The following is a 144,179-nucleotide window of genomic DNA, read 5'->3' on the forward strand; positions in this document are numbered from 1 at the left end:
ATGCGATGAGAGCACAAATAAAGGGGCTATGACAATGGAATAGGAAGCAAAGTAACCAGTCTCAGGGGGAAATTCACCCCATCAATTGGGGGAAAATGACATGCATGTATGGGCTGGTCACTAGTTCTAGGATGACCTATTAGAATGATGACTCTGGAGTCTAACTCTGGGAAGCACAGATGTAGCTAGAAATGAGCTGTCTCAGTGTGGTAAATGGGCACTGAGGGTGAGGGGAGTAACAGTGAAAGAGAGACAACCTAAGTAATAACATTCTGAGGTCTATAATTTTGAAGAGCAAATGGCTGTAACTAAGGAAATGATTCTTTTTAGCTGGGATACAGAATTTGCATTACTCAGTAAGGCCTTACTATTGGCTGCCAAAAAAAATACTAGAAAATTGAAATAAAAATCTATACTGACTGTAGTTGAAATACTGAATGCTGTAAAGGAGATAAAATAATGAGATTTGGGACATTTAGAAAAGGGAAGGAGCAAACTGCATAGAAATTGTTTCATCGGTATATATATTAGGCTAATGACCACAAGGGCCCTTGCAAGTCTAGCCAACTTTCCTAAATGTATCCAGCAAGTTTTTTTTTTTTTTGTTACCCTAGATGTTATTTTTAAGGTGATATTTTAATGGTTGTATGCAAGCAAGAGCATGGCTGGCTAAGCATTTACAGGCTGCCTCTGTCCATTAGAGACATAGGTGCAAGTGCAGGAGTGAGATTCCGATTTCCCACCCACTGGTCCAGTTTATGCTTGAATATGGTTAGGGCAAAGCTCCATTTTACCTGGATGGGAAGACTTTTCCACAGAGTAGTATTCTCTGAGGCACTTAACTCTCCCTCCAACAAGTGCTATGGGTTTAAATCCCTGGATTGGGTTTTTCTGATGCTATTTGTTTTCTGGATATGCAAAACTTCCATCAGATCAGGATTCATGGATTCCTTGTACGTCGGGCATAAATCTCTCTCGGCAACCTATAGGAAATAGAGTATATGGATAGGACTTTGAGGTGATTCTCATAGGGCATGTTTACATCCTGCATTCTTTTTGTGAGGAACCTTTGTAGACATTCCAGTTATTGCATGTGCCAGGTCAGGTACCATACCAAAGGGGAAGTTGTACTCTGGGTCTGATGAAGGGTGAACACAATGGAACCATGACTTCCTTGGACCTGGATACCATACCTTTGTTTATAAGTTGAGCAACATAGAAGTAGGTACTAAGAAAATCATTGTACCTTAGAAACAAGTTGGTCATAAACCAAATTACTGTCTGCATACATCCTCAAATCCCTGACTGCTGTCTCTACTCTTGGGGGTGAGTTGTTAATGAAGTAGATTCCTGGGGTTAGCAGAGTTTCCAAAGGGTATTGTTATGAATTTATTGGCACTGTGTTTCAAACCATAGTATTGGCACCAGTTATTTGTCTGTGTTAGCCCTTCCTGGAGGATGGTGTATTGGAGGAATGTTCTTTGTGTTTCACTGTTGCAGTCACCACATTTGGGTTATCTGCTTGCAGTAGCCCGCAGTTGGCCTGAATATCAAACTCTTGGGTCCTGCGTCAGTTGCTGTCTCATCTTCCATGACGTCAGGTAGTCAGGGGTATAAAGCACGCAGCAGATGCCATTACCCCAGTCTTTCTTGCTGTGCAGTGCCCAAAGCAGAAGTAGTTCGCAAGTGCCAGTTGGCGGACTCCTGAAATTTTCGTTTTTGAGTTTCAGATCCGAAGTCTTTAACTAAGCTAAGTACCCAGATGGGGATCCTTTTTCTTGCTCTAATCCGATGTCAGTAAAAGTTAACAATTGTATTTCTTGTGGAAAGCAAATACCTCATAAAGATTTTCATTCGTATTGCATTCCTTGCTTAGGCCCAGACCACGACGTACCTTGCTGTTGGTTTTGTGCCGTATTCAAACCTTGTACTGTTTGTCGTCTGTTCATTTATGCATCCAAATATTTTGGTACTCTGTTCAATTATCCAGAAATGGCTTCGGTAAGCCACCCGACTACCAACATTCCGAAAAAACGCAAAGATAAAGACAGACCGCATAGTTCCAAAGCTGCCAACGACGCTTCTCCTAAGCTAGTCGCCAGTTTGCCGATACTCAGTGAGGCGCTTTCGCAGCCCCTGATACCCACTACTTCAGATTCGCAGGCCTCTACTGAGACCCATTCAGAGGTATGCCATGAGATGCTTCTTCGACTGTGGAACCTGCGGATGTCTTTACCTTGGATGGGTCCGGAGCCGCTGTGCAGGCACCGGCTTCTGAGGGTGTATTCTGGCCTACGGACTTGCATATTAAACCAACGCCATCTTCTTCTTCAAGGCCTAAAACTCGATCCATGCCTAGAAAACAAATGCCCAGACTGCATGGTCAGGCCCCTATGCCTAAAAAACAAATAGGAATGGCTGAAGACCTTATTACTCTGATCAGGAGAAGCCACCCATCCCCCTCTAAGAGACCTAGGACTGGTTTTCCTTCTGATTCTTCTGATCAGGATTCTGAAATTTCTGTTTTCTCTGATGACCAGGATTTGCCCTTATTTACCTATGAGGATTCTGATGCAAATGACTCCATTCCCTCTGCTTTCCCTCCAGAGGATTTCTCTTTTGATGAAACCTTGCAAACTCTTAGGGAGCATTTCCGCTGGGAAAGCTAGGATTGCTCCGACTCCAAAAAGAGGCTTAGGGAATTTTTACTCCTGACTCAACACAGGCCTTTAGCTATCCCTCCTGTACTGGACATTGTAGATGATGCCTTCTCAGAATCTAGCCTGGCCCCTGACACTTTACCTCCTGCTCCCAGAAAACGTGATAGGTATTACAGGGTACCTGACTGTCACAAGTTCCTCTCTAAAAATCCTACTGCAGATCCTGATACCATTTCACAGGGACCCAAGGGCATTAAGGCTAGTACTGCCAAAAATCCTACCCCCTCTGATAGAGATTCCAGGGCACTGGATAGATGGGGTAAGAAGGTATACACTTCTGCAACTTTGGCCATTAGGGCTGTAAACTGCCAGTTTCATATGTTAAAGTATCAGCAGCATATTATTGAATTGCTTAAACAGAAAATGATGTTGATTCCTGACTGTGCTGAAAATAAAGAATTACAGGATTTAATGCATTCTGCTGAACAAGTTTGGAAAACATACTTTGCAATGTGGTTTTGATTCATTAGAGGCATCTTGCAGGGCTGCTGTCACTGGGTCTGTACTTAGAAGGCATGATTGGCTAAAGGAGCAATCTTTGCCAGATCATGTTAAAGCTAAATTACTGGATGCTCCCTTAAACCAAGACCGCCTCTTTGGCAACAGAGCAGAAGAAGCACTTAAAATATGAAGGAAAAAGCTAAATCTATGCAAACTGTTAAAGATTTCCTTCAAGTACAGCCTCCATGATTTAGAAGGCATTGGCCCTCTAAGAAGTGGTCCTTTCCTGCCTCTTCCAGGCCTTCAGTCCAAACCCAGAACCAGCAGAACACCCAGGCTTCATTCCCAAGGTACTCGCAGGCCTAAGCAGTGGGGGGCTCCCACTTCCAAAGCAGGGAGTAGTAAGACTCCCCCCTATGGTAAACTGTCTCAATGACTTAACTTTAAACCTTCCAAGCCCTACTCAACTGACTGTTCCTTTAGGGGGAAAGATTGTCCTACATGCAAAAAATTGGGAACTCATTACCCAGGACAAATGGGTTTTAAATGTAGTTTCCCAAGGATACAGATTCCACTTCCACTCCTTACCAAGCCCAAACGGTTGGCCAGATCTACCCCCAAATCAGTGGGCAGAGGCTCAAAAGCAAGTTCTCTCTCTTTTTAGCATCAGGGCTATTCAACCTGCCCCAGAAGAAGAATTGGGAGCAAGGTTTCTACTCGAGACTTTCTCATATCCAGAAAAGACAATTCCTGGGGTCCTATCCTGGACCTGTGTATCCTAAACACATTTTTGGTAATCCCAAAATTCAAGATGATTACTCTTCATCAGTTGTTTCCCATGCCAGGCAAAGATGCCTGGTTGGCAACACTGGTTTTAAAGGAAGCCTACCTGCACATCCCAATAAAGGAATCTTGCAGAAGATACCTACACTTCAGAGCAGGCTACATGCACTATCAGTTCTCTGCACTGTCCTTTGGCTTATGTACTGCGCCCAGGGTATTCACAAAGTGCCTAGCTCCAGTCATTGTATTTTGCAGGCAAATACATATTCAAATATACCCATACCTGGACGATTGTCTAATTCAGGCAGAAGGCTAGGACATACTATTAAATCATCTGGCATTTGTAAAGAAATTGCTAACTTCTCTGGGGTACACCATAAATGAAAAGAAATCACATCTTGTACCCTGCCCAACAAATTGTATTCCTGGGAGCAAGCTTGAATACAACTTCCCAGATGGCCTGCCTCATGACAGAGAAAAAAGTTCATTTGACAGCCTACTTCAAACTACTGGCCAAAAATACCCAGTTGTCTGCAAGGAAAATACTGTAAGCCCTGAGGTTCATGGCTTCCTGCATTCTTCTAATTCCATATGCAAGACTGCATATGAGGAAACTACAATGGTATCTAAAAAGCCTATGGTGTCAGCATTCTCAGGATCTAGAAGCTATAATTCCTATTATACCTTGTCTACAGATAAAGTTCCTTTGGTGGGCAAAGACCTGCCACCAAAACAAGGGACTGCCATTCACTCTACGGCCTGCCGCCCAAACCATAACAACAGATGCATCACACTATGCATGGGGGTCTGACTTGGCAGGGCATTGCATTCAGGGTAAATGGAACCCAAGTCAAATGCACCTGCATATCAATCAAAAAGAAATGTTAGCTGTAGAGAATGCTCCGACAGCCTTCAAGGACCACATTCTTCCAGGACAATTATTGGTAAACATGGGACAAACACCACTGTTATGTGGTACATAAACAAGCAGGGGGGGATCCCATTCGTACCCTCTCTGCAAACTAGCCATGGCTCTGTGGAACACAGCCGTGAGCTACCAAGTGCACCTACAGGCTCAATTCCTGCCAGGAAAGCTAAATACACTGGCAGATGACCCAAGCAGAAATCTCATGGACCCACATGAGTGGAAACTGGAACCAAAGATATTCAGCATGTTGAGAAACAAATGGGGGAGCCCAGATATAGACCTGTTTGCCTTCCCCCAGAACAACCAATTGGACAAATTTTGCACAAGGACTCCCCACAAACAAGCTTGGAAAGTGGATGCCCTGTCTTTCACCTGGAAAAACCTATCAGTTTATGCCTTTCACCCTCTGCCTCTCCTCTCCAAGGTACTACTAAAGAACAAACAGGACAAACCAAGGACAATATTGATTGCACCAGACTGGCCATGCCAACTGTGCACTGTGTCACTGCTGGCACCTGCCTCAGACCCCTTCCCTGCTGTCCCAGCAGAAGGGCCAGATTCTGCCTCCACAGCTTCAAACCTTGAACCTGGCAGCCTGGCTAATTACCTGATCTCTCCGTTACCATCTCTCAGTAAGCAAGTGATGGATGTCATTCTGGAGGCAAGGAGGTCTAGTACTAGAAAATCCTATGCTGAAAAACGGAAAAGATTCTGTTCCTGGAGCCAAACTCAGGGGATGGGCACAGCAGCACCCAATTTACCTCAGATTCTTCAATACTTAAATGAGATGCTTAACAAGGGCCTTTCCTTTTCCTCCATCAAAATTCATGCCTCAACCATTTCAGCTCATTACAATACAGAACCACCCCTCTTCTCTCATCCACTGCTGAAGCAATTCCTCAGAGGGGAAGACCACCCAGGAGAGCCCTTACTCCAGCCTGGGACCTTAGCTTTGTATTGGAAAAGCTCACTCTACCTCACTTTGAACCCGCTGCAAATGCAGAGTTAAAATTCCTTTCTTGGAAAACAGCCTTCCTTCTAGCCATGACTTCGGCAAGAAGGGTGTCTGAATTATAGGTCCTCATGGCAGTGGAGCCTTTAATCATCTTTCATGCGGACAGGGTGTCCCTCAAGACCAATCCCTCCTTCATGCCCAAGGTGGTATCCAGTGTGGCCCTTAATCAGTCCATTCATTTGCCATCCTTTTCTAATCCACAGAACAAAGGGGAACGAATACTGCACTCCTTCGACATGCACAGACAACTTAGATTTTACTTGGACAGGACTAAACCTCTCAGGAAATCTGAACAGCTGCTGGTTGCATTTGCTGCAGGGGCAGAGGGGAAGGCCATTTCAAAGCAAACCATTTCTAAGTGGATAGGCCATTGCATTCATTTCTGCTATAAGCACCATGGAAAACCTACCCCACAGAGGATAAGACCATATTCAACCAAGGCTGCGTCTACCTCTACAACCTTTCTCCGAGGTGTCCCTACCAGGGACAATCCTAGAAGCTATTACTTGGAGTTCTGTACATACCTTCAACAAGCATTACCACTTGCCAATTATTTCTAAATCCAGAGCTGGCTTTGCCACTTCAGTCTTGCAGGGCCTTATAGCTGGTCCTAATGCTATCTAATTACCTCCTCCCATGCTTAGCTTTGGGAATATACCCAAATGTGATGACTGCAACAGTGAAACAAGAAGAACATAGTACAGTTGTATACACTTACCATAAATGTAGATGTTCAAGTGTATTCACTGTTGTAGTCCTGGTTACCCTCCCTCCAGCCCCCTGACATCTATTGACTATACCTCTATTCTTGTTTATTATGTTTAAAGCTTTTTGGTGTATTAGCTTTTTTGTTGGAGGTGTAATCTTGTATATAATTGCTTCCCATTATGGGGGCACCTGACATCTGGGGCAAGAAAAGCTGATGTAATGGCATCGGCTGCATGCTTTATACCCCTGACTACCTCACATCATGGAAGATGAGACAGCAGCCAACGCAGGACCCAAAACTTTGTTGATCAGGCTGACTGAGGGCTACTGCAAGCAGATAACCCAAATCTGATGACTGCAACAGTGAATACACTCGAACATCTACATTTATGTTAAGTGTACACAACTGTACTATTCTATGACTGTTTCTAGTTTGCAATCATCAATAAACTTGGTCAGCCCAGAGTTCTTTAACATTGACCTTGACTTTCTGAGAAGCAGATGCCAGAGGAATGGACCCAGTTCAGAATCCTGACAAACTCTACTAGTGACCACTCTCTCTGTGGAAGTGGACTCCCCTATCCTAACTTCTTGGTTTCTATCCGAGAACCAGCTGGCTCTCCAGTGTGTAACATATGGGTGTATGGCTAATTTCATGAGTTTGCTTACAAATACCTATGTGGGTTATTGTGCCAAATACCTTGGCAAGGTTAAGGTAGGCAGTACACACTATTTTGCACTCATCCATTGCTTCGGTGACCTTCTCAAAGAAGAAGGCATGACCTTCATTTGACGAAACCAAACTGGGTTAGATTCAGACTCTGAAGGTGTTCTATTTTCTCTTTCTCTTCCATGCATAGGACAACTAGGCAGTCGCCTAGGGTGCCACTCTAGCAAGGGCGCTTTTTCAGTATGTATTTAATGTAGGTAGACCAGGATGGGGGCACTGGGTGATGTGGTGGTGGGCGCCGTGGTGCCCTTTTGCCTAGGGCACCAGTTGACCTAAGGCCGCTCCTGCTTCCATGATCTTTTTTTCTGTGACTTTGCATATGCGCCTAGTCACACTTATGAGTATGCAGTTTCCAGGATTCATATATGGCCTGCTGTTGTGCAGAGAGATGACTTGTATTTCTCCATTTGTGCTACATAGTGCCTGATTTGACTAATAGCTATGGTTGAAGAGTGACTCCAGTGGTCCTGATAGGATTAGGAGGCATCCTGTGATATTTTTGGATCACATGTATGCAGTTATTGGCTTTGGGGTAGGGATTTAGGACCTGCTCCTTAGTGAAGTTGGGGGGGGGGACTATGTTTGATGGTATTTCTTGAGGGATGCTAAGGGAGGTGGCTAAAATTGGAGCTGAATTTGTCGGGCATTAGATTTGTAGGTGGCTCCATTTACTCTTTGTTCTGTAAATTTTTGTTCACTGTCTTTGATGTAGGTATAGCGGAAGAAAGCCTTGTGGTAGTCCTTGGCCTAGGAGGCTATTCTTACCTCATACTTGGCTTTGGTAGACTTGATTTGCTCTCTTAGTTGTTTGTTTAGAATGGTGAGGGAGTCTCTAGCCCATTGGGCATTCCACTTCCAAAATTTTGCCATAATTTTCTTCCTTCTGTTATACTACCTATGTATGTTAGGATTTCTGAGCTTATTTCTGGTTGGCACAATTGCTTTGATAAGTTTTTTGAAAAATTCCACTTAGGCAGCTGTGTTCTCAGGATTTGGTGGACTTGAAATTTTGCCAGGCTGTTACTTAATACAGGGTTAGTTGGGGTCATGGCTTTTATTATTTTGAAGGAGACTGCTTTATAGTCTGACTACACCAGGGAGGACTTTACCCTAGGAGGGGTGCAACATTCTTCCAGTTTGTGAGGATCAGGCCCAGTATGTTTGCACCCCAAATGGTGTGGACTAACTGATCCAGGGTGTTAGTGTTTATGACTTTGAAGAATCTTTGGGCCTGTACTTTAGGGGTTGTTTATGAATCCCAGTTTATATCTGGGTAATTAAAATCACCCATAATATGGTAGTGGGTTGAAAGGCGAGTGTCTACAGTAAGTGTGAGTTATATGTTTCTTGGGCCATTCAAGGGGAACATGTAGCTTGCAAGGATGTGGTATGGGACTTTGCCTGTAGTAATCTGGACATGGTGAAGCACGAGTGTGTCATGTATGACCAAGGTGAGCTTGTTTTTCATGAATATTGAGACATCTCCACCTTTAATCCCCCCTGCCTGTGCAGTAGCTAGCCTAAATGTATGGAATTTATGGGAACAATGCATGCAAAGTTATGCTCCATAGGAGGAGTGAGGTTTAAGGGAAGGCAAGAATTGAGCAATTTCATGTAATGCTGGAGTGAACAATTTGTTAGGAAACATATGTATTGTATAATGCGCGAGTATGAAAAATGTTAATGTATTTATTCTTTTGTATTACTGTATGTGCCTCTGTCTTAAGTGACGATTTAATAAATTTGTTTATCAACAGATATTATAAGGTCAGTAGCCATCACCTAGAAGGTGAACCTGCAACCAGTGGGCAGTGGAACTGTGGTCTAGGAGGCCCTTTTGAAGGAGAAGATGGTGGGTTGAAAGAATTGTGATGAGCCTGTGTAAACTGGCTATAAAATGGAGTTAATTGATGAGGAGTTTCAAAGGGAATTTGAAGCAGGGGACTCTAATCATGCATTAGAGTGAGGTGCGGCACTCTTGGCTATTAGGTGTTCAAAATCTGGTAGGTTTGTAGTAAGAGGAAGGCCTAGGCCCTTGGGAAAGCCAGCTCAGTGGGGTGTGGGGGGGGGGGGGAGTGAAACAGAGTGTGGTTATCCTTGAGGACAATTACATAACTTAGTCTGTATTAGCCATCACAATTGATGTGGCTTCCTATGATAGGACACGTCTCCCTTGATTTGCCTTTATATACCCTTCCAGCATTATAAGATGATTCGTATATTTTACCCAGTCATAGATGTTAATCCCTCCTTTATTGCTTACCTTTTTGGCTCTACCACAACACTTGAGTTGATGTTTCCCCATTTTTCCTGTACCTAGTCTCACTCCCTCCTAGCAGTGGCTCATTTATACCCTTCCATTCATTTGAATAACTGTAAAACTTTTGGTTACTGTGGGTAACTCCCCTTTATTTATTTCTGTCTTCCAGTTACTGTCCTATTAGTTATCCCCAGCCCACCACTTACTCAGTGACATCCTTTCTTCACTGAAGCCTTTTTTTCTTCTGGTGACGTAGTTCTTCCCTCTCCACTGGCCTTTTACATGTTATCTTGGTATATTGCAGCACTTTCCATACATCTTTTTTTACAGTCAATTTCATTTCCAGTTATAATCCTAATGTTAGTTACAAGTAGTTTTGAAAAACAATAGATTACAGAATGTTTCAAATTTTCATTTCACTTTATCACCAGTTTTTCAGTATGATTGCACACAGAATGATGGCAGTATATACGGATTTTGATGTGCGTACAACAAGAAGGTGGTGTTGGTGGGCAATAAAAAATGCTTTAGTAGACCTACTACTTAACTCGCATTGTGGTTTCACTATTTTCAGTGTCAGATGTTACACTTGGAAGACACAGTGGATAACTTGTTTTTCTAGGACATATAGCAGTCTTCATACTTCACAGATAATTTGGGAATATGACAGCTATACATTAATTTAGGTAGTGAGGTATTGCAGGGTCAGTCTTCCTTGACTTCATGGCAGAAGTTTCCAGTTCTTAGAAATTTTTCAATGGGCTGACCTTATCAGACAACTAAATGGCACATATTTTGCACCAAAATCTATATAATTTTGTATTGTATGGTACAAAGGTTCTAAGGGTTTATTTATACTTAGGATGGAAACGATATTCCCCACGTTTGATTTTATCCTCTTACAGTCTAGCTTTCCATTCTGTCAGGGACAGTTCTTTCTCTGTTTTGACCATTTCTATTATGTTCTCTTTGGTTTCCTTTTCAGGCTTGACATTTCCCATTCACACTTTCAGATTCTCAGCTCTTGTGAGAATGCAGGCCTCAACCCCCCCAGTTGCTTACGTCTTTAGTTGTACTTTATTGCAGTAGGTTTCCTGTCACTTCCACAAGAGCTTTAGAACATAGTTTTGTTGGTCATTGGTTTGCACATCTTGCATTTGACCTGTTCATTTTCTGTTGGTGGCCTAGTCACCCCACCTCTCCCATTGGTAATTTTATCTCGCCCTTGCTGTTTGAGTCTCCGACAAAGCTAAATGAATGGAACAGTGTTCTTTCCACTCTTCCAGTCTATAAAAATATAGCTCTTTTATGTCATTTCAACCCCTGAGTGTTAAGGAATAGATTAAACTTTATGATTTGATGGTTTGTATGCAAAACAAAAGCATGCACAAATAGTTTCAGTTCACCAGTTCAACTATTTGTTCACTGTTCCCATTTCTTTTGTTATATGTGTCTGTACAGAAGTAATCTGTATTAGTTTGGCATCTGATCAGAAAAAATAACTTGTTTTACCATGTAAGCCCCATTAAATTTTAATATGCTTTTGACAACAAAATTACCAGCAATGACACAAGTATGGCACATTTTCAAAAGGGAGCTGTATGCTGCATTTTCCATCAGACATCACAATTTAAGTCAAGCATCCAAGGCAGAAAACTGTATTCCACAAAAGTATGTAGAAATTTGCAGTTTATAAAAATATAAGTTGCATAATGTTTTCCATTAGAGGTTCATGAATTTGGCATGGGGAAATCAGTTTGTATCTAGCATACATTTGTACTGAGCTGATATTGCATCATAATTAAAAGTCCTGTTTTCCACAAGGAAAGGAGAACCCCCCAATCTCCTTGTACTTTTCCATCCAGATATGGCCGAGCAATGTAGTAGTGAGGTGTAGCAAAGTTTCTAATGGAGAAAAGGTGGTCTTAGATGAATTTGTTAGCAGAGTGTGCAACTATAATTCTGCGTAAGTTTTACAAGGAACTGTCAAAGTGGTCCATGCTCTTTCATTCCTACCCCTCCCTTCCCAGCTAATCCAGTGCAAGAGCTGTTTATTGAACCTCTGTCACCTAAGTTAGTTGAGGCTTCATCACTCTGTCATGGAACCAGGCTGACAATTTGCAAGCAAGTTTGAATTAAGCTCAGAGTAGCTATTAGAAGTCAACCGACAGCAATATTTGCAAAACATTTCGTTTAAAATGAAATTGTAGCTATGAATGTATTTTCATAGTAATACATATAAAGCTGTCAAAGCACAAGTATTGTTTTGATGTAAGGTGTTAAGATGTATTTTTGTATTTGATGTGATATTTTCATTTATATGATATGCCATTGAAAATTGACATTTAAAATATTTTTAAGGCAAATGACAATGTACTCTACAGTGCTTGCCAGGAAGTGCCACAACATTATGGGTCCCAGTACCTCTTTGCCATGTAATATTTAGTCATTTTATTTCAGGAATTGAAGGTGTATGTGCAGAGTCAACATGTCCTCCTTGCATTTGTTTGGGTTTCTTCCAGGTCTCCTATTTCCTCCCATGTTATAAAGACATGCGTCTGGAGTATTTCTCCCTGGGCCTCCATTGAAAATTGGCTTTGTTACAAGTTGGACTTTCCTGGTAAACAAATGTTAAATAAATATAGAAATAAATTTACATGAGCTTTGACCTCTAAGAAATAATTAGATGCGAAAGAGAAGTGGCCCAGTGACTGAACCCTGATGTACACCAATAGTTAGTTTTTTTTTGGATGATATAGATCCACCTACCCTAATTCCCTGAGTTTTGTTTGAGCCATTTTGCAATCCAATGAGTTACATAAAGATTTACATTTCGCTGTATGTTTGTCAACTATACCTAAGTGATGGATGGTATCAAATGCCCTTGTGAGGCCCAGCGATGCGGTGTGTACAGTTATCCAAATCCATGGTGTTAGTAACCTTCTGGAAGAAGTCAACCAAGTTAACTAAGCAGGATCTGCCCTTGATGAAGCTGAACTGGCTTGGGGCAAGAGTTTGTACATTGCCTATTTTAATTAATTCCATAATAATGCTTTCCATAACCTTACATCAGTTGATGCTTCACCTTTATGCAAGGGCTTGACTGTTTCAGTCCTCCATTTGTTTGATACAAGCCTTGTTTAGAGGCTGATACTGAAAAGTCTTTGTAGGGAGTTTGATAGATAATGTTTTAGGCTGACCAGGAGGCATCCTGGTATGTTATCCAGCCCCATAAATTCAGTGTTCTTGGTGCTAGATACAGCTTTGAGGATTTGATCTTGGGAGGTTTTGGGGTAGTTGGATGCTAGTGTGTGGTATGGCATTGTGTGTGGGAGGGAGGTGAAGTTGGAGCGCAGTTTTAATCGCTAGTAGATTGTCCTTCAACTTGGAATATGTGATGACATCAACTGTTGTCTCTCTGCATTTTTGTGTATTTCTGAGGTTTCTAATGTAGTTAAAGAAGGGTTTGTGATTATCATTTGTTTGGGCGGCTATTTTAACTTCACATCTAGTTTGGTTAGATTTAATCAGGGTTCAGAGTTGTTTGTTGAATTTGGCCAGAGATTTTTGATATTTGGGGAGCTGCATTTATTTCTACATGCTATGAGCTTCTTCATCTTATTGTTAAGCCTGTTTATATTTGGGTTCCACCAAAGGAGTTTATTTTTAAATTTTGGCATTGTATTTATTTTGGAGGAGGTGGACTGATGCTTTTATGCAGTTACCTATATGAGCATATAATGTTGTGGTGCAGGATTTTGCATTCATGGAGGGGTCATCAGAGTGGAAAGGAATATTACATTTTGCCAGGACATCACTCTTTTGTAGGTCTCCGTGACTATGCATACATCAGTGCATCCCAGAGTAAAAGATACAAAACACTTTGCTCGCCAAAGAACTTCCGGTACAAAAACAGGAACAAAAACGAAAAAAAAAAGTCCAAAGCTCAGTAACTAATTTTAATTGACAAAGCTTTCAAGTAAAACTCTTCATCAATGTATAAAATTCAGCAACTCAATTAAGGCAATTTAGCCAATCAGCTCAGACGATCAATTAATGTCATTCTAATTTAAAGTACCCTTATTATATATAACGGATACATATATAAAAAATAATAACAGAAAAATACAGTATTAAAAATAATATACTTTAAAACAATTTAAGCTAAATCATGTCTATCCTTTAAAATAGGCTTAATGCTAACACTGGTGTTAGCCCTTGAAACTTAGCAGCGCGGAAATAATTTATCCACTTATATTCCATTATTTCAGTTTTGTTGACAATGTTCCCTCCATTATATAACTTGTAAAATTATAAACTTAAAATTATGTTTTGCCAATGCGTTTGTTAATATATTTCTTCGAATATCAGACAAATATGCACTTATCCTCTCTCTCAACTTGTTATTCGTCTTACCGACGTGAAAATAATTACAGCGAGTACAATTAGCAAAATATACTATGTTTTCTGTACTACATGTACCTCTAGCTATAAATTTAAACATCTTTCCATTTAACGGATGCTTAAAAATATATCTGTGTTGATATCCACACAATGTACACAGTTAAAACATGGTATGGTACCTGCTTTACTTATGAGTCTTAAATGTCCTATTTTTTATGTGCATGTTTGTAGCAAAGTAGTAGTTTGAGATTATTTTCTCTTTTATGTATAAATCTTGGTTTACTTCCTACAATCTCATTAATTTCTTGATTTGATGCCAAGATGGTCCAATTTTCCTTACAATATTCTGAAGAATGTCTGTATATCTATTATATTTAATTATTAAGTTAATTCCATCAGTATATTCAGATCTAGTTCTTTGTATATTAGCTATATTACTATTTGCGACTGCAAGGTAGGGCTTAGCTAAATCACATCTCATTTGACTAATTTCATTCTTAGATTGTTCAATAAGGGTAGTATCATAACCCCTATTTCTAAAATCCATTGCCATTCCTTCCATTTCATTAAGAAACATTGCGTCTCTGGTAGTTAAATGGCTAACTCTCATAAATTGACTCTTCACTACGCCTTTAAAAATATGCTTAGGATGCATACTTTCTGAGTGGACATATTTGACTGCTTGCACGTTTTTTTTCTATGAACAGTAGTAGCAAAAATGTAATTTTCTTTTATTATAGTAATATCCAAGAATTGTATAGACTCTAATGAAAAATTAACATCAAACTGCAAAAATTCAGTAGTTGAGTGCAAGTACTCAACATAGGCATTAAGCTTACTACTATTACCCTTCCACAACAAAAAATGTTGTCTACAAAATGTTTGTAGAGTAATGCATCAGCATTTTAAACGCTTCCAAATTGTTAGAGTAAATAAACTGTTCTTCCCATCTAGCCAATGCAATGTTGGCATAGGTGTGGGCGACGGGCATACCCATCGCTACACCTTGCTGTTGATGGTAGCATTCATTATTGAAACTAAATACATTACTTTCCAGAACACACACTAACATTAAACACAATAGTCCAGCTTTAGAAGTATCAAAATCACTATGTAAATTCAGATATTCCCTTATTGCCTGAACTCCATAAGGGTTAGGTATAACAGTAAATATGGACTTTATGTCCATTGTTTCAAGCAAATTACCAGTAGTTACATTAGTCAAACACCACTCATTAAGATTATATAAGAAATCATGAGAGTCTTTAATAAAACTTGGACAACACTTCAATAAAGATGCTGTCTATTGACATACTTAGAAATGGCAGTAGTGATCCATTTTTTACCAGAGACTGTAGGTCTCATAGGAGGTGTAGTTAAAGATTTGTGGATCTTTGGTAATCCATAAATAAATGGAATGGTTGGATTAGCTAAATACAGATAATTATAAACCTCTGAAGTAATGCTATCTTCCATTAACAATTCTTAAAGAAAGCTTTTCACCTGGTTAATAATCATATTTACAGATGTTTTATTAATTAGGACAGATGCATCAGAATCAGAGAGAAAATTACCCATCCAACTAAAATATTGGGATTTGCCCATTAAATCAATCATTCCACCTTTATCAGCAGGCTTAATGATTATATTATCATTCCTACATAACGAAATGAATGCATACTGTTTTTCCTTGGTGAGGTTATAAAACTCCGTACCTTTCTGTGTAAAGAAAGCTTCATAAATTCTTGCTCACATGTTTGTAAAAGCTTGAACCACTGGGGCACTACAAGGTATAAACGTACTAGCACGCTTTAAGACCATGTCGTTATTTTATTGATTTTTAAATAAAAGTTTTAAGTCTAAGGACCTCACAAACATTCTTAAATCAGTCAACAAATCTGTTAAATCACCAAATGCAGAAGGGATAAATGACAGATCTCTAACAATTGTGCTGAAGCCCTTTGCCTGCCTTGACAGATAATTTACGTGGATTTTCATCTTCTCCTCCGTTTCCCAAGTGCTTCCTGTTCATGCTTCTCCCTCTGTTGCTCTTCCTCACTGCGATCGGTTGCTGTAACAAAAACCGTGTTTGTACTAAAAAATTAGATTGAGAATGTGATAATAGATTTGTATTTCCTTGTAAGACTTCTTTCTCAGTTACTATCGCAGTTTGTGGAGAATTTACAAAAGTATCCAACTCTGAGGCGGCCTCTCCGCACTTTGTTGGAACAGAACCAGTAGATGGGGCCATCTCAGTACTGTTCAAGGATTGAATATTCTCCTTCATAATACAACCATTCATATCTGACGAAAGCTCTTTACTCACGATCTGAATAAGGGATAGTAGGCAGAGTTGAACTGCAGCAGATGATAGGTCAGCGTTACTATAATTCCTTTTGTTAATGGGAACTAATAGTTTCGGCCAAGAAAAAATGTTCAGAATATTTGGCTATGCTCAATGCCATTCACCAGGCTACCCCTTATAAAGGTAACTCCTCTGTACCTCAACTACTCTGACAGTCTGTTTCATGAATACGAAATTCGGCCTTTTTTTTAGGTCTTTTGAGTTGTTTTTTTCATACTCTATACCTCAATGTTTGACCTTTTTATGAACTGTTAATTTAATGTATTCCATAGTGTATGTATCATCTCCTTGTCTGTATGTAATGAAAGCTCTCATAACATGAAACGAATGTTCCATGTAATTGCCTGTTGTTCTGTGTATGTGTTGTTTGGAGCTTATCTCCCCGGGCCTCTGCTGAAAATGGACCTGTGTCCAGTCGGTCTTTCCTGGTTAACAAATGTAAAATAAATGTGAAATAAAAAATAAAATTCTTATTAAATCATTTATATCATGTATTAATTTTCTCTTTTTGTAGCAATCAGGCCATCTTCAATCACTTTCAGTTGTTTCAACAATCTGTCATATTCTTTTGATACAGCAGCAAATTCAGAGGACTGAACAACACTATTTTTAAGCGTTTGAATCTCTGCTGCTAACGCAGTTTCAAGCTTATTGAAAAAGTCATTCATTAAATTCATATATTCGGCACCTAGCCGTAAGTTAAGTTCCTGTCACTTCAGTAGCAATTCTTGGTATTTATTTCCATAGGTGGGCATTTTAGTTACTCTTCTACTCTTGTGTTTTTTTATATAGACTCCTAGTGTTAAGCAGTAATACCTTCGTGTTATCTGAATATTGTTTTTTGTTTGAAGCTTTTGAGTTATAGTATTGCCAAAAAAGGTACTATAGGGATAGATAAGACTGTTGCCAGTATACAAAAGCCTTGGTAGGCAGTCCAGGCTGCTTTGCCAGAGATTGTCTGCATCTATCCTCCCATGTCATCCCAGGCCAGTATATATTGAGACCCCTTTTGAATAACACCGGAAGCTAAGCCAGTTGTTGAAGCCAGAGTGTTGCTGCCAGTACAGAAATGTTGACTACCCTTCCTGGCTTGCTAGCATCAGTTTAGAAAACTGATGTATGTGTAGATTGACTTTAAATGTTCAAGGATTTATGACAATGCTACAGAATGTCAAAGTTTTTTTTCCTGGGGATTTCCATTTTAAATAACTGTACTTGTTTATCTGTTGAGCTGTGTCGAGGTAAATCTTTTAACATGTAGTTTTAATATAAAGTTCAAACCTGTAGCAGGGGCAAGGCTGAGGGCTTGCTTTCCTGGGTGCAAGCTGTTAAGGATACTTGATTGACATGGAGTTGGGGAACCGGCAAGTCCCCTGTAAGCAATGTTAATAGTCATTTAAGCAACCTTGACTGCAAATTGTAGCTGCTGAAATGACCATGTTTGTGTTGGGAACTGTAGAAAGGTGGTAGTATAACTCTCTCTTCCAGGTTAATAAGGAGTTGCTATATTGATAGTTTTCTGTATAGTCTGAAGACCATCTTTATTTATTGAGCTGTTGAGAAAAGCTATCTTAGATCTTTGCTGCAGTTTAATAGAGGGGTGAGCAAGCAACCCTTATCTGCATATTGGACTTGCACAAATTGCTATCTCTAGCTCTTTGGTCCTCATCTTCAGACTGAGGTAGATGATGAATGTTGGTCATTCCCCTGGGAACAAACCAGCCCAGCTGCACCTCTGCTAATTGTTTGACCTGTCTTTTTGTTTTATTTGTTGCTGATGCACTGTATCAGTTTCAAGCAGTCAGTCATTTGATTCTGTAGTTAAGGGCAAAGGGTGCAGAATGTCGAGGGACCGATATTCTAAATGTATTGTGATTTATTGCTAAATATTTTGCTGCTTTGCTGCTGAGAGTTGCTTGAGAATCAGGTCTTTGACTTGAAAAAGTTTTGGAGACCTACACAGAGTAGAAATGTTTTGCAATTTTTTTTGTGCAACTTTTCTTTAAATGCTGGAGTACACTGTTTTGGAAATGGTACAGTGTTCTATTCTAGAAGATGCTTTTTATGTATTCTGTAGTAGAGAGTTCAGTTATCAGTGATTAAAGACCATATCATGTGTTCTGGGGGAATATGACAGACACCCGTTTTTGCCAGCCCACTTGCCTAGTTGCTTTACCCTTTGACTATTCCAGTGGGAGCTGTGTCTGTTTAGTATCTAAAGAGTTGGTGGGGCCAGTAGAGAAGGTGAGGATGTAGTAGCCAATGGCCTGGCCTGTCTTCAAAGGACAAAGAATAAGCTGAAGCAGCATTTTTTGTGGTACAGATCCAAGGGGGCTGCCAGTCACTGTGCTCCTTTGCAAAAGCAGTTGCAGGTTTTCTGTGCCTACCTTTGTTCACATATTTAAAACCATGTGGGATTACTGTTCTGCTTGGGCACATTGCTTGAACGGACAGATACAGGGATAAAATGTAAACCCCCTCATTTTCCCTTGCTGGTCATGGTTCCAAAGTCTCACCTCAGCATGTTGCTGAGGCTTCCATAAGAGTTTAGCAGTGATGGTGATTATATGTAGAAATGGACTGGCAGAAAAAAAGGATGATGATTTGTGGCTGTCTTGATATGAGGGCATGCTGACTGAAAAAAAAAAATAATGATAAATGTAAAAACAAACTAAAAATGCAGTACCGTTTGGCCTTTTTAATCTTGTGTTTTGAATAAAGTTACTTTTCCACAATACTGTGTGGACTGTAATTTTATATTCTTTTGACTTTCTGGGGCATATACTGCTAGGCTCCATTGTAAAATATTTTATTTGACCCCCCCCCCCCCCCTTCCAAAAAAAAAGGCAGCCTGGTATTTATCCAGTCAGTTATGCTGTAGTGGCCTGTCAGACCCAGACTGCCTATGACAAGGCGAAAGAATTATGTGCTGAAGCATTCTGTCAGTTAACTGTCATCAGAGCAGTGCACTGTGGTAACAAACCTATGGTTTATCATAGAATTCCTTCAAAATGTGTCTGCAAGGTAATGTCTGCATAGGTTTACATCATCTGTGATGCTCCCTTATTCAGAGCTGTTCTTTATCAGTATCTTGTCAGTAATATGCATTATACTCATAACAAAACACATAATTATACACTGAAAGTTAACTAGACCGTAATAGCTTGGACTAATACTGATTTCAGGGGTATGCTCTGTACTTGAAACCCTCTGTGCTAGAACATTTTTCGACCATCCTCATGTTGCACAACATCCAGTTTATTACTGCAAAGTTGAGCTTGAAGCTGCCATTTTACTGAATGAAGCATCTGTGAAGGAGAATAAATTACCCTCTACCCTGAGATGTAGCATCCTCATAGTTTGTAATAAAGTGATTGTTATGGTGTGACAGTAACATATCTTTAAAATGATCCTGAGAGTTGTGTTTTAAAGTTGGTTTTCATTAAAATTGTGTTTGCAAAGTACACCCTTATGTTCTTCATTCAGTGGTGCAATATGGCATCAAAATTAAAACACACAAGTGATTGAATAAGGGAAAAAAAACTGCTGAGTTGAGCAATATTTAAAATGAAACGCTATCATCAAGTTAAGCAATGTTACTGGAAATTCCTGTAAGCAAACATTCCTGTCAGGTGAGTGTGAACAACTTACTGATAATTGCTGTATGTCTTTGCCAGATTGCTCCATGTACATACACAGTCCTCCTTTGCGTGTGCCTTGTATTATTACAGTGCACTGAAAAAAAAAATACTTGGCAACTTTCCTAGATGTTTCTATACATAAACAATCAATTTCACTTAACCGAAGCAGTGTACCACAACACAGAAAGTGTTAATAGATGTTTCAAAAGAAAAAAAATTCCAAAAGACTATTTGGTGTAAAACCAATTTTTTGCTGAGCCTGATATACACCCCTTTTTTCTACACCAATTTTCTACAATTGATTCCCAGTACAGAAACTGGTACTTTATAAAGCAGTTAATTTCCAGTTATTGAGGTACTTCTAGCCTCTGTGTGTAAGCATTCCATTATGTATGTCTTAAATGGCATGCAGTTATCATAGCATTATTGTAAAAAAAAAAAAAAAAAAAAAAATTCCACTGACTAGATTCATCTAGGGCTGCATAGAATGGCACTTGGATTGCAAAACAAATTCATCTGCGTTGTACTGTCTCACAAAATTGAGCATTTTCAGGGTTCCTTCACTTTCACTCAATGTCTACTATTTAAGTATTGTTTTTCTTGCCAGGAATATGCAGCCTAGTTCTCAAATTATGTAAAAGCTTTATATACTTCACAACATTTATTGGATGCAATACTGTGTAACAAGCTATGTGAGTCTTGGCATCCAGTAGTCTGTCACAGGAATATATGAAATACTTTGTACCTTACTCCACCCGATTTACATGTTACTGTTGTACTTGGGTACAGCTGCCTGTCACTCCTTAGCCTGCCCTGAACCCTTGTCCTTACCAGTCACTCATCCTCATTACCACTAATCTTGTTTCCAGCCACAGTTGTAAAGTGCATAAGAGAGCAAATAAGGATAAAATGTAGGACTTCTTTACCTGTGCATCATAACGCCATAATGCTCAGGGTAGATTTTAACTCTCCATTGTCACAGTCATGACTGTGGCATCATAGTTGATGGAAGTCGTATCTTTATTGTTTTTTTTAAACTACATAAGTCACATTTGGTCATGTAGGATAATTAAAATTTATATAGACTAGGAAGAAGTTTACCTAAATCATCAGAAAATATGTCCTCTTTGATTGTTGCCTTAAGAGATTGAATTTCCACTTAAACTACCACCAAAACAGGTAGTGAATAGAGCTTTAGTGCTTCTAGGTCAGCATGCTGCCCAAAGGATGATCCTCTGAGTGCAGCCAATCTTCCTTACTGTGCATGCAGACACCTTAAAGTGAAACTGGAATTGTAATGTTTGTGTAGCACATATCTCTCTATCGCCCCTGCATCAGAGATGCTTGTGTATCCTGATGACCTTTGGTACTCCCAAGTGTGGAGATAAGAAAAAGGACCAAAGGCAGTACCAAATTAGTGTTAATAAAGGAACGCTAGCATGTTTTTTTAGTTTCATTCCCAGCTAGACCATGTATTGTTTTACTGAAATATGTTGAAGTAGTTTTGTAATGAGAGCTTTGTTTCTTTTTAACATGTAATTTTGTGTGAAGGTCTGTTAATACAACACAAAGGAATTTGGGCTATGAACTTCTAGTAAACATCAACTTGTAGTCATGGCTTTGATTTCTTCTGCCTCTACTTGCAACATTATGGTCAAACAAATCTTTCCCAAGTTGCCTCTATTAAAAGGCACTTAATGCTTGCCTTTAGTGGAATAAAGAAATTAAAACTGCAATATATTTTAAGTGTCATAGCAAGGGTGGGATGAATGAAGCATCAACTTATAGGGGACACTACACATTTAAAAAAAAAAGCTTATAAAGCCCATCTCTCAAGTGATGGGTTGATACACATAGCTTGTAAACTGAGAGCTCTGATATTACTACCTTAAAAAGATTTTTTGCTGTTGTTAATGTACTATTAAAAGCAATAAAGCAGGTGGACACAGTTTGCAAGCTGCATGTAAGCATTACGAGTACAGTCATTTAATGACAGCTTGTAAATTCTTGGACTGTTCATAAAGTTAGGCAGGCTTGTTGTAAACATTGAGGACCAAGGCAAACTTATTTTATTTGCTCAAACTGTACGCATGGATGGTTTATATTGACAACATAAAGGTTAACACCTCGAAAAAACAAAATAAGCCTATGTGTAAAAAATTAGAAATAGGGGATAAGATATATAGACTAGGTGAACATCTTTAAAGATTTTGGGGTCTGGGTAGAAAACTGTCTTACTTTTGGTCATCATGTAGACAGATGGTAAAAGACTGAAGTAGATTTGTTCAGTGTACATTTTTTTTTTTTTTTACTCCAGAGGGTCATAGATTAAAGCCACTTGTATGTCTTACAGGGTTGGAAGTAGGTTATGGTGATTTTTTTCTCTCTGTTTAAACATTTTTCTAATAATTAAGCCATCAGTGTTCTTACTGCATGTAGACAGTGAAGGAGGTGACACATGGGTGCACTGCAGAGTTTCCTGAATATGCTTGCTACAGGAAACGCTGAACATATATGTCAGGAAAAAAGTGCATCAATAAATCAAATGGTGATGTCCTGTCTGAAATCACTGTTGTAGTATTCTTAACGTGTGGGTTTTCATCCTCTGACGTCTGGTCGTGGTACCAAAGCTTTACCTTCCCAAGGGTTTGCATCTGATGCATGACCTCAGCTTGTATGTGTTGGGATATATAGGCAGATGTATGCACAAGTACCTCAGACTCTCTTGCTGCCAGCCCAAATGCAGGTCATATATCTGTTGGCTTGATCGTCATTTTGACTGTTGCTTCACTTTCCATCATCCATCATGTGTCTACTATACGACTTTGAAGAAGTCAATTAACCAGACATTTCCAATTTTCCCAAAGCAAATTGGGCTAGGCTCCTCAGTGGTCTCCTGGACAGCTTGACTAGTAACTACCTACTAGCCCCCTAAGAGATGTGGGCCCACAGTGAAGGGAATTCACATCCTCTTGTATACAGACAACTGCACAGTTTACATGCGAAACACTGCTACTTGTTTGGAATGCACAGAGTTGATCGATTGAGAACCTCAGTAACTTCACTACTTTTGCCTTGCATCGCGCAACAGTTGACATTCTTTCCATCCCCTACTACCCAAGGTTTATGCCATCACCATAGTACGAGATGTGTCTCTGTACACACAGTGACAACAGAGATAACCAGTGTGTTTTTGTCATGCATATTCAACATTTCTAAAAAGGTCCAGGCTAATTGTAGCAGTCCTTCCACATGGGACTGTACATTGCAAGTTGGAATCTCAGATTACTGCAGTCTCTGCAAAGTGGTAGGTCAGCTGTCATTAGTTAGTTTATTTTGTACTTGCTCGGGGTATCCTCTGCAACCCAAAAAGGCCAGACAATATAATACAGTGCATGACATGACTGGTGTGTCCACCGAATGTTGCTTTTTATGTATGCAGGTCATTCCTGAAGGTAGTGAAACATTGTGCTGCTGATTTTGTCTACGCAGTTAACAGGTGTCGTGTTTTATCTTTTCATAGAATGCGTAAAGCTGACACATGTAAGCCTTACTCTAGCTAGAGAGCATTATGCTTTTTGTTTTGAAATGCATTTTTACTCTGTCGCAGCCTATTAAGCCTTATTATTGCTATGATATTTTTTGTTTTTTATGTAAAATGCCACACTGGTATAGCATAGTTACAATGTTTTTATTCCTTAATTTTTCATAAAGTGTAGTTGCTGATTTTAGTTAATTCAGTATAGGCTGTTTTTGCTTGAGTTGCATCTTTGTCCCTTTACAGACTTGGTTGAGTTCTTTACTCACCTGACGTGTGTGTGTGTGTGTGTGTGTGTGTGTGTGTGTGTGTGTGTAAATATATACATTTAGTCTGTTTTCCTTTTAAATGTTGATTTTTATTGGCAGACCAAACTGCTTGGTAATGTTAGAAATGGTTAACGGTTGCTCCGGAGTCTGTTTTGGTTCCCTTGCTCTTTGGTCACTTAGTGTTGGACTGCCCCGTCTGAGACCGTATGGTTCAGCACATTTGCTGATGACATTACTGCTGGCTACAGTGCATCCAGTGTTAATGGCCTTTGCAGACTGCAGGTTACCTGGGCAGCTTATTCAACTGGACATTTCTTAAGGCATGTATTTTAACAACAAATTGTGCATGGTGATTCACTTTGGACTTTGTAATTATGTTTACCCATGGGTCCTAGGTAATCATATTTTACAAATTACTACCATGGACATTGGTGTGTTAGTAAAATCAACTTTGGATTTTTACACGCATACTTCAAATCAGTAGTTAGAAACTCTTATTGATTGTTTAGGAATATTATGTGTCGTATTACTAGTAGGGATAAATGTTTTAGTTCCATTGTCTGTAGTGAGCATTCAGCCTATTATTGAGTACTGTGGTTCCTTTTATATATTCAAAGTCTTCCATTTGAAGACACTGGAACCTATCTAGAGGACCTATTCTAGGCAGATTTTGGGGTTCAAGCCGATGTCCTGTATGAGAAGGCTTGAACAGTTGTCTGTGTACTATATAGGCTACAGATTGCCAAGTCTTTTGGCTTTTCCCAGTTAGGGGTCGCCACAGATCACCGGTCCGCTATTGATTGGCAGTGGATTTTTACACTGTTGAGTTGCTGACCCGGCGCCCAATCTTCACAGAAGGCACACACGCACCTACCTGCAGGTCTTTAAATTTCACTCAGCTGCAGGGAGGACATGCAGACTCTTCACAGAAGGCGCTCCAGCCGAGAATCAAACCGGAGAACCTCTTGATGTGAAGCAACAACGCTAACCGCTGCACCACCATTGCCTGTTCAGGTTACAGATTGCTAAGAAGGAACTGAGTTATAGTTTATAAATGCTTTAAGGATGATATATCATTGCTGTTATGCTGGGAATTTATTTTGTAAATAATAATGTCCCTACCTGGAATAATAACCTAATTATTAAGCTTCAATTGGCCAGCACATTGATAAAATGCTCTTTTTTAAACATAGAGCTGGACGATTGTGGAATTTACTGTCAGTAGATATAAGTAGTGCAAACAATTTAGAGGTCTGTAGGAAAGTACAGGTTTCCTGGTTCAAGAATGTTTTATGCTTCAGGGTCAGTAATTAGGCAAATTCTTAAAATGGCCTGTGTAGGTCTTGAGTTAAGATAACATAATTGGTCATTGATCATACATCAGATGTTGGTTTTATCAAGTATAAAGTTTGCTGAATTTGGAAGTATCGAAGTGCTAGTGTTGTCTGTGGGGTATGCTTTGGGGTAAGGTAAGTAGGTGGTAATGCTGTAACTTCCAGATGTGCTGAAAGTTTCATCACTAGGTGTTGGTGTGTGCATGTGTGTGAAGATTTGGTTTTTAAGAGCTAGGTAGGGTGGATAAGTGTTAGTGCTGTGTATGTGTAGTGTATGGGTAATGGGTGTTTTGTGTAGTGCTGGTGAAAGGGTTTTTGTAGGGTAGTGTGTATGGTTGGAGTTATGGATAGTGTCAGCCATGGAGTTAGCACACATGAGCAAGATGGAGAATTAGAACAAATCATCCTACCCACTTTACTTATATGCTAACCCTTCTTTTGCCCTAATTCCAATCCCGCACTCTATAGCATGTATCTCTGTATACACACACACACACACACACACACACACACACACACACACACACACACACACACACACACACACACACACACACACACACACACACACACACACACTTTTATCTTTTTGGTAATCTTGTAGATTTTTGAAATTTCAGTAATGAATGCAGTTTTGTAATATGTATGAACTGTGTTTCTTTTAGATATGTTTTGATTCCACCTAATGCATTTCTCCTCCATCCTCAACCCCCATCTTCCCCATTTTTCTACATGAGATCAGGGTATTGCATCACCTATCATCTCTCTCAATTCTGTGCCATTCTACTTTTTTTGACAGTCATGTTTGGCTGTTGCAGGTTTTTCACACATTTCATCCAGCTCTCTGCCAGATGCAAGTCTAAACACTGTTCATACTTATGTCATCGAGTCCTTGTACATGGTGTGCACTAATTCTACCAGTGTTATTGGGACTTCAAACTATTGCAGGATTCGACAAGTTAGCATTTTTGGGACCTTATCACCTGCGTTTTTCGATGACTAGGAATGCCCAGTTGAACTCTTTCCTAGCTTATCTATCTGTCTCATTGTGACCATTGGGTCTGTTGTGCTGCATCCTGATCTGAATCCGAACTGCTTATGTCCCATTTTACTTTCTGCTACTCTGCACATTTGTTTATCGATCATCCTGTCCAGAAGTTTCATGCAGTGTGACAGGAGTTTGATACCTTTGTAGTGCCCACAGTTGTGAATGCCCCTTTTGTTCTTGCATACTGGTTAGTATGCTTATTTTTCTGTCATCTGTGATAAGCATTCCTCTTCATATTGCTATGAGTACACTCAGGAGCAGTTGCTCCCCTAACTTACCCAACATCTTGATCAAATCTGCCGTGACCTCATCTTGGCTTGCTGATTTCGATAACTTAATTTTCCTTAATGCTGTTCTTACTACTTCTACGGTGGGGTCCTCCTCGTTTTTCATCATAGGCTGAGGTCTGGGGCAGTACAGCTTCGGTGGGGGTTTTCTTCATTCAAAAAGCTGCTGAAAGCACCCCTTTCATATGCCTTTGGTGTCCTGTGGACTGGTGAGAAGATTGTTGCTGGCATCCCTTATGAAGGATGTCCGATAACTGTATCTTTGTCTTTGCCTTGCCAAATGGATAGTTTCTTTGGGTCCTTTACTGAGTCACTATGCAGAAGCTAGCAGAGCACCTTGTTCTTGGATAACCAGTATTCCTTCTCAGCTTGGTCCATCTTTTCTTTCTCACACTTTTTTCCTGTACTCCTCCTTCCTTTTGACTTATGGAACGTCTGCATTCCTCCATCAACTTTATTTATATACCTTTTTTCCATACCTTGTTCAGCTGCATATCTGTTCTGTAGTCCACACAAATTGCTGTTTTGAGGAGCTACCGTTCTTCAACTCTACCTATTTCTGCTAGAGCCTGGGTATTTCCTTGAATTTTTGTACTTCCTCTCAAGTCAGGGTCTTCAGCCTAGTCTCTGTTAATCTTTGAGCCTTCTCTGACCAAAGCTTGCAGCTGATTTTGGCAACAAGTAGTTTATGCTGTGGGCCAACTGTTTCACTTGGGATGACCTTGCAAACTCTGATTCTATCCTCGGTGCCACTTCCTTATTAGGAAGAAGTCTACCTGAGTTGAGTGCTGACCACACTTGTATGTGATCTCTCTTGCTGAACCATGTATTGACCACCATCAAGCTATTTGCCAGACATAAGTCTAGAAAGGCATTTCTTTTATTCTTGTTACTACACCCATGTGGACCCACCTAGTCCTCATATCCTGTTCTGCAGCTCCCCCATTACCAGTACCAGCTCATGCTTTCCTGCTGTATCTAGTAGGCCCTGTAACTGTTGCATGAATACAGTCTCTTCCTCACTATCACACTCCCCACCTCCACCCCTTGAATACCAACAGTTTTCTTGACTGGTTCACCCTCCCAATGGATTATGCCTTAATTATAATGTTTCTGTGTGCTTGTGTCTGTGCAAGTTTGCATGCATCCCTAAAACAACTCCACTACACCAGCTATCCTCAAGAAGCTGCAGTGGAATCTTATCCCATAATTACTCTTCGCAATTATAGAAACTTCTGGAAGAGGCTGCTGTTTCATATCTGAAAGCTTAATGGTTAGCTCACAAACTGTGTATATTGATCCTGCAAAGGTGTTAAGAGTTCACACATCATAATGTGCAGCCAGTAAACTGTATCCTTTTGAGCACTGCTGTATCCTGGTTTAAGTTGCCTTAAATACTGAAGGTTCTGTACAAGGTTTCTGTGCAGGATTTCATAGGCAGTGGATGTATTTTCTTCCCCATGGATTGACGACTTCTTGTATGCCACACAAACACCTCTGCTATCCAGGATGCTGCAGAAATGAAGAATGAAGAGACCCAGAATGATCTCTAGCCCCTCTTTTGTCCCAGGTGACATTGGTTTTCTCTCTCCTTATGTGTTGAGGGAAGGAACCTCCATCCCTCCTACATCTGGTAGACTTGCTAACTCAGTGTTCAGGCTGTCTACACCTGAACCTCCAGGCCTAATGTCACTAATGTCTGACATTCATTGCTCTCAAACACCTGAAGAAATCTTGTCTTATCTAACAAGGTAGGTGAAAATTGTCTGTTTACTGAAACAAGAACTGCAGTTCTTAATTTCTCCGTCTTTTGGGTTTCTAATATCATGACGGGAATGGACCCCATTCCCAAGTCAAAGTACAATTAAAATTCATGAAATTAGTATTGTTTCACGCTTTAATGTTAGCCAACAGTGCTCTTCACAGCACCCGCAATGTGCCTAGTAATGACTCCTTTTGCAGTTCGTATGGTGTTACATGTATTGGAAACGTATCTAAATACGATTGTAAATTATTTTTTATAAGACCAGTTGCTCCTACTACTATTGGAACTGTTTGGGTATCTTTCTTCCACATGGCTCTTGTTTCTGCCTGCAGATCAAGGTATTTTATGACTTTGTGTCTCTCTCTACGCAAGACACTGTAGTCACTAGGTGTGGCGATTTCAATGATCAATGCTACTTTTGTCTTCTTTTCTTGGACCACTATATCCGGTTTTCTAGCATCTATCTTTTGGACTGTTGGTATTGGGTGATCCCATGTGATATAAACTTCATTTTCTGTGATTCTCTGTGGCTCATGTTTCCATTTTTTTTCAGCCACTTTGATACCATAATGTTTGCACAATCTCACCACATTATTATGCCTTTCAGTATACAGTCCCTCTGCCGTTAGTGAGTCGCAACCAGCAATAAAGCGTGTGACTGTTTCCAATTCACAAACCCTACATATGTCTGTTTCTCCCACATGTTCAATGGACTTAGTAAACCAGCGTGTACGTAGCCCACTATCTTGGGCTGCCAATATTAAGCTTTCATTTCTTGATGTAAATTCACCTCTCCTTAACCATTCCTGCATTCGTTCTTGATCAACATGAGGCTCTTCCAGAAGTTTTCTATACTTGCAACTATATTTGTTTTTTCCACATTTCTTGCCCCCTCATCTGGGCCTTCACCTTATATTCTTTCTTTTGTTTTTTAGCACATTTAGTTGCTGCCTAGTTTTTATCCACTTCTGGTTTGATTTCCATTCCTGCTTGACGTGGATAAGCTTCTGCGAAATTAAGCAGAGATGTCATCTTAGATTTAGTCTCATCATGTTTCAAAACTTTCACTACATTTGGATCTTGTGAGGTCAACAGACGTGTGTGGAGTCAACAGATGTGTCTGGAGTCCCACAATTGCATATCTATACATGCAATCAGTTGCAAGGAGGCCCATCCCTCCTTCAGAACGGGGAATATATAATCTTGGTATACACTGATTTTTATAAATCATTTGGTGAGCATGAAGCATCCTTCTGGTTTTAATATCCAGTCTATCCAACACTTTTTGGGGCCAGTCAGTTGCTACAAAACTATAAGTTAAGACAGGAAGAGCAAATTGATTTATAGCTTGGATCTTGTTCCTAGGTGTCAGTGCTGTATTCAGGATTAATTTAAGTCTTCTAAAGTGCTCCTTACTAAGCTTTATTCGCATTTGTTCATGTTTTATTGTTGATCCTTCATAAATTCCCAAGTATTTATACACCCCCTCTTGCTCAAGTTCTTTTACTTCGCATTCTTGTCCCAAACTGATGTTTTCCTGGTGCTGCAATTTTCCTTTTTTAAAGGTTGCTTTTGCACATTTATCAAGACCAAATGACATTCCAATATCATCTGAAAAAGTTTTGACAACCTGCAACTGTGATTTCAATTCCTCATCTGATGAGCTATACAATTTAAATCATCGACAAAGAGAAGATAAGTCATTAGACTTTGTTGTTTTCTAGAAGTCAAATTATAGCTATGACTTAAGCTGTTAAGTAAACAGCTTAATGGATTAATGGCAAGGCAAAATAGCAACGGTGACAGGGAGTCACCCTGGAATTATCCCCCTTTGGATTTTTATCCCTGGGATAATAATCTGTCCTTTATTATAGCTTAATTGCAAAGTGGTCTGCCACTTTTTCATGGTTACTGTAATGTAATCAGTCAGTGTAGGATGTACCTTATACATTTTTAAGCACTCATTTTATCCATGAATGTGGGATACTATCAAATGCTTTTTTATACTTCTCTTTCTTACAGTTCTCCACTATAACTTTATAACAACAAATGATCCTTTGTTCCATATGACTTTCTTTTATTGCCCTTTTGTTCTACTACCATAATTGAGTTTTCTTCTAAATGACTATAAACTCTGTCGGTGTCAATCCCTGTGTATAGTATATACGTCGCCGGAAGACAAGTTATTGGTCTATAATTTTTAGGGTCGCTTGCAGGTTTACTCTTAAGTAAGAGCATTGTTTTTCCTTTTGTTAACCAGTGCGGTGTCTGTTCGGGGTGTGCATAAAAATAGTTCTTACTCATGGCTAGATCCTCGTGTAAAGAAGTTAATACTTTAAGCCTAAAGTTAGGTACTCCATCTGAGCCTGGGGTTTTCCAATTAGAGGCTTTTCTCAACTTTGTTTCAGTCTCTCTGGCTGTTATTTCATCCCATTTCATGTCATGTACCTTTAAACTTCTTATTCTTTCTTTTACTTCTTCTATCCATTTAGCATCTTTATGTTCCACAGGATCTTCAGAGCTACTTCTCCAAAATGTATCTACTTCCTCTTTTTTCGGCGGTCTATCAATTCCTTTTACCTTATTTCCCAATTCTCTATAAAACGTTTTTGGGTGATCAGTAAATTGCTTATTTTGTGCTTTTCCCTTATATTTATCTTCGTATCTTCTGAGTCTTTCCGCCTGTTTTGAAATTTTTAGTTTATCTCCAATAGTGCATAATAGATCCTGGTCTGTTCTAATACTGCGCATTGCTTTTATCACATCTATCTTAATATTTTTGTTGATCTGTTCCCTCTTCTATAATCTTCTAACAATGACACTTCTTGTCTTAGCTGCTTTGTAGTTTTCTCTATTCGATATTTCCATGATGGTATTCACTTTCGCCCCCTCCCTTTCCCTCGCTACCCTATGTTCTTGTGGTAGAATTTTATCCGTTATTAATTTAGCACCATAGTAATATATTCTGTTTACTTCTGTTATATCACATGGATCTCTATGGACAGTCCTAATTACTGTGTTTGTTTTTCCAAGCTTTTGACTTTTGGGGTTTTATTAACCTTCTGCAGTCTATTTCTCTCGTTGATTTTGATGCATCTGTCTTTGTCTATTAAATCAAGCAACTCAACTCCTTTTCTTCCATACTGAGGACACATCCCTTGTTTTCCATTTCCTGCGGGCATTCTATAGAAAGTTCTATAGCATCTTCCTGTAGTACATTATCTTCAATTTCATCCTGTGTCATCTGTTGCTCTGTCATCTGGGAACTCACTGGCCTGTCACTCCTCAACATTGACTGCATCAGAGTTTCCACAGTTTCCTGTTTCTTTCCTTGCTGTCTAGCTTCAAATGAATGTTTATACTGGTTTCTTGTGGAAGGCTCCCAAATATCTTGATATGGCACCTGACCTGTTGCTTCCTGTTCCACTGGTTTCCCCTTAATTTGGATATCCATTGCTCTATCCTGTTGTGGTGCTTTCTGCATTTGATTTTCTACACTGAATCCTTCTCTTTGCAGCTGTTCCATTACCTCAATTTCTATTTGTTTGACTTCTCCAGTACCAATCTCATTTTCTACTTTTCCTCTTAGTCTTCTTATTTTTTGTATTGTAAAGTTTTACATATCTGGATTCCTTTGCCTGTATTTCTCTTCAAATATCTTTGGTGCTGCTCTTTTTGTATTTGTTAGTTTTGCTTTCTCCTTTGCATAAATATTACACCATATTAAATTTCTTTTCTTTTCCCCTGTCCATAGTGCTTCTTCACACGTCTCCTGATCTTCTTGCTTTTTCCCTATTCTGGGCACTCACTCCATCATGCTGTGATGTAGTCTGCTTTAGACCTCCTACATTAAATCCTTCACTTCGCAGGCACTCTAACTTTAGCTTCTATTTCTTTAACTTCTACTTTACTAATCGTCTTTTCTACATTAAATCTTTGTGCTTTTAGTCTTTTTATTGTGAAATTTTCCATATCTGGATGCCTTTGCCTGTATTTTTCTTCGAATATCTTTGAAACTGCCTTCTGTATATTGGTTAACTTGGCTTTCTCCTTTGCATAAGTATTGCACCATATCAAATCTCTCTCTCTTTCCCATGTTCATATTTCTTTTTATATTTTTCAAATATCTCTAGGTTTTGTTGTTTATATTTTCTCACTTCCTCAGAGGCTTCTTTTTCGAAAGAGATCAAAGTTTTTTGATCTATAAATTGTTTTTCAAAAATCTGTTGTATTAATAAAAGCAAATGTTTATTTGAAACTTGTGACAGTTTTTCCTGTCCTCTAATTTTCTCTTAATCATTTTGTATATCTTGTGTCTGGAAATTCTGGCCTTTTTAAATAATAGTAGCAATACATCATTTCTTTCTTATCCCCAATAATCCACGCTCATCTTTATAGCTCTTCTTTGGCCAATCATTTTTTGTCGTTTTTGTGGACTACTACTTCCTTCAACAGGGGGGCCATCCTCCCCCTGAGCCTGGCCTGGCCCCATTGAAGAATTGCTTCCGTATTTTGAGGATTCTACACTGTCATTTTTTCTCTATGGAACTGCTGCTGGTACTTTGTGGCATATATTTTGCAGGAAAACTTTCCTGTTCCTCGTTTAAAGTATGCGATTCAGCAGTCTATTTGCCTTTTGCTTAACACATATTGGTAAATTTTCTTAAGGGGGGGGTCAACTTTTCCACTCGCCAAAGAGGGCAGTCCTCTTTGGGACCTTAATTATGTCTTAAATAGATTCAGCAGCCTCTATGCTCCTGTCAGATACTTATCTTGGAAGTCAACTGGCAACTTACAAATAGCAATGCTGTCAGTAAGAAGTTTTGTTTACAGTGATAAGTCAGTGTATTCATTATATTTCCATAAACACTGTAATATGATGCACATAGACCTCAAGTTATATTTTTCTAAACTTTCAAAAAAATTTTTTCATAATTTGAAACCTATACAACCTAGACATACGTTGTTAGAACATTTTTGATAACCAGACATAAGCTTTCATATGATAAAAAAAAATCATCTGTGTGTTTGTTGAGATATTTACAGAAATATGAAAACATGTTTAATTCTATAATTAGCAATACAAATAAGACTGGATGTCTAGCAAGGTGTGCAAATTACAGTGCAAATAGTTTTCTTCAGCAACATGCAAGGTTTCACCCTATGCCATGCAATAGTTTTTTTTGTTTGTTTGTTTTTTTAAGTCTTCTTCTTCTTTTGGCTGCTTCTGTTGGGGGTCGCCACAGCAGATCAACTGTTTCCATTTCTTCCTGTCCTCTGCATCTTGCTCTGTCACACCAACCACCTGCATGTCCTCTCACCACATCCATAAACCTTATCTTAGGCCTTCCTCTTTTCCTGTTACCTGGCAGCTTCATCCTTACCATCTTCTTCCCCAATATACTCTGCATCCCTCCTCAGCAAATGTCCAAACCAACGTAATCTTGCCTCTCTGGCTTTGTCTCCAAACCTTCCAACCTGGGCTGACCCTCTAATAAACTTATTCCTAATCCTGTCCATCCCCGTCACACCCAGTGAAAATCTTAACATCTTTAACTCTGCCACGTTAAGCTCTGACTCGTGCCTTTTTTGTCAATGCCACCGTCTCCAACCCATATAACAGCTGGTCTCACTACCCTCTTGTAGACCTTCCCTTTTACTCTTACTGGTACTGGTCTGTCACAAATCACTCCTGACACTCTTCTCCACCCACTCAATCCTACCTGTACTCTCTTCTTCACCTCTCTTCCACACTCACCATTACTCTGAACTGTTGATACCAAGTATTTAAACTCATCCATCTTCGCCAACTCTACTCCCTGCATCCTCACCATTCCTCTATCCTCCCTCTCATTACACACATGTATTCTGTCTTAGTCCTACTGACCTTCATTCCTCTTCTCTCTAGGGCATATCTCCATCTCTCCAGGGTCTCTTCCACCTGTTCCCTATTCTCACTACATATCACAATGTCATCTGCAAACATCATAGTCCACGAGGACTCCTGTCTGATCTCGTCTGTCAACCTGTCCATCACCACTGCAAATAAGAAAGGGCTCAGAGCTGATCCTTGATGTAATCCCATGTCCACCTTAAACACATCCGTCACTCCCACCGCAGACCTCACCGCTGTCACACTGCCCTCGTACATATCCTGTACCACTCTTACATACTTCTCTGACACTCCCGACATCCTCATACAATACCACAACTCCTCTCTAGGCACCCTATCATATGCTTTCTCTAAATCCACAAAGAAAACAATGCAACTCCTTCTGACCTTCTCTGTAATTCTCCATCAACACTCTCAGAGAAAACATCGCTTCTGTAGTGCTCTTTCCTGGCATGAAACCATACTGCTGATCACTAATCATCACCTCCCTTCTTAACCTAGCTTCCACTACTCTTTCCCATAACTTCATGCTGTGACTGATCAATTTAATCCCTCTGTAGTTACTAAAGCTCTGCACATCACCCTTAAAAATCGGTACCAAATCACTTTTTCTCCATTCATCAGGCATCCTCTCACTTTCCAAGATTTCATTAAACAATCTAGTTAAAAACTCCACTGCCATTTCACCTAAACACCTCCATGCTTCCACAGGTATGTCATCTGGACCAACAGCCTTTCCGTTCTTCATCCTCTTCATAGCAATCCTTACTTCCTCCTTGCTAATCCACTGCAGTTCATGATTCACTATCTGCACATCATCCAACCTTCTCTCCCTCTCATTCTGTTCATTCATCAGCCCCTCAAAGTACTCTTTCCATCTGCTCATCACACTCTCCTTGCTTGTGAGTATGTTTCCCTCATTATCCTTTATCACCCTTACCTGCTGCATATCTTTTCTAGCTCGATCCCTCTGTCTAGCCAATCGGTACGGGTCCTTTTCTCCCTCCTTAGTGTCCAACCTTTCATACAACTCTTCATAAGCCTTATCCTTGGCCTTCGCCACCTCTCTCTTTGCCATGCACCTCATCTCCTTATACTCTTGTCTACTTTCTTTATCTCTCTGACAATCCCACTTCTTCTTCACCAACCTCTTTCTCTGTATACTCTCCTGTACTTCTTCATTCCACCACCAGGTCTCCTTGTCCTCCCTCCTCTTTCCAGATGTCACACCAAGCACCTTTCTAGTTACCTCTCTTACTAGCTCTACTGTAGTTACCCAGCTATTCGGTAACTCTTCACTGCCACCAAGTGCCTGTCTTAACTCTTCCCTGAACATCACTTCACAATTACCCTTTTTCAATTTCCACCATTTGATCCTTAGTGCTGCTCTCACACTCCTCCTCTTCTTCTTGATCACCAGTGTCATCCTACAAACCACCATCCTATGCTGCCTAACTACACTTTCCTCTGCCACCACTTTACAGTCTCCAGACTGGCCCTTCTACATAAGATATAATCCACCTGTGTGCATCTTCCTCCACTCTTGTATGTCACCCTGTGCTCCTCCCTCTTGTTAAAATATGTATTCCTCATAGCCATGTCCATCCTTTTCACAAAATCCACTACTATCTGACCTTTTGCATTCCTTTGCTTAACACCATACCTACTCATCACTTCCTCATCCCCTCTGTTACCTTCACCAACATGCCGATTGAAATCTGCTCCAGTCACCAGTCTTTCACCCTTGGGTACAGTCATCACCACTTCATCCAACTCATTCCAAAAGTTTTCTTTCTCATCCATCGCACACCCAACTTGTGGAGTATATGCACTAACAACATATTCATCATTACACCATCAATTTCCAGCTTCATAAACATCACTCTATCCGACACTCTCTTTTCACCTCCAAAACACTCTTAGCATACTGTTCCTTCAGGATAATGCCTACTCCATTTCTCCTCACATCCACACCATAAAACAATTTGAAACCACCTCCGATACACCTTGCCTTGCTTCCCTTCCATCTGGTCTCTTGCACACACAATATACCAATGGTCCATCATATCAGCTAGCTTTCTCCCTGTACCAGTCATACTGCCAACATTCAAAGTTCCGACCCTCACTATCACAGTCCTAGCCTTTACCTGCCTTCAGGCATGCCTTCCCCCTCTTCTCCTCCTTCGGCCAACAATAGCCCAATTTCCGCCAGCACCCTGTTGGCCAACAGTACTGGTGGCGGTCGTTGTTAACCCTTGCCTCGACCGATCCGATATGTATATCTGTACTGTTATCTGCATGTATGATTTGGGAAAATTTTATGCCAGATGCCCTTCCTGAAGCAACCCTCCCCATTTATCCGGGCTTGGGGCTGGCACAAAGAAATGCACTGGCTTGTGCATCCCCAGTAAGTACTCATCAGTATATTGCTTATTTTCATAATTATTAACAAACAGCTGTCACTATTCCTAGTATAGTGTGATTATAAACCCGCATTTTCAGTGAATTGTCCTGTCTCCCACATTGGTGTTTCACACCATATACCTCAATAAAATGTAGATCTCAGTTATGAAAATTATGAGCATAAATATGAAAATATGAATAATAAGTAGCAAACTAAGAGTAAGTTATCCACTGCAGGACATCCTAAACTAACAACCTTGGTGACATTTTGTTAACAACTCCTTGCCCTTTTTAATATTGTCTATTATTAGATGGTAATTCACTTAAAGAAGCATGACCCAGAAAAGTTCTGTATACCATATGGACCTATGGGTATGAACTGGAAATATAAAAAAAAAAGAGTTATAAGCTAGAGCGAGTTGACTGGCTCATTCATTCCTCCATACAGAGAGATGAAAATTTGATGGTTGAACGAGCTGTTATTGTAAAGGATCCTATGGGCTTCCTTCCTTAAACTCTGGAACCATATCTGAATAGCAGGTCTTTCAGGCTGCATAACTGCTGCGGGCCCTTAGAATAACACTTGCTGTCACTCAAATCCATGGTTAATCCATGCACCATTTTGCAGTGTATGCTCAGTAGGCTTGACTTTGAGTGCAACACCTAGTCCTCCCTGGGAATGTCACCCAGGTAGTGAACCTGAGCCCCCCCACCATGGGTGAGTGTTGTCCACTCACTGCCATCCTCCCTGCCTCTAGCAGCACCCACGCCACTAACATGAACATGGGTGGGCTAGGTCGCAGTCTGGTCGTTTTCTTTCTGCACCATGGGGGCAGGTCCAGTAGGAAAGTTGTTTGTGTCCTTTGCCTCAGGGTAACACGGAATACCAGTCGCCAAACAAGCAGGTTTTAAATGCTTGGCCAAGTATGTTTTGCTGTGCTGTGGAAGGGCATGGAAAGACTTTGCAGGGGAGTGTTAGGGTCCATTCCACTACAGCAACTACCATTTCCACAGCATTTTTAAAGAATGTCTTGAGAATTTGCAAGAGTGTAGGTCTTCATTCTCACCTTTTCCAAACAGTGAGCTCAGTGACCAGTCTGGAAGTAGCATACTTTGGTACAGCCATCTTATATTACCTTCTCAGAGCACCTTATCACTGGGGTTTAACTGGACTGAAAGGGACTATTGCACTTTTTACTACTGGTTTCTACCTTACTGTATATACACTTTTGGTAATGTTCTCATGTGTACTCAATACTGCAGCACTGATCTATAGGTAGACCATAGTACAGTTATGGGAGTATAGTCATCATAACCGTAAATTTTTGAGTTTGATAATGTTTATATCTGCCACTCATCTTCCAATCTGAGGCTTTTCTTGGTTATTCTCTCATAATCTACTAGCTGAGATCGGGATAAGGGTGTTAGATCACCCAACATTCTAGTAATCCTTTCTCCATTTTCTGTGCTCTTGAAGGGTGTGTAGTGGTGGGGATGCTCCCACTGTGCTCCATGTCCTGTTATGTAGTGACTGCAGTGAGGACTTTCCACCAGATGTTATTACTGCTCTCTCCTGGGTTTTCCTGTTCTTTGGGCTAAAAAGAAAACAAAAGTGGAGACATTACACTCATTGGCATATTTCCCTTTTGCGTGGTGTAAAAGAATTGAAGATGTAGTTGCTGAATACCCTTTTTAGTTGTGAGACAAGCATGTATACTTGCATTAGGGAGGGAAGCCATCCCACAGAAGGACATTTTGTAGAAATCTGGAGTTATCTATTCCATTCAGTAATCCCATATGTACTGCAACAGTGATTTTTACATTTACATCTGCTGTTGTGGTATGTGTACTTAGCAGTTTCCTACTAGAAAAAAGGTATGAGAACAGGTGTCCCCATCACCAGTCTCTCCTAAAACTCTTGGTTGACCCCCCCACACACACACTGGATGAAGTCTACCCTTTTAAATGCTGTAGGACTGCTTGTGACAATATGTCAATGTACTTCCCATCCTCTTTAGGAAACTGAAAGGTATTGTAGTGTGTTACTAATCAATGCAAGTTTATCAGATTACATCATTGTTAATAAAACAGCTGCTCTCTATAAACTCGTTGGGTTACCCTGCAAGGTAAATTATGCCCTTTTTTGTAGTGGTGGTGGAGCCATCTTCAAGGTATTGTTCACCCATTCCTTTTGAATACACTAGAATTTAATTGGTAAGTCATCATTTTCTAGAGTTAATAGTGAAAGCTCATCCATAGTTGCACTTTTGCTCACCTGTTACAGGGAAGGCAGATGTTCTTTAGAAAGGTGTATTACATTGTCTCCATATACCTTGCCTCCTTCCTTCCTCCCTTGTACTTTTCCCACAAAAGATAAAGAACTTGAGCATTAATTTTGTGTGGGACAGTAAGATGAAAAATTTGGTCTGTGTGGGTTTGTCCTTATTTCATTTAGAACTGACACACTGAATGTTGTGACAGTAGGTTGGGTGGCCTTTTTATCTTTTACACTATTATCACTAAAGACAGATGCACATGTACATTAATGGAAAAGAAAATGAACCATATTAGCATGTTTTTTCATTTACGTACATATTTTTTTCTTTACAACAATTAGCATTCATTCTAACATTACGTTGCTTAATTCCTGCCTTGGACTCCGTGTTATTCTGCATGTACTGTTCTTAAAAATTCCTTTTATTTCTATGCAATTGGCTACTTCCCTTTTTCTAAAGCTTTCCTATTCCAGTTTTTTATCTCTGTTACAGTATTCAGTGCTTCAAATCCAATTGGTTTAGATTTTTATTTCCATTTTCTTTTAATTGCTTTTTTTGCCAGTCAACAGAATTAACTTAATATGGCATTTGCCCTCGTGACCAAACCATGCCAACTGTGAGTAAATCCAGCATTACCCACACTCAGCCATGGGTTCTTGCTATCATGCAATGACATTATTTTAGGAAAAAAAAATACTTAATATCCTTGTATACTGTGCCGTGGTGTCCTTCACTTTAATTTTGTGTCTTGGGGTTGCTTGATGTACTGCGCATGCGTATGGGGCTTGCATTCCCACGCTTACACAGTACTTCTGTGCTTTGGCAAGAAAGCAACCGAGAAAGAAAGATCACCCTTGCTTCTTCTTTTTTTTTTTTTTTTTTTTTTTTTTAAAGAAAAAAAATGTTTGCAATCCGGACAATATAGAGGTATGAGAGAGATGGGGCAGAAATACAACAAAACTCAGTTGTGTCATGCAAAATTAAACAACTGTACCTGATTTTTGGGTAGACCCCATCTCCCTTGGGCTCCATTCTCCATTGATGCAAACACCAAGAATGCGTTCCAGACCTCAGTCCACTACATTATCCATCAGGCCCTCCAGGAGTATTTCTGAAGCGGATGTAGATAGGATGATGATGAGAAGGTTCTTTAGAGCTCGGTTCCAGATGGGTGGCATATCAACTTTGTCTCCCATTGGATCCGTGAGCCTTCCTGCCACTACCCATACATTTTTATCGCCTTCTTTGATCCGTCCTTCAGTTTCAGAGCCCCAAGATCTGACCGTTCCAAGAGTTCCGGGGTCGGATCTGAAGAGAATTTCTTCAACTCGACAGTCTCCCTGACTATGCCTTTGGATCAGGACAAGTCCCAGAGATGAAGTGTTGGCATCTGGTCCATGGGGCTGGGATCTACTCTGATGATGTCTGCTCCACCCCTGCCTCTCGGTGCCTTGGTGTTTGATAACTCTGGTCCGGATCCTTCCTCGAAGCATGGATCGGGTCAGAGTCATGATCTACCTGTGCTGGAACATTTGACTCTGGTGAGGATGGCCATGGCTTCTCCATGTCCATCTGTCTTCGAGGTTGTGGAAAGGGTTTTATCTCTTTCTAGGGATCCAGTCTCTCATACTTCATTAGATCCTACCCCATTTCACTTTACGGTTCTGAGCTCTGATCCCATCAGACCTACTCTACAGGTACAGCCAGTTCCGCCTAGATTCCAGGCAGTTCCCATGGAAGAACCACCCCTCTCTTCAGATAAGTCTCCAGAACAACCCTCTAAGGAGCTTCAATGGAAGAGAACATATAAGAGGAGGCACATATATTCCCTTTTGGAATGCCTCACTGGGGGTACTGATTTTGTTGAAGGTGAAGGATCCCCCAGATCACCACCTGATGTCTCATTTGGAGACATTTTAGAGATCCTTAATCAAAAAGGTGGTTGCTCCTCCTTCTCCTGAGGAGCCAGTATTTCTGGAGGCTTTTGGTGCTTGGCCCATCTAAATTTTGGGAGGCTCCCCCAGCCAATGAGCTTCTCAAAGTAGTCTCTCACCAGGCATGGAAGGAACCAAATTTGGTTGAACCTATCCCAGACAAGATTTTAGTCCCTCCAAAGAATAAACCCCACTGGAGCAAAGGAGTCTGTTGATGCAATGGTTGTGGCAGTAGCCACAAAGAAGGAACTCATGGAACAGAGCTCTTTTGTTCATCCTCTTAACAGAGAATCTAGGACACTGGACAGATTTGGAAAATGTATATTGGTATTGGCAACCTTTGCCCTGAGGTCCCTGAATTATCTGGCATACTTTACAAGACTACAGCGAGATTTGACCAAAAAACTGTCAAAATCCCTCTCTGAGTCCAAGTCTGCAGAGGATTACAAAAAAATCATCATCTTAGCTGGCCACTCTTATCTATTTCACATGCGTCCATGAGGTTGATCTCTCTCTAAGCAGAAGATACCTTATGGGCAGCCATTTCAGGCATTCCTGTAAGGAGACATGCCTGGATGTGGCTGCACAACTTTAAGGCGGGGCCCTTCATGTTGTCTTTCATCAATGCTGCTTTTGATGGTACATCCTTGTTTGGTGGTTCTGTGAAAGAAATACATTCCGGCAGTAAACAAGAAGGAAAAATTGTCTTTGTTATAGGGATTCAGTTTTCTACACCTCAGTGAGCCTTTTCAAGGAATCAGAGAGGTAGGAAGAAAATGTGGTTCCATAAATCCCAGGGATTTTTCCAGGATTCATGCAGAGACCATGCCTTCAGATTGAGAGGAGGGAGTTTGAATGGAATACTACTTCCACTCAGCAGAGGGCACCCACAAAGTCAAGGTTCCTGATATTCTTTTCCATATAGACCCTTTCAGCACTCCTGAAGGGCTGCTGAATTGTCTGCCTCTGGAGGGAGTTGGGGGATGCTTGTCCTTTAATCCAGAAGCCTGGGCTGCTGTAACAAAAGATTCTTGGGTGCGGAAAATAATATCTAGAGGTTACTTAATACCCTTTTCCCAGATACTCACTGCCAGAAGAAAGTAGCTTCCTGACATTCCACCCAGTCAGGGGGAAGCTGCAACACAAGAAATTCAAAAGCTGCAGAACAAGAGTCATCCGGGAAGTCCCACCAGACCAAAGAGGATTTGGAACTTACTCAAGGTTCTTTTTAGTGCCAAAAAAGACATGGGACCTGAGACCTATTTTGGATCTAAGCAATCTGAACCAATTTGTGAGGAAATCAAAGTTCTGAATGGTCTCAGCTGAGCCTATTCTTCCTCTTTTATACAAGGCCAGTTGGATGTGCAATATCAGAATTCAGGCTGGGTACCATCACACCAAAATAGACATTCCTGAAGACATTTACACTTTCAGATGGGAGTCTGTCACTACCAGTTCAGAGCCCCATGCTTTGGACTCACTACAGCCCCCAGGGTAGTTACCAAGTGTGTGACAGTGGTAGCAGCTCACTTGAGACTACAAGGATTCTGAGTGCTTCCATATTTAGACAACTGGCTTCTCACCTCCCCAACTATGCACCTCCTAGGACAGACCAGGGAACGTTTGATCAAGATTTGCCAATTATTAGGCATAACAGTCAACACTGCCAAATTCAAACTGCTACCAGTACAGAGCCTGGAATTCATTGGTGTTCATCTAAACACAATAAATCAGGCTGTTTCATTACCTTCTCAGTGTGTATGTACACTCAGATCTCAGGTTCAGCAAATTCTTACCCTGCTCCTCCAGCCAGACTTGTTCTTCAAGACTTAGCCTCCACTGCAGTGTCAATACTTATTAGTCCAATTAGCATGTTATTTTATGTGTGTTCTTCAATTGGTTCTAGAATTTCAATGGCCTATTCTTTGATAACCCCTATCCTTTCAAGTCAAACTTACTCAGATATCCAGAAGTCATATTCGCTGGTGGATTCAGATGACATTTACCTAGGCTTGCCTTTCGCACTATCTTCCTTGTTAGCTACAATGACCACAGACCCCTCCCAATTGGGAGGGGTCATTATGTGGGAAGGATGGTCCAAGGCACTTGGTCCCCCCAGGAGACCAGTTCATCTATCAGTGTTATGGAGATGAGAGCAGTCCTTTTAGAGCTCCAGGTATTTCAAGATGCTCTTCCTCTAGGGACCATTGGGATTCTAACTGATGTCATATCTATGGCTGATGCATTAAAAAGCAGGGAGGAACTCTATCTTACCACCTCTGCTGAGAAACTGAGAGTGTGTGGCAATCATCGATCTTCTCCAACCGCTTTCTAGTGGCAACACACTTTCTGTGGAAATCCAATGTACTACAGACAAAACTCAGCAGGTACATTTTGATACCTCCCAAATGGTCTCAGTCATTCAGTGATGGAGAATATTTTCCATTGTTGGGGCCAACCTTGCAGTGACGTCTGCATCTCTTCACAAGTTCAGCAGGCATTTTGCCCTGTTCTCCCCCCAGGGGAGTTACCGAGAGATGTTCTAGTCCACGTATGGCCCTCCAGTCTTCTTTATGCTTATCCCTCAGCACTTCTGATTCCAAACCTTTACAGAAAGCCAGTCAGTTGAAGAGCTCATTGCCACTTTTTTTGGCCTTGCCAGGTGTGGTTTCCCTTTGTTTGGTCTCATCTTCACTGTCCTCCTTGGATACTGGACCCAAGTGCAGACCTCCTGTTGCATCCCTCAGGGATGAAACATCAAAATATTACAGCCCTCAAACCAACCGTATGGTTTCTCCAGTTCCATTAATAGTCAGGCAGCCTAGGTTTTCTACCCCATTGTGCGCCATACTTTTATCCTCACAAAAAGACTTCACTAAAAGGATATACAAAAATAAATGGAAAAGATTTTCAATTTGAGCTCTGGAGAATGACATCAGTCAACTCCCTACCCTGTCTCAGCAGTACTAGACTTTCTAGCTTCTCTATTAAAGAAGGTCAAGTGGCATCCATTTCAAATTATCATTCTGGGGGGGGGGTAAAAAGTTTTTTGTCTGCCTTTAAGTCGTTTTTAAAATGCACCTACTTGCTTAGACCTCCAGTGAAAGATCCTTCACTTCCCTGAGATTTAACAGTACTACTGCAAGGTTTGATTCAAAAACCCTTCAAGCCTTCAGCAAAAACCGACTTGAAGTACCTATCTTGGAAAACAGCCTTTTTTGGTGAGTATTACTTCAGCCAGAAGGATAGCCAAACTCTAGGCTGTTTCGTCAAAAGCCCCTTACATTTTTTTGTAAAGACAGGGTTACCTTAAGAACCAACATTTCTTTCCTACCAAAAGTGGCTTCTTAATCTAACATTAATTAAGCCATTAATCTACCAGTCTTCTTTCCATACTTTTCAAACAAAGGAGAATACATGCTACTGCTACATGTGTTGAATGTGCATAGACAATTACATTTGTATGTACACAGAATAAAGGAATTCAGAAAAACAGAGCAGTTGTTACTCTCTCATCTAGTAGACTCAGCTGTCCAATTTCTAAAGTTACATTAGCCAAATAGATAACTGACTGCTTTTCCTGGATTTATTCTCAGCAAGGCCTTTCTCTACCAAACCCTCCCAAGGTCCATTCAACTAGAACTACGGCCACGTCATCTGCATTTTGGTCAAAAAATTGCATTGATGATATTTGTGCAGAAGCCATATGGTCCAATGCTCATACATTTGTTACTTATTACAATTGAACTTAATTTCTAGAAGTAGAGCTGCCTTTGGTTCAACAGTTCTCATCATGAGGGCTACCCAAGATTTATGTAGCTGAGGACTCTGTCCCATGCATTGAGGAAGAATGAAAAGGTCAACATCAGATATATGTACTCACCATAACTAGCCATCTGTGTTGTCCATTTTCATTCTTCCTCAACTCCCTCCTCCCTCCCCCTTCCTATCATTTGCTGGAGTGACCTGATGGATATTTATTTGGAATATACAGCTCTGGATTTGTACCCTGCTCTAATTTCTATTTTCCTCTTCTATATTTTATTGAAATTATTATGGCAGCAAACCCAGAGTTCCAAACTTCTACAGAATTGCCATATGTTCCTGGAAACTTCCCTGCAGAATGATTATACATATAACTGTTTTTATCTCATCTCCTCGTATCTTAACTATTATTTGTTAAGCCTCATCTTCCTTTGACCTTGTCATAGTTAAGTCTTCCATAAGTATTTTCATTTGTGCTCTTTCTTGGTTTCCAAATTCCTCTACTTAATACAAATTTTCATAAAATTTCCAAAATATCTATAATACCGCTGTAGGATCTCTGTTTATTTTTCTCATCACAGACTCAAGTTTGGAGACAAGCCTTTCTACTTTCTGTTACTGAAGTTGTGCTAAATGTTTTTGTGCTCTGTAGTTCTCAAAATTGGTTTAACAGCAGTCTTTCTAAATTCTCATCCATGTTATCCACACACTCTTATTTTCTCTTTAGCATGCAGCAGCTGCTCCTCATCTTGTTCTGTGAGATTCCCCTTATTCTGCAATATTTTAACTTTTGTCAGTCCCTCTAAATAATCACTATTGCTTAACTATATCTCTCAATTATTTCTACCCTATTTTTAAACTCTTAAATTTTTATTTCATCCCACTCACTGGTTGTAGACTGCTAGTTAACAAGTAAAAGTCAGCATAGAGAAAAAAAACTGCTAGCAACTTTGCAGATGCCTGAAGGAATCTTTGTAAATGTCACTCATAACAGAATATACAGAATATCCCTGGCCAACTGCCTTCAGCTGCAGACTTTGGCTGCCACTGAGGGCATGTATTCATGGTGGAAAAATAAATGCCTTGGCAGATGCAGGAAAATTTACATTTTCATCGCTTTCTTCATCTTGTCTTCATTTTCAAGACTATTTCCTTACAAAGTGTTTATAGCTTAAGCCAAGGACATTAATCTAGGCAGCCACCCTTGTAAAAACAAGGGAAATTATCTTAATTCTACATATAATCTGTACACTTTTACATCTCACCGCTTCACCTCCACCCTGGCAGCCCAAGAAGACATTATCTTAAACTTGCATCTGTTTAACATTTCTTCTTTTATTTGTAAAGCATATATTTCTTACAACTAAAAAGTACTTATTTACTTTAATATCTTAACATGTACAACAGTCACTGAAAAGACTCCTTCCACGTTTAAATATACCCATAACTGCACACTGTAAAAATGGCTTTCAGATTAACATGCAGTTCTTATCATGAAATGTTTTATACAAATACTAAGAGCAAAAATTCCCCCCCCCCTTTTAGTGTCCTCCTAAACATCAATGACATCATAAAGTGGGGTATGTGCTTTACAGTCCACCCACAAGTTTAATAAAAAGTCCAATCTTTCTTGGCTACTTTTTCTTGCAAAGCCATGTTTCACAAATGTGATTGATGGCTTATTTCCCATTTATGCATGAATTTCAGTTTTGCTGGTCTTCCTTATCCCCATCTCCTAACACCAGACTCTGTCTGATTCAAGTGTAAAGTACTCATGATTCCTGTAGTCAAGAACTGTGTGTTTCTGTCTTTTAAGCATTTTCCTTTGGCACATTGGAAAAGGTTTCACTGAAAGTCTGTCTTGGAGCATTATTGTCAGAAGAATGAGGAGCAGAGTCACATTCTGCTTGCTGTCTCACTTTGTGTGTGACCGGTTTCTTTCTTAGCCTGTTCTGACTCAAAAATGTCTTTTATCCTCACAGAATATTCTAAAAACATCTGGATACAGCAGCTTGAATCTCATACCTGCCTCTCAACTTTCCTTTATTGATGGGAATACTTCGCTTCTCTTCTGCCTTGTGTACGAGTAATCATTTTCCACAAACACCAGTTTTTAATATTTTTTTGTTCTGCTACAGTTTTTTTTTTAGGATCAGCTTTCTCTGCTGGTAGGGATTGTGTGTTTACTAACTTAGGTTTTGGCTGCTTTCTCATGGCCAGGATTGGAGCATATACACTCTATGATGCCCTTTCAGTTAATAAATCCCGCTGTGGAACAGCAGTCCAGTTGCTTATTTGTGCTTTCAAAAATGAATGTAGTCTGCTCCTTTCAATTTCCCTGGTAGAGCAGAAAATCTCAGGTTTTCTTTGCTTGTTCTGTCTTTTAACTCTACTGTTTGAAATGGCTCTTAAAAAGCCTCATACTCTGATGGCCTTTTCTTCATTTCAGTATCAGATTTTTGCAGTTCATCTGAATAGCTAGTTAAAGCCTCTGCTATTTTTCTATCCTTGTGTTATCTGTATTAATATATTCCTTCAGGTTTTCATTTATTTTAATCAACTCTGAGATCAGTTGACTTATTTTTTCTATAAATAACTGGAACTGTCTTTTCATAAATGCTGGAGCTTTATCTGCTTTTAGCTGAACAGCTTCAGGATACTTCCTGCCAGCGTTCTCTTTACCTTTTCTTTCGAGTTCTCCAACTTTCTTCATTTGCTGGCATCTGGGCAGTGTACCCAGTAACCAGTAGCCTGAATTTACACAAGTTAACAATTTCAGTGGCTCTTTTTGTTTTCCAGTTTTAAAGTCAAGGAAAGCTGAAATTTGTTGATCTGTGTGCAACCATCTTGGAATTGGGTAGCCTTTTTCTTGATCCTTTGCAGTGCAGGGGAATTGAATCCCCTTCATAATGGAGCTTCTTATAAACCTGACTGAGATGAAGGTGATGATCCTTGCTTCCCAAACTCTAGGTCCCCACCTTACTCTTTGAGGCAACCAGACCATTGCTTGCTATGCTATTTTTACTTTTGTATCATTGCCTACTCAGAGGTCAGTATTGAAAGCAGACTGTGTACAGTATAATGTGTTGCATTCCTTTAGGATTTTTTTTTATTTCAAATGTTAAAATGCTTCTTTGCAAGTTCATTGGTGAATTTCTTGGTTGTTGTGTCTTTCGGCTTTTCCCGGTTAGGGGTCGCCACAGCGGAACTCCCGTCCGCTAATGATTGGCAGAAGATTTTTACGTGCTGGCTTGCCGGGCCTAACGCACAACCTTCAACGAAAGAGCGCCCATTCACGCATGTCGCCACACAGCAGACGCTCTAACTGAGAATTGAACGGGCAAAGTCTAACTGTGAGGTGACCGCTACCGCAGCACCACCACCACGGGTCACTGATGAATTTCTTGGTGCTTGCTTTAAATTTGATGTAAATGTATATTATTGTTAATACTTTGTTTATGTAGTGAAATCTGTTTGTATATAATTTAACTGTTTCTTAACTTTAGTTTAAAATATGCTTTTTGATTGATTTGAAATTCTTTGTCATAAAGCATTCTAAATGAGTTCAGATACTTGAAAAGGGTAACACATACTTGTACCCTCTTGTTCAGTTGGGTCACAGATCAGAGTATTGTTTTACAGCTGTTGGGGAAAGTAAATATACTGTCAGACTTCATATACATTTCTAGTTCTCTCTTTCAGCCAAAAAAAAAAAAAGAATTTGGATCTTCTGGGAATGGGAAGCTTTTGCTCTAAACCCATTTGCCACGCACATGAGTTATGGTCCTTCTGCAGTTCTGTTTAACTCTGCAGAGAAATGGGAGCTGAAACTGAATTCCTTCTTCCCACTGCAGCAAAGATTCACCTTCCCTCTGATTTCATTATAATTAGTAAAATTCAGAGAAATAGAATGAAAACTCATCACTGCATTGTAACCAGGAAGGGTATGTTTTGAGATTCTTTGATCCCCAATGGTACAGTAACATGTTGTAGTTCAAACTGTGGAAGGTACCTTTCTGTTGAGGATGATATCCGATGACTCTGGGAGCCATAGCATTACTGAAAGGTCCCTTATTTCAACCAGACCTTCTGGTAGTTCTCAGATGTGAGTGAAACTGACAGGATGTATTTCACCTATCACACTTAACTGAGTCAAATTGTAGTAGTGCACCTTCTGCATGGAGAGGTATTCTTTACCATTGCAGACTGTTGCTTGGAGTGGACTCTGGTCTACATCATTCACATGTTTCAGTTGGATTTTGTTATCCTGGGTTTCAGTTTTTAGTCTGGATTTAAGGTACATGTTGTATCATTTTGGAGTATTACTACCTTGTACTAAAAACTGTGGCCTAGCACTGGCGTATGAAGCTGTCCATCAAGCTATTGAATTTTTGCGTATCTTATTAGAACTGATTGGCTCCTTGCGACTTGATCTTCATGATTTGCCGGCATACCCGCCATCAGTTTGAGCCTTCTGGTTCAGCGGATCTGAAGTCCATGTCTTGGAAAGGGCTATTTATGTCTCTTATTTATGCCTTTAGCATCTTAGAACTGCAAGACCTTACTTTCAGTGAGCCCTTGATTGGTCTCTGATGAACTGAGCATCTGTTTTTACTAATCTGCATTTTCCTCTTACTGTAAACACTCTTTTATATTCACATTTTCTTTCCAGTGACAGAATTCAAGAGAGGGCAAACAGTAGTCTCTCCAAGACACCATCCAATGCGAGTTCAAGTCTGTAAGCAGCTGACCATCAAAACTGATCTCTTTTTCTAGCTGGTGAAGGTTGAACTGGGTAAGGAAGTGTTGGTGGATGCTGTCTGCCTGCAGTTATGTAGAGCCTTCACCATAGTCCTAAACAAGAAAGTAGACTGCAGAAGTTTGAGCAGGCAAAAAATGAATGACTACCTAGAGGTTTACCTGATGAAAATGACACCACACACTAGTTGTGAGAAGGATGCTTATGAATAAAGGACATGAACAGTGGAATCCCACAAAGTTTAGTTCCAAGCCTGGTGCTTTTTAGCTCATGTTCTTTAACATTCCTGATGACAGAAATCGGGATGAATCTATTTGCAAGTTGCATAAAGATAGGAGCCGCACTGGTGTATTTGAAGATCATAGAGATGAAAGAATAATGACTGGCTATTTGAGACTTGAACCCAAGACCCCTAGCATACACTGCCACTGGACCAGGAAGAGCATTTAGGCAAACATCTGTTGAATTTTCCTTGTAAAACCTTCTCCATTCTGCTACAAAACTCTTGGCATGGTGACCAAGATCAAACTATAGACATACACATGTGCACACTCACACATGCACCCACAAAGCCCTCAGCTTAGGCAGTGTTAGGTTGATTCTGGTTTTCATGTTTGGTATTTTATGACTTTATATCTCTTGATATGTGGGAAACTGTAGTCACCGGGTGTTGGTATTTGAATGATTGTGCTGATTTTTTTGTCATTTTTTCCTTGGACTTTAATGCTGTCAGTAAGTTCAGTGTTATACTTAAGTAGCCACTTGCAGATAAACAATGGTATTTTCTTCCTCTACTGTACATAAATGACTGTTACTATTCCACTGTTCTGGTTCGTATTGAAAGTTTGTGATACATACCTGTAGATATTTTGGTAGGTCATCACATCACCTATTGTGCATTTTTAGAATGGTGAAGGAAATTTAATTACTCTTAAAAACACACAAACAAAGGGAAGACATGCAGGGCTCTAGGTGAGAAGCAAACCAGAAAAATGGATATTTGCTAGGTAATCAGTCTGAGATACTGTTTGAGTGCTAGATATTTAACTGCACTTGTGACATTAAAACAAATTTTCCGGTTAGGGGTCGCCAGAGCGGAACTCCGGTCCGCTAATAATTGGCAGTAGATTTTTACGTACTGGCTTGCCTGGCCTAACGCACAACCTTCAACGAAGGAATGCCCATTCACTACATAGTATAAAAATATTGCTCATAGCGAGAGAGAGTGTCTTAGAATATGATGTACATAATCATTTACATAAAATTCACACCTTTAAAGTCAAAAGCTGTTTACAATATTTACATAGTGCAAGATATTGTAAGGGAAATAGCTGTGGAAGGCTAATGTGAGCTGTTGGGAGCTTAGGAGTACAGGGGGAAGTCCTCCCAGGGGCTTTTACTTAAAGGGATCTAGGTGGGGAGGATGCAGTTACATTTCCATTTGGAGGACAGGTAGGACAAAAGCAGAGTTTTGAAGTTGTCTGAGTTGGACAATGTCCTTAGTGCAGAAGGGAGCGAATTCCATTTTTTGCATAAGAAGAAAGAGTGGAGAATTTGTCCAGCATGTCGTTTTGGTTTATGGACAGAAATTAAGTTTTGGTGTTCAGATCGAAGAGTTCTATTAGGGGTGTAAAGGGGAAGGATGTTTGTTAGAGCAGGGCATTTGGTTGGATTGAATACAAGTCTGCACGCTGTGGTGAGTTGGAGGTAGTCCAGGTAATTTGTGAGTTCTAGCCAATTCAGAGATTGAAGGGGTAGCACAGTGGCGAGTGGAGTGTTGGTGGCAAATATAGAAATTTTGTTATAGCAGATTTTAAGTTTGGAAGTGATGGAGGAAGACAGGTTGGTTAGAAGAGGGGCTCTGTACATTAATGAGGGAAGGAGATAAGTAGAGGCCAGAGTATGCCTAGTAAAAGTGGAGAGGAAACGGTTGTTCATATATATCATACCTAGTTTTTGGTGTTTTTTTCTTTATATTTTACTGAATGTGGATGTCAAACTTGAGATGTTCACCTATAGTAATGCCAAAAAGTTTGGCAAAGGGAACAACTTCGATAGAAGAGTTATTTTGGCTAAGGACTTGAAAGGAAGTTTTGTCATAAGAGAAGGTTTTTGATGGTGGGAATAGTAGTATTTTAGATTTGTTTGCATTGAGAGAGAGGTGATTTTTCCATGCATCCATATTTCAGTAGTTGAGAAGGCTGTCTGGGTTTTAGTTAGAAGTTCAGGGAGGTTAGGGGCAGAGCAGACTAAAGTTGAGCCATCTGCATATTGGATGACTTTAGCATCAGGAATGGCAGAGTGAAAATTATAAAGATATTAAACAGCATTGGTTTGAAGATGGACCCCTGTGGTACTTGGGTAGGGGTGGATAAGAAAGGTGAGGTGCCTTTTTTCCATTTCACATCCTGAGATCTAGCCGACAGATATCTTGTGAACCAGGATAGAGTGTTTTGGGAGATATTTAAGTTTGGCAGATGACTGAGAAGGTGCTTATGGGAAACAGTATTGAAAGCTTTAGAGAGGTCTAGGAGAACTGTAGATACTAAATTTCCAGAATCTCAGGATTGATTGACAGTTTCTAAGAAGTAGAGAAGAGCTGTTGTGGTACTGTTGTGGTACTGTGCCTGGCCAGAAGCCATGTTGGGTTGAGGTAAGAAGTTGGTATTGGGTCAGAAAAGGCATTAGTTGGAGGTGGATGCATTTTTCTAAGATTTTTAGAGGTTGGTGAGAGAAGTGCTATGGGGCAGAAGTTTGAGAGGTTAGTGTTTTTGCCTCTGTTGTGGAGAGGAAGAATGAAGGCTAAATGCCAGAGTTTGGGGATGTAGGATTCCTTTATGGATCTACTGATTAGAATACTAATTGGGAGTGCTATACCATCGGCAGCAGACTTGAGGAAGGATGAGGGGATGTTGTCTTGTGCATTAGAGCAGGGTTTAAGTTTAGATATAAGTCTTATTATGAAGTTTGTAGAGACTGGTTTAAGCTCAAATCTAGGGGAGAGTTATTGGGGAACTTAGATGGGAGAGAAGGTAGGAGAGATGGATTATTAGGAAAGGTCTTGGTTAGGTCAGATATTGACTATATAAAAAAAGAGTTGAATTGAGAGGCTAGTTTGAGGTCAGATTTGCTTGGTTCAGGACAGGGGTTATTTTTGGAGCCTGGGTTGAGAAGGAGTTTATTGAGTTCCAGAAAAGCCTAGGGTTTTTAGTATGGTTTGACTGGAGCTTAGTGTAGTAGGATTTTTTGTCATTGACTATTTGTTTTTTTTTTGCAAGGTTATGAAATTGTGTGTATTGGAGAAGGGTTTCAGGGAGTTTATTTTTTGGTAAAGTTTCCAGGATTTGTCCCTTTGATGCATGGTTTGTTTTGTTTCTTTGGTTAGCCAAGGGACCATATTGCTTTTTATCCTTTTGTTACTTAGGGCTAGGGAGTTTAGATTTTCTAGGAAGGTAGAATGTGTTCTATGGCTTTATCAAGTGGAAGGGGTTTTAGAATATTCCACTTCATTTGTTTTAGGATGTTGGAGAAAGTTTTGGGGTCAGATTTACTAAGGTTGTGGATGTGAGTATATTGATGCTGATGTGGTGTGGAAGTAGCTGCACAGTGAATGAAAGCTGAAAGGTGGTCACTAATAGTGTCAGGGATGGTGCCAGAGTTGGAAATTTTACTTGGATGGGTGACTAGGATCCAGTCAAGAATGGATCTTGGGGGATTTGTTTTTTGGGTCTGGTGATGGAGAGGGTTACTTGAGTGAAGTTAGAGGTTAATATATAGGGAGGGAATGGGGCTGTTATTTTATTCCAGTCGATATTTACATCACCTAGTATATAGGTTTCAAGGTTAATTTTAGTAGAGGCCCATAGGAGTATATCTTCGAGGGTTGAGATGTTATTTCTGAGTAGGATATATAGGGCAGTGATGCACAGGCTTTTGTGATTTTTCATTTTTAGTAGACCAACTGTTAGCTCTGCATTAGCGAATTGAGGAATAGGATTTGGGAGGGGAATTAACGTGAGAAGATTAGAGTCGATTAATTCAACGCCACCACCTTTTCTGTTTAAGCGGTCACATCTGAGAGCATGGAATCCAGGGGATAGGATTTCAGAGCCAGATATGTGAGGTTTGAGCCATGTTTCAGTGATGGCTACATCAGGTTGGTTGTGGCTTAGCCAAGCTTGGAACTGGTGCCTTATTATTGAGACTTTGGGCATTGACTGTGAAAAATTTAAGAGTATTGTAGGGGGAAGAAATGTTAGAGGGAGGGGGAGGGTAACTGTTTGCAGGTGGGTTAAGTCCAGGGTTGGGTGAATGTCTGCAGCTAAGAAGAGGCTGTTAAATGGAGTTATCTTTGTGTTTGGATTTAGATTTTAAGTGGTCAGGAAGGTGTAATATTTGTTTGAGTATGTGTAATAGTTTTAGTGGGAATATTTTTAAGATTGAAAAGGTGCAGAGGGCTGGACTGAAACAGGGAAGAGAAGATGGAGTAGAAATGACTATTTGAGCATGGGTGGAGAAAGTTTTGTGTGGATATATGTGATGATGCTGAGAATGGTAGCTGGTTGGTGGGATGCTGGCAAGATATAGAGGAAGTAGGAGTGTTAGGAGGGAGAGGGGGGACTCGGAGGGTTGGGAACCTTATGGAGAGCATAGCTGGAAGAAAGATAGCTTAATAAGTGAAAGAATGTATTTGGAGGGAAGAGCTGTGAGGTGAGAGAGGATAGAGAAAGAGAGGTAAACATACTTGGTATAGGGGAGGGAAATTGAAGAGGAGAGGTGGAAGAGAAGGAGTGATAGAATTAAGTGGTATATGTGAGAGGGGGAGGGTAAGTGAGGGAATGTGTATGATTGGATAATAGGTTTTACTGTGTGGGGAAAGGGAAGATGTATGATTGGATAATAGGTGTTAGGGTTTGGGGAAAGGTCAGAATAAAAGTAGGAGTTGTGGGTGTGAATTGGAGGTAAGGTAGGGGAGTGGAGTGAGCCTGCAGGATGAACAGAGCAGGTACAACCAAGGAGAAGGAAGAAAGATAATGAAAAGTTATTAATGAAGCAGAGAACAGGTCAGAGGTAAGGAGGCACAAAAGTTAAGGCACTGTGAATGTGAGTTAGAAGGAAGCAGTGGGCTCACAGTAGTTAGGAGTTGGAACTGGTCAGTGGTAGATTATTGCTTTACACCACTAATCTACCACTTGTCAGTGGTAGATTAGTGGTGTAAAGTAATTATTAATAGGGCTAAAACAGGGCAGTGGTGGGTTTGTAGAACAGTAGCAGTATTGTTAACATGTATTGGAATGTAGATAGAGGTTAGGCAATGCCACCTAGTGGCCAAACAAGTAAGTACAGGGGAAGACCACACGCACTTGAGAAAGGAACCTGGAGAGAAATGGGGGAATTATATCTGTGGTAGGCTGCTAGCAAATGCACATAGCGTAAAAATACAACAGTGTTAGTAATAAGATAAATTTTATTTTACAGTAGGGTACATACACAATTATTGTTGGTTCTTGGGGTGGCAGAGTGGTTACAGAAACACTGCAGGATCCCCATAGCAAATTTGTTCAGGGCAGGAAGCCAGGGTTCAGTGTAGAACAGTGGGAGACCCCCTGGGGTGGTTGAGGTGCACAAGCAAACTGTAATGGAAGGGAAAAATATAGTTATCAGGATAAAATATTTCTGCAATTAAGAGGGGAAGAAGACTATGGTTAGTTTTATTAGAATGGTAGTGGGTATCCTAGTGATGGGTTTGAAATAGGGGTGTATGCAAGAGGAAGCACTAACGTTAGGGGGAGACTAAGAAGGAGGTTAAGGGCAATAATGTAGGTAAGGAAACAGGGCAATATGACAGCTGTAAAAACTTCACCATAAATTCAAATAAATACAGACTTCTGTGGCTGCAACACTTGGTAACAGCTGTACATGGCAGTTGGATGTTTTAGGCAAGTTAATATGCAACTTCAGGATATGGTAGCACAAGCAGAACAAAGGAAAAAAACATAAGCAGTATGCCTATAAAAAATATTCATGTAGAGCAGTACTTTAAATATTGAATGTTCTGTAGAAGGCAGGAATATTGCAATGCTGCAAAATGAGCAGTGGAGTATAAACACAACAGGCGAACAACAGTGAAGACAGAGTCCGCTTACAGTAGGAGAATTTAAGTATGTACAGTAAATAAGGCAGCAGTTATTGACCAGAGAAATAACCGTGAAGGTAAGAGTCAACTCACAATTACTCAGTTGTGGTCAGAGTTATAAACTATATTGCCAGCAATTTAGGGCATTCATTGAACTAGAAATTAAGAACAGTGCAACAACATTACTTTACTTGCAATGTAAAGCATTCATAAACTTGAGATGGAATTATCTACAACACATGGCTATTGTGCGTTTCTGCTGATATACATGTAAACGTTGCCAGACTTGACTAACTATTGGAAAAACAGTGGAGGAACCACTCCTATTTACTTAAACCGAGCCTGGGAATGCGTGCAGTAAGAAAGCATTCACTACAAATATGAAGTGCAGTCAATGGGTAGCTAACTGCTGGCAAACAGAAAAGCCGTTTAAATTGGTATACTTTAGATCGCCGAAAAAAACTGCGGTGGTGGTGCTGCAGTAGCGTTGTCGCCTCACACTTGTACGTTGCCCGTTCGATTCTCAGTTAGAGCGTCTACTGTGTGACAACATGTGTGAATGGGCGTTCCTTCGTTGAAGGTTGTGCGTTAGGCCCGGCAAGCCAGCACGTAAAACTGTACTGCCAATCATTAGCGGACTGGAGTTCCGCTGTGGCGACCGCTAACTGGGAAAAGCCGAAAGACACACACACTTTAGATCGCCGAAAACTTAAAATGTCGAGCACTCACATGAGTGAAAATGCAGGTATTCGAAATAGCTATTGTGGGGGGCTGCACACCCCCCCCCCGCTAAAATATATATTCCAACTCCGAGATTACACTACAGTGAGGAAAAGGCAAATATCCCGATCTCTACTGTACTGCAATCCAAAAAAATAAATATTGAATACCTGCATTTTTGCTCATGTGAGCGCTCGAGATTTTAAGCAGTCTAAAGTAGACCCATTTAAATTACATTAAACTCGGGAACCAAATCTGGCCACACCTGCAGTGTGAGGCATGCGTTAAACGCAGGCAAATGGGGTAGCTATCTACTAGCCAGCAGTGGGGAAATCTGCTAACATTCCATTAAAACACAGAAACGGAGTCTAGGCAGATATTCAGTATGAGGTGTTTAGAGGCCACTTCATTTACATTAATTTGCATTGAAACTCTGAAACAGAGTCTAGGCACATATGCAGAAAGGTGTTCAAAAGCCAATTGAATTATATTAAAGTTATAATGAAACTCTGAAACCAGGTCTAGGCATTTATGCAGTAAAAGCCTTACTTAAACCAGAGACATTAAAGGAAAAAGCAGGCTATCTGTAAGAAACAGTGGAAAAGCCGCTAGCATAGCGTGAGACTCGGGAACCAAGCCACGAGCTTGCAATAAATCAGAAAACCACAGTGTGTGGCTACAGCTTATCTACAAACAGTCTTACTACTAGGTTACAAAATGTTCTACATTGTAGAGGTCATAAAAGCAGCTCTATTCATATATGCTAACAGTATTAAATCTATTGGGCTGAGTATGTGATGGGTGAGCTTTATGAAGAAGGGGGAAATACTGGCGACATGAGCAAAGAGGTGACAGTTTTTTTCTAAAATGTTTCCCCGCACAGCCTGATTATTATCAGACGTCCTGCTACTAGATTCTAGCCCATTTTGATTCCAAGTGGTGGAGATTCTCCTCCAGATCCGTTAGGGCAAGAGGGTTTTTTTTTTTTTTGTTTTGTAGGGGTGGTCAGTACATGTGATAGTCAGGTAGTTTGTATCCTCACTAGCATTTTGGCAAAAAAGATCATTAGTTTTCGCCAAACACTACCCCTTGGTCAGAGAGACAATCTTTACTGCTGCAAATAATCACAGTACCTCCCCATATGAGAGCACACTCCTGTGTACCCACCATAATGGCTACAGCCGTCACTGATGGCTTGGTGACCCTAATGCCCACCACCAGACTGTATTTATACCAGTTCTTACTCTGAGTGAACTAATACAGTACACAGCTGTCTACACTCCCTCCCCTTCCCCAAGATGGGCAAACCCATCTTAACTTGGCTGCATGGACAAGCACCCAAGCTGCTAATCAAAGTCTGATCATCTAGGCTTCATCCATCTACACCACTGGCACAGTTTAATTTTAACTTGGCTGTTTTTTTAATACTACTTATACTTGTCAGCCATCAAGCCCTCTTTCTTAAATCTAGAGCTCCTTAAGATTTAATGTCATCCAAGTAACTGTAGAAGGGGTTGGACCAAATGGCCTGAGTGTTTAGCTGTTGTACTATGTTACAATCCATAATACCAAGGTAGTCTGGAAAGCCTAAAGATGCTGGTTGAAATGATCACATCATGTACCATCATATTGTCAGAGTTGACCTTGTAGCTTTATCAGCCAAGTAATTTGTTCTTTTTTTTAATACAGGAAAGAGGTGATGTTAAGGTACTTGAGGGAAGTCAAAGAAAAGTTATCAGTAGATTGAGGCTTAGGCATGAGTTAAATATTGAAAGAAAATAAAATGGAGCTTCCTGTACATGACTGGGCACTCCCATATTCAAGGGCAGACCCTAATTATCTTACTGTGGGAAAATGCACAACAGAACTTAAGGCCATATAAGTACTTGTTTTCATTCTGTGTAGGCAGTAAGATGTTTTCTGTTTAGCCTAATCTCTGCCTGCAGCAATCGTGGCTGCATAAGTTCCCCATACTACTTGGGAGCATACATCTCAATTTCTAACCGCAAGAAATCTGGACAAAGCCCATAAATTACTGGAGGACAAAAGTCCAAAAAATAGGAACACACTTCCAATATTTCACTTATTAACTTAGAAAGTTAATAGAATAACAGATTTTGTGCATGAATTTTCTGAAAGGTACAAAGTCTGAAACATTTCTGTTATTATTTTTTTGACTTCAACACTCAATGTTTTGCCAATGATTTGCCATAAAACCACAATTTTGAGAGACAGACCAAAAATATGAGGCAAAAATCTGCACATTCTATGACAATCTGTACACTTGAGATGTATGCTCGGGAGGCATGTACATGCTCCTTTACCCCTGGACATGGTTCCTGTGTGCATAGTTTAGTAGGTGTAGATGTTTTGTGTTCCATTTGCTGCATATCTTGTCCTCTGCTTCTCCTTTGAATCATTCATGTGGTATGTTGAGCTACCTACCTCTCCCAAGGGTCAGTGAGTTTATTTTAATTGCTTATGTCAACACTCATTGCCTGCTTCAGCATCCAGGCCATTAATGCAACATAGGTTGTGTTGGTCACAATCGGGAGTTAATCCTTTTGATCATAGAGCTGGAGATGGCCAATGGCAGATGATTGCGAGCTTTAATATCTAGGCTCTGTGAATATCTTTGAGATCAGGAAGAAAAAGGAAGTCAATGCATTTTACAGGCATTCACTAGTGTGTCCCAACTTTGTAAAGTTTAAGTTTGGAATATTAGAAAAGATCAATATTAACCCAACTGGAGGTGATTGGCAAAGATTATTATTAAAAAGGGAGTTAATATGGCAGTTGCAATTAAATGCAATCCCCCCCCCCCGGGCTCAATGACCAGGTGTCTCTTAAACCGATATTATTTGAAAAGGCAGACCTAGTGAACTAACAACTTAAGATCAAAACCCCGTCCAGTCAATATTTTTAAACAATACACATAGCTACTTTTAGAGAACTAGATTTTGGACCTTTAAAAAATGAATTGCTTGGTGAACACATCATTCAATGATTGGTTAAGTATTTTAATATAAGTGAGGGTTGTTGGAGATGTATTTTATCTGATGAAGTCTCCACAAGAGATGAAAGCGCTTATTTAGTGTGGTTTACTTTATTAAATTATACATATTTTTTTTATCTACACTGAGTCTGGTCAACTTCTGTTGTTTTTTTTGGTTATTGTGCATTATTTTGGCCTTTGGACTACACATCCATTTGACACAACTTCAGACTTTCAACAAAACAGCAAGTCTACTTCCTAGACATATATACATCAGTCCTTAGTGGTCAAAGTAAAACCTCTCAAGACTAATGGATAAACATAGAAATTGAGAGTTGGTCCGTGTCTCACGAAGAGACGTACTAATCATGAATCAAATCAGATTTTTAATGTGTAAAACCTAGATAATATCCTTGCTGGGCATTAATTGCCAATCTCATAGTGAGAGATTTTAAGTCACATGAACCACTGTAGGCATTAGATCAGTAAGTATAATCACGCAACAGCTGTCAAAAAGACGCTTTCCACACATAAATCATATGACACACCATTGAGTTAAATGACTATCAAAAATGCTGTGGCACTGATCATTTAAAAGTGTGTTGAACAACACCTCATACAGTTAATCCATTTCGGTCAAGTAATAATGAAGTGGTAATAAATATAAAACTATAATGAGCAACTAACATCACCCAGTAGCTGACCGTACGTAGCCAACATGCTCGCTATGCATAGCTACAGATCTCATAATGAGAACATTACAAATCACATAAGCCAGTGCAGGTATTGGATAATTAAACATAGTCACGTAACACCTATCAAAAATAAATACATTTCAGGCACACATTGTTGGACACTCCATTAGGTTAAATAAGCATCCATGATGCTATAATGCTGATTATGTTAAAGTGGACATATTGAATAAGACCTACTACAAATTTTCATTAAAACATTCTTTTTTAATTGCTGGTTACCTGATAATTCCTTTTACAGCTATTTTGAAGTGTACTGTCATCGTGGGGGGACAATAAATTTAACAAATACAAGATTTTTTTCATAATTTAGATAGCACACGTAAGAATTTGGAGAATAATTCAGTAGCTTACAGTATGCTAGGGGCATTTTGTGGGTTTTGAAATCCAGAACACACAATCATCCAAAAACCTGCTGTTAATGAAAGAGGTGCTAGAGGTATGTCAATTCATTGCCTCATTGACCTTTCGTCTGGTACACAGCTTGAGATGTAGCTGCTAAGATAAAGTGACCAGAGGAAAATACACATACGGGTGTAGTAATCTGTTCAAGCTTTAGTACACATACCTATGTAGTAAAACTTGAACAGAAGTGAGGAATGACCAATAACCAGAATTTGAGCATAAAGTTTACAATAAAGCAAAACAACTTGCTCTGTTCATCATCTTTACAAATACATACCTAAACTCCCAGGAGACGGAGTCTTTTGAAAATCAGGAAAGAAAGCCAAGAGGAGTACAGCAATTTAAAGGACTGGAAGCTGAGGGCCAACTGTATTTCTTTTTTTTAACAAAACCTTTTTGTTTCAGCTGTACAGAAGACTCAAAATGAGATGCCTTTTTATGAGCCAGTATTTTCAGTTTGTTTGTATTTGTTTCCTCTGTGCTTGACTGACTGTCGGCCTCTCCCCATTCTGTAGCTCTTTTGTTCTTGCTGAAGGGCCTTACCTGCACAGAGAGCTGACTGCAGGGAGATGCCATCCAGGCAGCTGTGGTAGATTTTGTGCTCCTACCTGTACTATCATTTGCATGGCCAGTGAGAGGAGGTCATCTTTATCCCAGCAGACATTGTTTGACTTTACCCCCCCCCCCCCCACCAGAGGAACCATGCCTGTATCAGGAATTGCCCAGAAACTGTCTGCTGTTTGACTCCTCTCTTCGGGGGGCAGGGTGGTTTGGTCTGCTGCATCATCTGATCCCGCTGGAGATGTCAAAGCAGTATACAGCACTTGAACCAAGGAATGTGTTCCATCCTGACAAGCTGCATCGGCAGTAGCTCTTTGAGTAGGCATTACTTCCTGGGGACGATGTATATGGGATCACTCACATCATTTTATGGTAGGGAATGTTGCAGGGCTACTCTGTGAGTGTGCACATTAGCTGTGAAGGTGTGGAGTGTTAGAGCCATAAGTGTAAAATCCCTGAGGGTGGCTGCCAAAGTGATGGCCACTGTTAGTCTACATGGTGAAGGCCACTGCCTGTGCCCTGGGTATAGGGTTTGATTCTCTCCACCTTCATTTACTTACTGTGCGAGTAAGTCAATTAGTGCTTCCGAGTTGCCTCTGAAAAGGGGAATTTTAGGTTGCAAAAAGAGGAGTGGGGCTGATGGGTAGCATACAGCTAGGAAGAAACAAAATGAAAAAAATAGGCCACATGTTGCTTTTCAGTAGATGTTTGTTGTAGAGCTATACATATTTTAAGAGTCTATTTAATGCTGTTTGTTTTGTTTTTGTTTTTAGCAATCTTTGAGATAAGCCATCAGCAGAACAGCCACATTCTTGTCATATGAGGCAGCAGCCACAGGCACTTAAAACATGTGATTGTGCTTGTATGTGCTTATTAGCTATAGATTTTGTAATTCTGCCAGTTTCAGATTTTCTTTGGGTTTTTTTTTTTGCTTGTATGAGCTAAACCAGTGGAAAATTAAGCTAGTAGAAGCACGTATACACTTTTTTTGGTAGTACATACATTCCTAACTGATGCACACTTTTTTTGGTAGTACATACATTCCTAACTGATGCTGATGCTTTTGCCGTTGGTGTAGTCAACTGCATTAATGATCTTTACTGTGTTTTTTGATTGTGTTGACTGTCAGCCTTCCCCAACATATGTCTGCAGCTGTTTTGTTCTTGCTGAAAGGGGCCTTACCTGCACAGAAATCTGACTGAAGGGAGATGTCATCCAGGCAGCTGTGGTAGATTTTATGCTGCTGCCTGTACTTGATCATTTGCATGGCCAGTGACGGGAGGTCATCTTTATCCCAGCAGTCAGTGTTGATTTTATCTCCATAAGAACCATACCTGTGTCAGGAATTGTCTAGAGGCTGTGGGGTATTTAGAGCAGTTCCATCTGTACAGCTCAACTTTATAAAGGGCATGGACTATGGGGCATTTCTTTTGGTCCCTAACTCCAGCCTTTACTTGGCTGATTTGAGCAGCACAGAATGTCAAAGAATTTGATGCCATTCCCACAGCCCTGTCCTTCATTAAACCTGAACTGCAGTAACGGTCCCTGTTTCTCAACACCTCAAATCTGCAGGCCTGGAAGGTTTTTGATCTGCTAAGTCATGCTGTGAGATGGCAGCACAACTTAGCAGGGTTGTGTGACTAAATATAACAAGGACTAGGTGGGCAGCAGGGGCTTGCCTTCTTGCAGAAAGCTGTCTCATGATGAAAAGCAGGTTTATGTTTTCTGTAATTTAACTTCTAAAAAAAAGTCAGAATTATATTGTAAAGACTTGTCATTTCTGCTATGAATGTGACTCCTGCTGTTATTTTTTGGGACTCCCATGAAAAAAAATGCTAGTAGCGTAAGCCATTTTCAAGTTGATGGAATTTACATTTTATAGAGTCAAGTATGGTGCCTTTGGTGCAGAAGGCTGTGGGTTCTCTTCCCACACTAAGTAGATGGATTGCTGACACCAGTGCAGCATGAGGGGGTTGCTGTACTCCTGAGTGGGCTGTCATGCAGATGAGACATTAAATCAAGACCCCCCCCATCTGCTTGAGTTGGTGGTAGCTCAGTTGGATGTAAAAAAAAAAAATCCCTTAGTAGTATAAATACCACTTTCACTGTCCACTGAAGAAGGATAAATAACAGTGGCACCCTGTATCAGGCAATTAGTTTGTGACTGTATTACTGTAGGGGAAGAAACTGCAGTTTGTGTGAAATGTTCAGTCTTAAGCTTTTGATACGACAGATTTATTTGGAATGCTGATCAGGAAGAGAACCAAATGTGCTCTGTTTTATGATGCTTCTTATGGGAGCCCTTGTCAAAGACGAATAGCTTAATACGATTGCTTTTCTGGTGAAAAACGACTAAAGAGACAAACCTGTTTGACAAGAAGACTAATGGCATGTACATTAACATTAATCTGATCTAGAAACCTTTTGGGTGGAAATTTTATACAAGTAATGTGCAGTTGTATGTTTGTTGACTGAACTGTTTTGTTTTGAATGGTTTCAGGTTACTGTGCAAGTTTGAAACACATGCTTAAAAATGTCCTTGTGCGTTCTTGTCATGTCCTACCAAATTTGGTCTTTGAGGACTTATAGTTTTTTACATTTCAAATGTACACGTGGATAGGGACTGCCAAAATTAAATCAATGCAGGTTCAGGCAGGGAAAGTCAGAAAGATACAGAATTGCATTCGCTAAGTCAGCCTGATCAGAGCACATATACCAGACCTGAATAGGGTACAGAAAGTGGGATGATATTCACAAAGAAAGGTTTTCATGGGACTAGAGCATGCAGGTCACTAATAGGTTCATAGTTTCATACTAGGCTATCTGCCCTAGGGCATTTATAAGCCTAGCCAGAGTGTGTTTGGCTTTCGCCACCCATTTTAAATTAATTTTGCTATGCCCTTTTTCGAGGTTAGTATACTGTGCCTCTGTCTAACAATGACACAGAAGTGATACCCGGGGTAAACCTACGATCTCCCATCCACTCATCAAGATTTCTCTTGAAGAGAGTCAGTGAGGGACTCTGCTTAACCTGGACTGGGATTTTATTCCAGAGTGAAGGGAGCCTGTGGGTTATGAATCTGTCCCTCCAGCATGTCCTATTTATTTCAGTGCTGAGGTTCAAGTTTCTCGAGCGCGTAGCTCGATGGGATTTGGATTTTCTGAGGTGCAGCTTGTCCATTAATTCCGGGTTGGACATGGCTTTATACGTCAGGCACAGATCCCCTCTGAGCAGGCAGTATGCCACTGAGTAGAGCTGGAGTTTCTTTAACCGGGCAGAGTATGGCATCTGTTTGAGACCTTTGATCCTCTTGGTGTGAGGTACTTATGGGGTCTTTCCAGTTGCTGCAGGTGTCTGGTAAGGTACATCCCAAAAGGGGCATTGTACTCAATTATGGGCCTGATGAGGGATGAGTAAAGAGGCACGATGACCTCCCCTGATCTAGATGTGAATCCCTTCATGATTAGGTGGGCTATATAAAATGTTTTTCTAACCACTTTGGCCACGTGGTTGTCAAATGAGAGATTGCTATCAACTTGGGTCCCCAGGTCCCTAATTACTTCTTCTGTACTTAATGGATTACCACCTATGTGGTAATTTGTGGGCACTTTGTTTTTGCCGAAGGGGATGACTATACACTTCTTGGCGTTTAGCTTGAGGCCATGGCTCTGGCACCAGTTGTCAGTTTCTGAGGCCCTTTTGGAGGATGCTTGTATCTGCTTGAGAGTCGATTATGGCGCCCAGTTTGCAGTCATCTGCGAACTTGGTCAGCCACAGTCCTTCCGTGTTGGCCTGTACCTCCGAGAAATATATACCGAACAAGAGAGGTCCCAGGACTGAGCCTTGTGGGACGCCACTTGTAACTGGTTGGGAGTCTGACATGGCTCCAGCAATTCTAACCATGTGGGTTCTGTCCTTGAGCCAGTTTGCAACCCATCTAGTGACATAGGGGTTTATATTTAAGCTGGTGAGCTTATCTATAATGCCCGAGTGGGGTATTGTATCGAAGGCTTTTGCGAGGTCCACGTAGGCTGTGTGGACCACCTTCCCCTCGTCAATGGCCTTGGTGACTGTTTCAAAGAAATCGACCAGGTTTAAGAGGCAGGATCTGCCCTTAAAGCCGAACTGGGTAGGATCCAGTGTCTGTAGGTCCCCAATATCTTTATTTATGAGGTCCATGATGATCCTTTCCATAGCTTTGCAGATCAAGCTAGTCAGGCTTATGGGGCGATAGTTTCCAGGATCCGTTGAGGCACCACCTTTGTGGAGAGGGACCACTGTTGCTGTACACCACTCTTTAGGTACATATCCTGTAGTAAGGCTGAGATTGAACAGTAGTTTTATGTTTGGGATTAGCTCTTCTTGGAGTTCATGTAGGACGCAGCCCGGGACACCGTCTGGTCCCATTGATGCTGTGTTTTTTGCTTTGGAGAGGGCGGCTGTTACCTGAGCATCTGAGTTGTCAGGGGGGTAACACTCTGCTGGGATAGATATTTGCCCTTTTGGTGGGGGGGGGGGGAGAGAAGTTTGCGCTGAACCTGTCAGCTAGGATGTTGGCAATGTCTGTGGGTTCGTTGGATTTTTTGTCATTTTGGACTAATTCTGAGCATATCTGGGAATTCCCACCCAGGTTCCTAACATAACTAAAGAAAGCCTTGTGATTATCCTTAGTGTCCTGTGCAATTTTTCTCTCGAAGCTGGCCTTAGACGATTTTATGAGTGCCCGTAGTTTTTTGCTAACACTGATCAGAGATGCCTTCCCTTTTTGGGATTTTGCTCTATCATGTAGTAGCTTCCTCCTTCTGTTGTATAGTTTGTTTATGGCTGGGGTCCACCAGACAGGACGTCTGCCTTTGGAGGATTGGGTCTTGGTTTTATTTGAGATTGCATGATCCTTGCATTCCTGAAGGTGTTCATAGAATGCGTTTATAAAGGATTCTGCGGTCTGGGCCATAATTTCCACAGGCCCAGGGGCTTTGAAGGATTCCACTTCGGTTTTGAGGAGTGTGAAATTTGCTTTAGAGAAGTTTTTCACTGTGGTTTTCTGGGCAGTGGGTGGGGTCGGGATGTGAATATCCAGTGAGATTAGTTTATGGTCTGATCTTACCAGTGAGGGATACACTTCTGGTCTGGAGCATAGAGTCCCCATATTGTTGATGATCAGGTCCAGTATGTTTTCCCCTCTTGTGGGAGTGGTAACAATTTGTTCCATAGCATTTGAGTTTATAAATTCTAGGAACCTTTGGGCTAGGGTGTTGGAGCTAGAGTAATGCTTCCAGTCTGTGTTTGGGTAGTTGAAGTCGCCCAATATAATGGTGTTTGGAGAGACCTTCATATTTTCCAGTGTTCTCAGGAAGGCCGAGTGGGGTTCCTGGGTTTGGGAGGGTGGTCTGTAGCAGGCTATAAACTGGAAGGCAGTTTTACCCACTGTTAGTTGCACATGGATAGTCTCTGATGCTTCGTGCTGTGCCACCAACCTGCAGGTGTGGGTATCTTTGACGAATATTGATACCCCCCCTCCTTTTGTGGTTCGGTCCAAGTTTTGGGGCCGAAAAGCGTGATATGAGGTATAACCTGGTAGTGCTGGGGTGCTCTCGGGAGCCTTGAACCAGGTTTCTGTTACTGCACAGATATCTATGTTCTCCATGCTAACGAGAGTTTCGAGTGCGTGCATCTTGAGGTTTAGACTTCTGGCATTGAGTAGCATTATTCTTAGTTTATTATCCCTTGTGATACCTATGGAGGTGGGTTTGTCTTTTGAGCCTTGCCTAAAAAAGGCACTATGGGGGTAGCAAGAGCATTTGCCAATATCCGAAAGCCCAGGGGTAACAGGTGCAAGCCGTCCCTAGCAAAGCATCGTGACTTGTCGAGCATGTCATACCAGGCTGACAGGCATTAGATCCCCTTTGAATGACACCAATACTTAAGCCAATTGTTGAAATTGATCATCTTGTCTTCATATTGTGGCATCATTCTTGGTGAGGGTAAGATGCTACTCAAGGTCAGGGTCATACCGGCCTGGGCTACATGCTCAGAGAGCTCCTCTGTCTCTTTTCATGTAGTCCAGGGAGGTACGTCTCAGGTCATTCACACCAGCATGGACAATGACTGAGTCATATTTGTACTTGCCTTGGAGTGACCTGAGTGCTTGTGTTATGTGGCGGATCCTAGCACCTGACAGGCAGCTCACCGTGACCTTCTCCTTGTTCAGCCTGGTGAGCGGGACGTCAGTGTGCCTGACTATAGTCACCTATTACAAGTGTATCAGGTGTGGTGTTTAGCCTTAAGGGCTGTGACTGTTCGGCACACTGGCTTTGTGAGCTATGTGTTGCATGTGTTTTGTTTTGGGGTAGCGGTTGCTTGGGTGTCTGCTTTGGAGGTCTCTGCTGTTTAGGCAGATTTTTATTTAGAGCCTCCGATTATGTTTTTGTGTGTTTGGTTTGCTGTCGTGGTAGGTCTCTGTGAAACTGGAATTGTAGTGAGTGTGGTTTCCTTCTCCTCCTGACTGGTTACGCCAGTACTGAGTTGAGAAAGCTTAGCCTCCAGTTTGGCTATATGGTTGCATCTCTCACATGTGTTGGAGTTTGTTGGGAGGAGGAGAGGGTTGTCTGTGTACATGAGGCAGTTGTAACATTGCCTCAAGATTCCCAGATTCACCAGCTGGACCAGAGAGGAGATTGACAACTGACCTTTGGACATGCTAGAATAGTATTGGGAATTCCTTTATAATTGAAAAAAAGGGCCAATGGGAAACAAGGTACTCAAGGGGAGTTTGTGAGGGTGTAGTGCTTTTAATTTTTTAGTGCTGACTTGTATAATTGCTTTAGTGAGCAAGTACCTGGTAACTTAAATGTAATGTGTTACAGGTAACTTAAATGCAAAAACGACAAACAGTAACTTTCTTTCAAGTGAAACAAGGAAATAAGTACAGTAAGCAATGCAGGTATCACTAGGGATCCACAGAAGCGCTGAAAAGCCGCGTTTTAGGTGGAATTAGCATTTCAGGGAAATAACAAGCAAGCAAGCATACAAACAAAGCTAGATTCCGCAGGCCTGGATCTAGTCTATGCTACAGCAAACAAGGTGTACCAATTTCAGTAAGAAACAGTTCAAATATGAAGGCACTATAAACCTTTAACCAGAAATTCCCAGCTCAGAAGGGCAGAGTCCAGCCTCTCCTCCCACAAGAGTGCAGACCACGAACCTTCTTAATGTAAAATAACTGGCCTGAAGCCTAAGTGCTTAAACCAGAATTAATACACTTTTAGAATAACAGACACTGAGCCCTCAGTCAGCAGTTCCCAACTTAGAAGGATGTAAGCTACCTGTCCTGCCACCACAGTGCAGGCCACAAACCTTCCTAATGTAAAACAACTGGTCTGAAGCCCAAGTGCTTAATCCAAAAGACTTAGAATGATAGCTACACTTTAATCAAGTTACTACCAAGCAGTAATAAATACAATTGAATACTTTAAAGAATGCTTGGATTAGTGCTCAAGTTATACAAACAAAGCTAGATTCAGCAGGCCTGGATCTAGTCTATGCTACAGCAAACAAGGTGTACCAATTACAGTAAGAAGCAGTTCAAATATGAAAGCACTATAAACCTTTAACCAAAAATTCCCAGCTCAGAAGGGCAGAGTCCAGCCTCTCCTCCCAACTTAGAAGGATGTAAGCTACCTGTTCTGCCACTACAGTGCAGACCACAAACCTTCTTAATGTAAAACAACTGGTCTGAAGCCCAAGTGCTTAAACTAAAAGGCTTAGAATGAGTTACACCAAGCAGTAATAAATACAATTGAGTACTTTTAAGATGACGCAAAAGCAAAATAAAGTAGGAAGAAACACAAATACAGTAAAAGCAGATAATTTTTTTTTTTTTTTCACAACTGAACTTCTTAGGTAACAGAAGGTTGAAACCTGAGACAGCTTTTAAGAAAGAAATCTGAAAAGAACCAATGAGGTGCTTAGTCTAAGCTGTAGTCCAGGTGACCTCAGTCAGCCAATGACTTCAAACAATTCTCTCTCACTGAAATGCCTGATGGCTTTGGCTAAACCAAGATGTCCCTGAATATGTGCTCAGACACACAGCCTCCACAAACACTAGGCCCAAATACAAGCCTGAATATGGAAATGCTACAAATATCCCCACTACTTAGAACAAACTGCAGAAATGTTTCTCACAGCTGAAAAGCAGCAGTGAGCCTTTAAATGAAAGTTTTAAACAGCTAAAGGAGCCTCTAGAAAAAAGAGTTTAACTGCAACAAGTTATCAGAAACAAACAACCCAACAGATGCTTAATAAAAGTGGACAATTTCCAGTTAATACCTCACACACAGTGAAACTAGCTAGAGAAATACACAGTACACAAAGTGCTATAAAGAACAAAGAAATAAAGAACAAAATAAACAAAAAACAGGATACTTAATGTTATATATTATAGCTCCGAGTTTCCTCAGTGTCCTTCCTTCGATTAGCTCACTGTGAAAAATGATACTGTCCATTTGATGTTGAGCCCTTGTGTCTGGTATAGCGGAGTCTGCTTTGGAGTGAATTAGTTTTCTTCAGCACTAGTACTGTCGTGTATCTTAATCTTTGTAAAAAAATGCATCATTTCCCACCATTAGCAAACAAACTACTCTGTACTTCACTGGAACAGCTTTAAGATGCCTTGATGTTTGAAATTTCATTTGTAGCATACAACTTTGTCTTTTGTTATGGATTTCTGTTTGAAGTACAAGAGTTGTCCTTAAAGCAGGGAGATTAGTCAAAAAAGGGAGTACATATTCCAAGTATGAGGTTGTGGTACCTCCACACATTCTCGTACTTCAAGGTGTAGTGATCTAGGCATTAGTACATGTAAGTAATAGGGGTACAGCTCTGGCAACCTTTCCTGTAAAAAACGCTTTAATGTTATGGCAGTGATTTTCCATATTTCCTGTTTTATTTGTAGATGACTGTGTAGGGCTAGGAATTATTTGCCTTTCAGATGAAACAGAGATTTGGTCATGCATCTTCACTTGATGTCATGTGAACAAAACAATGCAATTTTCTTGGATGGCTGTGTTGGGTTAAAAGACTTGTTCACATCTAAACCTCAGACTCATGGTAGAGAGAGAAAGCTCTGATCCACTGATGTCAAGCTGGAGGAAAATGGAAAGAACAAACAGAACGCAGCATCATACCTTTCAAATGTCCCAGATTTTCGCAGACTTCCCAGATTTTTGGTCTGTTCCACATAAAATTTGTGATTTTCTGGCAAATCACTGTAATGACCTGAAGACTGAATTCACTAAATAATGGTATACATTTGCTATTCAGACTTCATATCCTTCAGAAAAATGCATGCGGTGACAAATCCTGTTATTCTAACAACTTTCTAAGTTTATAAGAGCAGTATTTAAATCTGTCCCTATTTTTGGTCATTTCTGCCCTCTTTCTCTCAGGCTTTGTCCTGATTTTTTTGCATTAAGAGGTTGAGAGGTATGAGCAACATATTTCAGTGTGTTGCTGTCAGACGTATATAAACAGCATGCCTCCTAATCCCTACTCCTGAAATGTAGCCACCTGTCTACATGTCTAATGTTTGATTGTGAGGAGAGTGAAATGTAGCCACCACATGTCTAATGTTTAATTGTGAAGGGACTGAAAAATAATGAGCACAGTAACTCTTCTGTCTTGATGATGATGCACTGCACTGCTCCTGCACAAACCACAGTGACCTCCTTCTGCACAAACAATAGTGACCTTCTTTGCCCATTTCTGAAATCTGAGAACAAAGAAAAATTGATCACTCTGTCCCCAGGCCCAGTACAAGTTATAGTGACCTTCTGCAAACATGTCTGATGAGCACCATTTTTAGAATAGATGGGTTTCAAGGCAGATGCCTCCACTGGATCCATGTCAAAATCTGTGTGTGCAGCCAGGGCTGTGGAGGCTTCCAGGCCCTTAGAAGCTTTACAGGTCTGGATGTTCTGTGTTGCCTTTTATGCCTCATTTTTTAAAGATAATGACATGATAACTGCATTTTAACTGCTACTCAGAAGTATTTTATAAGTGCTTGGCATTATTTTTTTAAGACCTGCGATGAAAATTAACATTTTTCAAACAAATGCGTGCACATAGACACTGACAACCAGTTATATCATGAGTTGCACAGTCTCACACACAATGTACATGCTTACCTTCAGTGAAATTAGATGAATGCCAGATTACATGTGGCATATCCTAGGGGTGCTGGAGGAAACCATAGCACGTGGGTAAACCCATACATGAGACAGGAAGGGCATGAAGACTCCACATAGAAAAAGCCATTCCCAGTCATTTAACCATGCCAAAGCACTGTGAAATGGCAGCACTACTCACTGTGCTACTGAGCATTTGCTTTTACACACACACTACTTCTGCTAGTCCACCAAAAATACCATCTGTAATGGGTGAGGCTGATGTTTAATGATGGTAAGTTGAAGAAATTATGGATAACGTGTTAGTCTTAAGTACACTGTAACCCCTCTGCATACACACATTGAAGTGTTAAGCCATAGAAGTACTAAATAAATGCTGTCTGTTCGTCTGATTCAGCTATGCTTCGTCGGATCCAATCTCAGCACCAACTCTGGAACTGTTCGGTTCCAAGGTTCCTCCCCACCCATAATTTCCTCTACTCCACTTCAGTGTCTGGTATAGAGGAGTCTGCTTTAAAGTGAATTACTTTTGTTAAGCACTAGTACTGTCGTGTATCTTAATCTTTGTAAAAATACATGATTTTCCACCATTCGCAAATGGCGTTTGCCGCCTGAAGAATTCGGTCATGCTTGAGAGGGTTCGTCACTGCTATATCCTTTTGTGTGATAGGAATAATAGTAGTTCATTTGTAACTCTATTGAGAGAAAATGTCTCTCCAGTTTTTGTATGTATAGTTTAGGTTCTTATTTAAGCTTTAGAGTTAAGGATAGGTAGATAATTAGTTTTAGTTGTTAATGTAGTGTAGTAGCGCTTTTCATTTTTATGGTAACTCTAGGACTTTATAGTGACTTTTAGGTTGTGTAAAGTAGTGTGTTATAGTGAACCTTTACTTAGTGTGTGTTAGTTTCTACTTAGTTTTTCAAGTATGACAGATGATCAAGGTTTTAAAAAGTGCCTCAAATGTGGACACAAGCTCAGCCCTCAGGATCCATATTCACCTTGCATTTATTGTTTGGGTAGTAACCATCTGGACACTCAGTGCTAGTCTTATGTTTTGTTTAGCGTCAAGGCTCTCCAGACTAGTACGTTAAAACTCATTGTCGAGGGTCTTCTCCCTCCACAGGCAGGGTCTGAATTGCCTCTTTGGCCCTCTTCAAAAGGAAGGAACATTGATTGGATGGGAGATAAGAAATTCACCCCTGGATCACGTCAGACTGGAGTCCAGGGAAGTAAATACTTTGGGAAGAATAGCCAAGGAATTGTTATGGATGGGCTTGTAGGCCCTAGGGCCAATAGCCTAGTACCAACCTATGAGCAGTCTACTTTCACAGCCTCTTCCTCAGTGAGCAAGGACAAGAGGCCGAAAAGAAAAGCAAAAAGGCAAAGAAAAAGAGGGAAAGAGAAGGAGAACCTAAAAGATGAGGAGAAGTCTGAGTTGGAATGATCTAGGAGGTGCTCTCTGGGTCTGGCTTTGTTGCCCAAGTCTGATTCTAAAGTTGCTTGGTGGTCAGAACAGACTGTCCCTCAAATAAGTCCAGCACCTTCTTGACCTCAGTTCTGACTGGACCTGGTGAGCCTGAGACTGCATTCACCCATCCTCCATGATGAGTGGAGGTATTCCAAACCAACTTCAGTGGATTCTACTCTCGTCATCCAGAAGCCTGACTGAGCAAGATGTCAACAAGATGTTGAGGAAGTTCCATAGAACTCTGATCCAGTTCACGGTTTTCTCGGGACTGTCTTCTGGGGACGTGCTGAGTCTTGGCCCAACTACCCCTCCTCCTCTTTCTCTGGTCTCAGTCCATCCTGTGGACCCAACTAACTTGGATCCTATCGGTTTCAGAGTGCTTGTGCCGGAGCTGACGGTCCATGCTACTTTGACTCCTACTGCTTCCATTCTACTCTTGGCTATGATATGTGCAAATCCAGAACAGACTCTGAGCCAAAGCTTTGGGGCTGGGTTGAAACCAAAATTGTTGGAGCTGTACATTCTCCTTGGTGCCTTGGCACGAAGGTCAGCTTCGGGGGTCAGGACCTATAGGTTCTGAGTTTTTTTCCCTGAGTATAGGAGGAGGCCTAAAGAACAAATGCTGTCCTCAGCATTCAAGGTTTTTGAGTGGGAACTGTCGATACTGAGGGAGAAAATGCATCCATCCAGTTTGGTTTCATCTGAACCCTGCAAGGAATTGGCTTCTACTTCCCATCCACCTTAAAGACAGGGACAGTCTGTTCCATAGGCTTTGCAGGTGACATGCTACATCACCTCTGTCTGCTTCGAACCTTCAGCAAAATCCTTGAATTGATGAAGCAGAGAAGGGGGGATGGTCCACAGATAACCCTTCAGCAAATGAGTCTCTTTTCCTGGAAGCCTTTGGTTCCAGCTGAACATTGTCCTCGGTGGCATCACACATTGATCTACTCATTGATCTTATGGCTCAGTGAGCATGAAGGACTCTGACATGGTGGAACTCATTCCCAAACATCCCAGTAGGATTTTTGCAGCACCAAAAGAGGAAGTATTAGAGCAATGGTCCACTGGTGGATGGTGATTGTTGTAACAGCTGCAACTAGAAAGGAATTGTCGTAAGAAGGTTCCTCTGTTCATACCCCTAACAGGGAGTCTAGGGCAGTAGACAGTTTTGGGAAATGGATGTACGCTTCAGTGACTTTAGCACTTACAATGCTGAATTACTTGGCCAATGTCACCAGATTTCAGAGAGACTTGACCAAAGAGCTTTCCAGTTCTTTGTCAGGTAACCTGCCTGCAGACATTCAGAAGACTGTGGACTCCCAGGTTTCTACCCTTCAGTCTACTTCCAGTGTAGCCATGGGACTGCTTTAACACAGCTGATGGCACAGCTAGAGCAGCAGTCACAGGCGTCTCCTTATGTCTGCATGCATCTCTGAAAATTTCCAAAAGCTTTAAGACTTACTTGGTTAGTTTCTTCATTGATGGTTCAAGTTTGTTTGGGCCAAAAGTAAAGGACACTCCAGCCAGGAGTTAGCAAGATGTTAAGACTCTCTGCAGTGGGAATCCATTTTTCTAGCCCTTAAAGGACCTAGCGTAGAATCAGAGGACTGGGAATAATGTGGCTCTGTAAATTAGAGTTCTTTTCAGGACAACCCTAGTTATAGACCTTCTCATGGCGGAGGAAGAGGTAGCTGCAATGGACATTACCCTAGAGGCAAACGCAGACAGCATAGTTAGGGCTTTTGCAGTCCTTTTACTGAATAGCCCTTTCAGCACCTCTGAAGGGTTGCTCGACCGCTGCACTATGGAGGCAGTCAGGGACACTTGTCTCTCCACCCACAAGCCTGGCAGAACATAACAGATTCTTAGGTACTAAAAATAATTTCCAGAGGCTATCACATGCCATTATCCCTTCCTCCTTTGAAAAAAAAAGTTCCCCATGTTCCACCCAGTCAGTGGGATCACACTGCAGCAAAAGTTCCCAAGCTGCTAAAAATGTCATCCAACAGGTCACCGCAGACCAGTTGTTCAGAATCTACTCAAGGTTCTCTTTAGTACCCAAAAAAGCAGGGGACCTCCAATCCACCTTGGACCGGAGTCCCTTAAAACAAATATGTGAAACAGAATTCCAAATGGTTACAATTCATTTCATTTTTCCTTTTTTGAAGTGGGACGATTGGATGTCCTCCACAGATCTCAAGGATGCATACTATCATGTAAAAATAGCATTTGGGGAGATTCCTCCATTTCTAGCTGGGCGCCAATCATCATCAGTTCAGAGCTTTGCCTTTTGCTGTTCACCAAGATTATGGCAGTGGTAGCAGCGTGTCTTCACCTGCTGGGGATCCATGTATTTCTATGATTGGCTCCTCATTGCTACCTCTGACGAGCAGTTATCAAACCGTTGAGACCTTTTGCTCCTTCTGATACAAGAGCTAGGTCAGTCTAAGCAATAGTCATCTTACCCTTACGCAGCTGTAATCATGGCTGCCACCTGGATTCACGGTTCATCCCCCTAACAGGGAGTCTAGGGCACTAGACAGTTTTGGGAAATGAATGTACGCTTCAGTGACTTCAGCATTTACAGTGCTGAATTACTTGGCCAATGTCACCAGATACTTGACCAAAGAGCTTTCCAATTCTTTGTCAGGTAACCTGCCTGCAGACATTCAGATAACTGTGGACTCCCAGGTTTCTACTCTTCGGTTTACTTCCAGTGTAGCCATGGGAGGACTGCTTTAACACAGCTGATGGCACAGCTAGAACAGCAGGCACATATTCACAGTTGCATGTCAGCTGTCTAGCCACCGTTGCTTCACACACATCCCATTAGTCCTGCAAAGCCTGAATAATAAACAAATTAGAGATAGATGTTTACCTTTACAGATAGACCCAGCAGATTTTACAGATCTGACCCCTTTGTTAAAAAAAAAAAAAACAACCTTCTGTGGAACACTTGGGATCTGCTTCTCCTAAGAAGATTGTAGCATGGTTAATAACGTTTTTTTTTTCCTGCATACAGAGAGATTTTTATAATGAATTAACATGATTCGGTACTATTCATTTAATTGTAAAAAAAAAAAAAAAATAATAATAAAAATATGTTGAAAATCAATAAGAAACCCTGTCAGTGAGGAATTGTGTGGACTGTGGAATTAGGGCTCTAAATAATGAGCACTATTCTGTACCTCTTTACTTCATTGTTCACAAATTCTAGACAAAGCCAGTGATTAATGGGGGGGGGGGGGGGTAGAGAGTCCTCAGTTCAGATATTTTTTTTTAACATTGCTCTCATTCACTTAAAATGTTACTTCTTTTTAACTTCTTGTTGTAGTATGAAACTTTAGTGTCTGGCTTTGTTGGCTGATATTCTCAGCGATTTACCTTAGAATCTAAAATTTTAATAGGAAGACTGATAAAATGTGAAGCAAAAATCAGGAACATCTGACAGGAATGCATTAATTTTAGATGATATATTGTGGCCCAGTCCCTGAACTAAGATGGTGAGAAATTAACCTGTTAAACAGAAGTGAAAATCAGCAAAATATTGCAACCAGTCAGGTCCTTTTTTCCATGAAGTGGCCATGAAATATTGCAACTTAAGGATGATCTTCACTCCATTTTTCTTTTTACCTGCTCAGAGAAGGTAAATAAAGGTGTGTGTGTGTGTGTGTGTGTGGGGGGGGGTTGTGGCAAAGTAACAAATGCTGCTTCCAGTCAGATCCCTTCTCACGTGAAGCTGACTTGAGAGATTGGAACTTTAGCGTAATATCTGTTGTGTTCCTGCAGTTTACTCCATTTACTAGCTGGTGGAACAGATGCAAGAATTAGCTTGCCACTGACAGCTAGCAGTTAGGCAAAGGTACCAATGCACTCCCTTCCTGCAGCCAGACCCTACTCTTGCTTTCTGGAACCTTTCCCGCCAACAGATGCCTAACACTGACTGTCACCAGCTATATCACTACCTTTTGCCCACCCCCACAGATTATATCCGATACTACTTTGTGACCAGAAAGAAATTGCCACATACTGTATTTTTCAGTTACTGCTGTCATTCTCAGTGGTTCCCACACCCAGCACCGATTACTGAAATTGCTTAAAAAAATGAATTCATATTTTTGTATTCCTAGCTGATTTTGTGGATTTTTTTGTTTACTTTTACGTGGATCATTTGCACAGCATCAACATAACCCATTTAGGAAGGCAACTGCAGTTAACTTTTTGCATATTGAGAGTATGCCCCCCCCCCCACTTGTTGATATCACTTCCAAATGGCGAGTTTAAGTGCATTTCCCGAAACACCTTGGAAAGTAAATTTAGAAATCAATATTTGAAGTCAAGAACAGGTTGAGAGAGAGAGAGGTTATGATGAGGAAGTATTAAATTCTGTTTTGGATAAAGTTTTGGGAACAAAAGAGGTCCAACTAACATAATGGTTATGAGTGTAATTAATGAAAAAAGGAACAGAGAAGGATGAATGTATGATGAAAAGGCTTTATATTTTGTGAAAAAATACTCTACCTTTTCTGACATAATAAAAAGGTTGATTTTGGAATGTTGGCATGTTTTGTATGAATGAGACTGTGGGACATTTATTTCTAAACAGTATCACTTTTTCTTATGGTAGATATTTGAATTTAAAAGAACTGTTTAAATGTGCCATTATTTTATGAACCATCTGGGATGGTTGGTTCATTCGCATGTGGTCATCGCAAAATATGTAGTAGAATAAGAAATATTTCTGGTTCTGTCATTAATGGACGTAAATTTTTATCTAGGGGAAAATTTAACTGTAGTTATGTGGTGATTTATATAGTGGGGCGTGGATTTGAAATGGTATATAGGTCAAACAAAAAAGGCAGTCAAAGTTAGAATATTGGAGCATTTGGGGAACATACACACAATATGAAGAGTACTGCGAGTGAACATTTTATGTTTGTACACTTTGGTTCTGATAAATCTTTCTTTTTTAGTGTTTTAGCTCAACCAATGTTGTGCAAAGGGGACTTTTGAGAAGATTAATTGAAGTAGAAAGCAAAATTAGTTTGAACTATATGACACTTTATCCCAAAGATGTTAATCTTGAGGTTAATCTCCGCTAAACAAATGTTTTATGTTTTTGTTCTGCACAGTTTGGAATGCTTATGCTTTTCTACATTAGGATGTTACTGATTTTTTTGGACGTGTATCAAGTTATACAATATTTAAGAAAAGATATTTATTGCATGGTGCACTTTAAGTAAATGAATTAATATGCAATTGGGGGTTCTCTGGGTATAAATTGTGAGCCTGTTTTAAATTAATATATCCTTTGAAGGCGAAAGGCTGAGGTACCAGATGGGAATATTAAGTAAAGGCTCCTGTGTGCCGAAAGTTCTTTGATGTGTTTATTCATGGATTTTTTCCTCAGGTAGATGGCAAATGTTTGAGATGTGATGGGGATAAAAAAGGTAACTGGGAACATATTTTTTTTTTTTGGAATTGTAATGAGTCATCGGATTTTAAAAATAACTTGGAGTACTGTGTCATAAATTTTGGGGAAGCAAAGTTTTATTCTCTTGGTTGCCAAAATAGAAATTACTAGAAAATGCAAATCATAGTCTAAACCAACTATGTCTGAAGTACTGAATGTTGTAAAAGAGGTAAAATAACTGAAAGTGGGACCTTTAGAAAAGGGAAGGAGCAAATTACATAGGGATGGCTTTTGTGGGAACAATGAATGCAGAATAATGTTCAGGAGGAGGAAGAGTAGTGAGGTTTAAAGGCAGGTATTGAACAGTTTATGTAACGTTGGACTAATAACAGTAGTTATAAAAAAAGAAAATCTATATGTACATAAATAAAAAAAAATGTTAATATACTTTTATTTCCTGGTTCACATCCAAGGTACTCCTGATTCTTCTAGTCAGCTCTTGGATTTTTTTGTGCTGCTTCAGTGCTTTCTTTTGAAAAGGTGGAAACATTTCACTGGAATAATCTCTACAGGTTTGTTATTCTCAGAAGATTGACAAGCAGAGTCCCTTTCAGCTTGCGGACTCAATTATTTGAAATTTAATTCCTCAATACCCTGTTCAAAATCAAAAACTGCCTATGATTCTCCAGGGGAAAAAAAATTCTGACAGCTGAATGTAGCAGCTTCGATCTCTCACCTGCCTCTCAATAACCCTTGATTGCTGGGATGCGCTTGCTTCTCTTCTGCCAGGTGTACAGTGAATAATAATTATCCACAAACATTCTGGTGTCCACAGTTTTTACTTGTTCATTCTACCATGGTTTTGTCAGGGACAGCTCCTCCTGCTGGTATGATTGCATCTTTACTAATACAGGTCTTGGCTGCTTTTATCATGGCCATATGTGTCTGCTCTTTCAGTTAACAAATCTTGCTGTGTAGCACCATTCCATTTGCTTATTTGTGTTTTTAATAAAATTAATACAGTCTGTTCCTTACGTTTTGGGTGGTACAGCGGAAAATCTTAGGTTGTCTCCGATTGCTGTCTTCTAGCTCTTCTCCTTTTCTGGTTGATTTTCTCCTTCTTTCTTGCAGCTTCCTCACTTTCCTTTCTTGCAGTTATTTTCACTTGCGTCTTCTAATGTCTTCAGACTTTTCTATATAATATGCTGCTATTTATTCCTGTAGAATAAACCATCTCCATCATTATGGCTACATCTTATCCATGAAGCTTTACTAAACAGAATTCCATCCATTTCCCATCCATGTTTTGACATTAACTGCTTCTTGAGTGTGTTGGCAAAAGGGTGTATGAATACAGAAGTACAGAGAATAAAATGGGAGCTTTATCTTGAGGTCAAATTGTTGCCTTAAAACAGCGCCAATGTTGTGGAACTCCAATTTGTAAGTTAGACCTGCTTCAGATTTTCCATCTAGCAAAAAAGTAAAAAAAAAAGATTAGGATGGAAGACTAGATTTTGTACTGTAAATCGAAGACTTGTTAGTATTATTGTGTTACCAAAGAAGTTTTGAGCTATAAAATGCGGTTTACATGTAGACATCAAGGAACTATATTCAGTAGTTTATGTGCATTTTAGGAAACTGCAAAACTACATGACATGGACTTGGAAAAGCCTAGTTTAGAGGTCTACACAGTTGGGACATAGTCGACTTAGTCATATAAGGTTGTGGCCTTTTTTTGACAGGGACAGAAAAGGAAAGTGAGTGACATAGAGGGTGGCTTTATTACGAGGAATGAAGTCTGGCAGCATGAGGACAAACCCAATAGGTCATGCTTTTTACAGTCATGGTCAAGTCTGTCAAGACAAATGACCTTCAGTTAGTCCATCCTCACTTACATCACTTTTACTTCAAAACTCATGTTCTCACTTGCTTATTCCTTCTCATACTTACTACTAAATTTAATCCACATTTGCTTTTCCTATTCTTTTAGTTTTTGCGTTTTTCGATTGTGTATGGGATTCTCTACTTTTTATGATTACTCCATGTTTGCAAATTTAATTTGTGTTTTGTGAATTCCTTCATTCAGGCTGTACCTGCAAATGGTCTGTTGTGATCACTGTGTATCAACCCACTAAACAAACTAAATAGATTCCTTGAACACTGGGGGAGCCATGCTTAGTATGGAAACTAATTGTGCAGTTTAACTTTGTTTTATTAAATGTGAATTACTTTATTCACAGAGGAGCATTGATTTCTCTCCAGCCTGAAATGTTCACTGCTTTAACAAATGGGTGAAGATCTTTGCTCTACATTGTTACTGTAAAGAGGTTCCAGGACATAGTAGTAGATGACAGCTGGGATTGTTGCATTTCACTGTACAGTATGGACAACAGTGCACTGTTTATGAATACTAATTACTTGATACTAGAAATGTTCAACCTAAGAGAGAGGGTTTGATGGGCTGGTTTGTTTATGAACAAGTGCCTGGGGCAAAGTAGCCTTACCTTTGCTGCATTCCGGTGCTATTTGATCCATACCTTGGGGAGGGCAGAGACTGTGTGATGGGTGACTGACCCCATTGAAGGCTAGAGTGTTGCAGCATGCCCATTAAAGAGGGCAGAAGTATAGATAAGTGAAGACCATAAGTGAAGGCGTATGTGCCAACACTTTGATAGTATATGGTAGACCTAAGTTAGTGAGGGATGATATCCCAAACGTTTAATGCAATGGCTGTACTACCAAAGATGCTGTACTGACTGCAGCCCAGTTTTTATACTTCAGAAAACTTAAAGATAACACTTGATCCCAGACTAATTTGTGGAGACAGGAGATCTTAAGTAGGTTAGTAACCAGAGGCGAATTTGAGTTGAGGTGCATATCCACAGTGCTTGGTGTGGCAGCTCTGAAGTCCAAGCTGGAGGAAATTGTGGGGAACCCACAAATAAGAAAAGTAAGACAGGGAAAGCCTATAGTTTTAGTACTCTACTAGGAACTTGGCAATAACAGGAAACATAAAGCATAAGGTTAGATGCAACTTGGGATCTGTTCTCTACTAGTACAGACTGTTCTCTACTAGTACAGACTACATGGAAATAATGTGTAAGGTCCAATGAAAAAAAACGGCCACAAGGTCAGAAAAACATTTTGTGAAACATAAAAGGCAGCTATCGCAGGCAAGAAAGGCACTAAAGAGGAGTCTGATCCCAAATCTAGCAAAATATTTGCATAGAGACTGACACAAATTGCAGGATTGACCAGTTTGTGTGTTAATGAATGATGAAGGGAATTGGAAGTTGGAGTCACTCTAACAGTAAATTATAGAGAAATGTTCAGTCAGGGAAGGTGAGAAAGATGGGACCGTAAACAAGTAACGTCCAGAGCCAGATTTGCCTATGCATGATAATGGACCTGTCCCCCCAGCCATACAAATATTCTATTACTGTACTGTCTATTTGCCGTTACCATAACACACTGTTCAAAACTGTCAGTGTAAATAATGTTTTCTTCTAAATTGTACAGTACTGACAGCAATTTAGATTTGCTACAGAATTTAAAATAAAAAGTTAAAAATACTGACAAACATTCGTTAAAGAAAACAAAAACTCTTAAATTGAAAATAACTTTGCTTCAATGACAGTAAACTTATCTTCCATTGATACACTGTTGAAGTAATATTATATAGGTTCATAGGTTTATACTAGGCTATCTGCCCCAAGGCATTTATAAGCCTAGCCCGAATTTTTGTGGCTTACGCCACCCCTTATATGAAAAAATACTGTACCCATTAGTTTGTTGTGTCTCTGTCCAGCAGTGACACAGAGATGATTCCCGGGGTAAACCTACGATCTCCCATCCACAGGTCAAGATTTCTCTTGAACAGAGCCAGCGAGGTGCTCTGCCTCACATGGACCGGGACTCTATTCCACAGCATAGGGAGTCTCTGAGTGATAAATCTATCCCTCCAGCACGTCCTATTTATATCCGTGCTAAGGTTTAAGTCGCTTGCTCTAGTGGTTTTGGTGGATTTTGATTTTTTGAGGTGGAGCATGTCCATTAATTCCGGGTTGGACATGGCCTTGTATGTCAGGCACATGTCACCTCTGAGCAGGCGGTATGCGACTGAATAGAGCTGGAGTTTCTTCAATCTGGCAGCATATGACAGATTTTGGAGTCCCTTTATCCTTTTGGTGAGAAACTTTTGGGGTCTCTCCAATTGCTGCAGATGTCGGGCGAGATACATCCCGAATGGGGCATTGTACTCGATCATTGGTCTGATAAGTGAAGAGTACAGGGGAACAATGACCTCACTAGATCTGGATGTGAATCCCTTCATGATCAGGTGGGCAATGTAGAAGGTCTTTCTAACCACTTTAGCAACGTGAGTGTCAAAAGAAAGGCCACTGTCAACCTGGGTCCCCAGGTCCCTGATGACCTCTTCTGTGCTTAGTGGATTGCCACCTATATGGTAGCTTGGGGTTACCTTGTTTTTCCCGAAGGGTATGACTATACATTTTTTGGCATTTAACTTCAGGCCATGGCTCTGGCACCAGCTATCTGTTTCCGTGAGTCCCTTCTGGAGGATGTCCGTGTCCGATGCACTTTCCACTATGGCGCCCAGTTTGCAGTCGTCTGCAAACTTTGTCAGCCAAAGTCCTCCCATGTTGGCCTGTACTTCTGAGAAGTAGATGCCGAACAATAGGGGACCAAGGACCGAGCCCTGTGGGACACCACTTGTGACCGGCTTGGAGTCTGACATAGCGCCAGCAACTCTAACCCTGTGGGTTCTGTCCTTAAGCCAGTTTGCAACCCATCTTGTGACATATGGGTTTACATTTAAGCTGGTAAGTTTTTCTACAATACCCGAGTGGGGTATTGTGTCGAAAGCCTTTGCAAGGTCAAGGTAGGCTGTATGGACTGCCTTTCCCTCATCAATGGCCTTGGTGACTGTTTCGAAGAAGTCGACCAAGTTCAAAAGGCATGATCTTCCCTTGACGAAGCCAAACTGGGTCGGGTCCAATGTCCTTTGTTTATGAGCTCCATTATGATCCTCTCCATAGCTTTGCAGACTAGACTTGTTAAGCTTATGGGGCGGTAATTACCAGAGTCCGTAGAGGCACCGCCTTTGTGGAGTGGGACCACAGTTGCCGTACGCCACTCCTTGGGCACGTATCCTGCGGTAAGGCTGAGATTAAACAGCTGCCTTATGTGCGGGTTTAATTCCTCATTTAGCTCGTGTAGCACACAGCCGGGGACACCATCCGGTCCCATTGATGCTGTGTTTTTAGCTTTAGAGAGAGCAGCTTTCACCTGCGCATTTGAGATGTCTGGGAGGCTACACTCCGCTGGGATAGTTATCTCTCCTTTAGGGGGGGAGAGGGGGGTGAAGTTTGCACTGAACTTGTCTGCCAGTATGTTGGCAACGTCTGTGGGTTCAGTGATTTTTGTATCATTTTGGACTAATTCTGAGCATATCTGAGAGTTTCCACCCAGGTTCCTAACATAGCTGAAAAAGGCCTTATGATTGTCCTTTGAATCCATGGCAATTTTTCTCTCAAAATTGGCCTTAGTTGATTTTATGAGTGCTCGTATCTTTTTACTAATAATATGAATAAGCCTGTGGTGTTTGCTTGAGTTAGTATCCCCCCAAACATAATTGAAAGTGCATCTGGCAAGCCGTTGAACTACAAGAAGCATAATGAGACTTGTAGTCAAATACATGTTGTAAAACACTAATTAGCAGCTATGTGAAGGGTGCAGGAATTCAAGAGACTGTGTTAATGCATGGTAGCAGCCTGTTCAGCCTACTGGATGCAACTGTCCCAGTTTCAAGGACAGCTCAAGAACAGCTCAAGAGTACTCCTGGTGAAGTGACTGACTTGGGTCAGAGTCACACAGCAGACAAATAGTGGCTGAGGGCTTCAAACCATGTACTAGTGAAAGCAGCCCATTAATAACCCATAGGCTTACTCATCTGCACGAAGGACCAGACAAGTTCTGTTATAGCCTAACATAGTATATATATATATATATATATATATATATATATATCATACCTGTGTACCTTCAAAAAAGGAGCTAAATTAAAAATGTATTCATGGTTAAAGCAACATTAAATTTACAGACCTTCACGCTGTCAAGTTTACTCACAAGCAAATAAATAATTACACTGTCCACAGTCAACAAAATAAGGACAGTAAGGATCATCCCCTAAGAATGTGACTCGTATGCTGATGCTTATTGTTATGATTCCTACCTTTACACCATAACTAGTGTTTGGATGTAGGAGCCAAGTATTTGTGTAAATGTAGGCACACAGATGTGGCTGTCAGTTATAGCCACTTGTGTGATTGTACAACTCTGAGATCTGCGTGAGACAAGTAAATGAATAAATACATTAAAATGGCCCAGAAATATATTTTAGCTGGCTGAATTCAGAACTGTACTGTGCAAAAATAATGGCCCAGGTATGCATTTCCATTTGCTGCTGTCAGAACCATACTGTGCAACCCTCTGCAACTCCTCTCTGCTCTTTCAACTTCTTAGCACAAAAATCTGAGAAAAAAATGTATACATACATACATGTGTGTATGTGTATACATATACACACACACACACATATGTGTGTGTGTGTGTCTATATATATATATATATATATATATATATATATATATATATATATATAGATACACACATATATGTATATATATCAAATGAGAATTAAAATCAGGAACAGATCTTAAATATTTCTCTTGTATACTTACTTGCTAGAGTAATTAGTTTTTTTTCATTAGCAATCATTTTCTGAAGGATATGAAGTCTGACATTCACATCCCTGTCATTAATTACTGACTACAGTCCATAATTGCCAGAAAGCCAAAAATTTTTACTTTGAACAGACCAAAATACCTCTCAATTTCTTTGCATAAGATTTTTGGACAAAGCCAAAAATATCAGGCAAAGATTCAAAAAGGGACAACTTTTTATTTATTGATTTATTTATTTATTTTTGTTTACTTGTTAACCAGGTAAACACTCTGGACAGTGCTCCTTTTCATGGGTGACCCGGGAACACTGTCTGGTTATGTGACATGCTCAGTCACACAGTAGGAAAATGGAGGCTGAAGCAAACAAACGTTGTACTTTATCTGCAGGAAGAAGTTGTAACATTTCAGATCCTTAAGTACAAGTCGACTCTAATTCAGTGTAAGGGAATTAGCAGGTGTTTCATATACCTGCGTCTTCTGAACAATAAGATCTATGAAACTTTGACTGGCATTATTGACCAACTATAATCCTCAGTGATTTCCCAGAATGTGAAGAATTTAACAAGGAACAGGAAATAAACTGAGGTAAAATCAGAGACTCTCTGCAAAATTGAGGACAGATGAGTCCGAGAAATGTAAGTCACTTAAAAACTTCACAGAGTAACTGGGCTTGCGTGGACATGCATTTTTTAAGCAACAAGAATTATGAAACTCTAATGACCGGTATTATTGACCGAAAGTAATCCACTGTGCTTTACAACAGAAAACCAAACATCAAGTTTTATGAGGAATAGCAAAAATATGAATCGGTATTGGACATTTTCTGCCAAATCAGGGACAGATGAGAGACGGGTAACTCACTAAACAGAATGACAGTATTTACACCAAAATGCATTTTCTAAACTATTTATTTATTTATTTTACATTTGTTGACCGGGTATGTCCAACTGAGCTGAAGAGCCCAATTTCAGTGGAGGCTAGGGAGAAAAGCTCCATACATTAGACAGTTTTAATTTAAAAAAATTATAACAATAACATAATACCATGGTTCCAAAACGTTTTCGATTCTCAGATCCCTTGTTGAATCCAGGTTTTTCCAAGGTGCCCCCCCTCCCCGTCAAATTCTAACAAGTATACTTAGTGAAATAATATTTTTTTTTTAATTAAAAGGGTTAATTAGGGTTAGGTAAAAATAAATACACATATTTAAGATCACAAAACATGTAATTGTAATTGAACAAATTAATAACACCGGTATTTAAGATCACAAAAACATGTAATTGAACAAATTCAACTAATTATAATTAGTGGGATGGATGAGCCTGTTTATCACTGCACATTTTCTCAAATCTTGGAATCAAACTGGACACAGCTGTGTGTATTTAAAAGCATTACAACCATACCAATATTATGGCCGAGAAGTAAATAGAAATATAGACTGTTTACTTCTGTAAAGATTCTTGAAAACCTGGCACTATCCTACCCTTTAATTGCCCTTACATGGTCTCTGGTTTTGTTTGTGCTTATTTTTTTCTTCTTGAAATACCTGCTCAATTGTCTACGCTATGTCTTTCTTATTTTTCCAGCTGCAGTGCGTGTGTAAAAGTCGGGCCATCAGTGTAATACCCCCCACACACGCATATACTGAGCCAACCAGAGACTCAGTACAAGAAAAGCACAAAGGTCCTGCGGGCAAACAGGCATCCAGTGAAATTTCCAGCAAGGATAATATAAATTTATCAGTATCTGTGTAGCACAGTACAGAACCGGCAGTGGGAAAGTGTTTCCATAGCCCCAGACCCATTTATTTGTTAGCCTCTAGTCTAGTAATCCCTAGCAATATGAAATACAGTTAAGTGCCTAAAAAACAACACCTTTCTTTGGGAACCAGAGCTCTAAACGCACCCTATGCCTGGTAGCACTAGACAGACATGCATTTCACAGTAAAATAATGTAGTTAGCAGAGACAAATAAACCGTTACAAAGCGAGCACAGATAATGCATCAAGAGAGCAGAGGTACGACTTAAGAATAGGTAACACAACCATTATTTCAGCACAAATATGCACATTTCATATGCGTTTACAATTTATAAAACATAAAAGCAGAAATAAGCGTTTTCGCTGAAAATTTGCATTCACATTGCACTCGCAGCAGGATGGCAGGAATGGGAAAGTGTTTCTGAAACTGGTGCCTTTTTTAGGGGTTTAAAAACCTGAGATGGTAAACAATTGGTAGGGGAGGGATGAAGAAGCTCATAGGTAGCAACAGACAATGACATGTACCATACATGTAGAGCCCCTATAGGTGAGTAAGCTCCAGAAACCAACTATAACTTTGGCTGTAGAGTTAACAGTAACATAAAAATATAGGGGGAATACTAGGCTGCTCAGGACAGGCAGACCACTCTTCCATACACAACCAATGTGGTCTGCTGTCTTGAACATTATTCTGATTTATCTAAAGTGAGAAGACTGGATTTCTTCAAAAGCTTTAACAAGTATTTTGTCTATTTTTCTTTTTCTTTACTTCAGAACTTTTGAATTTTCCTGTTGCAACACTCCAGTAACAGCAAGCTGCAAGAAAAGTAATTTTCTCGATGTGTGTAGGTTAGTAAAAATGAGGAGTGATAGTTTTCTGAACAGCTTCCTTCACTCAAGTCAGTCACATTTTCATAAATGTAGCAACAGCACTTGTAGAACATCCTTTAACCCCAAGAGAGTAGTTTTGGTGTCAGGAAACTCACTTGACTGATCTTCCGTTGATTTAACTGCCCAGTACTGAAATCACACAAACCGCAGCTGACTGGGTTCCTCTGTGGATACTTTTCAAACATCTATTTAATAACAGTGGTATGATACTACTGTTATTGTGGTCCTGCAGTCTAAACATGGAAAAGACCAAGCTAATGCATTTGCATCACTGAACTTGGGAAAATACATCATTCTTCCAATAAGAAATCAAGTATAGTACTTCCCTTGACATGATGCCAATACGTTGTTCAGGAAGTGAAATAACCCACAATGCCTATACAATCTGTTTGCTAGCACAGCCATCCCAAACTACTGCCTTATCAAAAGTCAAATGCAATGCAAATCGAGATCAAGGGTCAAGAAAATAACTTTGTACATAATTATAATCAGTGACTTATCCCTGCGTTCCACTCGTTTTAAGGGCATCTCTCAAGCACTGCGGTGGTGGTGCTGTGGTAGCGTTGTCGCCTCACAGTTAGACATTGCCCGTTCGATTCTCAGTGCGTCTTCTGTGTGGCGATATGCGTGAATGGCCGTTCCTTCGTTGAAGGTTGTGCGTTAGGCCTGGCAAGCCAGCATGTAAAAATCTACTGCCAGTCATTAGCGGACTGGAGTTCCGCTGTGGCGACCCCTAACCGGGAAAAGCCGAAAGACACAAATTGACAGATATCTCAACTGTCCTGGAGTCTGACTGAAAGCTTGACTCTGCCCCTCTTAACCCCTCTGTTACTTCAAAAATGTATATCAATTTGCACGTTTTATTCTTTGTAAGTTAGTAATACTAATGCTTTAAAAGTGCCTCCGATTTTTTTCTGGCTCTGTCCCCAATTCGTTGAGAGCTATGGATTCAGTGCATATGAACTGCACAGCTACACATCAACGCCACAATGAGCTTCACCTTATTACTGTAAATAGGCTGAATTTATGATCTTTAAGTACAACGGGTTATTATCCAACACTAGGGGGCTGGGTGGTTCTTAAAAAGCCAAGGGTGGTACACAATTCTTAGTAGAAGTCTAGTAAAACATGTAAGAAAACGCACATTAATTGAGTAGGCCCTCTGGATATACTACTTAAGACAGGATAAAACCCAAATTTACTTAACACTACCGTTGTTAACAATTGTTAGTAACCCCCGGACTCTCTGATGTATGAAAGGAGCTGTGGGCTGGCTACTAGCCAGCCATCGTAGACAAATATATTTCTTCCAAACTTTTTAAACCTTTCCTTCTTGAGGGGGATATGAACAATATTCAAATAAAAACAAATGGAAACAATATTTCACTTTACGTACAACTGTAAAAAGTAGCTGCACAGAGCAGCACATTCTACTATAAAAGTTGTAAATCCTGTATCAGTCACTGGATCCAATAATCGCAGCCATTTATGCAGCTCTTATGACCAAATCTAAAAAAAGTACTACCTGTTGGGCATCTTTCTCCCGACTCATTCCCATTGCCCTGAGGCCCTCCTTAAGCTCCGTGATCTCCACCCTTCCATCTTTATTGACATTGAGTTTTTCGAAGAGTTTGGCATATCGCTTAGTATTAACACTGGGAGCTTCACAAGCTACACGCAAAAAAAACAGCAATTCCCAAGGAAGTGGAGCATTTTCATCTACAATGACTTAAACCTCTGGTATAAATATCAATATTGACCAAACCAAAAATACACAGGGAAGACAAAGTGCATAGATCAAACCATTATAGTATTAAATCCAAAAAATATCCAGCACATGGGAAAGGTAAAAATATAAAGCAAACTGGTTTCGGCTAAAAGGTTATAGCCTTCAGTGCAACAAAAAATGTATTTTATTGTACTGAAGAAGGCTATAACCTTTTAGCCGAAACCGGTTTGCTTTACTGTATTTATGGGATTTGCTACATTAAATTACTAAAATATTTTTACCTTTCCCATGTGCTGGATATTTTTTGGATTTAATAAATATCAATATTGCCTCCAAAAAGAGGGGAAAAAATGATCTTTCTTACTCTTTTTTTTAAATATTGAACAGTAATAAGTTCAAGCAGCTTGCTGAATTCCTGACGCTCAGTTGTAAGTAAGCGTACTATAACCTAGCGATGATGTTGCAGCCACATTCATGTTGTGACAACCCCTGCTCTTTCATGTCCCGCCCATTTTAGCTAAAATAAACAAACCAGCACACTGCAAATAAAATGTTAACATAATCTTACTGTCCTTCAACATATTTTTTCTATCCTCGCTAAGTTATTAGTTTGCTGCACCCCTGTGAGGAAGCCGCGGCTCCCCAGGATGCTGTGATGCACACTTTGGGAACCCCGTCATAATACATAGTTTATACAATAGAAAAAACGCACAATATCCAGGAATGCATAGAATGAGAAATAATTATTATGAACTTAGGACATTACTAAGTGAAAGAGAGGTCATGTTAAGACATATTCAAGAAAATCCTCAGAAATGTAGCTACCAAGAGAATAGGATGTATAAGCTTAGGACTTTATGTAGTGTATTAGGAAACATATTTAGAAGTTTTGTTAGAACAGTGTGCATCTCATCAGATGAACCACAAAGTTTTTGTTGGACAGTATGTGTGTCATCTGAAGAGCCAATAAGGAGTTAATAGATGAGGTGGAGAAGTTCAGTTTTTAGGATTTGTGAAGGGGGAAATATAGAGTAGGAGGGTTGTTTTCTCTTAGATGGGGGGAAAATGTAGGGGGGGATAAGTACAGTGGCAAGTCCAGTGATATTTTAGATATTCCTTGGTGACACTCTTAAATTGTTTTGGATGTGTGAGGGTTCTGATTTCAAGAGGGAGCTTATTCCAAGCCATAGCTGGTTGGTAGCTATATATGTTGCAACTGGATTTGGTCTTCGGTTTGTACATTTGTAGTAGGTCTTGGGTAGAGCTCCGAAGGGATCTGTTTGGAGTATAGTGGGAGATTGGGGGGATAGAACTGAGCAGTAGGAGGGCTGGTATAGGATAGAGTGGATGATCTGGAGCTTAGAGAGGAGAAGTTTCTGGGTAGTTCTAGCCAGTTTAGATGTTTTAGAGAGAGACAGTGGTGGCATTTGTATGGTTGTTGGGCAGCAAATCTGGCTACCTTGTTTTAAGAAGACTCTAGATTTGTTAGTAAGGATGAGTTGAGATTTGTGCGAATTTGTGACTTGTACAGTAGAGTAGGTAGGAGGTACGTATGAGAGAGAGTGATCTTGGCTTCAGTAGTCAGAAAATACTTGTTTCTGTACAGGAGCCCTAATTTCTGGTGGGATTTTCTGATGCAGTTATTCACATGTTGGCCAAATTTGTTGATCATCGATGGTGACACCAAGGAATTTTGTGCTGGATTCCACCTCAATGAGAGTGTCATTAAGTGACAGTATGGAGAAGGAGGATTGATGTGGTTAACATTTTTAGGCAAAAATAGAAACTATTTTTTGGGGGTTGAGGATGAGTTGATTGTTAGAGAGACAGGTTTCAACTGAATTAAGGGATTGCTGGGTAGCTGATAATAGGTGGGAGGGAGAGTTGGCAATGGTGATGACCCTTGGCATAAGAACTGTGAAATGCTAATGACTTGTATTAATGACTGTAATCCTCCTGAATTTACTGGCAAACAAAGCACTTTATAAGAATGAATGGCAAAAATATGAGGCAAAAATGGACATTTTACAAAACTGGGGAAGACTGATGCTATGCTGTCCATCGGAGAGCATGCTCATGGGCGCGTGCACACACACCCCTTAACAGATCCACTATAAACATGGAAATGTTTTTAACACTGTGCGGGTACTGCACCAGTGCAAGGTTGTGGGCTTGTCCCCTATTGGTCTGTTTTGACTGTGATAAACCCTAGGAAGTCTCTCTCCCTCATTGCCCCTACATTTGAGCTAAAACAATGAGAAGATATTAAAGGTGTGATGCCCCTGGAAAGAGTGGTGAAGTGGAGCCTGCTGCTATTTGTCACAGTAATTCTAGGTTGTACATATTCATGTCTCATTAAACCCACAGGAATATACAAAGTGATGGGGTTGAAATGGACTTCTTATATAAACTTTTAACAGAGCTTAATGCAAATTGATTTTAGCCACACTTAGTTTGTGAATCACCATTATGGATTTGAGTGGTGCCTGAAGTCTGGATGGTGACAAACATCCTACTGAAGCAGGGAAAAAGATGTGCAACTGTCAGTCATTTTATCAGCAGTTGGTAATCTTGTAAAGTCTCTACTTTAGGATGGATTTGTGCTCTTAAAAAAGCGGAGGTGGGTTGAATCAGAGTGAATTTTTTAATGTGCTGAGCTTGCAATATGAATGTTATTACATTCTTTAACTGTGTGATCAAAGCTGCATCATGGGAGTCATTTGTCTCTTGACTGTTGTGTAGCAGTTGGTACTGCTGCCACATATTGCTTGGTTTATTGGTTCAACATCCTGGCTTTGGGTGCCTTCGATGCAGGTGTGCTTGCCCTTCTTGCTGTTTCATGGGTCTCCACAATGATCTCTGGTAGTCTTCTACATACCAAAGATATGATAGTAGGTTGAATTGAAGACTCTCACATTTCTTACAGGTGTACACACACACACACACACACACACACACACACACACACACACACACACACACACACACACACACACACACACAGACACAGACACACACACACAGACACAGACACACACACACAGACAGACACAGACACACACACACACACACACACACAGACAGACACACACACAGACACACACACACAGACAGACACACACAGACAGACACACACACACAGACACACACACAGACACACACACACACACACACAGACACACACACAGACACACACACAGACACACACACAGACACACACAGACACACACACAGACACACACACAGACACACACACAGACACACACACAGACACACACACAGACACACACACAGACACACACAGACACACACACACAGTGATTGACTGGCATCTAGTCCATTATTGTTGGTGTTTGCTTGTCGTTTGCTGTCTGGGATTGGTCGTAGCTCCTTTGTGACCCTAAGCTAAAGGAAGTATGAGAAAATAAATGAAGTTTTGATGTAGTGTTGCACAGATTGTTTCACAGTGTACATTTACATAGCTTGCATATGGCTGGAGTAAGTAATGAAATGAATCCCCGGGATTCATGAAGCTCGGCGCAAGGACGGCAGTAGGCTTGCGCCGACAGTGCGGCGTGAAGATGGCGCAGTAGCGCCAAATGCATATTAATGAAGGCGCGCTGCCGCCATAGCCACGTGCACAGGAAAGGAGCGCGAGTGCATAGGGCGTGTCGAAGTGCCGCACGGAGGCGTGGAAATGCCAGCTGTCGATGTGCAATCTAAAATGCTTGCATATAACAAGTTGCAAGATAGTAATCACATCTGTCAGTGTAGGTGGATACTGAAACGTATGCAAAGCATGCAAGAAAGTTCCTGCGAACACAAAATGAAGAAGCAAACACAAATGCACGGTAGAGAATAATGGGTCCCTATCCCGCGAACAAATGACATGGAAGACCGTGTGGCCGTAGTCCAACGCACTGTAGATAGCTATACCAAGTGGAAGTGAAACGCATCATATGTTAGTGAGCCGCCAGTAGGTACGTCCAGCCCAATGGTTAGGGTCACCAGCTGACCCATAATGTGAGGGAGGGTACACAGCTGGGCAGATGTGTCCATAACAAAATACACGATAAATGTACATATCTAGCGACCGTATGTCCGAATCATATCCCACAAGGCATGTAATAGTCACATACAAAAGGTATGTCCGTATTTCACATACCAAATGTGATAGGAAATAAATAAGCATGTAAATGAAACAGAAGGAGCATATAAACAGCTACAACAATAAGGAAACATGTAGGCTGAAAGGAACAGTATTATCCGTACCATCGATTGTGGGGACGTGCTGTCCAGTACAATCGGATATATGTACGGAATATATTCCATCCTGGACATTGGAAAAGATGGCATCCTACCAATGAGTAGAACAGGTTGCCAAAATCCGCAAATCAGCGGTACAAGCCGAACCTGTCAGGATGCGTCACAGTTGAACGGGTAGTGCCCGGGTATACCAACCATGTAATGAAAGTTAAGTATGGGCGTGTACCTATGTGCGTGAGGTATAGCATGTGGAAAGCAAACATGGCAGGGTAGTCCACACAACCATACAGGTACCTGACATATGTAGGGTATTCAGTGTGTTACTCTGGCCGTGTCATGGGCCAACAACCAAAGCAGTGATGTATGGGGTGTGAGGAATATGTGTGTGTGGGGGGATGGGTAATGGTACAATCCTCCAAGGCGATACTGTGTCGTATGCAGAATAGGTGAACCGGAGGTGTATGAGGGAGCAGCGGTTGAAGATGAAATAAACACAAACACGTCTAAACAGCTGTAATACAACCAGACAGGCCATACTGTAGAACACAATCCCACAAACATATGAATATTGAAATGTGCGATACAAATGTATAGACATGTCACCGGCACATACCCACAGATTGGTCCTGATGGAACTGGCCATAACAAATGCAACACACCTGGATGCATAATGGACTACCCAGCATCCCCTCCACATCACACAACCCGCTCCCTTACCTGAACGTCCGCCAAATCCAGCCATACTTGGCCTACTGGTTTGGTGCAGCCACAGCTACACATAGTGACCACTATGCATATGTAGTAGGTAGTGTCACCCTAGGCAGTTGCAGGATTGCACACTATGTATCCCTTGCATGTAAAACCCCCAGCACATTTTCATAAAGCCAGAAAAATGGTCGGTATTCGTCTTGTTTTGGACCAGTCCAATTTTTGGGTTATCTCTCATGGGATACGTAACCTGTGTAAGCATTAGAATGGAAGACACGAAGTCCAGTCCTGTAGATATTTGGACACAAGTTGGAATGTGCATTAGAGGTGCACGACACTGCCCAGCCCTAAATGGTCATGCATTGCCTACTACCCAGGATCAAACACCTGCCCGTGACACACGTGTCCCGACACGAATAAGCTAGAGAATATATTGCAGACATTCGCATAGTGGCACATGGTACAAGGGTGATGAAGGCACTGACGTAAACAGGATACCCCTGATCCACTGTGTGAGGGACAATTAATGTGTGTGTAGGTGTGACCTGACCAACAATGGTACAATGCCAAATGTCTTGTGACCGTAGGAAATAACTATGCACCATACTGCATGTAATAGTTGCCTAAAGCGGTCACGTCAGGATAGAATAAACATAATTCGTACAAGAAACAGGCAAACAACAAAAGTGCCAAAGGTATAAGGCTTACAGCTAGGAAACAAATGACTGTTCTAAACCTGCAGTGACCATGGCCATGTGTTGGCCCAAACAATCTGGTGTCTGCAGTAGGGTTCTCATCTCTCCCGCTTTGCAAGGGACAGTCCATCGTTGGACAGTTGTGTCCTGACAAAAGACATTTCAAATGGCAAATGTCCTGGGATTGTAGGACATAATTGTGTCCCATATGTTATGTAATAGCAGAAAATAATTATTGCAGTGTCTGCAATACTTAAATGTTACAAGAAACAGAATAAGCAAATAAACCGCTACAGTAGGCTTTTATGTAGGCAAATAAGTAAAGTTCTATCTGTTGTACTGACCGTGTGTATGTGTCGGCTTGTAAAACCTGGTGTGTTCTGAAAATGTCCCATCTTGGCCATTCGAAAAGGTGCCAACCCTAGTCACCGGAATACAGCACAATACATATGACAATGTCAGCGATACCAATGGTCAGAGCATTCGCACAATAACTGGCCAGACCCTTAAAAACTCACAAAGCCAGTGCCCTTTGGGGGAAAGGTGTTGAATGAGAATGACTACTTACAACAATGAAGAGTAATAGACACATTTAATTGCAAACAATTAGTTCTATTACGAATCTGTCAACATGTTCCAAGTTAATAGTACTAATATGGTAGAAGTGTCCGTGATTATCCCTGAGTTGTCATAGCCTTGTCCCTGTCACTGTAGACACGAGTCCCTGAGTATCAGAGATGTCCGTACACAGAAGTACACCAACCAACTGTACCAGCTGTTGACAAGACTATTGCATACCTGTAGTGATTTCAGAACAGATGTCCAGAATAATATTAATTTGTATGTATAAATGAATGAAATAGTCAAATGGGAAGGGAACCCCCCCCAACCTGCATTATGTAGTGGAACCACTCCCCGCCCTAAATTATGTAGCGCCAACCCAATAATATGGTCAGAGGTGCCCAAACACCTGCTTCTGTAAACACAGGTAGAATGTTAAACTCTGGGCTAACTCTGTCCATGTGCTATGTCTGATCTTTGAACAGCGCCAGGGCAGTGCTAGTCACCAGTCGGCCGAGCCTAAACCCGGACCAACACATGAACACCCTGACAATCAAAAATGCTTATGTGCGAGTACTATAAGCGTAGGAGTTATGAATATCCTTGGAGTGAGTAGACTTGCAGCACGGGTCCAGAGCAGTAGGAAACCGGAAATGTCCTAATTGTAGTACTGCGGTTTTCCCAGCAGGAGAATGGATGCCTGCTGTGTAAGGGAAGTGGTGAGGCATATGTCAGAGTAGCTATGAACCATGGCTATACATATAAATGAGCCAGAACACCAATAGTGTAGTGGTTACAGCATCCGCCCAACTAAAGGCATTCCCGGTGCAAGTACGACTATAGCACATATTAATTGTGTAATGAATGCCTCTCTGCTGTAAAGCCAACATTTATACATGTAAAGGTGACCGCGTTCGCATGGGTCCGTTAACCGGATTCCATCAAAGTGGTACTGTCATAAGGAATAAGGCACATGTAATCCTAAAGACGTGCCTGTAAACATATGTAACTCAGAATAAGTAGATGCAAGTGAGCCTCTTGGTGTGCAGGTATTAGCATAGCAAATGTATGTTGTCTTCTACAGCTGTAACTTTCATATATATATATATATATATATATATATATATATATAGTTAGATGTGTGTATAGATAAATATCCACAGACATAACAGAAATATGCAATTATATAGCTACATATCTATATATATATATATATATATATATATATATATATATATATATATATATATAATATAGATCTGGATATGTTAGGAACGCTGAAAGATGAAAGCAAACCTAAGGGTTGTGAAGGGAATCCAGAGCAAGTTAGGAATTATGAAGTGCTCGCAGCATATGGCACATAAAGCTGCACAAGTGTGGGTAGAGCACCGCTCTCCACACCAGAGGCAGGGCTATACCAGTGGCCATAACATCGTCGAAGTGCTACGTCAACATTGTAAACAGACGGGAATGTAGGACATGTTGCGACCACCTACACTTGTAACCCGCAAATTGTTCGTAATCCTTAACACCAGGAAAGGCACGTATGTACAAATATGAATGGATGGTGAGCCTGTGAATACACGAGGCGGTACAAAATGTGTGTAGGGCCCCAACGCTCATGAGAGGGCACTGTGTAAAGGTGTGTCATGGCTGAGATATCGGGTGTATAATGGCTGTTATGCGGGGAAACTCAACATGGGTGTGCAGGAGAAACCATGGATACGCGAAAATGGACACAGGAGTGATAGGGTATGTTGCGCCGGGTGCAATGGAGCGGCCCGTGGAGGTCAGCTAGTACGTAGCTGCGATTCCCAGATAGAGCGTTGTTTGTGTGGAGACATGCGTGAATGGGCGTATCGTTGTCGGACGTTGTGCGTCAGGTCAGGCAGCCTGTCACGTAAAACCTATACGCCACCCATGAGCGGAACGGAATTCTGCTATGACACCCCCAAACCGGGAAAAGCAGAAAGACACAACTACATGAAGACAACAATTTGTCGACGTACAGTAACACAAACACACATCCCATCAACAGTAATAATATGAATGTATACAGAAACAAACACAGTAGCAGGAATAGGCTGCGCATACGAGGAATAGGTCGAATGGCACTATCACAACCCAGTTAGCAGTGGCACCCAGACATGAAAAACTTGCGACATCTGTCCGCTGCATAACGTGCAATATACTGAGCACAAGTTCACTAGAGTGAAGTGTCGGTGTTAGAATGACTAAGGCAATAGTATGCTGTTGAAGCAGGGATAAAACCAATACGCATGTGTAAGTGTCCATGTCCGGGAAATGTATAGGTTAACACACACACAGATGTATGTATAGATAAAAACATATATTAATTTACATACACATATATATCCATATGGATATAGATATATATATATATATATATATATATATATATATATATATATATATATATATATATATATATATATATACACACACACACACACACACACACACACACACACACACACACACACACACACACACACACACACACACACACAAGGATATACTACGGATATGTATAGATAGATATATATACACAAACAACAGGTAGTGATATATACACATACACACAAAACAAACTATATGTCAGTGTAGATATACACATTCACATAAATAGGTTACTTCACAGCAATTAGGGGTAACATATTTACAGCCCGGGTATTTGTGACTGGGAGGTCCAATAAAGAAACGTACCCCCCACATCACCCAGCTAGGCCGGGCAGACATACAGACAGGCAATACAGATCAATACACTGCTGCTGTCCAAAACACTGGTAGGAAAGGACCAGTGGGAGAGTTCTGCAAGGTCTACACTTTAAACATGGATAACGGTGTCCCTTGCGGGACCCCAAAAATTCAGGTTATGAAAGAATCTGCTGACACTAATACGAGCAGGATGTAGGTGTACATGGAACAGTAGGTTGTGCAAATGTGATAATACATGGGTTGACAAAACGTACGACGTGTCCCGAGATGGGGAGAGTCGGCAATGTGTAGGGGTGTGCTCATACTCCAGCTGCGCTCGCAATAAGTATTTGTCACGACTGCTGTAGAAGGGTGCCAGGTAGGTGGACCATGGGTATGCATTAATGGGCTTAAGTGTGCAGGTGCTGGTTGGCAGAGATGTAGTAGGCCTGCCCATTGGAAGTCATTAATATTCCTATGTGGGCATAGCATACACCTACACCTCCCAAACCTGAAGAGCACATCTACCGGATAGTTAGTAAACCATCGGGGGAATACATAGAGACCTACACAGTGCCGTGTACCTGATTAGCATGGATGTCCATAGTTATGTATCAGAATGTAACAAAGTCCAACTAAACACTGCCAGAACTACTGATATTAGGTGAACAGGTGACTGAATACAGGTAATGACAGATGACAACATGTATGAGTCATAAGCGTCATGTACCTCAACAAACGTGAATGAATACATATGTTCTGTGACTGTGAATGTGTCTGGTTAATAGAACCAATCGTCTAAATGTGTCCCGCAGGGTGTTATGCATTGTTCCTGATACGGTGTTCAGTCACACCCATTGGTATTCGAGTTCTGCTACTGACGGAAAGTGCATAAGTTGCTGACCACCTCAGGTAGATGATAGCATAATTGAAGAGGTTAAACACCCGTACGCCTGCAAGGGACACACCCGTCTGGGCAGTTGTGTCTTGCAAAACAACAGTTATGGCACATGGCCTGTCACTGAGTTCGGGAATGGAGGCTATATAGTGTGTGTAGTGGTGTCGGACATCAATTTGTTGTATCAGTAACAGCTACATGTAATAGGAAACAGTATTATCAATTATAATGCTACATGAATAACCTTAACGTATGCAAACCATGGAGGTCGTCCGTGTACTACTGGCTGTGGGTCAGACCTCTCAACCAATCGGGGACAAATTTCAACAGAATCACGGACAAGTCAAGAAAACACAAGGACAATCATGGACACATTTAAAATATTAGAGCTATTAACTGGAAACACTGACAGAATCGGAGCATATGAATTGATACACATTTTCTGAAGTAAAAGAAGCTTGTAACTCTTAATTATTGTCATTATTCATGAAGTGTAATTCACCACCTTTCCTCCAAACGTCACTAGTTTTAGGAGGGATTAAGAGGGACAGAGTTAAAATTTGAGTCAAAATCAGGGACAGTTGAGAGGTATGCTGTGGGTATGTGTTGCCTCGACACATGTGATAGCTCTACATATAGGGTCTATAGGGCTGCCACCAGTCTGAACGGCCAAAGTGGAACCTGCTCTGTAGAACTGTCAGATGTACCAGGGCAGAACATACTTACAGCCATGCATAATACAGAAATATACATATCGGAGAAAATCAAAGCGTAGTCTAACAGCAGTATAGTTGCTTATGCTACTACATATGACATAGCGACGTGTCAGGTATACAAGACCTGTAACAAGCAACCAGTACAGACACCTACAACATGAGAAGGTCCTCTAATCAGGACAATTGCAATGGCTAGAGTATTGTCCATAACACTCAACTGTCCCTGAATGTCAGGTACATCCCTGAGTTTGACTGAAAGTCTGTGTCCTTTTTAATCCCTCCTAAATGTAGTGGCTGTTGAAGGAAAGGTGGTGAATTACACTTACTGACTAATGACAATAAGTAAGAGTTATAAACATCTGTTACTTCAGAATATGTGTATTATGTCATATGCTCTGATTCTGTCAATGTGTCAAGTTAATAGCACTGCTTTTGTAAAAGTGTCCCTGTTTTTCATGACCTGTCCCTGATTCTGCAGAAATGTGTCCCTGATTGGTGGAGAGTTCTGGTATTGTCACATGTGATGTGTGATGAGGGATTGTCCCATGCAAAGTGGGAAAGATGTCACTCCTACAGTCTCCCGTTGTGCAATCTGAAAGGTGGTCAACGTGCAGTTGGTATGCGGTAGCATGACTCGGCAGACAGCTTAACAAACTCAAGTCACATGTCAGCATTGCAGAGTATCGGTTCCCATGTATCAGGCAGATGGGAGCAGATCGTATGAGGAACACGCATATAATATAATTACGTCACTGGACAGGCCGCCGAGTCCGTACAGCCGAACGGCTGCCGTCGCAAAATGGTTACACATACCTGATACTGTAGTCATGTAGTCCGATGTAATACGCATCACAAGGGATCGCACACACTCAGCGTGAGTGACAAATGTAAGCGGAAATGTCGGAGAGCAAGTGGCTGTAAGCTTGTTTGTCTACCAGTATGCCAGTAGTGCCCTGTCAAAGAAATGTGGAGTGTAAACGTGTATAAGGTGCTGTGACCAGAGGTCAGCAGTGCTTAACACTGTGCAAACCCACTCACAACAGCTCCCACCTGCTGGACTGTGCCTTACCCGGTTTGTATCCAAAGGCTTCGGCCTGTCCGCAAACAAAGAACCGCCCTATACACGTGATGGTAGAAGTACCCTGCGCACATAGCTCATGTGAATTAACAATAGACCATGGCATATGTACAGACAATAGACCGCAAACACCATACAGTGCAGACATCCAACAGTATAGCAATGTACTGGCAGATATGTCCGGACCACTGGTGTGTGCATGCCTGGCCGTCCTGTGTTTCAGTGTGTGAGCATGCCCAGTATGACTGTTACGCATGTTGTAGACTGACAATACTGTCATGTGTGTGAGCATGCAAAGTATGGTCAACTGTATTGCATGTGTCACATGTCCAGATAGTTAGTACTGTGTTGCTGACCCCTCCATTCTACACAGACAGGTGACATGCTGTGTCTGCAGGGTAGCTAATGGTCATATGGCATTGACAGTTGCTACATGTCTGTATAGCGTGGGGGGACATGCAGCCACAACCACAGTCCTACACAACACTGTGGGTGGTGCACATGACTCTCACGTGTAGGTGTGATGGGGGCACAGCCAACAGTTGTACACATCTGCCGCTACTGTACTGGTCTGCCGGGTACTCCATGTCAGTGTGTGGACCTACCTAAATTGCTGGTTGGAGGGATACCAGGGTATGTCAGTTCCCAGCATTAATTACCAGCACAGTGGTATTGGACGTCCTATTACACATCCTACATCAAACAGCCTGGCCTGCTGTCATCTGTGTGTGTCATAGGGGGTTGGGGTCAGTCATTGGGCATATCCATAGGCCATCGTATATCACTTGTCTGTATTGGTCCACATCTTTCCAGCTGCATGGAACGTGTGTGGGCTGTACGGACACACATGATGGTCAGCCCATAATCTGCAGTGGGTTAGGACACCTTGTGTACTACAGCCTACCATTGTGGCCCCCGTATGTGCTACAGAGGTCATGGTGCCACTATCGATGTGTACTGTCTGCTGCCCTAACACTTGGTCGCCACAGTCACTTGTATGCTCACATACATACCAGAGCAATGGGCAAGTACACATTCTAATACAACTGTCACTTGCTAGGTCAATAGACATACCCTGGTTGTGTTACGGACTGGAGGACTGTGCTGGAGTGCTGCCTATGTCGGATGCACACAGTGCACCTCCCATACATGGCCGAGCACAGGTACTGTCATGTTTGGCATCCATTGTACTGTGTGCTGGTCAGAGAGGGGAAATCCGTGGCTACCTACTGTGTCAGTGCATATGCCTTGTGTTGCCTCTTTGCCAAGGGCAGGTCATACTGTGCACGGGCTGTCGCCGACTTTGCCCTACTCAGATAGTTCCTTCACCAAGTCGCACTGTTCCTGTACAGGCCTTGGCAATGGTGTTGGGCTGTGTGGCCCTGCCCCATGATGTTCCTGCTGCAGTTGTTACTGCAGGATAACATTGTGTAGCATAGCAAATAACATAGCAACATGTATGCATGTAGCTTGTGAATACTGCAGAGCCCCAACAGATGTGTCCGGATACCAGAACTGTGAACCGAGCATCCCAAACACATGCACTTGTATATGTCTTGCCTGTGCATCCGCCTCACTATGGTGTGAGTGTTCAGGTGTGTGTGCATTGCTGATGGATGTTATAAGCCACTACACCAGTGTTTACCTAGCATCCCCCACTAGGAGACTGTAGGGGATGTCCACATAGGCACTGGTGTGCTACAGCTGTGTCAGACGCCATATATCGGACACATCACAGCTTCCAGGGCAGACAGCACACACATTCAGTCTCATGCCCTGGCCATCGCATAGGGCCTAGCTGTTGGAGGGTATGCCCCTGCACTGACTGTAGTCCCTACCCTGCTCCCCGGGTGGTGCTATGTGTGCAGGCTATAGCGCCCAGTACCCCCAGGGTACTCATCCATGTGGTTGAACAGATTCATATTGCTGGTCCACTAATCACGTGTGTGGAGGACCTGTACGTGCTCACTAGCATGTGTTGACATGGCATCTGTGAACTGGTGCAGTACTGTGGATGCAGATGCCTGTGAGATACCCATGATATCCCCAGTTGTGCTGTGTGAGGTACCTGTGGCTAGTACACCTAGGCCAACACATTCCATGGTATCCACTGTGATGCGTTCCCCTCGACCTGTTTGATGTGTTAGCCACAGGTCAACAAGCTGCTGCAGGAGGTCTCTGTCCACCCCATAGTGCTCCAACATCCCCAGCCCGTCACCCTTGGTCTATAAAGTCTTATGTTACCCCAGTAAGGGTTGTTCGGCAGCATACACATCCACACTTCTCCAGCCTCCTGCACATGTTGGTATATGTTGCCTGCTGCAGCCCGTGTCATTTGGTTGGACTGTGTCGTGAAATGTCCCCGCAGGTATACACCAGTGGTGTAGAGTGTGGGTGAAATGTGTGTATGCTGCTTGCTCGCATTAATGTGTACTGTTCATGTGCAGGCTGGCCATGTCATCAGCTGATTGTGCTGATCAACACCTGTTTGTGCAGCCTGTACACACTGACTACCCCACCACTGCTGTCATCCCTCCCAACGTCACCAGGCAGGTATAGATAGACACACCCCTAGCTTAGGTTTGCTAAGGCAGAAGCAGTCCTGAGGCACAGTTCTGCAATGTATGTACAGTATGCCTGTCCCCCCTCCCATGCTGTCAACTATATGCGAGACCTGCACCTGGCTGATTACACACACACACTCCAGGGACCAGCAGCACACCCTGGTGATAAATGTGATACACCATAGTCAACCTCATCTGCATAGTATAGTCTTCTAATGAATAGTTATATGACCCATATCAAACCTCCAACATATTAACCACTGCTCAGTGTCGCTCAGATCCACACACAACTGGCAACAGGTGCCTTACCATCACCATATTCGATGTCCCATGGTCTTCCCAGAAACAAAATAACAGGTGTCTACACGACTACAACCTGTGGCCCTGCACACTACAGACTATGTGCATTAACACCACGCCATGGCAGATATACATAGATCCCAGGTTATCACGTACAGATCATCCGGCACAAATAGTCAGTAGTGCTGATGTCCCCAGACATATGTTCACATCTATGTCCACCTCTACATCAACATATATCACATATATTATTTGTAGGCATATATACATGGACATATATATATATATATATATATATATATATATATATATATATGTGTGTGATGTACACACATATGTAGATATGGCATTTATATCACAACAGCGAACCACATGACAGCAGTGCATTAGACAGGAATGGAAAGGAAACTACATGTGCCACCTGCATCATGTAGTGTTGTTAATATCAAGGCACGTGTGTTATGTTGCGTCACACGGGTCAGACCGTAGCAAGGGTAAGAGTAGGGCTGCTGACAGTTGCTCACCAGACCTATTGGCGACTGTATGTGTTGACAACCCAGTGTCTTGGCAGAATATGCGGGCTGTGGACACTAAATAGGTCAGCAACAAAACAAACTGGACACATCCTGCAGCTAGCCACCCACAGATACCAACACATACACTATAACTGCCAAACACACACCTGCCATGCCCTGGAATCGAGCATCTACCTGTCTAGTCTACCACACTACAGCATTATGCAGTAACAGAATGCGCTACCGAGTTCCGGCATCACCGCACTCCCACAGGCATACTTCAATGCGGATGATCTCATCCGGAAAGGCAAAAACGCCGAAAGGGAATGTATGTGGTGTGAGTCGTCTAAAAGCATTACTCTGTCCCCAGGCAACTGGAAACACGCGCGCACACACACACACACACACACACACACACACACACACACACACACACACACACACACACACACACACACAAAAACACAGGCAGACACTTGGCAGGGCTGGGAGTCGAACATACACCAACTACCTTATGACACTACAGCATTACGCAGTTACAGAACGCGCTACCGAGATTACTGAACACAGCACTCCCAGAGGCATACTTCTAGGTGGGTGACATCATCCGCAAAGGCAAAGTCGCCGATGGGGAATGTATGTGGTGTGAGCCATCTAAAAGCATTACTCTGTCCCCAGGCAGCTGGAAACACGCACACACACACACACACACACACACACACAATTGGCAGGGCTGGGAGTCGAACATATACTTAACTACCTTGTCACACTACAGCATTATGCAGTTACAGAATGCACGACCGAGATTACTGAACACAGCATTCCCAGAGGCATACTTCTAGGTTGATGACATCATCCACAAAGGCAAGGGCGCCAATAGGGACTGTATAGAGAGTGAGCAGTCTGAAAGCATATTACTGTCCCAAGCTAGACATAGACAAACACACGGCAGTGGTGAGATCGGGGCAACTAAATATCTACGGAGCACTACAACAACACTACATAGATATGGGAAGCGCCACAGACAGTACACCCTTCAAGACAGTCAACCAGTGTGTTCAATGTAGGCATCCATTTTGACGTTGAAAATGGACATCTGTTGCCTGGATGACCGCCATCGCTATACAGGATGTCAATGGCCATGCCCATACACAGAGGCACATCACCGACACAAGGTGTCACTGGGCATGCCCATACGCTTAGTATCACACGTCCATTTGGAATGTACTATGTGTCCATCTACACAACGACGTACTGGGCATGCTCACACACTTAGCAGTTGCAAAGGGCCGTCTTGCATGCACATGGATTCTAAACATGGAAGGGCACAGTTTGGAATGTACTGTGTCCATCTACACAATGGCGTACTGGGCATGCTCACACACTTAGCAATTGCAAAGGGCCATCTTGCATGCACAATAATTCTAAACATGGAAGGGCACAGTATGGTGTTACTGTCCCCACGTACATGAAGGCCACTCACATGTACTGACCAGTACACACTCAGGAGCCATCACAGATGTCTCAGGTGCAGATCACAGAGGTACACACCGCAGTCTACAATGTAGCCCTCAGACATCACCATGTCATTGGACCAGCAATACACAGCCATACATTACCACAACACTGTATGACTCATGACCAGTGGACTGTACATAGGTCTACAGCAACTGTGCAGACTACACATGTACCGACAGGGTTCCATCATGTGTTATGCATTGCAATGATACCACTGTATATAACCAGGTCGGCTCTACACATACCAGGGGCCCTGGGTCTTACACAGCTGTGACAGATGACTGTCGCTGTACACCAAAGAACACACATGTTTGGATATGACATACATGTAATCACAGTGGATATGTGCATGGACCAGACACAACACATATGTACATAGTATAGCTTTTGTTGTCCTCCATGCAGACAAGTGGCTACAGCAATCACACGCACGCAAATGGAAGGTGGGTCCATGGCTGTTGAATGCTAACAGTACATGAGGTAGCAATGTTGACCGAGGACACATTCCCTCTGTACTAGTTACCCATGACACCCATCGTATCATACAACCGTCCATGTGTTATTTATGTCATCACACATGTCCACCAATTGCAATGCATACAAACATGGCTACATGACAGGCAAGTAGGACCAACACACATGTACAATTTGTAGTGTGCATGCAGCTACCATGCATGTGCAGTAGCTGATGTATGTAATTCATCTGTGCCCAACTACAACATGCAGTTGCAATGCAGCCCCATCATTGACACCTGTATATGGTGACATATTGACAGTACGGTAGGATGTACATCAGGTATGGATGGATGTGTGTACATAAAGTGGTGATCCACCTGTGCAGATGGACGTTTGCTGGGGACGGCTCACAGGTGTGTCACACGCCATCCTACCATTACATGTGCAAACAGTACGCTATGTTACTGTTACTTGATGGTGAAGACATAAAACCTACACAGCGGTTAGGTGTTACTGACTGTAAGTCATTTGACACCTGTAACACTTACATCCTCCTGTGTGCATATAGCAGCAGAATTGCCGGATGTACCGTTGGTAGACATAATGCGGCCAATACTGCTGCATGTCTGTCAGACGTATCATCATTTAGCAGGTGCATCATTCACAGTACTGCCATGGGTGTTTGCTTGTGTGACCATATATGCCACATATGGTGGGAAATGCATCCCAGTTGTTACACACCCCTGTACACTGTTGTAGAGATCTGTACATACTGCAGTGTGGAAAGCATGACGTAGGCAGGGGTGGTATGTGTATCACACACATATCAGCTATCCGTATGTGAATGACATTTGTGGTCTCCACGGTGTGTGTGTGTGTGTGTGTGTGTGTGTGTGTGTGTGTGTGTGTGTGTGTGTGTGTATGGCTGTCTGGTGCATGGAGTGATGGTGTATGCTACCATACAGAACACACAGGATCCCTAACCCCTCATGGTGATGCAGTCTACTACCCTGTTGATGCCATCGATCTCGGCCGTACTGGCTACCTATACATGTTCTTTCTCTGTGTCGTGTCGTGTGGGTGCACAGTACTGTGAGGGTGATGACCGCATAGGCAGTGGTCCTCACCTCATCACTATGGGGTGTGCGTTATAGTGTTGTTGACCCCGTGAGTTTGGGCATGTTCCTGTAATGTGACAGGGTGTTACTGCTACACAGTGAGGCCTCATGCTATCAAGTGGCCTCTAATGTTCTCATCGGCCGGACCGCTGTGTACAATCTCTGCACCATGTCAACATACCTGTGATGTGACCTGGTATGGATGTCACGTCTCTAGCCACTGTAGCTCATTAAACTGCCCACATGCTTCTGGATCAGTATATGTGTGGACATCTGTGGTATGTTAGCCTTTTCAACAGTCAGGTTGAGGCTACGTATAGCATGCTGATATTGCCATACATGCCTGTGAGTACTCCACAGTTACACATGGGAGACTGCGAACACTGCTACCTGTAGGCACATGCAAGTAGACCATAAGGAGGGAACCAGGGCATCATTACCAACATGTTGTTAGAGACGCATACTGTGAACAATACATGCTAAACCTGTACTACATGGTATGTCTGGTGCGTGTCAACAGTACACAACTAATGTAATATACACTTTTCTCACTTTTTCTTACACAACTAATGTAATATACACTTCTCTCACTATTCTTACACAACTAATGTAATATACACTTCTCTCACTATTCTGTTCACCTTGTGCATCAGATCATTTGAGCATGTCCCTGCACCGATGGTGTGGATGACAGGGATGCGGCACAGGCTTCATCATATGCACAGGGTGATAATGTTTGCCAGGGGCATAGGCTACACCAATGGATGACGTGTGTGGGTAAGGGCCGGTGATATGATTGGACATGTCTGTTCAGTATGCATGTGGGTGTTGTGGTGCCCTACAGATGTGTTTACTGTGTGCGTGTATGTGTGCACACAGTTCTGCCTTTTGTGAGGCCTACACAGGGGTATTATTGACAGCTCCAGATTATACAGACCAGGTTGTACAGCTCACTGTGTCCGGCCACGTGACCTGTGCCTGCCAGGGTGCATGGGCACTACCAGACGAAGGTACAGATTGGCTACTGTCCGACGATACATGTCCACTGGAACCGTGTCCCCGCTGGGAACGTCCAGGGCCACATCCACATGGCCTGCTGTGTCCTGGTGTGAACAGCGCAGCACCAGCTGCACTGCTACTGCTACCGGCACTATTGGAGCGGGCGTGTGAGGTGGCACGCTCATGTTGACCTGCACTAAGTGGTGTAGCTGGCCTACGTCCACGTGGCCTACACCTCACTCCTACCAGATGTTCCAGCACAGACAGCTCACGCTCGCTGATTGCCATACCATGGTCAAGGATTCCGACCATGTCAACCAATCGCCTGTCCAGAACATCAGCAATCTGCTGTTCAGCATTTGCCAATGCCTGGATGTTGTCATTTAGGGTATAGATAGCAGCCCTCTGCAGCCTCTGCCTTTCTCTGTTCTGCCGTTCAGCACGTGCCTGTGCTGCCATTACAGTCTGGAACATGCGTCTGGTGATACCAGCTGCTGCGATCTGTCCTGCAGGTGCATGTCTGCTAGAGGTCCTCCTGCAAGCAGCACCGGCCACATGCCGGTGTGGCACATCTGCAGTCATTACACTGCCACCATGGTGTGGAGACACACCTTCTGTAGCCACCACATGTTCCTGTTCCACACTAACATACACTGACTGTCCTTCCTCTATGGCCACTGATGATGCGGTATGTGTTGGCAGCAGAACTGTGTGCAGGGAAGAGGGGAACATAGCTGGGATGGCAACCATTGGCACAGATTCAGCCCCTGACAACCCTGCCTGTACCTCATGCGTATGTTCATCACTGCTAGTATCTGTGGGGACACTAACATCAGATGGACCGCAGGAGGGTAACGCACCTACATCACCTGTGAATGCAAAGAAAGACTCTAAATTACAATAGACACACGCAGACACACGCAGACACACGCAGACACACGCAGACACACACGCAGACACTTACACACACACACACACACTTACACAGACATACCATGCATTTGATTTGACAGACGGCATGCAGCATGCATGTGATACAGCAGATGGCATGCAGCTCAGACATTAATGGTGTTAGCATACCTCCCTGGGGTGCACACTACAGCAAGCAGGTCTCATATCATTAGCCATGCAGTTCACACAATCATGGTAGTATGCATGCATCCCTGTGATACACCATGTGGACCAGAACAGGATAACAGTATACATGGCTGACATGACCTTGACATGTAATCTGCTGACGTGTGCATTAACATGCATACATGTCTGACACAATGGTATCCTGACACATGTACAGCGTCGTAATGGGCATCACATTGTGGTGTTGTCTGTATGCCCTACAGATAGAATGCATGTTTAGCAAATGTGCATGATCATGGAAGGGTAGTGTGAGCCGTCTACATTGCTATACAGTGTGAAGTACAGACACTGTGCCATTGCATGGCATCATGAGGCATCTATATTGCTATACAGTGCATAATATGTACACATTGCATAGCCATAACTGCATGCATACCCATGACATAACTGTGGATTGTGACCCACGATGCTGAGGTGTATACACACCAAACCATGCTGTGCCATGTGAGAGGACCTACAGATGACACCCCTGCACAACTACTACAGAGTCTTAGCTGCCTGGCAACCATGTACACACATAGCAGACTTGTCAATTCACCATATCCCACATGACATTGATGACCCACACACACGAGGTGCTGTCCTACAGCAGCAAGGGAAATGTACAGTATCTGTGGCCTGATGTGGTGTCAGTCTGTGGAAGCTGTACAGGTGACTACTGTCATGCTATGACACAGTCGTGATGTTCAACATCTCTTATATGGCAGACTTCAGTGACACCTCCACTAGCTGTGCAGAGGCTTTTAGGATTTCCAGTGTACCACATCAACTGTATAATCGGTCAACTAAGGCTATAATTGGACCATGTGTGGACAATGTGCAACAGGGTGTATACACATCACATCTACTGTGTGGCTACGTGTCTCTGGCCATCCCCCATGGCCATGTGTGCACATGTGTTGGCCAAATGTGTGTGATGGCTGTCTATCTCACATGTCTGTGTTGTCCCATATGACATACACCCATAGATGTCAGATATGTCACCATCCACAGGGCTGTGCAGACAACCCGTTGTCTGCACAGCCCTGTGCAGACAGCGGGTTGTATGTCTGGTATGTCGGGTATGGGTTATGGGATAGTGTGACAATATTGCAGCCAGAACACTACGTGTCTGGGACATGTCAGATGGCACATCACAATGTGTGCACCCATTGCAGGGGCATATAACACAATGGTGACTCCTGTGGGCTGCCCATATCACAGCTCACTGTGTGGTACTGTTTTGCGTACCACACGTGTTGTTCCAATGTATAGTACATATGTCCACACATGCAGCAATGACAAATACTGTGGTTTCATGTCGGTGTATCATTTTGTTTGTATATATTGCACATGGGTAGCCAGTGTGAATGATGGGTGATGCGACCTGTATATCATGACTGGACCGAACATCAAGTGGACAAGTGTTAACTGGCCACATGGCGAATAGATCTATGCTTTAACATGCCTGATACTGATATCTCACCTGCAATGGACTGATGTCTGTGCGGTATGCCAGAGGTACCTGTATAGGGGTGACACAGCAGTTTGAACATTAGCCATGACTGTATGACAGCCACAGAGTGCACTGTGCATGTTAACACATTCGCCTGTACAATAGCATATAGGATGCACATGTGTGCATACACAGGGTAGCATACTGTAGTATGCAGCATGTGTGTTAACATACCTTGCATATGATGTTACATTACATAATGTACAGTGACACATGCAACTAAATGGGATATAATAGTCATATGTACAGTACTGACTTACCAGGCAACTCCAGGCTCATTGGTTGGGAGACACCCACCTCCACAATGGCAGCTAGTGTTTGTGGATGCTGTTCTGAGGGTGTCCCCAGACTGGCCAGTAGCTCCTCAGTGTGTGTGAGTGGGGGCTGGGTTGGTGGCCCACCACCTGTTCCACCTTGTTCCCTGGTGATTGCAGTGGCATGCTGTTTTGCATGTCGTATCAAGTCCATGCAGTGTCTGCGCACCTGCTGGTAGGTGCGGTTATGGCCACCCACATCATTCACCCTCCTGCGAAGATCCTGCCACAGGTCGTCATGCTGCTGGGCATGCTGTGGCACATGGCTGAACAACACCTCGTAGTTCTCATGGAGGTACGGGATGAGCACATCATCCTCCTGGTGGCTGTACGCTGGCAGGCGTGTACGAGGCATTATCTGTAAGACATAATGATGGTGACAGTCACAATATCAGAGATGTACAGAGATATACTGCTGCACATACATTTCTAGTAAATCTAGTACATCTGCACAGTTATCTTTGCAGATCATCATGACACTGACATGACTGACATGTTTGTGTCACATACATGTAACATCTGTTATGCATTGGATATCATCACCATATATGTGTGTCACCTCATTACATTGTTCATACTCCATGTGAATGCTGTCTTGATGTGGGCATGTCTGTTTGCCTGCACTGGTGTTCTTATCTATCAGCACATGCCTGGATGTGTCCACGGTAATGCTGTTGACCTTGATGCTGTGTATGTCACATATCAACACATACACTGCCTTAATGGACTTGAGTTGAGCAGTGACAATGCACACATACGCATGGAAACCTTTACATGCATGTGTTTTGCCATATACGTCTACACGGCACTGTACAGCTGTTCAACATCCTGCCACGGATCGCCTGTCTTGCACATGTGAGAGACATGGGACAATGGCTAGTCGGATGTCATTCGCAGGGATGGTTATCAACTATAGCATGTACGGGCAAGGTTTCCTAGCTGTATCCGACAGCCATTTTGCCACCGCGAGGTGCATCAGTGCCACATAACTGATCCAGACAGTTGATACTACATCTACCATGTGGTCATCACACCATGTATGACAGAGATGACAGGTGCAGCTTTGATGGACACGGTTGCATGGTATGGTGGGAGTATGTCACATGTATGGCACAGGGATCTGTCCAGCGTGTGGCGATCCTAGTAGTAGGATGGTGGCTGTCCATTACGTATGTCTTTCAGATCAGGATATGGACATGTAGCATGTCCAACATCATAGTGTAGCACATGTCTTTATGCAAGGTAGACAGCATGCTGCATAGTGGAGGTGAGGATTGTGAAGGCTGGTATCACCCATCCACGCATGGCCAATACCCCTTAAAGGTGATATGTGATCCAATATTGGTCACCCGAGTGCTGTGTATGCCTGTCCAATGATCTCCATGCTCATGGATGGCACCCTGTCATGACATGGGTACCTCGTATGACTACCTAAGGGGCCTGGAGACGTCACCATCTCAGGGAGGTGAACTGCATAGCACCATCCCTTACACAGTGTCCATAATGTTGACCGCAGCCTAGGTGGTAGTTGATGGGTACAGGGATGTTCACCTAGAGGTGACAATGCTGATATCATCTGTCAGAATGTGCACATATGTCACACACCTCACCCACAAAGCCCATTCTGTATGTTGTTCACAACACTAAGACAGCTATTGCTCATAGGTCATGGCCATTCACATCCTTACATACACAGATGCCTCACATTTGTCTGTGTGGTATGGGCTACAATAAGGGTGGAGTACAACACATTAACCCTGTTTTACTGTAGCTGGCACTGGTGTGATATGCACATGTCACTCTGGCACCTTTTGTAGTGCTGATTCTGTCAACAGGCCACTGGTAGAACACTCCTGTGACATACGAAGGTATATGTAGTCAAACATCCATACTGTCATGTACATCTGTACTGCTAACATCTACGTTGATAATGGTTCATGGACTTGCATACCATACTCAGCAGGGTAATAGTGCGGTGCCACTAATTATGACTGTCGTCACCACTTGTGGGTTGATATTATCCAACACCCTATCTGTATTGTATTTTCATGCTCCGCACTTGTTCAGAACTTGTGAGCACTTCATGAGCTACTGATTAATATAGCACCCATTCCACACCATTTCTTACAAGTACACTGTCTGTCCTTACATTTCCAGCTTGCTTACAGTACAACAGCTGTTGTACACACGTAACTCACATATCTTGTGAGTCATGGTTGTATATACAGGCATGTCCAACTGTCACTTACCAGTGCTATTGCCTGTCTATATGATGAATATGTCGTACATGTGGCAATAGAGCAATTGTCTCATGTACACAGTCAATGCTCACTTCCCAACATATGACAATACAGCCTGTGGGAGATGCACATATGCAGCCCTGCTGGGGGTAATGCTGTCACCAACCCTGACTGAACCTGACAATCATGTGGGGATGTGTAACATTCGCAACACACCACATTCATCACATAGTCTCACAAGATCTCCACCACCACAGGCCACACATATGAGTACAACTTGTGCAGTATCTCTCCATACTCTGTGTAGGCACCAAAGGCAGCCCCCATCAGCAAACACAACAACAGTAACTTATACCCCACAGACTCATGTGTGCCCATCACATACAGCCAATAGGGTGTTATAACATACACAACACACCTGTCATAGGTGACTCTGTAGGCGGTCACACTGATGATCCACTCAGCAGGCTACACAAGGTAATAGTCGCTTACATCTTGCTGTCGGGTAACTGGTTCTGCAACATAACCTATGCACCCATGCCACACCTCACCAGGTACAATTTGACTGTCATTCTCCATGTTAGTGTGACTGTCCTGAGATGCAACTTCACAGACTACGTGTGCAGGGGCATGCAATAGCTTACCGGTCTTGTAGCCCTGAAGGTATGGGCCAAGCCCTGGGGAGCATTATGCATTCATCCGAACCTGTTACCACTGTACAACGACTGACTGTCACTTCATCAGTTGCCTATGCTTCTGCTGTCATTCCACAGGCATCTGGTATCTGTCCGCTTTGACTGACACAGTCAACAAAACATGATGCTTTGGCACAGATGACCTGCACCTGTCAGCCCTGGGAGTACAGATAACATGTAAGGCTCTTGCTGCTTCTATACTGCCTGTCTTGCACAGTTTCCAATAGCATTCACCACCAGAACGGGAACAGGCAAGCAAAACATGGGATCATGTGACACAATGCTTGACATCTTCATCTCCGATGCACGCAGGCAAGACACTCCTTATAATGGACCACTTCAATATCTCTGCAGTGACTGGGACCTGCCTCTAGGCTCTGCAGAGCACACCTGCAATGACAGGTTATACACAGACCATACCTTTCAGTCATGTAACCTGGACCGGCACACCCACGGCTGAGGTGTTCCCATATTCCACTATGTTGTACACACATTCTGGCTAGTTACTTAGCACAATGCATCAGAGGTGCTCCACGTGCAACTAACTGTGGCCAGAACTGCTAGAAGCTACGGATTCAACAACATACCCCACGGTTACCAGACCTCATTTCTTGGTGTACTGGACAGTAGGGCTCAGACAGGTACTACTGATGTGAGACTGACACTACCCCACACTTAACTGGGATAGCCACTCATGTACTGACACATTAGGCCAACGCTGTCTGGGATTCATAACCTCCACTCAGCTGGATCAACCCATACACACCACCTCCAAGACCAACAATATTCTTGACATGGACACTACCAACATGTGACTGGTGTTCCACACCTGGGGTTTATCCCCTCGTTGGTGGATTCCGAGCATATGCTAATCACCCTTGTTATCCACATCCCGGCACCACACCCTTCACGGCATACACAGTACAAGAGTACTACAACGCCTACTCCAGACGTCTTATGACAGCAGTAGTTAACATCATGACACCCGTGCAGATGGACAATGCACATACAAACATTGAAACATACCCCAGTGCACTTCATTAGCACTTACATGACAGCATGGATCATGCTATTCCACACAGAGCCATGATGGTACCCACCAGATAACGGACGCCACTCTGGGGGTCCAGTTCCATGGGCATAATTTACAGCAACAGGTGGAGGCTGTTGCAAAGTGGAGTACAATCCCATGGGTGGGGTAGCTCACTGGTCAGCCTCAGTAGGGCTACAGGATCCCCCATCACATACTCCGAAACTAGCTACATAAACGTTACTGCATTACATTCCAGGGTGTACCACAAGGCATTATGGAGGTTTGTCAGTAGTCAATGGCAATACCCACATCTGCTCTGACATACAACAGTTACTCAGGAACATTACAGAACCAGGTGATGTTGGCAACATGCTGGCGGATGGGTTCAATGCTAACATTACACCCTCTCACTCCCTACAGGGCCACAATCCATGCAGGAACATTGCGGTGTCCCTGCAGTCACACCTACACAGTACTAACTTGCACTCTATATGGCCTGGAACACTGGCCCCATGTGACCGTCCAACATCCCAGGCTGTGATTTACACAAACCTCTGAACGACATGTCTCCCCACTTGGCCACCATATTCAGTAATAGCCTTGTATCAGACATTGTGGCCCCTGAATGGTACACAGCAACAGTTATCACACTCCACACAGGTGGCGCCACAATGCACGAGGGGGAATATTGCCCTATACACCTGACTGGACTGTTCTGCAAGGCTTTGGGGCACATCAACATGGAAGTCATTCACAGAGACATTGGTGGGCTCCGGTCCTTTGATGCCACCCAGGTTGGACTTGTTAGGGCCAGAGCATGGCGCATACACCTGGTGGACTCCTTTGATACAGTTACCAGGGTAGTTGATGATGGTAAGGGGGTCCACACAGCCTACATTGTCCTTTCATTACCTTTCAGCACCGTTTTCCATTCTGGTATTGACAACATACACATCCACCTGCACATCGACCCCTATGTCTCAGGATGTTATGCAAAGTGGCTCACGGACAGGACACACACAATGAGGGTAGCATACCATAGTACCTACTGTATTTCAGTTACACTTGGCGTACCACAGTCCTCTGTCATAGGGCCCCTCATGTTCGGTATATGCTTCCCTGAGGTACAGGCTAGCACAGAGGGACTTTCCCTGCCTAGCTTTACAGACAACTGCATACAGAGCGCCATGATTGATCCACCAGCTGATATTGACTCCCTCCATAAGGGTGTCACTGTGACGGATACCTGATATCAATATCATGGCCTCAAGCTGCATGACACAAGGTGCATGAACATCCCCTTTGCATTACACCATTCACCCACTGACTATCACATAGGTGGTAGTCCCCTACATACATGTCACATTGTACGTGATCGTAGTACACACGTATGTCGCACCCACTCCTTTGATAACCATATTGCCACTGTGGCGTGGATATCCTTCTACGTGGCCACACTTCTCTGTACTGGGTTTGTAGCTGGAACATAGGCACCCATTGTACCTCTGAACTCCAGACGTATACACACATTCAGGGGTACAACACCCAGTTTAGGGTGTACCTTACACAACAGCTACGGCTTTACATACCACAACATTAACACACCATGACGTTTATTGAGCTCCGGTTGACGTATGCAGCAAGAACGACTGACACCACGTCTGTACACATTTGCATACTACATACTCTGGGGTGACCTCCGCTGAACAGACAGGGCCCATGTCCACAACAGTATTCATGGATATACTCCACATAAGCAACATAAGCAAAAGCCACTGTCAGCAACATGCTCATGGATATGTGCTCACATGCAACGATGAGTGGGATGTGCTTGAGGGTTACATACCCAAACCAGACACTTATCATGCTTTGGAACATGATTTCTATGTACATCACGCAGGGACCCTCAGTAGCACTGTTCATGTGATACCTCACTTGGTGGATGGGAGACGCATGTACGACAGGGATCACTGCAGTGGCTGTACTGTGCAGAGGTGCAGGTAACACATGGCTCTGCTGTTCACAGACAGGACACTACCCTAGAGAGGTGCCACTGGTGTGAACACTGTAGTTGAGCTTACACTTAGACTTGCCAGACTGCTTAGTACCCCACTATGAACCTGTGAAGCTATTAATGTCCTTTGTGCATGGTTACTTGACTAGCCCTTCCATTTAGATTAGCTATCATGCTATTAGTGTCCCGTGAATACAAGCCATATGTATCCTGTTATTGTATATTGTACGCGCCAATAGACGATACCTTTGGTATGCATGATATGCCTGTTATGCTGTGCAGAATATCTGACATCTACCTACAATACTGTACATTACACATATTTTACATAGTATCCCATAATGCAAAGCATACTTGCACAGCGGAACCACCTTAGACATGTCATTGTCGTTATATGCCCATACACATGCCTACTGTGACAGTATATCGACATATACTATCCCCTGCTATGGCACGTACTTGTTGGACATACCCTACCACTGACGGCGGGTGGTATGGAATTGTTCTGTTTAAAGCCCTCATGTAGCATCCCTTGTGGTGTCTGTGATGTTTACCTTGTGGCCCACTGCAGGACACACAATTTCTACAAGTGTTACTATGCTCAGCAAAACATCACTACATAATACCTTTTCCCACTTTATGCATTGCGGACACTATTAATTGATGCAAAATAGGCTATACATACACTAACATAATTAATACAAAACAGGCTATACGTACACTTGCATACCGAGTGTTCTACATACCTTGTTATCGTTCCGGACTTTCGTGACTATCTCTTACACTGTTTAAACAGTTCTATGGTATAAGCATACGGTTTGAATGTCTGGCAAGTCATCCTTGTATACGTCGATACCTATAGTGATTTCCTGCCGCCAATCAGTGTTCCTGAGTGACTTATTACTTGCACATCAGCTGTGCAGCTACTCCATTCAGCAATTACGCGGCAACAGTGGGGTATAATTGAATTCTCCACTTGGGCGTTGCCCATTTGCCCTACCTTCGGGGAGACTGTCTGTATTGTGTTTTGTTGTGAGTAATTGCAACTGCTATGTGTAGAGACACAGATAGTTTGGATTCATGTCCCCCGTGGATTGTGTGTGACGGCTAGAGTATGTGGTTCTACATGTGAGTGTACCTGTCATCCCAACCGTCTGATAAGGGACTATTGCAAACAAAACCTGTAAAATCGCCGTTTGTTCCATTATACAATGGCTACGATTTCACATGGCTCCTTTAAATGTGTCTCTCACAAGGTATGTTAACACTTCTGCAGATGTAATTGACTGACTGGATGTTTGTGCTGTAATTACAGTCTGTATTGTTATAGTTTTGTGTGTGGGGGATGTAGGTGGGTGTACGTAGCATATACAGGTTTGTGGGGCTTGCATTTCTACATATTCCATGTATGTGTGTGGGCTCCTTCCCTAATTAAAGAGCTATCAGTTAGTAGACTTTTGTTACGGGCATGTACATTGGGCCGTTGTTAATTGGTTTCTATATAGTATGCAGGTGAGGTTGATACTTCCATACCTCCGGAATTACAGCGATATGTAAAGGAATGTTACTGAATGACAGCTGTCCCGTGTATTTCTGTCCCAGATATTTGCAGTCATTGCAGTTGTGTTGGTAACTGAACCTCTTTGGCATGGGTTGCCACCTTTTCAAATGGCCATTGTGGGACACACATCGGTGTTTACAGGCCGACACATACCCACGGTCAGTACACAGGATGGCACATACTTTTATCCTCAATACATACTTATTGTTGTAGGACTTCGGCTACTTATCATATTGCATGTAACATTTACGTTTCTTACATACAGGTATAACTATTTAATGCAACTATTACATAATATATGGGACATAATAATGTCCTACAATCTCGGACAGTTGCCCTTTGTAATGTTTTATGTCAGGACACAACTGCCCAGGGAGGGGCTGTCCCTCTTAATGTGGGACAGGTGGAAACCGTATGCCTACGGCTAGCTATAACCACACCTACCATAATGATCTATCTCCGAGTTGGCACTAACATACACACGCACACATATTACAGTCACACGGAAACGCACACAGCACCCTCAACACACACATAAACAGACTACGGCAAGCACAAACACAGTTGAACACAGTACCTACGTGGACCGCAACACCGGCAGTGGTAACTAAATGTCCCTTCATATCGTGATAATATTACTCACGGTTCTAGTGTTCTGGTACTGTGTTCTTTCGGTCTTTCAGCCTCGTGGTTACGCGTGTCGGTATGTGACACATTCCATAGTTGGCAGTATCCTATTTATTTGTACCTCCAAGGTTTTATGAATGTCGTTGACCTATCTATATATTTGCAGATATCGGTGAATCCGTAGATATCAACATATCTCTCTATCACCCTTTCTATCTGTATTAATATATATATATATATATATATATATATATATATATATAGATAGATATAGATATATCTGACAGAGAAAGTGACAGGCAAAATACGCCTTTCATTGTGTACTTCTCGGTGTATACTGTTTATTTCCTGGACTCCACACGTTTGTGTCTGAACCTGTCACAATACACATCTGCCGTAGGTACATCTTGGCTACCATAGTGTTAGGTGATTGTATACATGATTGCGTGTTCTACTCCTGGCAGTGGTCGTTTTACCCTTCAGCGCAGGCTCTATTAGTACAGGGGTGAATAATGCTGGTTTCACCTGTTCTTGACATCATTGACCATGATCTGCGCGATATTCAGAGAAGCTTAGCCCTGTTTCGCGCATATCCGTATAGTCATATTTAAACTATGCTTACCAGCACTGGGCAACGCATATTCCCGCTAACGTGTGCTAAACATGATCTGATGACCTGCATCTGACATGCATTATTCGTGCCTTCGGGATTACGTTACATCCCTTGCAGGACGTGGGACCAGGAACATGCACGACAGTCACTGCATTTACCACTTGGCCATCTGGGATTTGTACACGTGTTATGGCGTTTTGTATGTGGAGTATACTACGGCTGTTACTCCATACTGCACTCACATGGGTAACTCATTTAGTTTACATATGGATGAGTCCAATTAATGGTATGTCCATGTGATGTTTACTGGATGTGCTCCAGCATTGGGTATGTATATCACAGTGAGCCACACACGATAATGTGCTACACCTTCAAATGACCTTAGGTGGAACATGTTGGGGTGACGAATACCTGTCATGGGTACACCCCATGCCTTGACACAACATCCATTATTACATTATGTGGAGACCCTCATTAACACAGCAGGGAATCCGTGCAGAGTGTGTGGAGAACAGTGCTTGCACACATTATCCCACGATTGCCTCTGCTCCACTGAGAGACAGTTGGTTACTCGATGTTGTGGCGACAGCAGACACTGTTTGCCTCGTTTGGTGTATGGCCTCTGACAATCGGGCGTGTACCTACCGATGTACCTAGGAACCTATACACACAGCACCAACATATGCTGATAGGCGCATGCACTGTTCAGGTGTTGACATTCCTTGTTCCAATAGCTGTTGTGTGTAAAGAGTTTGAGGGCTGCCTATGTAGGATTCACACAGTAGGCCACCTATACATTACAATTTACAGGTGGTCGTGTGTGTGCGCCATCCATTTTACTGTGTGCAGGTGGGGAGGTGTGTTAGTCCGTAGGGGTCTACACTGTCAGAGTATGTGCTATACGTTCCTCCTTTGCCAAGGCATAGGCATATTGGGCACGCCTCCGTCTGCCTACTGGGGCTGGCACAGGGTGTTCGTGGTCTGAATCCCACTGTGCCTGTGATGGCCTTGGCAATTGTGGTGGGTTATGAGGGCCTTCACCATTTTGTCCCTGCTGCAGCTGTTTCCGCAGGATCATATTATGTAGCATGGCACATACTATGAAGATGTGGGCACATGTGCCTGGAGAGTACTGCAAGGCTCCACCAGATGTGTCCAAGCAACGGAACCGTGATTTCAGCATCCCGAACACACTCTGTATGATGATTCTGGTTTGTGCGTGTGCCTCATTATGGTGTTCTTGCATGGGTGTGTGTGCCTTTCTGATGGGAGTCGTCATCCATGGCTCCGGTGCATAGCCAGCATCCCCCACAAGGTGGCCATGTGGGATGCCCCCCCTGACAAATACCTGATACAGCTGTGAGGCATGCCAGATATGGGAGTCATGGTAGCTTGCAGGGCTGCCAGCACACGCATCCATGATAATGCCATGGACATTGCACACGACCTTGCAGTTGATGGAGTGGAATCCCTTGCAGTTTATTTAGCGCCTACCATGCTCACCGGGTGGTGACTTGATATGTATGTGCGTGCAGTCTATTGCACCTAGTACCTCCAGGTAGTGTGCCACATGGTGGAAGTGACGCATATTGCTGGGGAACTCCTCCTGAGTTCGGGGGAAGTATATATGCTCATTGGCATGTGGTAACATGGCATCCAGGAACTGGTATAGTACCCTGGATGCTGATGCCTGTGAGATCCCCATTATATCTCCAGTTGGCCTTTGAAAGGTACCTGTGGCTAGTATTCGCAAGCTTACACATACCTTCGTGTCCACTGGGATGGGTTCCCCTCTGTTGTTTCTGGTTCTCAGGCGTGGCTGGCACAGCTCAACTATTTGATGTAAGATGTCCCTGTCCACCCTGTAATGCTCTATCAACAGATCATGTAGCCCCTGGTAGGTTACTCTTGGTCTGAACACTCTTCTCCTCCTCCGGGGCCTGCGGTGGTTGTCAGCATCATCCTCCACAACACAGTCAATCTCTAACACATGGTGATGAATCACAGCTATGGTAGCTCCCAACATGTACATTTTAAAAGTTCCCCTTGTGTTTACACCTATGGTGCAGTGTTTGGGAATACACAGGTGTGTGTAGGGTGCTTTCACACTTTATACTATTGTGCTGTGAACACCGATGATGTCATAGGGTGTGTATTTACGACAGGAACTACTATTGTGGTGCCTTTGGTGTTGAATTACATTTGGCTGCCGTGGATTACCTCTTGCCCTTCCCTTTACATTTCACCTACCATTTTCTGGCATGCATCCAGCAGCCTGCTTTCATTTGTACTTTCCTAGACCTGGCTTATCTTGCATAATATGTTTTATTGCCGGTCTACTGTAGGTTTGCTTTGCTCTGCCACCCCTGTCCTGCAGCTTTTCTTAGCAGCGGCCAGGCCAGATTTGCATTGCTCCAATGTGCTTACAGCTACGGTGGCACACCTCACTGCTGATGTCATGTATACCTCTGAGCCACTCCTCAGTGTTATAGCGCTGCGCCGTATGGTACATCTTTAATCCGGTGGGCCGTTTGCGATTCAGTATTACCTGCCTCATTTGCATGGCATTGACTACTAATTCATAGTTACCGTGCCGAACACTGTCACAGACCCTTAGCAACCCTTGCAGCTTGGTTGTGGTGTACCATGCATACCATTGTGTATTATGGTGAAATCCTGATTTGTATTGCATTGCGATTTTATGACATTTGTATATATTTTCTTTGTGTTCCAGTTTGCGCGCACATGCCCTGCAGTTGTACTTTGCCTTACTGTGGACATGACATTAAATGTTGTTTTTTTAGGTGTTGTGCATCTTTTCTTATGCCATTGGCTGTGTATTTAGCCATTGGCATATGTTAACTTTGTAATACATGAGTCTGGGTCGCTTCCATAGCTCCGATGTTCTGTTCGGGAAAATGTAAACCGTGTTTTTTGGTTTACATTTCCATGGGCTTATGCTATGCCTGCACCACTTCATGAATCGCTATATGCCTTCATTTGCATGGTGCGGCACTGCGCATGGGGTGATTAGCATACCTAAGCCGAGGGCTGCACAGTTCTGGCATACGCTGGTAGTGCACGTGGAATTGGATCGTACCTGAATCACTCGATGGCCATATTTGGCGTTATACCACCTACGCTACGCCTGCGCCTGGCGCAAGCTTCATGAATCCTGGGGAATGTTTATGCTGTGTCCAAGGATTTGAACAAAAATGGAGAACCTTTCACTTTCAAGCCAATGTTGCGTGCTATATGTAAACTGTTTTATTGCTGTGCATTTAACCTATTGTATTTGTTACAATGAAATGTTTCTCTTGACAGACAACATATTTTCTTTCCTTTACTTTATTACACTGTCCTGAGACTAGCGTTAACCTTGCAATTAACTGACTGGGTTATCAAAATGCAAGGAGTGTGACTCTTGAGGCAATTTTTATGAATTGTTTGCTATCTCCTATAGGCCTGTCCTGAGACCAGCGTTAACCTTGCAATTGTTAACTGACTGGGTTATCAAAATGCAAGGAGTGTGACTCTTGAGGCAATTTTTATGAATTGCTTGCAATCTCCTATAGGCCTCCAGAATGGAAAGAGTGCAGAATAGGTGTGGTTTACCTGCAACACTACTTGACTTCCACCTACTGCAGTTTTGTTCCATTTAAATGGTTTAATATAGCAATAACCCATGCCTGGGTTTGGGTAATGCTGGCTTTACCCACGGTTGGTGTGGTTTGGTCACGAGGGCTTACACAGTACATCAGAGCTGTGGGTAGAAGCAACGGAGAAAGCAAGATTTCCGTTGCGTTTTCCAAACTGTCTCGCTATGCTAAAGGAGTTTAACATAGCGAGACAGCTTTAAAAAAGCAAAGGAGAAAGGAAGATCTCTGTTACTTTTTTTTAAAGCTGTCACGCTGTGTTAAACTCTTTTAACATAGCAAGACAGTGCCTAAAAAGCAACGGAGATCTTGCGTTCTCAGTTGCTGTAAAAAAAAAAAAAAAGACTTACACTAATGGAAAAAGTCTGGGCGACCGGACCTTTTTCCATTAGTATAAGTCTGATTTACAACATGCACGCTGACCAATCATCGTGCACGTTTTGGAATATTAATGGAGGATTGTTGTATAATTACTGTGTACCAAGGTTAGTTATTAAGCCTTTTACAGACTTGACAAAACTGTAGGTTCGTGTGCAGTGTTTGGTTTCAACTTTTGTTTTCTTTGGTGAGCTTGCTAAGATGGAGTTTTAATAAAGGTACTGAAGATGTATTTCTCTGAGCTGTCATGATTTCAGTAGGTCATGCTTACCATTCAGGGCAGGCCTTAATGATACTGAAGCAGCAAAATTAAAAACAAAAATGCAAACCAGGACTTATTTTAGACTCCAGTCCCTCACATCCCAACAGTGCACTAACTTTCAAATGTTACTGTACTGGTGCCCTACTCTCTCCCTGACCCTGACACTCTGTGCAGTTGTTGAAAAATGTCCCCATAGTCAGGCTGTTCTTTCCCACCTTTCAGTTTGAATTGATGCAATTGTGTCTCTCAGTAGTGTCACTTCTAACTAAATGGTATGAAAATGTGTTCCAGCAGCTTGCTGTATGCCCCACAAAACAGTTGCATGTCTTATGTCACTTATAATGGTTCTGTGACAGAGAACTTAGATCTGTGGATGGTGAACAGAAAACTTAGCCCCAGGGACTGCCTTTTGTATTACTAATGGACAGATGCAGTTCCTAAATCCTTTAGCGCATGCATGGGTCCCCACAAATTACCTATGGTATGATCCCAGGTACTCTCGCTGATGTATTATACAAGTATCAACCATAGGATGGGTAAGGCCAATCGAATGCCAAACAGGATGGTTAATTCAAGCACCAAAAGGGAAATTGGCTAGGCTTAAAATGGCCCACAAGGCAGCAAGACTAGTACTTCTATAAACCTATAAATCAGGTTTGTGGATGTGTTGTATTGACATAGAAGTCAGAAAGAACTGTGGGTGTGCTTTTAGACTTGGAGATTGTGTGAAGTGAAAAAAGTTTTGGCTAGAGCTGCTAGAAGATGCCAGAGGATTGCTTTGTTGGTGCCAGCAGGGGTGTTTGGAGGCATGTGTGCCAGTCTTTCTAGTATTTTGTATGTGTCCTGGAGCTGCTGGCTTAGAGGAGTATGATGTGTGCATCAAATGTACTGTACAGTTTAGGATGCTTATTTCTTGGTATTCTATGTGCTGTTCTGTAGTGTGATAGGTATCTGTAGGCTGTTTGTTTTGGTACTAAGGTAATGGAACTACCTAAGCATCATTTATAGAGGTATGAAGATGTACATGCAGAGAGAACTGAAGTCCCTCCCAAAAAATTTGATTGCAAGGCTTACTTGAGGTTGTCTCAACAAAGTTTGGAATCAGCATGGGTGGACCTTCAGAAAATGTTTAGCAGGAGTACAAAATAAGTTAAATGTGTTTTAAATTTAAAATGGCAGCAGTAAATGCTGCAAATTGGTTTTAGCATGACAGTTTAAGCTTTTATTTATACCTTAAGAATTCCCTCTTATTTACAATTGATAATATTTTCACTTATAGTCTATACTAATGGCAGTACATACACAGCTTGACAGAATGCTTACAGAGTTAAAGGTTAGTAAGAAAAATAATGCTGGCTATGGTGAGTAATTGGCTGGGTTATCCTATATGTTTGTGTTATCAAATGTCAATGTGAAGAGCTAACTTATCAAAAGTGTAAAATGTTGGCTATAATGTGTTAATGACCCATAGTGCATTGTCCTTCACGTATGACTTACAAGGCAGCACTTTTGTGTGTAAAATGTTGTGAGGAGGGAAGCTGCCATGTTTGCCCAGGGTCTGTAACAGCGTGGTGGGTGGACACAGCGTCACAAGTCTACTTGGCATTTAAAAGTGGGAGTGTGTTGTTGTTGACCCCCCCCCCCCTTCATTGCTGTTGATTTGGAATTGAAGGCTGCAAGGTGGAATGACATGCCATAAAATGATGTAAAATAAAGCTAATGATATATAAAATGTCAACATCACAGAAGATCTGAGTTGTCATGGTGCCTGCAGTGAAGACAGCGAGTTAACACGCATGTAAGAGAAAGGAACTGTAAGAAGTCTAGTACATAGGTCAAGAATGCTGGTAGCTGGCATCCCTTGTAAGGATAGGGGAAAGCTAGGCATGTAACAAAGTAAAATGTATAAAGTGTTTTTTAAATATTAAGAAGAATGTTAATAAATGGTGCCCGCAATCAAGAAAGTGGGGTTACTGCTGGACGTCCACAGAGTTCATTAATGAGTATGAACCTTTTTAGTAACTGTATTAGAAGTGCTTAAAAGGGACTGTGTATATACATGTCTGGAATGAGCCATTTTATCTGTTAGTAATACTACAAAGGGACAATGTATTGTATATCCCTCTTCAGAGGACACTAAAACCTGCAGCAAAGTAAACATATGTGATGTTGTAGAAAATATGAAATGGGGCTTAATGACTGCAAGTAGAGTCCAACTCACAGAAGCTTACATTTTACTACAGAGAAGTGCATCATGGCAGCAAAAAAATTGTGGGAAAGAACAAACTTAATAGGTCAAAGCATTATTTTAACAGTGTAATACTCATTTTGGTTTTAAATGCTGATGACTTGTATGTACATGTCTTTCTGAGGAAGTCTTAGTGGGAAATGTTGGCTACTGAGTTGCCTAGGGTGAAGCATTACAAGTTTATAGTTATCGCCAAGTATTAGGCTACTTGTCCTTGTGGGCCATTTTAAGCCTAGCCAGTTTTTGAAAGGTGAGAATTGAGCCCTTTACCTTGTGTCTGTAAGATAAACACCTTAACCAGTATGCCAACCGTAGTAAAATGTAGTACGAAGGACAGATTAGCATCTGGAAATACCACATATGATGTACTCTGCATGCATTTCTTCAGGTCTCATCTTTGCAAGAACGGATATATAACCAAGTTTGTTCAGACAGGTGCCACCAAGATGTCATTAGGTTTCTGCCATATAACCTATGAGGAAATGTTTAAAGCTTTTTCATGTACGTTCTTGAGAGAAGGAAAGATGTGATCTACATTTTTTAGAATCAGAATTTTGAACAGCATCTCACAATGAGGATTGCATAAGATTGGGGGTCACAGCATTTAATAACAGTTTGATCATTTTTTGATACTGACTTTTGCTTAACATTTGATTAATATTTGGTGCCAAAATTTAACATCAGATTTACTGCTGTATGCATAGTAAAAGCATGTAAAAGGAAAAACTTCAAAGATCGGTACACGTTAGGTTCAAGCAAGGCACCCTTTATTACTTGCAGCAAGGAGACAAAGCATGTAGGTACAAGGTTTGTCTGACTTTCCGGTGGTCAGTATTGTTATTCTTATACAGTTCTCTTCATGTCACACAGAAAATTTTACTAATCTACTGTTGACGTAGTTGGACACAGCTTTCTGTATGTTCCACAGAAAATGTTACCAGGCTTATTGCTAACATGGTCAGATTATTGCTGTCTTGCAAAAACATTTGAGAAAAACAACCTGGCCTTGGGCTTATTTTAGCCCACCTTGTCTCTTCAATTCTTCCATTGTACAGTTCTAATACATGCGATACATTTTGTCTAGATTCAAGGTACATTTCTAGCTTTGGTACAAGTAGTGCTGACTACAGTTTAAGCTTTCAAACATCTGTTGTTTTCTTTATCAAGACTTCTAGCAGCTGCACATTTTCTCATGGCATAAGCAGAAATAGAATGTCTAAGTTTCCGGTAGCTGCACATATTTTCATTGCATAAGCAGAATAAAGTGTCTTTTATTAATTTTCTAATAGCTGTACAGATTCATGCAGTATGAACAGAATAAATGTATTAACCCTTTTAAGCCTTTAATGTACTAAGCATGCACATTGCTATTATGCATTTTCCTAACATTTCCCCCTTTTAATACTTTTATTCTACTTTCAAAACAAGCAAAAACAGTTTTTTCTTCCCTTAACCTCTTCCTACTCAGGATTTGCAGTTAAGAGAGTCATTTAGTTTAAACCCATGAAAGCATTTTCAGTTTTTCAGTAACTCTTCGAGTTCGGCATCTTGGTATAAGGTTTCCGAAATTGAAATGTCTACAAAATTTTTGATTAGTCCTTTTATGCAGGGGATGCAGCAGCACCCACACACCATCAGTAGAGCTATCCCTACATAGATGGTAATCAGAATGTTCATCAGGATACTGCCCCACCCCCCAAACAATTTCTGGAAAAAGCCCGTCAATGGATTTTGTCCTGTTTTGGTCATGGCCGACACCTGCTGGATTACCTCAAGATGGTTGTCTATCTCATGTTTGTGGTCAGGAATATACAAACAGCACTCCTCCTGGATTAAAGCGCAAGTACCCCCTCTCGCCGCTAGGGTGAAGTCAAGAGCCATATGATTTTGAAGTACCACTGTTCTCATAGCAGTCAGTTCATCGGTTACCAATTCTAGGGCAGAAAAGGCTGCATTACTCATTATTTCGAGAAGCTTAGACAATTTTCTCAGTTACCGGATTGATTTTGTTGCTCCATATGCTGGTAATACGCCTGCCCACGATATAACAGTATCACTCGGATCCATGTGTGACAGTCCTTTGTTAATCCCTGGGCCTAAGTTTTGATGTTTTTTCCAGGGTGCATTGATTTGTCCCACTGGATTGACAGGCTTCTTGATTTCCCGGACATTCCGAATCTTCCCTTGAGGTAAAACTGTCATGTGTCGTATGGCCGGAACCAGGTATCCCAAAAAACAACTGCCAGACCAATTCTCGGGTAGCCATTTGTATGCTTTTCTTCTGCATATAAAGTAACAATCTTCCACTTTAGTAGTAACTTTACTATACCCTTGCTCTGCATGAAACATTTTTCTGTCGATTATAGACAGTTGTTTGTAGAGATCAGCATTAAGTTTTACTTCTTCAGTTGTCCTATGCATCAGTTCAACAAATGAATCATAGCTCGTGTTGCAATAGAATCTGATGTTATTGGATTTAGTGTAGCATCTATAGGGAACAGTTACATTGCAGTAGCTCCAACCCACCTTGACTGCATCATTCTTATAAAAACACACAGTTCCTTTCTGTCGAATAGACAAGTGCAATGCTACCTTATCTTTTGATGTGACATCTGATGCATCATGAATTAAGTTTTCCCAGGTCGTGTTAGCCCCTAGGGGAACTGCAGTTAACAGTAGCCCCCCCATATGCTGTTGGTAAAGGTGTGGAAATCCAGCAATTCGAAACATTGAAGGTTTCAGCATACACATATTTAATTGCCTGGTAAGTATTAAAGTTCGGGTGCCACTCTGCGCGCTTATTTAGTTCTGCTTGCGTGGCTGAGTAAAGAAATGGCCACAATAAAAAGATTATTGTCACCAGTACAGTCAACAGGATGGTCATGTAATATTTTTGTGGAAACAGTTGTTCTGTATTTCCATTTTCTCCGGTTCTTCCAAGTAGGTGTATTTGGATCTTACTGGATTCCGTCATCTTATTTTGGACACGTGATCTTACTCTCTGCCCTAATAGGACCTTCAGCACCGATGGTTTCTTCATTGGGTTTGAGACGGATCAGTCCTATTGATCTGACACCCCTTTGTAGCCAGACTTTGTGCTTAGGGTCCCGATGGAGAGGTAAGATCTTTGTCCAATTCAAAGTTCTTTACCAGCTTGCAGTGCATCAGGTGTATCCACGAAGCTCGTTCTGCTATTTTGACTGCAGTAGGTGTCGAAAGAAGCACCTGGTTGGGACCTTCCCACCTTGGCGATGCCCAGTTCTTTTGCTTCATGATTTTAATCCATACCCAGTCTCCTGGCATCACTGCCACTTCCGATGTTTCGGTTTGTTTTTTATCTGAAACAGAATTTGACTGCAACAGATGTTTAGAACTCAACAACTTTTTCATATATTCAGCTAGTGTAAAATCGGCTTCCTGGTCTGATGACATGAGAAGTTTCCACTGGGGTGTATAATAAGCTCTTCCAAACAGTTTTTCAAAAGGAGTCAATCCTTTTGCTGTAGGGACAGTTCTCATGCTCAACAGTGCCAGGGGTAAACAGTACAACCAAGTTTTTCCTGTCTCAGCTATTAATTTTCTCAATTTGCTTTTTAATATACCATTATGCCTTTCAACCAGCCCTGTAGACTGTGGATGGTATGCACAATGATTTTTTAAAGAAATACCAAAATGCTTACTTAACTGCTGTATGGTTTGATTTACAAAATGTGTACCATTGTCACTGTAGATTCTTTCAGGAATGCCAAACCTAGGAATAATTTCTTTGACAAGTACTTTTGCCACTGTAGTTGCATCCGGATTTTTGGTTGGAAAGGCTTCCACTCACCTGGAAAACATATCTATAATGACAAGACAATACTTTTTATTTTCACATTTGTTCAATTCTATGAAATCCATGCAGATAGTGTGAAACGGATATGGTGGTGTGGGGAAACTCCCTTGCTTGGGCTTTATCGCCCCCTGTGCATGATGTTTGTTACAAAAAACAAAATTTTTTTTTTTAGAGTAGTTTGTAAATCCGTACGTTGTGAACACTTGGTTCACCAGCTGTACCATCCCCCCTGTTGAGACATGGCATTGCGCATGGCTCAACAATGCTGCATAGCGAAACAAATTAGAGGGTAGTATCGGTTTTCCTTCTTTAGAGATGTACAGCCCCTTTTCAAGGATTGCTCCTCGTTTTATCCATCGCTGTTTTTCAGCTTGTGTAGTGAGTGTCTGCATTGTTTTTAACATGTCTAGATCTAAGGTTTCAGATGGTTGCAATTCCCTATTTAAAGGACATACTTCTGTGGCCGCTTGTTTTGCAGCTGTATCAGCTCTCGCGTTACCTTTTGAAATCCTATCCTGTTGCTTGGTGTGAGCTGTACATTTGCAAATGGCCACTTTCTGAGGTAACTGAATAGATTCTAAAAGATCGAAAATAAACTGTGCATGATTTATAGGTTTGCCAGTAGATGTTATCATTCACCGGTTTTTCCACTGTTGTGCAAACACATGTACAGTGGAAAAAGCGTACTGGCTGTCAGTAAAAATGTTTACACATTTACCCTTCGCTAGGGTACATGCCCGTGTCAGGGCAATCAATTCTGCTGCCTGTGCAGATAAATAGTGTGGTAAAGATTTTGCTTCTACAATCTCAGTATCAGAGACTACTGCATATCCTACTAGTTTTTTTCCTGCTGGACCCCTTTTGCACGAGCCATCCACGTAATATGTCACCTCGGCATTGTCCAAGGGGACGTCCGTGAGATCTTTTCTAGGTAGGGTCTTTTGCTCAATTACCTGCAGGCAGCGGTGGGGTGTGCCATCTGCAAGGGGTTGGGAGCAGCGTAGAAGGGTTCAAAGTTGTACATCGTTCAATTGTTATATGAGGTTGGCTCAACAATATAGTCATGCAGGAAAGACGCTTAAGAGATATACCACTTTTTCTTGCAGTAAAATGATCGTGACTGCATGGGGCACTCTTAAAGTGAGAGGGTGGAACAAGACTACTGAGGCTGAAGCCTGCACTGCCATTGCAGCTGCAACTACTGCTTGTACACAGTGGGGTAAGGATCGTGCCACTGAGTCCAGTTGTGATGAATAGTAAGCGATGGGGCGTTGCTTATCCCCATGCTGTTGTGTTAATACTGATGTCATGTAACCCTGCTTGCAATCTACAGTCTGGAAAAAACGTTTGATAGTTTGGCAATCCCAGAACTAGTGAGGACGCTATTAACTGCTTTAGTTTACAAAAGGCAGACTCTGCCTCTTGTGTCCATTGTAACAAATCCTGCGCTGCCATAGGCGTCTTATATATAAGGTCAGTTAAGGGTGCAGATTCCAAAGCATAGTTTGGAATCCAGCTTCGGCAAAAATTAGTTGTACCCAGGAAGGACATCATTTCCTTCGTGGTAGTGGGTTTTGGTGCTTGTAAAATTGCTACTTTTCTGTCCTCATTTAACGTTCTACCTTCCTTGGATATTACATATCCTAGGTATTTAACCCGTTTTTTTCCAGAGCTGCAGTTTGTCTTTGTTTACCTTATGTCCTTCAGCAGCTAAAAATCGTAGAAGTGCTATGGTATCTTCCTTACAATCCTGCTGGGTGGGGGCCGCTAGCAGAATGTCATCAACATAAAGTAAAACCTGGCTACCTCTTGGTGGGTTGAATCCCGCCAAGTTGCTTGCCATTTCTTGTGAGAATATCGTTGGACTTTCACAATATCCCTGTGGTAGGCGTGTATATGTATATCTTTTTCCCTGAAATGTAAATGCAAACCAATACTGGCTATCAGGGTGTATCGGTATTGAAAAGAATGCGTTGCTAATGTCTACCACAGAAAAATACTTTTGTTGAGGTTTTAAGTCATTCAACAGGGTGTGTGGATCTGGCACTATGGGTGTCCTTGGTATTACTGCGTCATTTACAGCTTGTAAATCCTGGACCATACGCCATTCTCCATTGGCTTTATTAACTGGAAATAAGGGTGTGTTTACATGGTGAATCGGGAGATTTTATTAGTATCCCTTCTTTAAGTAAGCATGCTATAATAGGCTTTATCCCTGCCTCTGCATCTTTTCTTAAGGGATACTGTCTTTTTTTTGGTCTGAATGCTGACTTTGGCGTGATAGTAACTGGCCCCGCTGTACGAATGAGTCCTACATCTGATTTCCCTGTTGACCAGAGAGTCTTTGGTATACCTCGCAAGGCGTTTTCTTCCTCCTTTAATAGGAGTGTCCATTAGCTGTTTTTGCTAGATTGCAAGTGCACAGCTGGGTTGGTCTGAGTTATCCAATTCAATTTTTGTACTTGTATCCCCTGTCCTGACAGTTCTAGTTCTGTCTGTTTCTCCCATCTCGTGGCTTTTTCTCCTAGGTCTGCCCATTTTATATTTTTGTTTTTAGTTAAACTAACATGTGGTAATCGATTAGATTTATAAAGTGCAAAAAACTCCTGGGGCAGTGAACAGCTGGCTACACTGTTCCCTTCTGTGTCCCAGTACAGGTTACGCAGCATCAATCTATTCGTATGATTCTTAAATAATTCTTTCTCATATTCCTTATCAGGTCCTGGTGTGTTACAAAAATACAGGGTACAGTGCAACAGGTGTTGCTTGTCAATGTCAAGGGAGGGAAACTTACTGATGGCTATGCTCATTAGTTCCTTGGTCACATTCCCTGGACCAGTCGTAACCAAGTCCTGGCTGTACTAGTAAAACATTTCACCCTCCGATTGCACAACAAAGGTATTATTTTGTCGCTGTGCTTCCATACCCTGCATGGTTGGGACTACTGCTATACCAAATATCTGCATGAGGTCTCTGCCCAAGAGATTTACTGTGCATTTTGCAGAAACTACAATTTTGCTTTTCTGTGTTAATCCTGAAACTGGATCAGTTATTGCAGTGTTATGGGAGAGAGGCTCCTGATACAGCTGTCCATTAGCTGCTTTGACCAGTATGTAATCGGGTGACTCTATGTTTTCTGGTAGTTTGGAGGGGTGTATCAGGGTCCGTGATGCCCCTGTATCGCACAAAAATTTGACCTCCCTTCCTTCTTTCAAGAGTGTAACTTCTGGTTTTGTGTCTGCTAAATAGAGCTCAGGAAATACAAAAAAAAGCAGCTGATTACTGATGATATAAAGTGTTAGCTAGTTGGCTTGTAATTTTGTCTGAAGAAGGTGAGACACTGGGCTCACCGAAAGCGTGTTTTGTGCTTACAACATTTTTCTCATTAAATCAGTGTTCCTGGGTCGTGCTCTGCTGCTTTTTTTCGTATTTCCTGAGTCTGTGCATTGGTTTGGTTACGTTGGTGCTAAATAGAGCTCCAAGCTCAACAAAGCTAGGTCTAATATTTTGTTTTCTTCATTGTTACTAACTTCCTGCACTTCCTCTACTCCCTCTTTCACATTCTCATTTGTCCTTTCTTTACTAGCCCCTTCTAGTGATTCTTGACTATCATATAGTCAGTCCTCATCCTCCTTGTCTTCCGTTGTTGCCTTCTTATTTTTCCTGCAATCCCTTGCCAAATGTCCCTTTTTACCACATTTAAAACATTCTCCCTTTTCACGCCTTCAAAGTCCTCTGATCTCTGATCAGACTGCTTGTTTCCCTGTGCATTTTTCTTGCCCTTTTTCCCAGACTGCACTACATAAACTTCTGCTCCGTCTTCTTAGGTTTATAGGTAGATACTAGGCTATCTGCCCTAGGGCATTTATAAGCCTAGCCAGAGTGTATTTGGCTTTCGCCTCCCTATTAGATTAGCCTACTGTGCCTCTGTAAAGTAGGTCACAGAAGGTACCCTTTTAAGATTAGTTAACTGTGCCTCTGTCTAGCAGGGACACTGGGGAGATCCCAGGGGTGAATTTGCGATTTCCCATCCACGCTTCCAAATTTCGCTTGAAGAGGGTCAGCGAGGGGCTATGTCTAACATGAATTGGGATTCTATTCCAGAGTGATGGGAGCCTCTGGGAAATGTATCTGTACCTCCAGCATGTCCTGTTTATTTGTGTGCTGAGGTTTAGGTCCCTGGGTTTGACATGGCTTTGTACGTCAGGCATAGATCGCCTCTGAGTAGGCGGTAAGCAACTGAGTAGAGCTGGAGTTTCTTTAGTTGAGCTGCATAGGACATCTGTTTGTAGCCCATGATCCTCTTGGTGAGGTACTTTTGGGGTCTCTCCAGTTGCTGCAGGTGTCGGGTAAGGTACATCCCAAAAGGGGAATTGTATTCAATTATGGGCCTGATGAGTGGCAGTAGGGGCACAATGACCTCTCTTGATCTAGATGCGAACCCCTTCGTGATAAGGTGGGCTATATAGAAGGTCTTTCTAACCACTTTGGCAACGTGATTATCAAAGGAGAGATTACTATCTACGTTGGTCTCCAAATCTCTAATTACTTCTTCCGTACTTAATGGATTACCACCTATGTGGTAATTTGTGGGCACCTTGTTTTTCCCAAAGGGGATGACTATGCACTTTTTAGCAGTTAGCTTGAGGCCGTGGCTCTGGCACCAAGCATCCGTCTCTGTGAGACCCTTTTGGAGGATGTTTGTGTCAGCTGGAGATTTGATTATGGCCCCCAGTTTGCAGTCATCTGCGAACTTTGTCAGCCGTAATCCCCCCGTGTTAGCCTGAACCTCAGAGAAGTATATACTGAACAAGAGTGGTCCCAGAACTGAGCCCTGTGGGACGCCACTTGTAACTGGTTTGGATTCGGACATGGCACCTGCGATTCTGACCATGTGTGTTCTATCTCTGAGCCAGTTTGCAACCCATCTTGTGATATAGGGGTTGATATTTAAGCTGGTAAGCTTATTTATGATACCCGAGTGAAGTATTGTGTCGAAGGCTTTTGCGAGGTCCAGGTAGGCTGTGTGGACTACCTTGCCCTCATCTATGACTTTGGTAACTGTTTCAAAGAAATCAACTAGGTTTAAGAGGCAAGATCTGCCCTTAACAAAGCCAAATTGGGTAGGGACCAGTGTCTGGAGGCTCCCGATGTCTTTGTTTATGAGTTCCATGATAATACGCTCCATAGCTTTACAGACCAGACTAGTCAGGCTTATGGGGCGATAGTTTCCGGGGTCCGTTGTGGCACCACCTTTGTGGAGTGGGACCACTGTAGCTGTACGCCATTCTTTGGGTACATATCCTGAAGTAAGGCTAAGTTTGAACAGTGACTTAATGTGAGGGTTTAGTTCTTCTTGGAACTCGTGTAAGACACAGCCTGGGATACCGTCCGGTCCCATAGATGCTGTGTTTTTTGCTTTGGAGAGGGCAGCTTTCACCTGTGCATCTGTGATGTCAGGGAGGTTACATTCAGTTGGGATAGGCATTTGCTCCTTTGGGGAAGGGGGAGAAGTTTGCGCTGAATCTGTCTGCCAGGATGTTGGCTATGTCTGTAGGTTCAGTATATTTTGTACCGTTATGCAACAATTCAGGGCATATCTGGGAGTTTCCGCCCATGTTCCTGACGTAACTAAAGAAGGCCTTGTAATTATCTTTAGTGTCTAGGGCAATTTTTCTTTCGAAACTGGCCTTTGATGATTTTATGAGGGATCGAAGTTTCTTGCTAATACTGATCAGAGATTCCTTCCCTTTTTGGGATTTTGCTCTGTCATGTAGTAGCTTCCTCCTTCTGTTGTATAGCTTATTTATGGCCGGGGTCCACCAGACCGGTCTCCTGTTTTTGGAGGAGTGAGTTTTGGTTTTATTTGGGATAACACGATCCATGCATTCCTGCAGGTGCTCATAGAATGCATTTGTAAAGGATTCTGTGGTTTGGGCTGTATTATCCTCTGGCCCAGGAGCTTTGAAGGATTCCACCTCAGTCTTGAGAAGTGCAAACTTGGCTTTTGAGAAATTCTTTACAGTGATTTCCTTGGCTGGGGGTGGGGACGGGATATGGATGTCCAGGGAAATTTGTTTATGGTCTGATCTTACCAATGAGGGGTTTACCTCTGGTGTGGAACATAGAGTCCCCATGTTGGTGATGACCAGGTCCAATATGTTCCCTCTTGTGGGAGTGGTGACCAGTTGTTTCATTGCGTTAGAGTTTATAAATTCAAGGAACCGTTGGGCGAGGGTGTTTGGGCTTGAGTAGTTTTCCCAGTCAATGTTTGGGTAGTTGAAGTCACCCAATAACATAGTGTTTGGATAGACCTTCATATTCTCCAGTGTTCTCAGGAATGCCAAGTTCTGTAGCAGGCTACAAACTGAAAGGCAGTTTTGCCAGCTGTTAGTTGCACATGGATGGTTTCCGATGCTTCGTGCAGTGCCACTAACCTGGAGGTGTAGGTATCTTTGAATATAGATACTCCACCTCCTTTTGTGCTTCGGTCCGAGTTTTGGGGCCGAAACGCATGGTATGAGTTATAACCTGGTAGTGCTGGGGTGCTCTCAGGAGCCTTGAACCAGGTTTCTGTTACTGCACAGACATCCATTTTCTCCATACTGAGGAGAGCCTAGAGTGCATGCATCTTAAGGTTTAGACTTCTGGCATTGAGTAGCATTACCTTTAGTTTTTTTATCCTTGGGTTGTCTATGGAGGTGGGTTTGTCCTTTGAGCCTTGCCTAAAAAAGGCACTATGGGGGTGGCAAGAGCCTTGGCCAGTATATGAAAGCCTAAGGGTGACAGGTGCAAGCCATCCCTAGCGAAGCAACGTGGCTTGTCAAGCATGTCATCCCAGGCTGTAAGACACTGGATCCCCTTTGAATGACACCAATACTTTAGCCAATTGTTGAAACTGATCATTTTGTCTTTATACTGTGGCATCATTCTTGGTGAGGGCAAGATACTACTCAAGGTCAGGGTCATACCAGCCTGGGCTACATGGTCAGAGAGCTCCTCTGTCTCTCTTCGTGTAGTCCAGGGAGGTACGTCTCAAGTCATTCACACCAGCATGGACAATGACGGAGTCATACTTGTACTTGGTTTGGAGTGACCTGAGTGCTTGCGTTATGTGGCGGATCCTGGCACCCGACAGCCAGCTTACAGTGACATTCTCCTTGTTCAGTCTGGTGAGCGGGACGTCAGTGTGCCAGGCAATAGAGTCCCCTATAACAAGTGTATTTGGTGTGTTGTTTGGCCTTAAGTGCTGTGGTTGTGAGGCACACTGATTTTGTGAGATATGTGATTCATGGGTATTGTTGACGGGTGGCTGTTGCTTGGATATCTGCTTAGGAGGTCTTTGCTGTTTAGGCAGATTTTTATTTAGAGCCTCTGAGTATGTTTTTGTGTGTTTGTGTTGGGTATGCAGATGCAATAGGTCTGTGTGAGACTGGATTTGTGGTGTGGGTGGTTATCTTTTCCTCCTGACTGACTGTGCCAGTCTTGGGTTGAGAGAGCTCTGCCTCCAGTTTGGCTGTGTAACTGCATCTCTCACATGTATTAGAGTTTGTTGGAAGGAGGAGAGGGTTGTCTGTGTACATAAGGCAATTGTAACATTGCTTCAAAATTCCCAGCTTCACCAGCTGGACTGGAGAGTAGCCTTGAAACTGACCATTGGACATACCAGATTAGTACAGGGAACTGTTTTTTTACTGATCATATGATTAGGAAAGGGAACTGATTTTTCACTTGATCAGGAAGGACCAATCGGGAGTTTAATACTTATGAGAAGTCAAGGAGGGTGTAGTGCTTTAGTTAGTTAGTGTTTCCTTATAAGAGCTGAGCAAGTGCAGGGCTTTAGAAAGAGAATAGAGTGATTACTTTGAGAGTTTGACAGTTCTAAGGTAAAAAGTGAAGAGCAGACTTTGTGGAGCCTGGAATAGTTTAAACCTGTTTAGGCGTCACTGCCCGACACTGTTCAGTGCGCAAAACTGCGCAAAAAGAGAGTTGTAGGGTTTTAAGAGAGAGAGAGAGAGAGATCAAGGAGTTTAGAATTGACCCAAAATGGCCAATAAAACTACAGCTTCTAGGTAGTAACCACTCCTCCAGGGATAGGCAGGCTGTTCAGTATTAACCACTCCCACTGGTGAACACAGAGACTTCCCTTTAGCCCAAGCAAGCACTGGCCTTCTAGAAACTTCCAAACAGTTCAGAACAGCAAATCTGTAACTGAACTTTCTTAACTTTCAGAAAGTGGGAAAAAAGCAAGATTTTTTTTTTTTTTTTTTTTGTAGTTTAAAGGTAGCAGAGATACACAAGCAGCAAAATAATCACAACAGTGCAATAAATGACCCCACACTTGAGTGCTAGGCCAAAATCAGGTAAAATGCAGCTTTTAGAGAAAAAAAAGATTTTAAATTAAGTGCAACACAGGAAATGTAGTAAACAGGCTCTAGATGTATTCCAAGTACTGTTATTGTTACAGATATAAACTTTAGCAAACCGGAAAATGCCAAAAAGTAGGCGGCAAAGCAGTAAAACTTAACAAAAAATCAGAAGAAAATACTTAAAGTCACAAAAGTGGCTCATTTTCTTCTCTCAGCGTTTTCTCCCCTTGGTAGGTGCTTCAGCAACAACTAGCAAGCCTGAAAAAACTTAACTTTCTACAGAAAATACTTGAGCTTCCTTTTTCTTTTTGCTATTAAAATGTCTTTCGGCATGTCTAGCATATTCAAGTAATGATTGTAACCTGCTGGTACGATGGTCTACCATGTGTTTTGTAATAAAACTGCTTATAGGCGCACTACTGCCTTTCAAAAATGCATTCTTTAACTGCTGTTCATATGGGGAATCTTGCGTTTGATCTTCAGGAACCTGCATTCCACAGTGGTTATTAAAACATTCTAACAATCGGGCATAGTACCGGTCAATTGTTTCACCTTCTTGTTGGATGCATTGATTAATGCAAGTCCGTTTGCCCTGGGTTTCCATTTTTCAGAGATGCGGTCTGTAAGACCTTTTACTCTTGTGTCTAATTCTGCGCTGCTTTGTGGGAGGGGTCTTTGTGCAGCATCACAAGGGTTCCAGTTGCCACAAATCATGTACCAATCTGGCCCTACAATTTGTCTAACTACTTTTTCTACTTCTTCTCCATTTAAGTTATAACTTAACCTCATTCCTTGTAAGTCTTCTGAGAATTTTCTAAAATTAATTTTTGGATGGGGAATTCCCTCAGTGGCTTTCTGGATATCTTCTGGAGTCCATGGTCTATATACTAAGATAGTTGGGTCCTGATTGTTCTGACCTGCCTGAGGATTAGGTACTTCTATAAGCGGGCATGTTTCTTCTTCTTCTCCTATAGATTGTGAATTCTTAACTATTTGCCATAACTCAATAACTTCTTCTGAATTACTTGCCTTTGATTGGGACCTGGTCCCGATGGGATCTCTGATTTTAGTTAGTTTTAGTTTTATAATATCTCTATCTTCAGTGACCAGAGGATATAGTGGGGGTGGATTAACCTGTTCACTCGCTTCATATTCTGGTAAGGGAGGCGGAGGTGCTGATGCTATTACTAAGTTATTATCCTCCTTATCTAAAAACATTGCTTTTGAATCTTTGTTCCTTTGGTCCCTACGGTTTACTTCCTCCAGCCACCTGTGTGTTTGAGGAATTCCTAACCGCCGTTGCTTTTCTACCTGACCCTTGGAATCGTTTTTGAGTTGTTTGATAAGTTTGATAAGCGAGGATTTTTCTAATTTTCCATCAAATTCATATTTATTAACCCATTTTGAAAAATATCTAATTATCAGCGCGTTGCGACTGCATATATTTTGCGTCTTCCGTTAACGGCGGGTTCTGGGGTGTTTTTGTGCAATTATTACCAATTTTATTTTACCTTTGATTGTTACGTAACTTCTCTTAATTTTAACGTGTACCATGGATTTTGTTATAGTCTCTTCAGAATGACTGCCTACTTATTCTGTTTCTCCTGATCTATGACAAGACAGTACTCTTATCCCTGACTGTAAGAAAAATGCAATCTGATAAAAAAACAATACACGTCTAGTCCCTGATCTGAAACAGAAAACAGAAAAAAGTAGATTCACCTTACCTGAGCCCACGTGATTGATCACCGATTCGCGGAGACCCGTCCTTCAGTCACAGATCAGAAAGTAGCTGGCCTCTTTTGATGACAGTTCAGTCGGAGGACTTTCCATAAGAAGAACCAATTTGGTTTCTTCCCCGTACGGTTTCAGCCACCTGGCCGTCTGATCCGAGGCGAAGAGAGGGTTCTGGTCCGAAGGACCAATCTGTAAAAGGAAAAACTTTAAAGATCAATACACGTTAGGTTCAAGCAAGGCACCCTTTATTACTTTCAGCAAGGAGACAAAGCATGTAGGTACAAGGTCTGTCTGACTTTCTGGTGGTCAGTATGTTATTCTTATACAGTTCTCTTCATGTCACACAGAAAATGTTACTAATCTACTGCTGACATAGTTGGACACAGCTTTCTGTATGTTACACAGAAAATTTTACCAGGCTTATTGCTGATATGGTCAGATTATTGCTGTCTTGCAAAAACATTTGAGAAAAACAACCTGGCCTTGGGCTTATTTTAGCCTACCTTGTCTCTTCACTTCTTCCATTGTACAGTTCTAATACATAGGTTCATAGGTTCATAGGTTCATACAAGGCTATCTGCCCGAGGGCATTTACAAGCCTAGCCCATCGTTTTGTGGCTTAGGCCACCCCTTTAGTATGGGGAACTATACCCATTATTTTTCTGTGCCTCTGTCGAGCAGTGACACTGAGGTAATCCCTGGGGTATATCTGCGATCTCCCATCCATTGGTCAAGATTTCTCTTGAACAAGGCCAGCGAGGTGCTCTGCCTCACATGTACCGGGATTTTGTTCCACAGCATAGGGAGTCTTTGGGTGATGAATCTATCCCTCCAGCACGTCCTATTAATAGTCGTGTCAAGGTTTAAGTCTCCGCCTTGTGGCTCTGATGGATCTAGATTTTTGAGGTGAAGCATATTCATCAAATCTGGGTTTGACATGGCCTTGTATGTTAGGCAAAGGTCACCTCTGAGCAAGCGGTAGCGACTGAATAGAGCTGGAGTTCTTTCAGTCGGGCAGCATAGGACAGATTTTTGAGACCCTTTATCCTTTTGGTGAGGAACTTTGTGGCCTCTCCAGCTGCTGCAAGTGTCGGGTCAGATACATTCGAATGGGGCATTGTACTCAATCATTGGTCTGATGAGTGATGAGTAAAGGAGACTATGACCTCCCTTGATCTAGATGAGAATCCCTTCATGATAAGGTGGGCAATGTAGAAGGTCTTCCTAACTACTTTAGCTACATGGGTGTCGAATGACAGACTACTATCAACCTGGGTCCCCAGGTCCCTGATAACTTCTTCTGTGCTCAGTGGATTGCCACCTATTTGGTAGCTAGGGGTAACCTTGTTTTTCCGAAGGGTATGACTATGCATTTTGGCATTTAACTTTAGGTCGTGGCTCTGGCACCAGTTATCCATTTCTGTGAGACCCTTCTGAAGGATATCTGTGTCAGATGTGTTTTCTACTATGGCTTCAGTTTGCAGTCATCTGCAAACTTTGTCAGCCATAACCCTCCTGTGTTTGCTTGTACTTGGAAAAGTAGATGCCAAACAAGAGTGGGCCCAGGACTGAGCCCTGTGGGACACCACTTGTGACAGGCTTTGAGTCTGACATGGCGCCAGCAGCTCTGACCCTGTGGGTTCTGTCACTCAGCCAGTTTGCAACCCATCTTGTGATGTATGGGTTGACATTTAAGCTGATGAGTTTTTCAATGATACCCGAATGGGGTATTGTATCGAAGGCCTTAGCCAGATCGAGGTAGGCTGTATGGACTGCCTTTCCTCATCAATGGCTTTGGTGACTGTTTCAAAAAGTCAACCAAGTTTAAAAGGCATGATCTGCCTTTGACAAAGCCAAACTGGGTTGGATCCAAAGTCTGCAAATTCCCTATGTCTTTATTTATGAGGTCCATTATGATCCTCTCCATGGCTTTGCAGATAAGGCTTGTCAAGCTAATGGGCGGTAATTTCCAGGGTCGGTGGAGGCACCGCCTTTGTGAAGTGGTACCACAGTTGCAGTGCGCCACTCCTGGGTATGTATCCAGAGGTAAGACTTTGATTAAACAGCTGTCCTAGCTGTGGGTTTAATTCCTCATTGAGTTCATGGAGCACACAGCCGGGACACCATCAGGTCCCATGGATGCTGTGTTTTTGCTTTGGAGAGCAGTTCTCACTTGGGCTGGAGATGTTTGGGGGCTGCAATCGCTTGGTATAGATATCTCTCCTTTGGGGAGGGGAGAAGTTTGCACTGAACCTGTCAGCCAGTATGTTGGCAATGTCTGTAGGATCAGTAATCTTCACATCATTTTGAACTAGCTCTGAGCAAATCTGGAAGTTTCCTCCCAGGTTTCTAACATAGCTGAAGAAGGCCTTATGATTGTCTTTTGAGTCTTTAGCTATTTTTCTCTCAAGGTTGCTTTGGATGATTTTATGAGAGCTCTTAGTTTTTACTTATAGTGATCAAGGGTGTCTTACCTTTTAAGGATTTTGCTCTATCTTGTAGTAGCTTCCTCCTTTTGTTGTAGAGTTTGTTTATGGCTGGGGTCCACCAGACTGGATGCTTGCCTTTGGTACAAAGAGTCTTTGTTTTGCTTGGGATTGCCTTATCCATGCAGTCCTGCAGGTGCTGGTAGAAGGCATTTGTAAGTGATTCAGCGGCTTGAGTACTGTTTTCCTGGCCGCTCGGGGCCTTAAAGGAGACCACACTAGTCTTTAGAAGTGTGAAGTCGGCTTTTGAGAAGTTCTTTACTGTGGTCTTTTTATTTCAGGTGGGGTGGGATGAGGACCTCCAGCGAGATTAGTTGTGGTCTGATCTCACCAGTGAGGGTACACCTCCGGTGTTGAACATTGTGCTCCCATGTTCGTGATGATGAGATCAAGTATGTTATCTCCTCTTGTGGGATGGTGACTAGTTGTTCCATGGCATTTGAGTTTATGAATTCCAGGAACTTTTGGGCTAGGGTGTTTGGGCTTGAGTAGTGTTCCCAGTCTATATTAGGGTAATTGAAGTCACCTAGTATGATGGTGTTTGGTGATACATTTATCCCTCTAGTGTTTTCAGGAAGGCCATGTGAGGTTCCTGAGTTTGTGAGGGTGGCCTGTAACATGCTACAATTTGCAGAGCAGTCTTGCCTATGGTTAATTGCACCTGGATGGTCTCCAATGCATCGTGCGTTGCCACCAGTCTTGAGGTGTGGGTGTCCTTGATGAATATGGATACCCTCCTTTCTTGGTATTGTCCAGATTTTGGGGCCGGAACGCATGATATGAGGTAAAACCTGATAGCGCCGGGTGCTCTCAGGAGCCTTGAACCAGGTTTCTGTCACAGCACAGACATCGATGTTCTCCATACTGAGAAGGGCCTCGAAAAGTGCATTTTGAGATTTAGACTTCTGGCATTGAGCAGCATTACCCTTAGTTTTTTCCTTTTTGTGTTCTAGGGTGGTATGTTTAGAATTTGAGCCTTGCCTAAAAAGGCACTATGGGGTGGCAAGAGCCTTTGCCAATATCCGGAATCCCAGGGTGACAGGTGCAAGCCGCCTTCTGGGCAGCGTGGCTGGTCCAGCATGTCATCCCAGGCAGACAGACACTGGATCCCCTTTGAATGACACCAGTGTTTAAGCCAATTGTTAAAGCTGATCATCTTATCTCTGTATTGTGGCATCATTCTTGGTGAAGGTAGGATACTGCTCAAGGTCAGGGTCATACCTGTCTGGGCTACATAATCAGAGAGCTCCTCAATGTCTCTTTTCATGTAGTCCAAGGAGGTACATCTCAGGTCGTTTACACCAGCGTGGACAATGACTGA

This window comes from Protopterus annectens, chromosome 2.part0 (genome assembly GCF_019279795.1).
Source record: "Protopterus annectens isolate FY-2018-M chromosome 2.part0, PAN1.0, whole genome shotgun sequence".
NCBI lineage: Eukaryota > Metazoa > Chordata > Ceratodontiformes > Protopteridae > Protopterus > Protopterus annectens.